The sequence below is a fragment of the Leopardus geoffroyi genome, chromosome B4 (assembly GCF_018350155.1).
Source record: "Leopardus geoffroyi isolate Oge1 chromosome B4, O.geoffroyi_Oge1_pat1.0, whole genome shotgun sequence".
Taxonomy (NCBI): domain Eukaryota; kingdom Metazoa; phylum Chordata; class Mammalia; order Carnivora; family Felidae; genus Leopardus; species Leopardus geoffroyi.
The window spans coordinates 80,922,515-81,041,646 of record NC_059341.1 but is presented as its reverse complement, the minus strand read 5'-3'; the positions used below and the strand labels follow the sequence as shown (position 1 = coordinate 81,041,646).

Genomic DNA, 119,132 nt, shown 5'->3' with positions numbered 1-119,132 from the left:
GAGGCACCTCCTGACAGTGAAGCAGGTCTTGGGGAGACAAGAGAAGACAGTAGTCTCTTTCTGACCTAACAGCAGTCTGGCTTTTTCTCTGAAGTGTGGGAGGTGTCTTACCAACACACAACTATGATGAAACTTAAGACCACAAAGAGGAAGCTTCCTGGGGTGATATAGCTGCTGTTTTCTTCCAAGAGAAAGGGTTGGGAATTCTACCTGGATGAATTCTTTTTTTTTTTTTTAATGTTTTTTTAATGTTTATTTTTCAGAGAGAGAGACAGAGTGCGAGCAGGGGAGAGGCAGAGAGAGGGAGTCACAGAATCTGAAGCAGATTCCAGGCTCCCAGCTGTCAGCACAGAGCCCAAAGCAGGGCTCGAACTCACGAACGCCGAGATCATGACCTAAGCTGAAGTCAGACGCTTAACCGACTGAGCCACCCAGGCTCCCCTAAAGTTTTATTATTTATTTATTTTGAAAGAGTGCGAGCAGGGGAGGGGCAGAGAGAGAGAATCCCAAGCAGGCTCCACACCAGCAGCAGGGCTCAAACCCATGAACTGTGAGATTGTGCCCTGAACCAAAACCAAGAGTCAGACGCTTAACCGACAGAGTCACCCAGGCGCCCGCCCCTACCTGGATGAACTCTTAGGACTGCCGCCTTGCAATTCAGTGCCCCCACCCCCCGAATTATTGTATGCCTCTTCCTTCGGACTGAAACCACATAGTCAGCTGTACAGAGAGCAACCTTGCTGTGTATGGTGCAGAATTTAATGTTAGCTATACATCAGAGGAATCGAATTTTCTCATCTTTTCACAGAGCTGAGAGGAGGTGGCTTTAGTTGGGAACAGGGATACTTCTTTCATCTTAATAAGGTAGAAGGCGGGGCCGCCTGGGTGGCTCAGTCGGTTAAGCGGCCGACTTCAGCTCAGGTCACGACCTCATGGTCCGTGAGTTCGAGCCCCGCGTCCGGCTCTGGGCTGATGGCTCCCCGGCTCTGGGCTGATGGCTCAGAGCCTGGAGCCTGCTTCCGATTCTGTGTCTCCCTCTCTCTCTGCCCCTCCCCCGTTCATGCTTTGTCTCTCTGTCTCAAAAATAAATAAAACGTTAAAAAAAAAAAATCAAAAAAAAAAAATAAGGTAGAAGGCTCTCAGCATGTGGGAACGCGTGCAAGTAAGCTGATGGATTTGGTATTAGAAAAATCAGACAATCCATCTAACTGCGTCTATTTTATCAATGAAATACGAGGCAAGGTCATCTGCTAAGAGGGAAGTGGAGGGGGTGTTGGAGATTTTAGAAGACAGAAGGTGTGAAACAGTTATTGAGCAGAGTAGAAATGAGAATTTACCAGGGAAACGTAGTATTGGGCAATGTTGAGTTTTGGGTGCATAAATTGAAAGTGATACAAGTCAGGGGTGCCTGGGTGACTCAGGCAGTTAAGCATCAGACTTGGACTCAGGTCATGATCTCGCCGTCCGTGGTTTCCAGCCCTGCATCGGCTCTGTGCTGACAGCTCAGAACCTAGAGCCTGCTTCGGATTTTGTGTCTCCTTCTCTCACTGCCCTCTCCCTGCTTGTGCTCTGTCTCTCATTTTTTTTTTTTTTTTTAACGTTTCTTTATTTTTGAGACAGAGAGAGACAGAGCATGAATGGGGGAGGGTCAGAGAGAGAGGGAGACACAGAATCTGAAACAGGCTCCAGGCTCTGAGCGGTCAGCACAGAGCCGGACATGGGGCTCGAACTCAGGACCGCGAGATCATGACCTGAGCCGAAGTCGGACGCTTAATCGACTGAGCCACCCAGGCGCCCCTGTCTCTCTCATTCTAAAACATAAACATAAAAAAATTTTTTTTAAATACAAAGAAAAATAAAGTGATACAATTCAGCAAGAATCTGAGATTTTCTCTATCAATATTTAGCTGCCTAGGTATAGATGTGGAGAGGCTAAATTGTTGGATTTAACCAGAATTAATTTTTTTTATTTCTTTTTTTTTAAATTTTTTAACATTTATTTATTTTTGAGAGAGACAAAGACAGAATGAGAGCGGGTTAGGGGCAGAGAGAGAGAGAGGAAGAGACAGAATCCGAAGCAGCACAGAATCTGTGCTGACAGCTCAGAGCCCGATGCGGGACTCGAACCCACTAGCTGTGAGATCATGACCTGAGCTGAAGTCAGACACTCAACCGACTGAGCCATCCAGGCGCCCCAATTTTTTTTATTTCTTAAGTAATCTCTACACCCAGTATGGGACCCAAACTAACAACTCTGAGATCAAGAGTAGCATGCTCTACTGACTGAGCCAGTCAGGCTCCCCAGAATGGATTTTTTTTTCTTCCCCAGGAAAGTTGAATGGAGGGGGAAAAGGGCAAAGGAGTTAACAGTGTCTGCAAGTTTATAGTTCTGGATATGAAGGGCAGTTGATGGATTATTTAAAGAATAAAATAAAGACATAGTACCAATGGTTTAGAGGTCCTTGAGGAAAAAGGGGTAATTGGGTGGGAGGAGTGGTGTTAGGGTATGAAAAGAAAAAGCAGAAAATGATGCACAGAAGGCAAGTTACTTGGACATTTCAGATTTTATCTGGATTAAATTGTTCCAGCTGTCTTTTCTTCTCCAACCCTTGGTCTTTCCTTATTTCTTCTTTCCACCTCTCCTCCCACCAGAGAGTAAGAAACAATGAAGTCTGCTTTTCATTTCTTGTCCGGGTAACTGAGCTTCTGGCTCTCCACCAATCCTCAGTCTGGATCTCTGTCTCTTTTCTTCTGTCCCTTCGTTCTGGAAAAGGAAAGCTGATAGTTCGGGGAAGACAAGGCCAGGAGCCGTCCACCTTCCTCCTTGGGGGTGTCTCATTCTCTGGCAAGTGATCTCTTTGGGGAAAATATGACCAGGATATACAGGTTACGAGCATGGTTTCAGCTGCAAACAGGGAGAACACACCTAAGAATTGCCAACAGGGAAAATGTGAGTCCCTAGTGTGAAGAACGGCTTTTTGGAAGAAGCTTTAAATACAAGAAAATTTTGGAAGGGGCCCAGAGGCACGGGGCAAATTAGGCAACTTTCATCCAGTGTCTCCCTGTGCTACATAAAGGTGAGCCCAGGCTCACCAAGGTGAAGAGAACCCCAGAACGTCCCCTCCTTGTCAGTTTTGGCCAAGATGGTCACTCCTAGAGACTGGAAGAACCTCAGTGAAGCCCTCTAAGTTTTCCCAGGGTAGGTCAACCCAAATTGGCCCAGGGTACTTGGAGGGAGGGGGCTATCTGAGAACTTTGATAGGCAACTAGCCTCCAGGCAGGGTGTGGGCCTTGAATCTCTTCACTAAGATCCATTCGGCTGTCCCAGAAAACGTCAGGAAACTTCCTCTCCACCCAAACCTCTTTTTACAACATTGGGGTTTCCATACAATGTAACTGGTCAAATCTAACAGGCTTTTCCCCCACAACTGCGCATTTGCATATATTGTTTCTTCTGCCCAGTATGTTGTCACTCATTTTTCTCCCTAGGAATTTCAGATTTTTCCATCTTTCAAGACTAGTTGAAAGGTTACCTCCTCTCCAAGGCCTTCCCTAAAATAGTTGCTCCTTTTCCTTCATTCCCCCCAAAATTAACTTACCTATTCTCACATCACTGGCCATATCCACTAATCTGTTTATACATGTGTCTGCACCATTAGACTGTGAGTGCCCAAAGGCAAAAATCAGAACTTAGTTTTCTTGGTATCCTCCAAATTTAGCAACTTGGTAAGTACTCTAGAAATATTTGTTGATTGAGTGAGAGTATTTATGCTCAGAATTAGACACCTTGTATATATAAAAAAGACAAAACATGAAATGCAATCCTTCTCAATAAGATGTTTATCTACTAGTTAACAACAATTTAATGTAATAATTTAATTATTTAATAATAATATCAGATGTGCCACATACATATGTACCATTTAATAGTGCTCACTATATCCCAGGCACTGAATCACTGAATTAAACATATATACCTGGTTTTTAACTAATTTATTTTTCACAATAACATATAAGTATTGTTATTATCCCCCAAATTACTAGGTGGGTAAAATTAGGCTCGGAGAGATTAAATAATTTGCTTGAGATCTCAAAGTGATTGTCAGAGTGCAGGCGCTTCCAATTTCAAAATTCATGCTCTTAAAAAAAAGGGGGGTGGCGGGGGGAACCGGGGTGGCTCAGTCAGTTAAGTGTCTGACTTCGGCTCAGGTCACCATCTCACAGTTCACGAGTTTGAGCGCAGAGCTGGCTTCAGATCCCCTGTCCCCCTCTCTCTCTGCCCCTTCCCCACTTGCCCGCATGTGTGCACGCTCTCTCTCTCTCTCTCTCTCTGAGAAATAAATAAACATTAAAAAAAAATTTTTTTTTAATGTTTATTTCTCAGACAGAGAAAGACAGAGCATGAGTGGGGGAGGGGCAGAGAGAGAGGGAGACAGAATCAGAAGCAGGCTCCAGGCTCTGAGCTGTCAGTACAGAGCCCGACGCGGGGCTCGAACTCACAAACCGTGAGATCATGACCTGTGACGAAGTCAGTTGCTCAACCGACTGAGGCACCCCTTATAAATAAACATTTTTTAAAAATTTGGAGGGGGGGGGGCGCCTGGATGACTCAGTCGGTTAAGCGTCCAACTGTTGATTTTGGCTCAGGTCGTGATCTCACGATTCCTGAGATCAATCCCAGAATCAGGCTCTGCGCCAACAGTAAGGGAGGGACCTGCTTGGGATTCTCTCTCTCCCTCTCCCTCCGCCCCTCCCCTGTTCACACACTGTCTCTCTCAAAATAAATAAATAAACTTTTAAGAAAAAATTGGGGGGTGCCTGGTTGGCTTGGTCAGAAAAGCATATGACTCTTGATCTTGGGGTTGTGAGTTCGGGCCCCACACTGGGTATAGAGATTACTTAAACAAATAAAAACTTTAGACAAAATGTTAAAGGTTTTTTAAAAGTTTGTATTTGTTTAAGTAATCTCTACACCCAATATGGGGCTCAAATTCACGACCTCAAGATCAAGAGTTGCATGCTTTTCCACCTAAGCCAGCCAGGCGGGTGCCCCTTAAGATTTTAATTTAAATAATCTCTACACCTAATGTGGGGATCAAACCCACAATCCCAAGATCAAGAGTCATGTGCTTCACTGACTGAGCCAGCCAGGTGCCCCTAAAATTCATGTTCTTAGTCTTTCAACGTTTATTTATTTTTGGGACAGAGAGAGACAGAGCATGAACGGGGGAGGGTCAGAGAGAGAGAGAGAGGGAGACACAGAATCGGAAACAGGCTCCAGGCTCTGAGCTATCATGAGCCATCAGCCCAGAGCCTGACGCGGGGCTCGAACCCACGGACCGTGAGATCGTGACCTGGCTGAAGTCGGACGCTTAACCGACTGCGCCACCCAGGCGCCCCTCATGTTCTTAGTCTTAATGCTACAGTGCCTGAGTCAAGTTTTGTACAATACAGTTTATACCATCTCTATTACAGGGGAATATAATAAAGCACAAACTCATATACACAATAAAATATTAGAAAATAAAATATTTAGGGGCACCTGGGTGGCTCAGTCAACTGGGCATCTGACTCTTGGTTTTGGCTCAGGTCATGATCTCACGGTTTGTGAGTTGGAGCCCCGACTCTGGCTCCGTGTGGACCCTGCTTGGGATTCTCTCTCTCTCCCTCTCTCTCTGCTCCTCTCCCACTCACACACACACACACACACACACATTCTCTCTCTCAAAATAAATAAATAAACTTCAAAAATAAAATAAAATATTTAGGGGCACATGGATAGCTCAGTGGGTTAAACATCTCAGTTGGTTAAACATTCCAGGTCAGGTCATGATTTCAGGGTCATGAGATCAAGCCCCAAATCAGGCTCTGGGCTGGGCATGGGGCCTGCTTCAGATTCTCTCTCTCCCCTCCCTTCCATCCCCCAGTTCATGCACTCTCGAAAGAAAGAAAAGAAAGAAAGAAAGAAAGAAAGAAAGAAAGAAAGAAAGAAAGAAAGAAAGAGGAAGGAAGGAAGAGGAAGGGAAGGAAAGAAAAGAAAAGATTTAGGGGCACCTCGGTGGCTCAGTCAGTTAAGCGTCTGACTTTGGCTCAGGTCATGATCTCGCAGTTTGTGGGTTTGAGCCCCGCTTAGGGCTCTATGCTGTCAGTTCAGAGCCTGGAGCCTGCTTCGGATTCTGTGTCTCCCTCTCTCTCTCTCTGCCCCTCCCCTACTCACGCTCTGTCTCTCTCTCTCTCAAAAATAAACATTAAAATTAAAAAAAAAAAAATAGGCATCAAGCCTTTCATCCTGTAAGGAGCAGAGGGTGGCACTTCCTAGGCAGCCCCGCCCCTGCAGAGGATTGCAACAGGGTGAGGTGGGGATAGGGGTTTTGGGTTCCTGGAAGGTGGCTGAAGCCCATAAGGCTGGCCCTGTGCCCATCGTGTGGCTAAAACTGTCCCCGCCCAATAGTTTCGGTGGGAGAGCCATGGCCTGAGGGCTAGTTCCTGGAAGTCTAGCCACCACTCTCCCCAACCAACTGCTGCATCCTAGGCCTAGAAGTCTCCCAGAGTCAGGCTGCCCACTGGTGCCATTCTGTTCCAAGCGTCTCTCCACAGGAGTGTGGCCTCCAGATGGGTCCGTCTTATCCCTCAAGCCCTTGAGGCCCTGCGGCCTCAGGCTTTGAAGCTTCCCTTTCCAGACCATAACAGACTCCAATTTCCAATTGATTCCTTTCCATCTTCCCAACAACACCACCAAATAGGTATTATCATCATTATCTCCATTTTTCAGGTGGGGAGACAAAGCTCGGAAAGGGTGGGCTGCCCCAAGGCACATCTCCCGGAAATGCTGACTTAAGGCCAGGCCTCAGGATTCAGGATCTGGTCCTCCTGCATTCTGCTAAGTGTCATGCTCACATCTCTTTGGAGGTTTAGAAGTGAGCCCTGGGGGTTATTCCTTCAGGGCCACTCTGGACTTATCTATTAGCCTTCATCCATTTGGGGTTCATGGCTAGGTTCTGCTATCAGGGCATAGCTCTTAGATGCCGGAGTCTGGGAACCTCAGTCTTACCCAACACCTTGGACCCATAAGCTCCAAGGTTTCTTGGTCTGAGAGTGGGACTCAGTCTCCCCTGAACTCCTGCCTGAGTCAATCCTCTAAGAATTCTTACCACTGCAAAGCAACCTCCTCAAAGACAGTTTTATATGATCCTCACCCAAACTAGAACACAAGGAAGAAACCAATGGACGGTTTAGGAGATCTGGTTCTACTACCTGGGCCTCAGTTTACTTTAGTAAGAGGGGCCTCAACTATTCCGGGGTCCCAGACCCCCCATCCCTACCTCCCCCAGCCATCCGGGGTAACCGCCAGGCTCTGGTGCCTAGGATAACGCCCAGCCCTCCCCTCGCCTCCTGTGGCTGCCTCCCCTTTCCGTCTGTTGAGAGAGGAAGCCGGGGGGTGGCGGGTGCAGCCCTGCAGGGCACTGATAAAGGTCCAGGCCTGCCCCCGCCCCCTGGGGCCACTGCGGTCAGACCAGCAGGCAAGCCGGCAAGGCAGCCATCTCCCTCTGGGACCCATGGCCCTCCCCTGGTTCCACCTCTACTTACCCCGCCCTACTCGGGAAGCTGGTTGCATAACCCAGTGGGGTGTTTGGCAACATTGCTTGTGGCTTGACCTGATGCTGGTGGTGGTGTGCACATGCGTTGGAGTGAGGGTGGGGGGTGGATTCATCAGGGGTGACAAGTCAGCCTTCTGGGGATAGGTGAGCAGCATGGATGGAGAATGGTATAACAGTAAAGATCTGTTGCTATGTTTTTCTCCATGTTCTGTCTGCTACCTTTGCTGAAGGGGGAGAATCTTGAGATAGGAAACTCTCAGGTATCTTGCCTTGCCAAGCCACAGGCACGATCCAACCTATTCAGGCTCCTAATTCCCTGTTAATCGTAAATTAAGGCAAAGACTTAAGATAGAAGGTTGTTGACTTTGGGGACGCCCAGGCGGCTCAGTTGGTTAAGCATCCGACTCTTGATTTCAGCTCAGGTCATGATCTCACGGTTTGTGAGTTCAAGCTTGGCGTCAGGCTCTGTGCTGACGGTGTGGAGCCTGCTTGGGATTCTCTCTCTCTCCCCCCCCCCCTCTCTCTCTGCCTCTGTCCAGCTCCCTGCTCGTGGTCTCTGTCTCTCAAAATAAATAAATAAACATTAAAAGAAGAAGAAGAAGAAGGCTGTTGACTCTGGACATCAGGAATCTGAGAGGCGGAAGCTGAAGGAATCATTCCCACCCCTCAGAGCTGTAAAGGATGCTCTGGAGGCAGGACGCAGCCTGGGAACAGCTGTAATGGCCTCTTCCTACAGGAGGAGAGTGGGGGAGAGGTGGGAGAGACACTTCTGTCTGGCCAGTCGCCTCAGTGAAGACTATCTGTTCACTCGGTTTGCTGTACATGATCGTGTCTGTCCCCCTGAAATAAGTAGGAAACTGCCTCTCTAGCTTGACTTTCAAGACTTTACAATCTAGCTCCGAACTTCCCAGGCTTCTCTTCCACTGCTCCTACCCCACACCCCACCCTAGTAGACCCAAAGTACTATTTCACATTTTATGCCTCTGTTCCTTCATACCTTTGCTTGGAACACCCTTCTCCCCCTCTCTGTCTGGTGAACCCCTAGTCATTCTCCACAGCCCAGCTCAATCATCACCTCCTCTGTGAAGCCTTTCCTGAATTTCACAAAGCAGAAATTCGACTCCACGGCACTTTATTTTTTTTTCATTTTTTTTTTTAACGTTTATTCATTTTTGAGAGACAGAGACAGAGTGTGAGCAGGGGAGAAAGCTGAGAGAGAGAGAGAGAGAGACACAGAATCCGAAGTGGACTCCAGGCTCCAAGCAGTCAGGACAGAGCCCGACGCAGGGCTCGAACTCACAAATGGCGAGATCATGACCTGAGACAAAGTTGGACGCTTAACCAACTGAGCCACCTAGGCGCCCCCAAAGCACTTTATATAGACCTTTATTAGTGTCATTCCCCAACTAGACTGTGAGTGAGGACATAGACTATGTCTTATTCATCTTCGTGTTCCTGGAGTATAACACATAGCAGACACTCAATAAATATTTGTTGAATGAATTAACGAGCGATGAGGCTTGCGTTATCCACAGTTGTATCTGCAATGCCACAACCGTGGCCTGAACCGGTAGTTTTCATTCAATAACTGTCTGTTGACTAGCTGTAACCTGATATCATTATTTAATCAGCCACCAGTGTGACTATCGCCACCCTTCATCCCCTCTGAGGGGCCAGAATAAGTATGCCACTGAGAGAGCTGTGTCTGAATGCCCAGATTCCAGGTATGTGACCCAGATTCACGGCCAGGTCATCAAGAGATTCCGGACCCACATGTGCCGTGCAATGAAGCCGTGGGTCCCCTCCTGTCCTACATAGATCACGCATGTAGAATCATCATCTCCTGGGCTAGAGATGGAATCCAAAGCATGTAACCATGGGTTTGGGGTGGGTGTTGATCAGTCCCACACACACAGGCTGCAAGAAGGATGCAAAGAAGCCGTATCAAACTGCCGCTTGAGTTGCTTGCTTGTGCTGCTGGCTGTGGAAGGTCCTAAGGGAGAAGTGGGGTTGATGTAGAGCTGTAGGGGTGGGGAACACTTGGAGGAGGACTCCCAGCAGCTATGCGTTACCAAAGGAAACAGAACATTCCATTATTTTAACAGTGAACAGGAGCCTATCAGAGGATGTTGGCTGGGTGCCAGCTCTGCCTTGGGGGTGACACCTGTCTGCCTCCCACTCTTTGTTTCCAGTATAACTCGAACATTATAAGAAGAAAAAAACAGAGAAAAAGCCTCAGCTGCAGCTGTAAGGACTGAAGCTAGACATAGGAGGGACTTCCCTGACAGCTAAGAGTCAGTAAAAGTAAGCTAGGAGGAAGGAAGCCTCTTCTAGTCTCCAGAGAGAGATCTGTTTGGCCTGGGTCTTGGGTTGTGTGTTGGAGGCCAAGGGATGATGGAGTGACTTCTGGGAGTACTTACTGGCCTCAGAAAGAGCTGCTGTGGGTGCTGGGGATGAACCTGATACCCTATACAGGTGTCCTGGCCTGTCCAGAGTATACGGCTGCCATGTGTTCGGGTGCCCGGCCTGGCACCCAGGGCCCCCTTTAAGAGAGGTGAATAGTGTCCTTTCTGGGCGCCCCCACACACATCCAACTCCCCTCACACACTGACAACAAACCTGGCCAAGAAAGAGGCCTTTGTCCTAGGACATCTGAGGCTGCTGGGGGAGGGGAGAGGGCTACAGGTGAAAGGACACATCAAAGCAGCAACTGCCCCTCCTCCCCAAAAGAGCTCCCCTGCCTCTTTCCCAGAACCCAGGCTTTCCTTAAATAAAAGCAGCGCCCTCCATGCCTACCTGCCTAAGCAGCTGGGACACTAGACATTAGGTCCTTATCTTTCGCTGCCATCCACCTCGCTGTGACTCAGTTTCCCTGTCTCAGAGAGAGTCAAGAGGGCAGAAGGAAGGAGGTTGCGACCTGTATAAAGTTTAGAGGTCACTTTGGAGCTGGCTACCGGGTTGGAATTCATCCTGTGCACAGGAGAAACGCAAGCCTGGCGGGACTCCTGGGCTCAAAAGGAGGGCTGGGAGCCGCTGGGAACCGTGTGTGCCCCCGCTGGCCGGGGAACAAGGTGGGGGCGGGGTGTGGGCAGAAACCACACCGGGCTCAAGTTTCCTCTCTTGGCCAGAAGGGGCAGGAGGAGAGGAGGGCCACGGGGAAAGGGGAGGGTTGGAGGAAGGACGGAGAACTCAGGCCGAGGGCTTCACAGTGGAGGCTGGTGCGCCGCCCGGCGCTCTCCCTCCATACTCAGTGCTCAGTAATGGCCCGGGGGCGGGGCGCGGCCCTCCCCCGTTTTCAGAGGTAGCAGAGATCCTCACCCAGGAGGTGTCAGCCCAGGCCCAGCCTCCCCAGAGACAGCACCCCGGAGCCACATCTCTCTCCTCACTCTGCTTGGACCCTGCACAGGTGCCTGACGGGCGGGGTGGGAGGGGGATTTCAGTGGGATCCCCCGAGGGGCGAGCTGGGGAGGTGGAGGTGGCAGAGGGAGAAAAGAACCAACTTTCCTCACGTCCCTAGGAGACCTCAGGGCTTCCCAGGCTGCCCTGAGTTTAGGAATTTGACATCTTTGGGAATTCATCTGGGAGAAGACCTTGATGGCTTCTGGAGCACTCTGAGAGGCTTGGGGGGAGAGGCTGTAGATGGGGACCAGGCAGGGGTCCTCCGAGGCACCTCTGAGGGGCTGAGGCAGAACCCTTTGGCGGGGGGCTGCCCCTGGAGAGCCGATAGACTCTCAGGTATATGGCACCGTCCTTCCCTACTCCCGTCCATCACTGCCCTGTCTGGCCAGCTGGGAAGATTTGGGGGAAGGTGAGGAATCGGAGACACCGGATGCCTGGATCGCTGCCAACCACGGCAGCAGGATGGAGTGGTGGGCGCAGGGCTGTTGAGGTCTTGCCTCCTTTGCCCCCTCACTTCTCCCAGGCCCCCGGGGCAGTTAGAGATCAGCTGGAACCAGCAGGGAGAGGAAGGCATCTGGCCCCCAGTGTGGTTCCTTCAGACTGGAAATCTTAGCAGCTTGGGAAGTAGGAGGCAGGGTAGCCGTGGAACAGAAGAGGGGAGGTATCAGATCTGCTGGGGCTGGGATTCTCTCTAGTCATTGGCCCCCAAATGACCAGGGTTTGGTTTCTAGGGACTGAGTGAGGATAACAGAGACGTGTGCCTTTCTCCCCTGTTCCCATACACCTGTTTGAGTCATGTGTGCCCTCAGGAGACTAATCCTCACTCTGAGCAAATCTCTCTCCCCTTTTCTTCCGTTCTGTTTCTCTATTTTACCTCTATGTGCCTCTCCCTCTTTTGGGATTCTTCTTAACCTCTCTAAATAGCTTGCTCGCTTGCCTCTCCAACACCCCAGGTATCGCTGATCCGTGCCCATTCTTTCACTGCTTCTGTTGACACCTGGAGAGGCGGGGTGGTCTAACAAGCCTCAGAACAGGATCCCAGAAGCAAGCACCCTCTCTATCTCTGTCTCCCCATCAAGGCATCCCTTCCCAAATGGTCCTCATCTCGAATCCTTAAGCAGAAAGCTCCATATCATTCTGTGATCACTTTCCTGTGATAAGATCTTTCTGGGTAGGACCATCAGGATCACAGGAAGGAGGATGGATTAGAGTCCCTGAAGATGGCTTCAGTCCTACCTGATACATGTTGGTGGGGAGGAAGATGGCTGTGTGACCTCAAAGTGCAGGTGAAACTGGGGACTGGGAACTGTTTACTGTAAAGCAAAAGGGACACGGGGAGGCTCACTCTCCTTTCCCAGGATCTGTCCAGCTTCTGCGTCCTCTGTGATGTTCTGTTTGATCTAATTCTGACTACACCCTCCTCCCTGATCTGTATCACTAGCTGCCAGCCCGTCTTCCAGTCCCATCCTTAGAAAGGTAGGCTCCTAAGACCCAGAGGGGACTATGCCTGGTGTATAGACCACTACCAATCCCTGAGTATTTAGGGGAAAACATACTACTCCCTTTGGCCTGGTACAAACTTGACGCGGCACCAGGGAGATGGTTGGAGCTGGTCCAGAGATTCTCATCAACTCCCTCTTCCCTGACCTCTTGCCTCCCCGAGGGACCCTTCTGGATTCTCATTTCCTTGTCTCAAAGGTGCAAGGCAGATAGAGCTCCTGGTCTTCATGAGAAGGGACTGATATCTAGTCTCAGAGACCAGGGCAGCCTAGAATCCAGCCTTGCCTGGGTCATGGGTTTGAAGCTAAGAGAAGTCTGGAGATCATTTGCCAGGTTCTTTTCTGGCTTTGTGTTCTTTCCTGTAAATACATATGGCTGGACGAGTTGAGCGTTTCTCAAGGTGGGGTGGGCTTCTGGCATCAGAAACACTAGGGCACTTGTTAAAATGCTGATTGCTGGGTACCTGCACCTATGAATTCAATTCAGTAGGTCTGGGATGGCTGGCAGGAAGGAGCCTGTGTTTTTACAAGTATGATGGATGAATGCAGTGCATCGTCCAGTTTGTGACTGCCTGAACTAGATGCCAGATACTGCCTCTCATAGCAAAGAGCTTCTAGGGTCCTGTTTCCATTTAATGGAAGAAACTGAATGGGGAAGTGATTTGGCCAAAGTCACATATTTGGAAGGCCATAGAACCTGGTCTCCTGCCTCCTAGGGCAGGATCTTTGAACTGCACCTGAGTCAGATCCAGGAAGATACAAGGAGGGAGAAGGTGGGGCGGGGGGGGGGGGGGGGCAGAGGGGGATGTGAAGGACTATGAGGCAAGAAGCATTGTCCCTGCCCCCTAAACCCCTAAACCCCTTCTCCATTCACTTTGCCTTTGGGCAATTTCCTCCAGAACCTGGGTGGGGGAGGGTGGGGTTCCGGTGTTGAAATGGCATCCTGGACAGACATAAACACCCCACCCACTTTGCCCACTGGCCAAGGGCCTGTGCCTACACCAGCTCCCAGCTCTGGGGATAGCACTGTAACAAAGAGGTGGGGGCAAGGGCTAGGGTAGATCCAGCTTTAAAAGGATAATTTGTAATTCTTGCTAATTTGGGGTAAGGCAAAGAGTGAATTCCATATTAGATAGCTGTGATAGGCCATCTTTGTGATGATCTAAGGTCATGTAATTTGAAGTCATCCAGTCCTATCCTCTGTCCTTTTAGAAGTTTCTCCCACCCCCTAGCCTGCCTGCCTTTACTTATATGGCAGGGGTAGGGTGCTGGGTCTGGCCCTAAGATATTGGGAGGCCCCTGCAAAATCTACTTGGAATCTCTTGCCAAAGGCAGAGAGAACAGATGCAGGGAGATGGGTGTTGGGAATAGGGAGGTAGGATGAGGAGAGGGGCAGATAAAGAGGAAGATGAAGGTAGGGGTGAGGGTTTGTTGAGAATGTTAGGCTGCCCACGCAGAAAGGGACCTCTGAGTTCAATTTATCCAACTCCCTGGCTTTATAAATGAGGAAACAGAAGCTCAGAGAAGTGCGATGGCCTTGCCCAACCTCACACTGCTGCTTTGTGGCTGACCAGCAGCTAGAGCCCACATCAAAGAAAGCGGGGGGTGGGGGGGTGTGTGTGAAGGGGAGTGTGTATGTAAGGCTCTAAAGGATATTCCCCAGAAGAGGATAAAAGAGATTCCACAGAACTGACTGGCCAATATAGGATGGGAGACCACCAATAGAGGACCAGAGTATGGACACACAAGAGTGGGATGGGAAGGGGTCTGAGAGGCCAGTACAGGCTAGCAGAGTTAGCTAGTATGTTCCAGACCTGAGCCTGTTATCTCCCAGGTTGGGTGTCACTCTCTGAATGGACATTATAGGATCTTGGTGAAAATCAATCTCATAAACTAGTAACGATAGTGAAAACATCAGTGTAGTTCTTAATAGGTCTCTGCTATGATTGTCCCTTTAGGAACCCTGGAAGCCTGGCTGTGTGGGTTGGGGTATGGCTGAGATGACCCTGCAGGGACATAGGACAGAGAGGTCCAGTGTCCCCAGAGACCATTCCTCCTCTGCTGCCTCCAGCTGATAAACCTCTTATCTGGCACGAGCAGGGGAGCCCAGAGCCAGGATAGGAGGAGAAGGCAGGGCTGCTATCAGCCACCAGGCCTGGGCCATATCTCGGAGAAGGGGAGGGGCTGTCTGCTTGGCTCTTCCCACAACACACTCCTTGGGGATCCCCAAGCACTTACTCTCATCTTGAGAACATGAGACAGAGGAGGAAAACTGAGGACAGAGGAGGAAAGCCAGAGTGATCCCTGATGTTGCCCCAGAACAAGGGAAAAAAACCAAACCAAAACAAACCAGAAGATGTGACTTCTGCCCTGCCCAGCGATACGGTTTTGGGGGAGTAAGAAGTAGGAGGAAGAGAAGGAGGCGTCTTGTCTGAAAAAGAAGGTGAAGCCCTACTGTGCTCCCAAAGGAACCAACTACTGCCACAGCAGGTGAGGCAGAGATCACACCGCAGACAAGCCTTTGCTTAAGGAGTTGGTTGACGAGGACAACATAATGGGGGGGATGAGGCCTGTCCTTCTCTCAGGTGAGGCTGCAGGGAATTCTCCATGGAGGCAGGACAAAATTGCTGGGCACTCGAGGGGCCTTTTCTTTTCTTTTCTTTCTTTTTTTCTTTTTTCAAAGCCTGTTTCTCCTTTGCCACAGGTTGCAGGGGGCTTTTGGGCTTTGGGGACCCTGGACCAGGCCCTGGCCCAGTAGGATGCCCCCGTGTCCTCCCCAGCAGAGCAGGAACAGGGTGACACAGTTGCCCACTCTGGAGCTGGGCGAGATGGAACTGACCTGGCAAGAGATCATGTCCATCACTGAGCTGCAGGTGAGCGGGGCTGGGGGAGGGAAGAGCAGAGAAGCAGGGAGGCTGGCTGGGACGAAGGCAGGGGACTGGAGCAAACAGGGAAGCTTCCAGGGACTGGAAGAGGAAGGGTCGGAGTAGGAGGGGGATCCGGATGAAAGACCAGAACATTAAGGGGAAAGGGGTGTAGAGGAGCAGGGGATAGGAGTGGTGGAAGAATCTGATTGGGGGGTGTAAGCGCTCCCAGCAGCCACTCTGCTCACATCATTCTACCCCACCTCCTGCCCCGCCTACCCTTTCTCACCTTCTTCCCTTCTGAACCCCCTCTCCTCCAATCCTGCCCATCTTCTTCCTTCATTTCCTCCCCTTGCCCTCAGATGCTGGGGCCCCTTTCCCTCAGGTAGTAGAGCAATAGTTCAGGGGCCTCGGGAAGGGGGGTGGTCAGACTATGACGGGGTCCTCGCCTCCTGCTAGTTGGACAAAGGGGTGTCTGTTGGCCTCACAATGATGCCTTTGTCCCCAGCTGGGCTGGAGCACGGTGGCTCCTCCATGTGGGTTGGGGGCTCTGTTTCCAGCATGTTCTCTCCTCCTCTCTGCACCTGGGCAGGGACAGAGGGACTGAAGAGGAGAGGCTAGAGCTAGTGCCAGCTCCCCAAGGTGCCTCTTGGCCCCCAGACCTGGCTCTGCCTGCCCCCCCACCCCCCCTTCTCTCCCCTGCCACTGTGCCTGGGTCCTCAGGATCTGCCCTAAGCCCTCCTCCCATGCAGCAGCTCCCTCTGCTGGGCACCCAGGGCATGACCAGGGTCTGAACTTGACCCTTTGACCCCAGATAACCATAGCAGGAAAGGCGTCTGAGGGGGTCATTATAGATAACCACTTCTTGTGTTCCTGAAGGAAATAAAGGAAGAGCAGCCATTTCAACCCAGTAAGAACTTCTGAAGAGGAGATTCCATGTTGTTGCAACATTAGATAGTCTTTTCTGAAGTCGGACTTCAGTGACTTTCATTCAAGTTTAAGCTGCTTTCTGCTTAAAATGGCTGCACTGCAACCTTACAAGAAGCTTTGGGTGATTTTTTTAGCACCTTTCTGTTCCCTTGTTATTATCTCACTGTGTCTTTCAGAAGGACCCAGCTTGATCCTGAGAGAGAGCTGGTTTCTCTTCCTCAGCCTGTCTCCAAAACTTCTTTATGGCTTTTCTTGCAGGGACTAAATGCTCCAAGTGAGACGTCGTTTGAGCCCCCTGCCCAGGCCCCATACCCTGGACCCCCACCGCCCCCAACTTACTGCCCCTGCTCAATCCACCCAGATGCTGGCTTCTCCCTTCCTCCACCACCCTATGAGCTCCCAGCACCCACATCTCATGTCCCAGACCCCTCATACTCCTATGGCAACATGGCCATACCAGTCTCCAAGCCACTGACTCTCTCCGGTCTGCTCAGTGAGCCCCTCTCAGATCCTTTGGCTCTCCTGGACATTGGGCTGCCAGGGGGGCCCCCCAAGCCTCAAGAAGACCCAGAATCTGACTCAGGATTATCCCTCAACTATAGCGATGCTGAATCTCTTGAGCTGGAGGGGACAGAGGCTGGCCGACGGCGCGGCGACTATGTAGAGATGTACCCGGTGGAGTACCCCTACTCACTTATGCCCAATTCCTTAGCCCACCCCAACTATGCCTTGCCACCTGCAGAGACCCCCTTAGCCTTAGAACCCTCCTCAGGCCCTGTGCGGGCCAAGTCCACTGCACGGGGGGAGGCAGGGAGTCGGGATGAGCGACGGGCCCTGGCCATGAAGATTCCCTTCCCGACGGACAAGATTGTCAACTTGCCGGTAGATGACTTTAATGAGCTGTTGGCACGGTACCCACTGACGGAGAGCCAGCTGGCATTGGTCCGGGACATCCGACGGCGGGGTAAGAACAAGGTGGCCGCCCAGAACTGTCGCAAGAGAAAGTTGGAGACCATCGTGCAGTTGGAGCGGGAACTGGAGAGGCTGGGCAGCGAGCGGGAGCGGCTCCTCCGGGCCAGAGGGGAGGCCGACCGGACCCTGGAGGTCATGCGCCAACAGCTGACAGAGCTGTACTGTGACATTTTCCAGCACCTGCGGGATGAAGCCGGCAACAGCTACTCCCCTGAAGAGTATGCTTTGCAACAGGCCGCTGATGGGGCCATCTTCCTGGTGCCCCGGGGGACCAAGATGGAGGCCACAGACTGAGCTGGCCGAAGGGGTGGGACTGTGATGGAGATTTCCTTTAGTCCCTTCCGATCAAGGTACTCCCCAACCCTGAGGCCCAGAAGGAACTGGGTTCTCTAGACCAGAAGGGGACAGTGAGAAACCTGGCGTTTGGAGGGTCCACAGCGTGTTCAGGAAGGCTTGCCTTGAGACAAGCACGTGAGGGCAGGGTTGGAATCTCTTTGCCGTGATTCAGCTTCCTGGGGCTCCAACCTCCTCCTCTTGTTTGAGCTTTGATATATAAAGCGCTCTACACTAATAGCCTTCCACTGTGTCTTCCTTCTCGAGAGAGGGTGACAAGCTGAGCACTTCAAGTTCACCGCTTGGTGGTGATGGGGAGGGAACCCTGCCAGGCTCGTTTCTTTCCTCTACAGCTCTGTATGAGAGAGGTACGCAAGAAATTTGGGCTTGAGCAGTGTGGAGATCTACCTGCTTAATCTCCTTTTGCAGAGCCAGGCGCCATGGATGATCTGAGGAAGCCCACCCTCCCTGGTGGCCCAGGATTGAGAGAGCTGAGATTGCGGCCCAAACTGACTGCACCCTCGGTGCAAGGTCTCTGAAGTTTAGGCCTCTCCTTTCCCAATCTTTGGAGCAACAGAAAAGCCTAGAATGCCCACAGGCCTTTTTCTTGTTCTCTCCCTGCTGTCTACTTCCGCAGGACTTCCTCATCATGATTGTGCCAGAGCTCTATTCAGAAGACTGAGATGGTCTTGATTGGAATGAGATAGTTTGATTGGCCATCAGAGTTTCAAGGGATTTCATACCCAAGTCTGGGCAAAACCTGCTCCATCATGGAGCAGGATATGAATTTTGGTAACACTTTCTATTTCCTTGGTTATGTTAGACACACTACCCTGCTCTTGTTTGGGGCCCTCCCTTTTCTAGATCCTTGAAGATCTAGGGCCTCTTATTTTTCTCTTGAAGCAGAACATGATTGAATGTCAGAATCTGGGGTACCTGGGTGGCTCAGTTGGTTAAACATCTGACTCTGGATTTGGGCTCAGGTCATGGTCTCCCAGTTTGTGAGTTCGAGTCCTGCCTTAGGCTCTGCGCAGAGCCTACTTGGGATTCTCTGGTCTCTCTCTCTCTCTCTCTCTCTCTCTGGCCCTCAGTCTCTCAAAAAGAAACATATAGAAACAAATTTCAGAATCCATCACATCAAAATCCAAAGTTTTGACATGACACCTTCATCTCCCAAGTTAGAGTCAGGTGGTTCCCCATCTTTCTAGTCATTGAATTACACCAATTACCTCTTTAGGGTATTTTACTTCTATTTACCTTTCTATTCAATTTGACTAGCTCCATTCCAACAAGGAAAACTTACTTTCAAGTTCTCATAGACAGTTGTGAGACATAAAAGGCAGTGATCAAAAGAGGTGTGGAATCCTTATGCCTATAGATTCTCAGGAACATGGTCTCTAGCCTAGGTTTAGGGAATGAAAGCAACTTAAAGCTGATTCCTAGTTGATCTTTTAAAAACAGTTCAGATAACTTGTCGACTGTTTTCTAAAAAAAAAAAATTGAAACCGTGGGATCTAGTTGTGAAGGGCAGAGCCTGGGATTAGCTGTTCAGAAACTGGACTAGTTTGGGGCACCTGGGTGGCTCAGTCCGTTAAGCGTCTGACTTCAGCCCCGGTCATGATCCCACACTTTGTGGGTTCGAGCCTCGTATCAGGCTCTGCTGACATCTCGGAGGCTGGAGCCTGCTTCAGATTCTGTGTCTCCCTCTCTCTCTGCCCCTCCCTGCTTGCACCCTGTCTCCCAAAAATAAATATTAAAAAAAACAAAAACAAAAACTGGATTAGTTCACCTGAGGGAACATCGGGCAGTGACTTTTTTTTTTTCTACTTCTAACCAAATTCACAAAAGTGGTTAACCCGGAGGCAAAATCAGACCTTCATTTATTCAACACTTACTGAGCACCTAAGTTCTAGAGATACACCGGGGACGCAAACAGCTAACGGGAGAAATGCCAAGCGCTCAAGATATACCGTAGTGCGGAAGACCACCACGCATGCACACAACTTGGTACATGGCTACCCAAAGCAACGGGTAGAACACCGGTGGACTGTGACCTGGGTTATGTTTCAGAGATTGTAGAACTTCAACAAGGTAATTTTCCTCATCTAAAGAGTATGGGATTTTTTAACAATCTTGTATTTGTAAAACATGTAGCAAAATACACAGAACGGAAGAGGCATTAACCTCACTTTCAATAGGAACGCTTTTTGCAGTCTGGTGGCCTGAGTTGCTAGTAACTTCATGTCACAAATTAGATTTTTTAAAGAGCCTGAAATGGGAAGAGGGGCAAGAGGGAGAAATCTTAAGCAGGCTCCAACGCTCAGACTGACATTGACGCAGGGCTTGATGCCACCATCCTCAAAGCATGACCTGAACAAAAACGGGGATGTTTGAGCCACCCACGCCCCCTCAAAATTCGATTCTTAAAACTGTGGTTAAGTGAAGGCTGCCTATACATTCACAGCTCAATACCCCTCTTTTGCTACGTTTAAAATCGAGGCTGGATAACCTTTTCTTTAGCATAGGGGACATTTGTTAAGCATTTGCTAGGGGATTATATTATTGCGCCCAAGCTTTTGATTACCTTGGAAACACGGAGACTTCCCTTCCATACTCATCTAATCCTGGTTCCAGATATTTTAGGAGCCGGAGATAGCTGGCAATAAATACTTGCGGAGGCCACTGTAAACACCCTACTTCTAACTAGGCTAAGATTTACTCCTGCGCTCAGAGCCAGTTTTTGCTTTCACTGAACCAGGATCCTGATGGTGTAAAACTTCTATAGTAACACCTGGTATTAGAACTACTTCCGGGGTGCCTGGGTGGCTCAGCTGGTTAAGCATCCAACTTTGGCTCAGGTCATGATCTTGCGGTTCGAGCCCCGTCTGCTCTGGACTGACCTGAGCCAGGATCCTGCTTCAGATTGTCTCCCTCTCTCTCAAACCAATTGTTCCTCCCTAATCTCAACTCAACCTGTGGTTTTATTTCTTTAATTTTTTTCCCAACGTTTATTTATTTTCGGGACAGAGAGAGACAGAGCATTAACGGGGGAGGGGCAGAGAGAGAGGGAGACACAGAATCGGAAACAGGCTCCAGGCTCCGAGCCATCAGCCCAGAGCCCGACGCGGGGCTCGAACTCACGGACCGCGAGATCGTGACCTGGCTGAAGTCGGACGCTTAACTGACTGCGCCACCCAGGCGCCCTGGTTTTGTTTTAAAGTGTTTATGTTGTTCTACCTTTCTTTACCCACCTACATAAGGTCTTGCTTGTTCCTTTTTTAGTTTATTTTTCAGAGAGACAGAGCATAAGCAAGGGAGGGACAGACAGGGAGACACAGAATCTGAAGCAGGCTCCAAGGCTGTCAGTACAGAGCCCAGCTTGAACTCACGAACTGTGAGATCATGACCTGAGTTGAAGTCAACACCCAGGCACCCATTACTTTAAATTTAGAAGGATCCAAGTAAGAATCGGCGAGAAACAAAGGGGAAAGACTTCAACTCTGCTAAAAATTCTGATTTACCATATCATGAAAGTGAAAGAAACAAGACAGAACCAAGTTGAAATCAAAAAAAATTTTATTTAAAAAGTCCATTCATAAAACTGAATGATTAATTCAAGCTGCAGAACAGCTAACAACTACATGGTAGTGAAAATGAAGTGCAGTGGCTCAGATAAAGGTTGTCCTCATAAGGATGTTCCTGCCAAAAAAAAAAAAAAAAAAAGTTATGAGGCATTTGCATAAGCACTTGGAAGATTCTACAATTATACTGTTCTGTTGACTGGGAACCCAGCTGCTTTAATCACTTTTTGCCGGCTATGGCCTTTTACTAGACCAGACTATGAAAGTTTTTGTTCTCAGGTACAGCTCGTCATGGTCTACTCTGGCAATACCGAGCACTCTTGGCGCCTGTTAAGTTTGTAAACAGCTTACCTTTTAGCCATAAATTTGGACAGATGAGTTTGTTTTGTTTTATATTTTTAAAGAGAGTTGATTAGCCTGGAGTAGCAGACTCCTCCCTAGAAAAGTAAACAACCTTTAGAACTAGCTTTTTGGGAGACCAAGTCCCAGCTCAGGGTAAACCCCCCACCTCCCCCTCCCCAAAAGGGTCCACCCTCCCTCCCCCCAGACTTTTGGGAAGATTCTAACACATTACTTTGAGCCATCGTTTTAAGGAAATGGGTCAAAGGAAGGTAAGAAATAAAATTAAAGGGCAAAAATATATTGTCACAGAATTAAAGTGTTTACTTCCTTCATTTGGGAGCCACCAAATCTAGGGTGTCAATTTAAGAAAATTCATCTCCAGAAAAACCAAGTTCAGCTTAACTGGACTAGTTTTGGCTCAATATATGAAGGATTAATGTTAACAGAAAACTGGATTTTAGAGAACACTATACGGATGGAAGTAAAATCTGTTCTTACCTACCAGCATAGCAATAAAACCTTTTCTCCTGGTTCTGACTGCTAGTCCTAAGAGTCAGGTGTGCCTTACTCTTGTCTGCCTCCTTTCTCGCGATGGTCACTGAAACTTCACTCCCTCCTAGCTTTCATGGAGCGTGCCGTGGCCTGCCCCTGGCTTATCTGTACTCCACATACCACAAGTGTCTACTCTCAGCTGTAGAGTGTCTGAGCTCGGAGCCATTCGCGCTATGCTTGCTAGCAGTTCCTAGTAGCTGAACATCTCTCCTGGATCTTTAAAGGCATTGTCACGAATCCTGAGGTATCTGCAAACTCCCTCAATAGTTAAGGTTCCACCTGCCATTGCAAACTCAGCCAATATCAAACTCACGGAACTATCACCCATGCTTTCCCACCCACCTCCCACCCGCTCCCCCCTCCACCCTCCCCCCCAAACTTCCAAGTAACACACCCACGAAATTGGGAGGGAATACACAGTCCTAGTGATAAACAATTCTCTATGCTACCAGGTACAATGGCACTGAAATTGAGGGTACCAAAGGGAGGGCTCAAAAGAACCTATGTAACAAATAACAATGATTGGATATTAAGTGACTGTAAAAAGGCTTCAGAAATCATTTTCTATACAATTAACATTTTAGGATGGTTGTGTGATGTACCATATTTAAAGGAAAACTGCAGTTAGCATGAATATAGTAAGTTGCTTCCCCATCTCCGCAATTTTAATGTCCAAATTGGTAATTAGTACAGTTAATCTATAGACCTCTATTAAGGACCCACCCAACCACAAAACTGCTGTTTTCCTTTAATGTAAGCCTGTTTTTGTATTAAAAAGAAGATATTCTTACTGGTGCTGGTCAGTTTAAAAAGGTCTCCCAAACACTTCTAATCTGTGGACTTATGGGGTGGCATTAGCCAGCAGCTGGTTTCTATTCTCTGGCAGAGTTTTGAACTTGAATCGTGATAGAAGCATTCAACATTATGAGGGGTAGTGGGTAGGGAAAGTCCAAAGCTCTGCCAGTCCCAAATCCATACAGTTGTCATTCCATTCAAGAGAATATTAAATCGTTTATTGATTACACATGATAATGGACGATACACAAGCTTTAATCCCATCTATAATTTTATCTGATACCATAATTCAATTTAGATATATTGCATAGGATGTGCCAACAATCATATTAATAACCAAATAAACTCCAGGACTTTGCTTGGGTGACCCTTTTAACGGTGAACTCCAGGTCACAACACATTAACTGTCAGTTCAACCACACCAATGTTTGTGGAGACAACGGCTTCTGTGCCCAAGCAGGTTGCAAATAAATTTCAAACGGAACCTGGCATCACCCTGATGGAATTCTAACTTCACACTGTTGGGGTAGTTTACCAAAATGGCTTCAGAGTAGACTAACTTTACACAGCACATTTAAAAAAAGACACATTTATTCAGCGTCATGATCAGACTATTACATTTAGCAATCAACAGCATGGGTGCAAAAAAAAAAATCTACATTAAAACCCTTTGTTGGAATGCTTTACACTTTCCACAGAACAGAAACTAAAATAACCTGTTATACAATTAGTCACAAATACAGTCCTCGAGTTTTTTGCCCATACACATGAGTATTGTCTAAAACATGTCTTCTTTGTAGCAGCTAGGCCCTGCCACCACTGTGCTTGGCTGAGTTCACAAATCTGTTGTAACCTGTAGCTTCCCTGTCACTTCTCTGGCTCTCCTCTCCTGCTAAGCTTTGTTTCCTGTTGAACAATATGGAATAAAGTTGTTAATCTAAACATATTAAGACTCAAGGCTACAATCCAATAGCAAGTTTTGTTTCCCACAAATTTTGCTGATCTGAATATTAACTTAATATCCACAATTTTACTGCAATTATAATGTTAACTATGTTGCACTGCTCAGCTATATTAGGGTTACTGGATTATCATTTATAAAAGTTAACTTCAAACATAAAAAGGTGTTTACTTACCTGGCAGTAATTAAAACCTTCTGCCACTGCCATAGCTACTGCTGCTGCTGGAACCGCCATAGCCACCTAAGAATACAATTTGTCCCTTTAAGCTTTGGAAGCACAAATAGAAACACTTTTTGTATCAGGGGCAATAAAGCCTCAGATCTGAGTTCGGGCGCACATGATTTTCCCAATCTGATTAAGTTCTTGAAAAGCTTTTAGACTGTAGCTTTTCACAGTCTACACACACCTCGCCCCAAAATTACTGGACCTGGTTATGGGTACCTCACCCTCTAATAAACATATATACAATACCTTGGTTTCGTGGTTTGGCAAAGTATTGGCCTCCACCACCATAGGGGCCAGAGCTTCTGCCTCCAAAATTTCCTCCTTTCATGGGTCCAAAATTTGAAGATTGATTGTTGTAATTGCCAAAATCATTATAGCTTCCACCACCTCCAAAGTTGCTTCCTAGAAATGGAAAGAGGACCTTTATTTGTTATTTGGGGAAGATGGTTAAGTTCTGAATTCTACTTAGTGCTCAGAGCAAAAAATGTTGCATGATCTGCTTGCCTTCCTCCCAAACTCTGGTGGCTCCAATCATCCTTTTCTGGGCAAGGCACTCAGTTGAATAACTCAATACTTTTAATAAAATTTACCCAACTTACCATGGCATAATAGCAATATAATCTCTAGGCTTGAAGGTCTGTGCCCATCCGGGGCACTGCAAACACATGCTGGATGTATCAACTAAGTGCCTAGGATCCCAAGGGAGTTAAGACAACTAAATCCTGCTGGAAGCTAATCTAATTCTGATTAAAGACAGGACTATCCACTTATCCATCTATCTTATTTGGGAGTGAGGCGGCCCCAGCTTAAAGCTAGGAGGTAGCATTAGCAAGCCCGTTAAAAAAGAACACCATGCATTGCACCACATAATGCTTTTTAAGAGCATCAAATCCCCTTATGATCATAAACTCTAAAGAGCTAATCTAACTATTGCACCAAGTACTTGGATCACTGGATACCTACCACTACCACCGCCAAAGCCGCCTCCGCCTCCTCCGTTGTTATAGCTGTCATAGCTGCCACTCCCGCCATAGCCACTGCCCTGGTTTCCATAACCCTGTCCACCACTTCCATAGCCTCTGCTTCCTCCAGAGTAACCAGGGCCGCCTCCTCCATAACCACCTACAAGAATACAATTCTTCTCAATAAGACAAAAGTATTCAACAATCAAAACCTGTGCAAGTGTAACACCTAAAAGCCTGCTCACAGCATGCGGTTACGGTCAGAGCTGAGCTGGTCATGCACTACTTTAGCTCTACTACCCTACTCTAGAGATTCCAAAACAAACTTTTCACCTACGTACCCAAGATAAACTTACCATCGTTACCAAATCCGTTATAGCCATCCCCACTGCCACCATATCCACCACCACCTCGACTGCCACCAAAGCCACCTGGAAAAAAGTAGAGTTTTAACCACTCTCTGAGGTGTATTGGCTGCATACAAATTATACCCTTCCTAAATTCAAGTTTTCTGAAACCCCCCCGGGTCACAAAAATGATTTCTATAATGAAGACTTAACCTTCCAGTAAGAAGCCACAACACCTGGATAAAAATTAACTTTGGAAAAGCTGGCCCATAGGTACATCCACCATAGGTTGCAAGTGGACAAGTTATCTGGGGATTGTCAAATGACAAGCTTACTGTTAATTTTCAGCCAACTATATATAACCACACGTACCTCGCCCACTGAAGTTTCCTCCACGGCCAAAGTTGTCATTCCCACCAAAACCACCTCCACGACCACCACCGAAGTTCCCAGAACCACTTCGACCTTGAAAGAGAAGTTTGAAGTGTTAAACCTACAGATTCGAATGACTTCGTTGCCTGTAAGATCTAATTAAACAAACTCACCTCTTTGGCTGGAAGAAGCACTAGCCATCTCTTGCTTAGATAAAGCTTTCCTTACTTCACAGTTGTGGCCGTTCACAGTATGGTATTTTTGAACTAAAAAAAATTTCAAAGAGAACACAATCTCAAAGACTAGAATACAGCACGGGTTTCAGAAACCTTAGCAAGTTGCATGCCCCGGAGACTTACTGACAATCTTGTCTACAGAGTCATGGTCATCAAAGGTCACAAAAGCAAAGCCTCTCTTTTTGCCACTGCCTCGGTCAGTCATGATTTCAATCACTTCAATTTTCCCATACTGTTCAAAATAATCTCTTAGATGATGTTCCTCAGTGTCTTCTTTAATGCCACCGACAAAAATCTTTTTCACAGTTAAGTGGGCACCAGGTCTTTGAGAATCCTAATGAGAAAGCCCAATTAATTTACTTCCCAATAAAACTATCCTTAATCAAGATCATTAAGTTTAACATCCCCAAACACACAGTCCGCTTAGTGGCACACTTTTAAATAACCGAGAAAAGAACTAGATCACTCACTTCTCTCGAGACAGCCCTCTTTGGTTCCACAACTCTTCCATCCACCTTGTGTGGCCTTGCATTCATGGCTGCATCCACCTCTTCCACAGTGGCATAGGTGACAAACCCAAAGCCTCTGGAGCGCTTGGTGTTTGGATCTCTCATTACCTGAAACGTTAATAAAATTTACTACATAATAAAACCCCAGAGACTACTGTCATTTCTACCATGAGTAAATACAAGGCCCTTCAGTTTCCCACTAAATTAACAAGGGAGCCTCTAATCAGCTAAAGCCACACCTTCCCTTGCCAGGTTATTTTCAACTATAATCCCGTTAACAATCTTGACAAGTCATCACAAGATAATCCAAAGAAACCAACTAGTCCTACTGGCCTTTTGTCTCTTCTAAGTCTTACCACACAGTCCGTAAGCGTTCCCCATTGCTCAAAATGGCTCCTCAGACTCTCATCGGTTGTTTCAAAGCTCAAACCTCCAATGAAAAGCTTCCGCAGCTGTTCAGGCTCTTTGGGAGACTAGGAGTCGGGGGAAAAAATCATTACGTGGGGGGGTTACAACACAAAAAAAGCTTCCAGTTAGGAGAAGCAAAGCTACACGACAATGATACATAGCACTTATTGTTCCTTTGGGTCGCCGCAAGCCACGTGCTTCTCCCCATTAGGGGAGACGATATGTTGGGGGCTGGGAAGCCCCGAGCGCATGCGTCCCAACTCTCCCTCCGACGCACGCGCAACAAAAGGACGGAGCTGGAAGACTACAGAGCCAATAGAGAACTGTATCTGCTCCTTAAGAAAATCGTCCCCTGATACAAGGTGAAAAAATAAAACGAAACAAAACAATCGAATATGCATAAGGGTTTTGCCAGGAGGAACAAGCCCGGAGTGAAAACCAAGTGTTGCAAGACGGCGGCCTCATGGCGACGACGAGGACAAAATGGCGACCCGAACTTTGGGAGGGGTAGGCCCTTGGCAGCAACGTTAGAAATGCCGAGCCAGAGCTGGCGCAAGCAGCCAAACCAAACCACATCCTACCGAATTCAGTAACGGCGAGAAAGAAAATTAGGCCGAAAAGAGCGTGTTACTCACCTCTGACTTAGACATGACGGCGGTGGGAGGGGAGACTTTCACGATGCTTACTCGGCGGCGTCCACGGGCAGAAAGGAGTAATCTAACGAACGTATCTGCCAGCCTACCTTCGGCCTCGCTTTTTTATCCCGCCTCCTCGCTTTAGGCATTGGTAGACTCCGCCCCTGAGTGTCTCTGATTGGATATTTGCAGTAGCTGCCCCCCTGCTATTGGCCTGTAGTGCCGCATTGCTGTGTAACGTCATCCGTTTGGGCGTTCTACGCAGTCTCCACCCCTTAGTGTTCATTGGTTCCTGAACAATATTACTCTTAGCCAGTGTGATTGGCTCGCCAACCAATCATTCATATTTGAATGTATCTAAGGTGTTTAAATAATTTTTCAGTCCTTCGCGCCCCGAAATTACGCTCAACTCACTTGGCAAAACATGATTAATACTATGTATTAGGAAAGAAGTTATGAGGTGACCGTTTTCTTTCTTTTTTTGCAACGACCGCCCACTAAGCGCATGTGTAGTAAAATGGCGAGTTTACGCAAGCGCATTAAGAAGTTCCGCTGGGCGCTTGGAACACGTGAAATGGCGGGCGGGAGACGGCGGCGAATCTACAGCGCTTGCGTAGTGGCGGGAGTTGCGCCTCGTTTTGCGCAGGCGTAATGGGCGGAGAAAGGGTACGGTCCCAGGATTGGTCGCGCAGGCGCAGGGAAGGATCCGTTTTGGCGGGCGGTTGGCGTTGCGCAGAAGGCGGCGGCGGCACTGTCTTGTGGTCCTGCCTCACCACAGAGGAACAGGGAAGACGTTTGCGTGAGTGATCGGTGTCGATTCCGGGTAAGTGACGGATAGTCTTGCCTACCCATACGAGGTCTTGAACTGACTCCAATTGGGCCCGTTATTGTGTGAAATGAATGGACCGCGGGGTGGGGGCTCGTGAAGGGGGAGCGGTGGGTCCGGCCAACCAATGGAAGAACAGGGGCGGGATGTTTTATTCCTGTAAGTTCTGTGGCGCTGTGCAGCCGGAGGGCTTGACTGGCTTGTGTTTAGGCCAATTGGGTCCGCCCTTAGCTGCCGACTGATCGGTCCTTGGGCCATCGGAATGTGGGAGGCGGGTTTCCCGCTCCTGAGCAGCGGCTCCCTGAGCCAATGAGCACGGAGCGCGCGGTAGGTTGGGCTCATCCAAGAGGCAGCGGATTGACTCCAATGGGGAATGCGGGAGTCGGGCGGTTAAATGGATGGACCAAATTTGGAGCCAGTAGACGGATAGCCTACGGGAAGCGCTCGGGCAGGTCGTCCAATCAGCGGTCCAGAAGAGGGAGGTCTTAACGTTAGAGGTTGTGAAGAAGGGGATTCAATGCCTGTGATGGCGCGGCAGCGCATATTTTATCCACTGTGACTTCTCTAACGAATCCTTTAGGCCTCCGTCCCATACACCTTTCTTGTAGGGAAACTATAAGTTCTGTCCCCACACTTTTGGTTTTGAGGGGAGCAAGGTAGGTCTTTGGGACCTCGCTTCTTTAGGAAGACTGACTTGAAATGTTAGAACCAGTAGGATAAATCTATACTGTTGTGGAAAGGCACCCGAGAAAAATCTGCGTCGTGAAGCACCTTTCCACGGACAAATGGGTATTTGTAAATCCATAGAAAAAGTTTTGGAAGGCTACATACCGAAGTGTGTTACCTCTATAGACAGACTGGGATCTAGGCAGGTTGGTGTCTGCTGTTTAAGCCTTTTCAGGGATCGTAATTTGTGATTAAATAAAGATTAGATCAAAAAGTCAACTTTTGTGTTTCCAGTCATAATCACGGGCTTCTCACAGCCTCTTTTATCCTTACACCTCAATAGAGTTGTTTTTCCCCTAAGAACTAAGGTGATCCTCAGTATAAAAATACAAATATTAAAAAGGTAACTTTTATTTGACTACTTAGTACCTACTAGAGAGGCTAAGCTAAGCGCCTTACAAGCATTATTCATGTCTCAGTGCCTTTATCTTTGTCTCTGACGCCTTCCCCCCCATGTAGATCTTTCTTTACACCACTAAAGAGTTTCTAAGCTCTCTTTCTTCTCTTCCTTTGAGGATGTCTGGATTTTGATAAGGAAGTTGCTTAACAAGGGGGATATTTAGGGTGGATTATTCCATTGCCTTTTGATTATATTTCCTTCAAAATATTTATTTTACAGGAGCTGTAATCACCTGTTGGTAATGCCCAGTCAGCTGATTTGAAGATGTTTCAGTAAAATAGTGACATTTTATTACATAATGGCCATATAAGAATCTAAATTGCTCTGTTGTTGTTCACTGATGTATTTAAGGTTAATAGAAGTACTGTTAATAAGTTCAGCTACATATGAAGTACACTTCTGATTAGAGACCTTTGTGACATTGTACAAAAGAAAGTTTAGCTGCCCAGAGGAGAGAGTCTCTGACATTTGGCAAGAAGACAAATTTATTTCATATTTGGTTGTAAACTGTAGGTATGCTAATTATGCACTTTTTTCTGCTTAGTTTATAAAGAAAGATACAGATTAAGGTTATCTATCTCTATTTTATTTAGGTTTAAAAGGAATACCATCTTGATCTATTACAGGGTTTCTTGACCTCAGCATGTTGACATTTTGAGCCAACAAATGCATCTCACCTCATCTGTCACCTCCATTGGTGACTATCAAAATGTCTCCACACATTGCCAGATGTCCTGGGGTTGTTGGTGGTGGTGATGCAAAATCTTCCTCAGTTGAAAACCTTTGATTTAGGGGTGCCTAGCTGATTTGGTTGGAGGAGCATATGCTCCTGATCTTAGGGTCGTGACTTTGAGCCCCAAATTGGGTGTAGAGATTACTAAAAAATAAAGAAACTTTAAAAAAAAAAAAAACCACGTTGATTTAAAATGATATGCTGGGAGCTGGGACTGGCTCAGTGGAGGAACATGTGACTATTGATCTCAGGATCATAGGTTCCAGCCCCAACTTGGGTGTAGAGATTACTTTAAAAAATAAAAATAAATAAAATGATAGATGCTGAAATTTTTGTCAAAAACTTTCATTTTAATAATTGGAAATTAGACGAAGAAGACCGGTAAAGTGTTTAGAAAGTAGTCTTTGGTGAATGGATCACTAAATCCTAATGGATATCTCTTCATATGTAGAGTGATCTTTGTTCCATTGGATAAAAGGACAATTTCATTAAATTTTTACCATTTCTTGAAGTTTAAACACCATTGCATCCAGTGTTTGTTTGGCTTCCTAAAATATTAGCAAATATTTTTTGGAAGAAGATGGACCTTGCGTTAGATGCTTCTTAGATTTTTGCCTGCTTTAAGCCTCTTTCCTTTACTGAATTCTTTTGGATCAGAGTTTTACCCTGACCCTGTACACATATTGAAATAGGCTTTACTATATAAATACACATGCAAAGCACTTTGGTATTTTCTCATCTGCAGTACACGATTTCATTTTCTTAGAAATACCAGGTCAGTTTCTGCTGATTTCATGGCCCTAAACTCACAGTTTGGGGAAAAAAAGCTCATCTGAAGAAAGAGAACCAAATCATGCTTCTTACATTACTCTGAATGGATTCCTTCTATCTCCAGCCTGAGCTGCTTGGATTTATAAACAAATTAACCTGTGGTCCGTTATTTGACGATTTTAGTGATATATTTTAATTTGAAAGATTTCAGGATTTGAATACAGGCTTCTTGGTTTACTGTGGTATGCAAGTACAAATTGCTTTTTTGTGAATTCTCTTACAATGTCAGTTAATGGGTCTGATGAACATTTCTCTCTCTGGTGGGTAATTTTTCATTGAAATTCGGAGACTATCAGATTGAAAATCTTTAAGTTTAGGCTTATTTCTTGCCATCAGAGAACCTGGTCTGGTTGTTCATTTGTACCGGTGTGTTAATAAAACAAGATGTTTAGCTTATGTTACAAAAATTAAGTTTCAAGTGGTTATGCTTAGAACTTAAGGGTATATACTATTGCCACCAAACCTGAAAGGGAAAATAACACATCTTCACTGGTCTGTCTGAAAACCAATACAAAGAAAGCCATCTGGATAGTAGGTGAGTGGGGTGATGGTTGGGGCAAAAAAGAAAGAAAGAACATGCCTCTGCAGTGACTGGATTTTAATATGTCTAGGAAAGTTTTGGTGGTTTTCAGACCCCTTGATAGTGGCTCTGGAAAAGAGAAAAGGCATATAGGATACAAAGATTTGTGAGGAAGATTAGATTAGCATTTTTTATTTAAGTTATATAATTTAACCACAAAGCATGATTTATATATCTTACTGGAATAGCCCATTTAATAATTCTCGGTAAAGCATCTCTCCTTTCCTTGTTCTTTTGCTCAGTCTATTTTTATTTCCATTTACCTTACATGAAATTGGGCTTAAAGCTGTGTGCTGTGGATATTGATTTTAAGAGTAGTGAATTACAATGTGAGATATCACTTGTAACTGACTTAGTATGGCTGCTATTTACACATTGTTATTCATGAACTTGGACTCTGGGCAATTATCTTTTTTCCCTGACATAACTTTGATTTTCCTTTCCTCCTTATAAAGGATGCCTTTAACTGATCATTGTACTAATGGGAAAGAGTCCAGGTCATCCTGAGAAGAGTTGGCTTGTGCAGAGTCCAAGATACAGCTTTGTTGGATTTCTGTAAGCTACTCGAAGCCACATATTCATTTCTGATGACAACTTTACACTTGTGTTGGCAGAACACCCACAGTGACAACTGGTGCCTATGTTTAGTCTGTCCAGGAGCTCTACCAGCTAACATGTTTGGGGAAAAACCTACACTGTTCTTGTTAGCAGCTATGTAAATACTAGACCTCGCTGAGTTTGTCTTCCTGGATCTGCCAGTATTTTGGGAGGAAAATTACATTCCCTGATTGCTTCAATTTACCCTTTGAAATGAGGGATTAAAGGTTTTAGGCATTCTTTGGGTTACTTGGAGCACAATTCTTTTTGGATCAGGAATTGGTTTTATATATATCCAGTTTATGATTCTTAAAAATTTTATTTCCCCTGTGTATTACTTTCCTGTGGCTCCTGGAACAAATTACCACAAACTTAGTGGTTTTCAAACAATAGGAATTTATTCTTACAACTCTGTAGGCCAAAAGTCTGCAGTCAAGGTGTTGAGCCCCCTCTGGAGGCCCGAGGGTAGAGTCCCTTCCTTGCCTCTTCCAGCTTCTGGTGGTTGTCAGTCTCATCTTGTGGCCTCAGCTCTTCCTGCTCTGTCTTCACATGATCTTCTCTGTCTCAGAACTCCTGCCTCTCATCAGGATAAATGTGATTGCATTTAAGACCCAATCAGATATTCCAGGATAAATTTCTCCTTTCACATCTTTTTTTTTTTTTAATTTTTTTTTAACGTTTTATTTATTTTTGAGACAGAGAGAGACAGAGCATGAACGGGGGAGGGTCAGAGAGAGAGGGAGACACAGAATCGGAAGCAGGCTCCAGGCTCTGAGCCATCAGCCCAGAGCCCGACGCGGGGCTTGAACTCACTGACCGCAAGATCGTGACCTGAGCTGAAGTCGGATGCTCAACTGACTGAGCCACCCAGGCGCCCCTCACATCTTTTAGTCACACCTTTGCCCTATAAAATAATATTCATGGGTTCAAGGGATTAGGACTTGGGTATCTTTTGGGGGGCCATCACTCAGACCACTACACCTTAGTTCTCTAACCCCTATCCAAATAAATTTTGCATAATTCAAAAAAAAGCTTTTTTTTTTTTTTTTTTTTTTTTTTGTTACTTTAGAGAAAGAGGGGCAGAGAGAGAAATTTTTTTTTTTTTTTTTTTTTTTTTTGAGAGAGACAGAATGAGAATGAGACTCTAAGTAAGCTCCATGCTAATTGTGGAGCCCGACCGGGGGCTTGATCCCCTGACTCAGATCATGACCTGAGGCTGAAATTAGGATGCTCATCTGATTGAGCCACCCAGGCACACTAAGAAAAAGTTATTTTAAAAATGAGAGGCAAATGGGGACAAAAAAAGGCTCAGGAAACTTAGATTCTATTCCCATATCTGTCATTAACTAGTGATAGAACCTTGGGTGAACCATTTGCTCTCTTTGGTTGTTAGTTTCTCCATCTTACATGAAAGGAATTGGATAGGTGATTGCTGATACCCTTCTAGACCAAAGTCTTTCATTAAATGACTCCTGAATTGTCTTGGAGTTTGTTTTTGAAGCCACTAGTTTTAAATGTACATGAAGAACTCTTTCTAATATTTTGGGCCAATGTAGTCCATTGGTGGTCTTGCCTAGGACTTGAAGGATAGAAGGCTAAGTTGTTGGCTGGTTGTCTGGTTGCCATATCCTTGGGGTATTGACACAGGATAACACATTTGTTAATTGTGTGTGATTTTCTAAAAAGAGCATAATGGACTACTTGGGCCATTTTTCACTCTCATCCTAATGAGGCTATGGACTGTGTAGTCTGGATTTCCTTTCTGGTAAGTGTAGTTTGTCAAAATTAAACAGTGACAGATTTTTTTACCTGCAAGTAGGTCGTGGGGCTATAGTTTCAAAATTCTTCACATGCAGTCTTATTCTTCAGACTTAACTGAGTGCCTGTTCCATCATGCTTCATTGCTAGAAAGGACACTAGAAAGTATGGGCTTGAGATGGTGTTGTTGAAAGGACTATTCAAAGATCAAGTTTTATAATACACTCATTTCTTACATGGAGAAGAGGAGAAGGAACCAAATTGAATTCAAGTATTCTTCTGATTGTAATCTCCATTTCTTAGAATAAAGCAAGTTCATATCTGAGTCAGCAGGCATAATTATGTCGGAATAAAATGCCCTGTTAAAGAGGTCAACCAACAGGCTGGGATATATCTATCTTAAGTTTGGTTTCTGAGGCAGATCCTCCACGTGCCTTCTTTCTCATCCCTAAATCAGTAAGACTTACTTACCTCACAGGGAGTTATGGAGGGTAATAATACTGCTAATTTGTTCTGTATTTCCCAACAATAAATTATATCTAAGGATCTGATAAAACATAGGCAAACCTCATTTATATGAGTAGTTGGAGACAGGCATAGATATAACTTACAGATAGTTCAGAAAATTCATTAAAGTTATTTTGACTTCCTCTGTCATCAGACATCTTACCTTCTGTTTGCTGTATACTTTCCAAACTGTTCTTTTGTTCTTTTTCCATAACAGACATGAGGTAGGTAGGGCAAATAGCTAACACCAGATTAGATGATAAAGGGATCAATTCATCAAGAGGACACAACAACCCTGAGTTTTACACAACTAATAATAAAGCCTCAAAGTACCTGAAAGAAAAAACAATGGAACTGAAATATATACATCTGTATTAATACACTTCTAAGCAACCCATGGATCAAAGAAGACATCACAAAGAATATTAGAGAATATCTTGAACTGAATAAAAATGATAACATGACCTTAAAATTTGTGGGATGTAACTAAGATAGTTCGCTTAGAGAGAAATTTATAGTATTAAATGCTTCGGTTAAGAAAGCAGAAAGGTCTAGAGTCAGTGACCTACATTTCTGTCGTAAGAACCTAGGAAAAAAAGAGCAAATTAAACCCAAAGTAGGCAGAAAAAAGGAAATAGTAAAGATAAAAGCATGAAGTATAAAATAAAAATAGTAGAGAAAATCAGTGAAGGTGAAAGTTGATATTTTGAGAAGATCAGTAAAATTAATAAACCAAGCAGGTCTGATCCGGGAAACAAACAAATGACTAAGAGAAGGGATGTCACTGCTGATTGTAGAGACACTTTAAAAACAATAAGGGAATATTATGAACTATGTCCATACATTCAGTGTCTTAGATGAATTGAATCACTTCCTTGAAAGACAAACTACCAAAGTTCACTTCAGAAGAAATACAGAACCTCACTAGCCCTGTAGTTAAAGAAATGAAATTTGGGGGGTGCCTGGGGGCTCAATCTTCTGACTCTTGATTTTGGCTCAGGTCATGATCTCACAGTTTGTGGGTTTAAGCCCCGAGTTGGGCTCTGCGCTGATAGTGCAGAGCTTGCTTGGGATTCTCTCTCTGCCCCTTCCCCATTCACCCTTTTCATCTCTCTCTCTCTCTCTCAAAGTAAACATTAAAAGGAAAAAAAAAAGAAATGAAATTTGTAGTTGAAAACCTTCCCCCAGTGAAAACTCCAGGGCCAGATGGCCTCACTGGTAAGTTTTACCAAACCTTTAAGGAAGAGATAATACTAATTCTACACCAATACTTTCAGAAAATAAGAGAGGAGGGAACACTTACCTAGCATTCATTATTTTTAATTTCATTTATCAGGCACTTTTGTTTCATATATATAATGTTTATTTATTTATTTATTTATTTATTTTTTACATTTTTATTTATTTTTGAGACAGAGAGAGACAGAGCATGAATGGGGGAGGGGCAGAGAGAGAAGGAGACACAGAATCGGAAGCAGGCTCCAGGCTCTGAGCCATCAGCCCAGAGCCCGACGCGGGGCTCGAACTCACGGACCGTGAGATCGTGACCTGAGCTGAAGTCGGACACTCAACCGACTGAGCCACCCAGGCGCCCCTAATGTTTATTTTTGAGCGAGAGAAAGAGTGAGCGTGAGCCAGTGCACAAGCAGGATGGGGCAGAGAGAGGGGGACAGAGGATCCAGGGCAGGCTGTGAGAGGACAGCAGCAAGCCTGATGTGGGGCTCAAACTCTGGAACTGCAGGATTATGACCTGAACCTATGTCAGACACTCAACTGACTGAGCCACTCAGGTGCCCCATATTTCCTTTATATTTTTAAAAGTGTTTTCTAGCTCATTTGTCTTACCTTCACAGCAGATCTGTGAGATAAGTATGGCAAATAACTTAACACCCTAAGGTTAACTGAACTGTCTAGCTTGATCTTTCAATCATCTGACTGGAAGAGGACCACATCTTCTAATTCCTAGTCCTGATTTTGCCACCGTTAACAAGTTGCCCTTTTAGTAGCTTTTTTGTTAACAGCCTTTGGGGACAGGACTAACCAGTGCTGACTTAATCAAGGAGAAACTTAAAATCCTTAGCTCTTAAATTGAAGACTGGGTTAGAGACAGTGCTCATGCAATGCTTGACACTTACTAGGCCCTCAATAAGTATCCCAGAGCAAGGATCAGAATTGCTATATTAATCATCCCTTTGGCATAGGATTTAAATTAGGATTGTAGTTGGAAACTGGACAAAAAGAGAGTCAGAAACATCTTACTTGGTTTAAGTAACACATCAGAGCATTCAGTGGAAGAGCTGGGTAGTCTGAGATTGGCTATCCCTTTTAGCCGTTAATCTGGTGGTGGCCTTTCTTTGCATTTAACTATCAATATATCTGAAGTGTAGAGCACACTTTTATGATATTGTGGCATAGTAACTCACACTTAAATGTCAATAGAGACACTTGCAAAGACCTACAAGGTTCAATAATTTCTGGTGTGGGTTTGTTTCTCCTGTCATCACCCATTATGTATTTTTTTACAGCTTTTAAATTGCCACAGAGAGAAATTGGTCAGGAACATAATGGATGGCCAAGGAGCTGCCAAGGATACTGTTGTATGGGATGGGAAAAAGTTCAATACTGCCTTGATTTTATTTATCTAAATTGTAGGCTATGACTTCAGTATAATTCATGTTGCTAATACACCAAGGTAATAGTAAAGTACAAAATTATGCCATAAGTTGAAGGAGTGCTCTCTTTTACTCCATGAAGTTTAACAGTCTAACTCCAATTCTATAAAACTCTTTTTTTGTCAGCATTGTATTAATCAAATTTTAGTGTATTGACTTAAATTATAATAGCATTTCAATAGTTAAATTAGAGATTTTAGTTTATGGTTATGCAAATTAATTTTTATGTCACTTGAATGTCTTCTCTAAACTAAGGCTGTGAGGTAGTGTAAATTGGCATAGAAGAGGCTTTTCCTTAAAATAGAGGATTTGTGGGAGAAACCGGAAGGGGTCTTTGTAGACCCTTAAGCTGCTAATATCTAAAATCTGTACAAGCTGGGGGCACCTGGGTGGCTCAGTTGGTTAAGCATTTGGACTCTTGATTTTGGCTCAGGTCATGATCTCACGGTTCGTGGGATCTAGCCCCACATTGGGCTCTGTGCTGACAATGTGGAGCCTGCTTGGGATTCTCTCTCTCCCTCTCTCCTCCTCCTCCCACTCTCTCTCTCTCAAAATAAATAAATAAACTTGAGAAAAAAATAAAATCTGTACAAGCTGGACGATGTCGGATTAGCACTGCATCTTAATTTTATGGCTATTTGAAAAATATGACCTCAATTTTACTTGCGGGTAGATCTTTTAGTTCTGTTTTAACCCTTTCATGTTTTGTGAACATGCTCTGCCAAAGTGGTATGTAAAAATCTAAGATTCATAGTATCTACTCAAACATTGCTGGAATCCATTTTTCTTAAGATTTACTTATGATGAAATTGCCAGGTTCTTCATGAAAGGTGACTGAATCTACTAGTTCATGCTTCATCACATTTAATTAAGGGAGGGATGGGTGTGAGATTAACTGTGGGACCCAAGGAATTTAACAAAAATCCCCTACCCCTGGACAAGCAGAGCAAGACTAACTCCATCTTGTGCTACACCCACTACCTCATGTATAACCCCCACATGACCTACTTATTGCTTAAGACACTCCCCCACCCTAGTCAAGCCGCTGAGTACACCCTTACTGGAAACCGGCTCACTTAGGAATGCGGAACCCCTAACCGCCAGAGAATGTAAACCCCACCTTCTGCTCGCCAAACTTGCACACCAATTCTGACCAGAGTGATAGGCTAGTTCAAACAGTTTCTATAGGGTAAATTGTAATTCAATTGGCCACCTGCGTGTGGACTGACATAAATGTGCAACTTTCTGTGTGTGTTACAATCTCATTGGCCACTGGCCCCCTTAAAACTGCTACACCTCTTAACCTAGGGGTCCAAGTCCCTGCTCTGCTGTGTCGGGTATACTTGGGCCCAAGCTTGAGCTTGCAAATAAACCCTCGTGCGTTTGCAGCGGTATCGGCTCCTTGGTGGTCTCTCGGATTCGAAATCGGGGGCATTACATTTGGGGGCTCATCCGGGATTCGAGAGACCCCCAGGACCCCACCCGGAGGGTCCCACGTCTGCTGAGTGCACTCAACTTCTACCTTTCGCGCACATATTTTCTGAGAGCTCTGTACTGTATCTCTACCTGTAGGAATTCCAAACTGTCTTTGGGTCAGCATTGGCTTAAGCGGACGCGCTGGCGAGCCATCGACCGGGGGTCTTGGGAGACGTCCCTTGCCCCCGCCAGGAGGACAAAGTCCTCATCTGTGAATAGGGCCGGCTGCCATTACGGACAGCCAGCCCTTCGTTTTACTTTCTGTTTTGTCTCCGTGGCCGCACTGGAACGTTTGTCTGTGTTATTGTGTCCTTGTTAATCGTCATAACTGTTTGTGTCTTGGTGTGGATTGAAATGGGGCGGACCCAAACCACCCCCTGTCTCTTATGCTCTCCCACTTCTCGGACGTTAAGGAAAGGGCTCATAATTTGAGCACAGACATAAGAAAAGGGAAATTTCAGACTTACTGCATGTCAGAATGGCCAACCTTTGACGTGGGATGGCCCCAAGAAGGAACTTTCCACCTACCTATTATTTTGCAGGTCAAGGCTGTAATCTTCAAGGACAAACCAGATGGCCACCCTGACCAGGTGCTCTACATCCTCGTCTGGCAGGACATGATTGAAAACCCCCCTTCTTGGCTAAAACCATTCTTACCCCCCAAAGCAGGACCTACCAAGATTCTAGCCCTGCGGAAAGCCAAGAAGGAGACTGACACAAAGGCCAAAACGCCCCTTTATCTGGTCTTGCAGGATTCCTCTCCTGCCCTGATTCATCCACTGCCCTACCAGGCTCTCCCTCTCCCTTCTGCCCCTCCATTGGAAGCACCAGGGGCTGCAGGAGGGGCACCACCCCTCCCTGACGAAGGAATTCCTGTGCGTGGGCCAGCAGCAGGGACACATGGATGGACCCACCGGGCGGCCCCACCCTCAAATATGGGGCCGGCCGACTCCACCTCCCTTCCCCTCCGCGCCATGGGGCCTCCTGACGAGTCTGGAAAACAGCCAATGTTATATTGGCCATTCTCCACCAGTGATTTATATAATTGGAGAACTCAAAATGCAAAGTTCTCCGATAACCCTAAAGATTTAATTGGGCTTTTAGATACTGTTCTCTTTACCCACCAGCCTACTTGGGATGACTGTCAGCAGCTCTTGCAGGTTCTCTTCACCACCGAAGAGAGAATGAATACAGGTGGAAGCTTGGAAGTCTGTCCTGGGAGAGATCAAACAGCCGACTCAAAACCCAGACCTCATAAACGCTGCCTTCCCCTTATCCCACCCTACCTGGGACTACAATTCGGCTGAAGGTAAGGAGAGACTCCGGGTCTACCGCCAGACTCTAATGGCAGATCTCAAGGCTGCCGCGCGCAAGCCTACTAATCTGACTAAGGTATATGATGTAAGACAAGGTAAGGATGAGAGTCCAGCAGCCTTCTTAGAAAGAATCACAGAGGCTTTTAGGCAGTACACCCCTATGAACCCAGAAGCCCCAGAAACAAAAGCCACAATTATCATGGCTTTTGTTAATCAGGCCACTCCAGACATCAAAAGAAAATTACAAAGAGTGGAGAGGCTAGGAGAAAAGAGCCTGCAGGACTTAATAATAGCAGCAGAGAGAGTTTACAATAATAGAGAAAGCCCAGAGGAGCAACAGACTAAACTATGCGACCGGCAGACCCGAAATCTGGCTAAGATTCTGCTGGCTACAACCATGGATGACCCACAGGAAAAATGGAGGCACCTTAAGAAGCTGACTTCAGGGACAGGTAAGGAAGATGGCCCTGGTCCCTGACGGGAGCACCCTAAACTAAACAAAAAACCAATGTGCTTATTGCATGGAAGAGGGCCACTGGGTGAAAGACTGCCCTAACAAAAGATCTAAGGCCCCTGCCAAGATATTAGAGATGGAGGACCTGGACGACTAGGGGAGTCGGGGTTCGGTACCCCTCCCCGAGCCCAGGGTAACTCTCCGAGTGGAGGGGCAACCAGTTGAATTTCCAGCGGACACTGGGGTACAACATTCGGTCTTATTACAACCCCAGAGAAAATTGGCGAGCAAGACCTCATGGGTGCAAGGGGCCACGGGGACCAAACAGTACTCATGGACTACCCGAAGAACTGTGGACCTCGGCATGGGTCGGGTATCCCACTCCTTCATGGTCATCCCTGAATGTCCCTACCCGTTATTAGGTTGGGACTTGCTCACCAAGATGGGGGCACAAATTTGCTTCCACCCCAAAGGGGCAAAAATCCTAGACAAAGAAGGGAAACCGATTCAGGTGCTTGTCCTGAGTTTGGAAGATGAATATCGTCTCCACCAGACCCCCCCAGCCCCAATGACTGACATTGACCGTTGGCTACAGGAATTTCCTCAGGCATGGGCAGAAACAGGTAATCAGGCTAGCCCGACACCGACCGGCTATATAGATAGAACTAAAACCGGGGGCAGACCCTGTCAGGGTCCGCCAATACCCCATGCCTCTCGCAGTGCGAACAGGAATCACGCCCCACATACGGCGACTACTAGACTCAGGCATATTAAGGCTCTGCCAATCGGCATGGAACACTCCCTTGCTGCCGGTGCGAAAACCACACTCTAACGATTACAGGCCACCCAGGACTTAAGGGAAGTCAACCGGCGAGTAATGGATGTGCACCCCACAGTCCCAAACCCATACACCCTCCTCTCCACCTTGCCTCCAGACAAAAATTGGTATACAGTATTAGATTTAAAAGATGCCTTTTTCAGCCTGCCTTTAGCACCCAAGAGCCAAGACCTTTTTGCCTTTGAATGGACGGACCCCGAGAAAGGCATCAATGGCCAACTCACCTGGACTCGCCTACCACAAGGATTCAAAAACTCACCAACCATCTTCGATGAGGCCTTACACGAAGACTTGGGTGAGTTCCGTTCTGAGCACCCTCATTTGACCTTATTGCAATATGTACATGATATCCTGCTGGCGGCGGAGGACCAGGACACTTGCCTGCGAGGCACCAAGGACTTACTCCAGACTGTAGCGGCTCTAGGATACCGGGCCTCAGCCAAAAAGGCCCAAATCTGCAAAGCAGAGGTGAGCTACCTGGGGTACAAATTAAAGGATGGACAAAGATGGTTGACGGATGCGCGGAAGGAAACCGTCCTGAGGATCCCACAGCCGCAAACCGTCCGTCAGGTACGAATTCCTGGGGTCGGCAGGGTTCTGTCGATTATGGATTCCGGGTTTTGCCGAGATGGCCATACCCCTCTATGAGGCCACCAGGCACCAACAAAATTTTGAATGGACAGAGGCCATGAACAAGGCCTTTAATGACCTTAAACAGGCCTTGCTGTCTGCCTCGGCTCTCAGGTTGCCTGACCTAACCAAGCCCTTCTACCTGTATGTAGACGAGAAAGACGGGGTGGCAAAAGGGGTCCTTGTCCAGTATATAGGTCCCTGGAAAAGACCCATAGCTTATCTCTCTAAAAAGCTGGACACAGTGGCCGCTGGATGGCCCCCATGCTTAAAAATTATTGCCACGGTGGCCACTATGGTCAAGGACTCAGATAGGCTAGCCATGGGGCAAGAGCTATATGTTACCACCCCACATGCTATTGAAGGGGTACTCAAACAGCCCCAGACTGCTGGATCAGCAATGCTTGTCTGACCCTACTGCTGAACCTATCAGAGCCTACTGCTGAACCCCTCCAGAATTTTATTCAAGCCACCTACAACCCTGAATCCGGCAACGCTACTCCCCAACCCAGACTGGGACACCCCTCTGCACAATTGTCAAGAGATTTTGGCACAGACGCACGGAATCAGGGCTAATCTCCAGGACCAGCCACTGCCGAACGCGGACGCCACCTGGTATATGGACAGCAGCAATTTTGTCTGAGAAGGAATCAGATATGCGGGGGCAGCCGTAACCACAGAAACGGAGATCATCTGGGCAGAGCCATTGGCAGCCGGAACATCGGCTCAACGGGCAGAACTGATCGCCCTGACCAAGGCACTAACCATGAGAGAAGGTAAACGAATAAACATTTACACCGACAACAGGTATGCCTTTGCCACCGCTCATATCCACGGAGCCCTTTCCAGAGAGAGAGGGCTTCTGACAGCAGAGGGAAAGACTATTAAGAACAAAACAGAGGGGCGCCTGGGTGGCGCAGTCGGTTAAGCGTCCGATTTCAGCCAGGTCACGATCTTGCGGTCCGTGAGTTCGAGCCCCGCGTCGGGCTCTGGGCTGATGGCTCAGAGCCTGGAGCCTGTTTCTGATTCTGTGTCTCCCTCTCTCTCTGCCCCTCCCCCGTTCATGCTCTGTCTCTCTCTGTCCCAAAGATAAATAAACATTGAAAAAAAAAATTAAAAAAAAAAAAAAAAAAGAACAAAACAGAGATTCTTGAACTCCTAAGGGCCCTCTGGCTGCCCAAGGCACTAGCTATCATCTATTGTCCAGGACACCAAAAAGCAGACACACCAGTAGCCAGGGGAAACCAGCTAGCCGACTCAAAAGCAAAGGAGGCGGCCCTTTCGGTGACCCAGGTTTTAACCACGCTACCCGATCTGGGAGCATCAACCCTGCTGGACACCCCCAACTATACTGGCACTGACTTACAATGGATTAAACACTTGCCTATGACCCAATGCTTGCGTGGCTGGTGGAGGGCCACAGACTCCAGCATCATCCTGCCAGAGGAACTAGGACGAGTCCTATCCAAAATGCATCGGAGTACTCATATGGGAACAAGAAAGATGGAAGACCTCATATGACATGCTAAGATCATTATTAAGGACTCTCGAGCAAAGATCGAGCAGATTGTGGCAAGCTGTCATGCATGCCAGCTAACCAACGCCACCACCCATGGGTCTAACGCCGGAACCCGACTCAGGGAAGACCGCCCAGGAGCATACTGGGAAATAGATTTCACCGAGGTAAGGCCTGGAAAACATGGGTACAAGTACTTGCTAGTTTTCATAGATACTACGAAGATGTAGATGCTACGTGGACAGAGGCATTCCCCACTAAGCACGAAACAGTGCAAATCGTGACCAAAAAGCTGCTGGAGGACATTCTGCCAAGGTATGGATTTCCTGCCAGGATCGGATCCGACAATGGACCGGGTTTATTTCTAAGGTAACACAGGGAGTAGCACAAATACTGGGGGCAGATTGGAAATTACATTGTGCTTACAGACCCCAGAGCTCAGGTCAGGTAGAGAGAATGAATAGGACATTAAAAGAGACCTTAACTAAATTAGCCTTGGAGACTGGCGGGGACTGGGTCACTCTCCTCTCCTTTGCCCTATATAGGATGAGAAACTCACCATATAAGATGGGACTAACTCCCTGCGAAATCATGTTTGGTACATCCCCACCTATCATTCCTGCCTTGAAACCCGAAGTGCTTGCTGAGTTCAATGACCAACAGCTTCTTTTCTCCCTCCAAATGTTACAAAGAGCCCATGAGCAGGTATGGCCTAAGCTGAAGGCCCTCTACGAGACCGGGTCGCCTCCTGACCCCCATCGGTATCGACCAGGCGATTGGGTGTACGTGCAGAGGCACCAACAGCAGGCACTCCAACCTCGCTGGAAAGGACCCTACGTTGTGATCATGACCACGCCCACTGCTCTCAAGGTCCACGGAATAACTCCCTGGGTCCACTACACCCACGTCAGGCCAGCTGATCCACACGCCGTCCTCAAAGACTTTGTTCCGGAATGGAAGAGTCAGCCTGACAAGGACAATCCCTTAAAGCTAAGGCTGCGTCCCTCCCACTTGCCTCACTAATATTACTTGCGCTGTATCCCCTCGCAGCTAAATCCAACCCCCACCAACCACTTAATCTAACCTGGCACATCATCACCCCAAGCTCTAATCAGGTAGTAACCCAGCTGTCAGAACTACACCCCAGGGGAACCTGGTGGCCTAATCTGACAATCGACCTGTGTGACCTGTTTGGGAAAAACCCCAACTTCCATAACGGATGACTAGGGATACCAGGGTGTGGCACCAAAGTAGGCAAAACAGCCCTCCAAAATACCTGTTTTTACGTATGTCCAGCCCCCTCCCAATCCAGTAATAGTATCTCATGAGGTGGCTGGGCGGACTACTTCTGCCAGGCATGGGGTTGCGAACACACTGGGACATGCAATTGGCTATCACAAAACCCGTCCGGCCTCATAAAAGTCCAACTGAATACTACGCACCCCTCATGCTCAGAACGCCCCTACTGTAATCCAGTCACCATTTCCTTCATGGAGACCGGGAAACAAGCAACAAATTGGGGAGCAGGACTTCTGTGGGGACTCCGGCTTTACCAAAGCGGGTATGATAACGGAGTCCTATTCATGATCAGACAACTAGAGAACCCAAAAGGTCAAACCCTTGGAATAGGTCCCAACACTGTGCTAGTGCCGCCTGTGCTAACATCTCCTCAACCTCAGAGGCTTGCCCACAACACTTCCGATGGGGGCACCCCAGTCCCAACTCTCCTCTCCCCTCTCCTCCCCCTCGACCCTTCTCAACACCTTCTTTGGGCCCTGATGTCCAAAGCTTACAAATTCCTTAACGCAACTAAGCCCAATCTTACCCGATGCTGCTGGCTGTGCTATGATATCCGCCCCCCCTTCTATGAGGGTATCGCAATAATGGGGCAATATAACACGACCACGGACCCTAATGCTTGCAGGTGGCACTGAGAGCCTGGTAGTGAAGGCCTCACCTTGCAGTCCGTGTCAGGCCAAGGACTCTGTATAGGCACTCCTTCACGCACCCACCAGGCTCTGTGCAACGCCTATAAATAATACAGGGTATTATCTACCACCCCAAGACAGTTGGTGGGCTTGTTCCGAGGGTCTAACTCCCTGCGCTCCTGGTCAAGTTATAAACAGAACTGAGGGCTTCTGTGTGCTGGTTCGACTACTCCCTAGAATCATCTACCATTCAGATGAACAGGTGCTTCAATGGAAAGATGCGGATACCCACCAACAAAGTAAACGGGAACCCATCTCAGCCATCACCATTGCCTCCCTATTAGGAATTGGATTGGCAGGCGCAGGAACAGGAAATGCCTCACACTAGCCACCCAGGCCTCCCATTACAGTAGCCTCAGGGCTGCCATTGATATAGACCTAGAGCGCATAGAGACCTCCATTTCTCACCTCCAAGAGTCCCTAACATCCTTGTCTGAAGTGGTTCTCCAAAACAGAAGGGGATTAGACCTAGTCTTTCTACAACAAGGGGGAGTCTGCGCTGCCCTGAACGAAGAGTGCTGTTTCTACACTGACTACTCAGGGATAGTACGAGAATCAATGGCTAAGGTAAGGGAAGGATTAGCCAAGCGAAAACGAGAACGAGAGCAGCAACAGGGATGGTTTGAATCACGGTTCAATCATTCTCCCTGGCTGACTACCTTATTGTCCTCCCTAGCCGGCCCCCTAATCATCCTTCTCCTTCTGACCTTCGGGCCCTGCCTCATCAATAGACTAGTGGCTTTTGTCAGGGACTGAGTCAACACAGTTCAACTCACGGTGCTCAGGCAACAATACCAACCACTGACTCGACAGAAACCCAGAACCCATGATTGGGTCCTGCATAGGATCCTCTGGAAAAGGGGGGAATGTGGGACCCAAGGAATTTAACAAAAATCCCCTACCCTTGGACAAGCAGAGCAAGACTAACTCCATCTTGTGCTACACCCACTATCTCATGTATAACCCCCACATGACCTACTTATTGCTTAAGACACTCCCCCACCCTAGTCAAGCCACTGAGCACACTCTTACTGGAAACTGGCTCACTTAGGAATGCGGAACCCCTAACCGCCAGAGAATGTAAACCCCACCTTCTGCTCGCCAAACTTGCGTGCCAATTCTGACCAGAGTGATAGGCTAGTTCAAACAGTTACCATAGGGTAAATTGTAATTCATTTGGCCACCTGCATGTGGACTGACATAAATGTGCAACTTTCTGTGTGTGTTACAATCTCATTGGCCACTGGCCCCCATAAAACTGCTACGCCTCTTAACCTAGGGGTCCAAGTCCCTGCTCTGCTGTGCCGGGTATACTTGGGCCCAAGCTTGAGCTTGCAAATAAACCCTCATGCGTTTGCATTGGTATCGGCTCTTTGGTGGTCTCTCGAATTCAAAATCGGGGGCATTACATTAACACCCACCTGAGACTGTGGTCCCTTAAGAGGAGTTCAGTACATTGCAAAGACAGAATTGTTGGAAAGCATTATCTGGAAGACATTTGCCCATAGCGGTGCCAAATTCTACTTTCTCATAAATTTTGGAACAATTGCATGTCTAACCTCTTGCCCAGTGATGGGTTTGGGTGTAGCCTAACTAAATTTAACGTTTATTTATTTTTGGGACAGAGAGAGACAGAGCGTGAACGGGGTAGGGGCAGAGAGAGAGGGAGACACAGAATCGGAAACAGGCTCCAGGCTCTGAGCCATCAGCCCAGAGCCCGACGCGGGGCTCGAACTCACGGACCGCGAGATCGTGACCTGGCTGAAGTCGGACGCTTAACCGACTGCGCCACCCAGGCGCCCCTAGCCTAACTAAATTTAAAGAGGACTGACACTTGAGAGAAGAAATTCAGTAGATGAAAAATTTTTTTAAGTGTTTATTTTTGAGAGAGAGAGAGAGAGTGTGTGTGAGCAGGGGAGGGTCAGAGAGAGAAGGAGACACAGAATCCAAAGCAGGTTCCAGGCTCTGAACTGTCAGCACAGAGCCTGATGTGGGGCTCAAACTCACAAACCATGAGATCATGACCTGAGCCGAAGTCGGACGCTTAACTGCCTGAGCCACCCAATCACCCCAGAAACTCAGTAGATTTTAATAAAGGAAATAAAATCCCATATAAAATTATTTTGTGAGATTGTGATCTCGTAATGAGATCTCAAGAATTTGTGTTACTGCTAAACATGTCAGTGAACCAGACTGATTAACTTCAAGCGGTTCTGAGAATCACTACGGTACACATTCATTTATATTTTTTAATGGTGTGGTTCATTGCTTGGAGGAGAGTACAGCCAAATAAAATTTATAAGGCACCCTTTATCTATTTATAATGTATATGTTTTAATCTAAAAGTACAAAAGGCCCTTTACTCCCTTGCTCACTGGAGCAAGAGTCTTGGATAATCAACAAACAGGATACTTTGCCCCAGACTAATTCTGTGACTGGTTGAGGCAGTGCCTAGGCCTGATTTTTAAAGGATCACAAACTGGAGCTGCACTAGCCAAAGGGAGAGCATTTCCTCTCTCCACGCTCCTCTCTATTAATAAAGTTTGTGTTGTCTATATGTGGCTTGTTAATGATAGGGGTGTTAACGACCACAGTTAATCTTCCTCCTCAACTCTTTCCTAATCCAGTCTCTTAAATAGACATTTAAAAAGCTTTTAACTCCTCTTGAATTGGGTGCTCATGGGCTTTTGGTGGAGGTGGAGTGATAGTTATCAGCCCATTTAACAAAACCTGAGACAGCCAGGACAGCTGTAATGTGCATCTCTATGCCGTGTTTTTGTTAAAATGCCACATGGCTAACACTTTGGAAATCATAAATCTAGTAGAAGAAAACATCTTTATAGAGGGTATTTTAGTTTTATGCTGTATGTGTTACAAACTCAAAATCATTGGTACTTCTAGATACATAAAGAACAAAGAACATAGTAGACCAGATTAAAACGGTTCTGTAAATTTGGTTTCTTTTCATCTGTTTTATTTATCACAATAAGGCGATACAGACGACTCCTGGAAGACAGTGCTGTAGCTGGCAATTTAATCTTCACCTAAGCTACTAACTTTCCCCAAGTACTTTTGGGGGAGAAATGGGAATTTCTCAAGCCTGGGCTAACTGAATTCACTCATTGGCAACATATTTAATTAATACATGTGATAGGGAGCTTTGCATATGCCCTCACCCTTTTCTCCTCTTTATGTAGGCTTTCTTTCTGGAGGATTTTTGCCTTGCTAGTGGGGTTATAGATTTTATTTTGAAACTCTAAAATGGAGGTGCCTGGCTGGCTCACTTGGTAAAGCATGCAACTCTTGATCTCCAGGTTGTAAGTTCAATCCCCATGTTTGGTATAGAGATCATTTAAATATAAAATCTTTAAAAAAAGAAGAAGAAGAAGAAGAAGAAGAAGAAGAAGAAGAAGAAGAAAGAAAGAAAAAGAAACTCTAAAATGAAGAGAGAGCTCACCGATTATGTGTTTTGACATTTGGTCTGACTACCGCCTCCAAATAGTTCAGTGGGTGGTTCAGTGAGGCACTTTACCAGTTGGTTTTCGTTACTTTAAAAAAAATACAAAGCAAGCTCAGAGAAAGATTTAGAATTATGTTGTATATATACTTTTGCTCGTAAGTAGTGATGAAAATAAAATGTGCTACACCAAGATCTAAGAAAAGCCACCAAGACAGCTGGCATTGCAAAGTAGTGACTGGAGGGACTGGAGCAGAGCCTGAACCGGACAAACAGATCCCAGAGACCCTATGTGGGTGATTCTGTGGTTCTAGGATTGATAAATGCAAACAGCTGGCCATTACCTCTGTTGTTCTGGATTGTCCCAGTTTTCTGTAATGGTCTCTCTGTACCTTCTGCAGACTAGCAGTTCTTAATACATTTTTTAACCCTTGTAATGATATAATGAGTGGGATTTTTTTGTCACTCTTCTCTTTCTGTTTTACCTCTTCACTCCCCCCCCGCCCCCCCCCCCCCCCCCGAAGATTTATCTGTTAAAGAAGTCTCCTGTCATCGACTTGGAATGTGGGTTCTGACTGTGCCTGGCCACAAAGCTCTTTGATGTTTTTCCAAGGCTGACTTCTTACCAGATCCCTGGTTTAGGTATTTTTTTTTTGCCTAGCGCTCAGGCCTGTAAGGTGAATTTGCCTTGTGTTGTTGATATGAAGGGTTGGTGGAGCCTACTCTTTTCTCACATCCTGATGGGCAGTTCAATTGCTGGAATCTATCTGTAGCTGTTGATGCCTTTAGCAGAGTTACTGTGTGTAAGAAAGGGCTGAGAGCTGTTACGCTTGAAAGACTCTAGAAACTTGAGAAGCTGCTCACCCCTTCCTATGGAGATTTCTATAAGGATAAGGTTGCGCTCAGGCTCATCCTCTCTTCCTTCGTCATGGTATCGGGATTCTACCTTAATCACTCCATCATCCTGCCAGCCATGTCTCATTTCTCATACTTGAACGCTCCCTCCTCTCAAGCTCAGCGTGAACCACCAGTCTTGATGCTTTATCTGGTCCGGGCTCTAGCCCTTAAATTGTCCGTCTGGCTTTGTGTTTCATTTGACCCTAATATACTGGGTCGCACTGTCTAAAGGAGAATTATGTTCCCTCCAACGTCTGAGTGCATTTCTCATTTCTTACTGCTGCTCCTGAGCAGATCTGTAACTTCAAGGTTAAGATAAGACACATTCCATCAGAACTATGTCGTCATCCTTGCCAGCTTCTGATCTGTGACTGTCCAGGAGATTTACAAGACACTTGCATGCCATTCTTTACAGAATATTATGGTTGGACTCTGACTCCTGGCATCACGCCCAATTTGATTTGTCAGCTGTTACAAAACCCATTTCCCAAAGAGAAAAGGACCTTAGCCATGTGCCCTTTAGGCAGTTCTTAAAGAGGGGGAAGGAGGAAGTTGATCTGACATTATTTCCGGGTGTTTCAGGGAGGGGATACACACCAGAATATTTTTGTCCTTTTCCTTGTTGATTTCACTTTTTTTCCTAAAAGATTTCACTAAAATATTAATGTTGCTGTCATTCTTTCCTGTTGTTTATCTCTTCACAAAATTACTGTTAGTCTTTTCATACTACCACTCCAATGCTTTTCTGAGCTTTAAGAAGTAAAAATAAGTATTTTACCCTTAAGAGAGAATGTACCTGGGGCGCCTGGGTGGCTCAGTGGTTAAGCGACCCTTGATTTGGCTCAGGTCATGCATGATCTCACAGTTCATGGGTTTGAGCCCAGAGTTGGGCACTGCGCTGACCGCTGCGGAGCCTGCTTGGGATTCTGTCTCCCTCTCTCTACACCTCCCTTGCTCACTGTCTCTCTTTCTCTCTCTCTCTCTCAGAATAAACATAAAAAAAAAAAAAAAAAAGAAGAATGTACCTGTGTATTCTCTGAAACTTTATTAGTTTACTGGTGCCTAGTTAACAAAGACACTCTTCTTGATGTCTACTAACATGTTGAGTTGCAGGAGTAACTACATGTGATAGGGTTTACCAGTTTAGGAATTTGGAAGGTCACATATTTCCTGCTGCTGTTGTATTTGGCCCTATATTTTTACAAAAGCTTCTCTTTGGGGGACTTACCATCTCTTTGGTTTCTATATAAACTCACTGTTTCCCTAGGAGGTAGGCAGTGGGGATTTATTTGGCCCATTTTAGTGACTGGGGTTAGATCTCAGTTATTTACTCTGTATCACACATGGCAAGTTAATCACAGAGTCAGAACCCTGATCTAATTCCTTTGGCATTGTTTTCATATCCTTTAACTACAAAAAGTTTTAAAAAGTTAGGAAGAGTCCAAAAAGGCAGTTTTTACTCAGATTTCCTGACGGGTCCATTCAAAGTTGAGGAAATCTGTAGTTAAAAACTGTCTACTTTACTCTCATACCCTGTAATCTCTTCTGTTTGATAACCAAAATAATCACAATTCTCTGCTTTTTCCTCACTTGGGTTCTTTGCTTTGGACTGTCCCTTTTTCTTACTCTCCTATGGCAGCAATCTCTGGCTCTAAAGACCTATATTGTAAAGCAGAGCAGGGCTTTGGAGCTCTCCTAAGTGTTCTTTAGGGCCAGGAGAAAGGACACTTTATGGGACTGCAAGTCACCAAGTATTTCTTTTCTTTATCTCAGCCTTCCTTTTCTCAAGTGTTAGGTATTATTGGTATATAGGGTTTTAAATTACTATATATTAATGCTTTGGGTGGGTCGTAATTATTCAAAAATTTGTTTCATAACGTTATAAGAACAACTAATGAAAATGGTTTTAACGATGGTGAGGATGGACTTTTAAACTACTCCCTTTTTAAAAACTACTGAAGGATTAAATCTTTTTCTACCTATAATGTCAGTTGATAGGTTCTTTGGTAATGCTTCAAGTGTCTGGATTCTGTTTCTGTATCTAGTATGTATAGTGTCTTGAAATACTTCCTTTCTCCCCCTTTCCTGCTATCCACCCCCCCCCCCCCCCCCCCCCCCCCCCGGCCTGCATCCCCCAAGCAATTTTAATTAACTGTTCAGTGACAGATGGTAGAAAAGGCCTTGTTTAAAGTGCTTCTGGGCTGGGTTGGGGTGGGTGGTTTGAACTGATTCCCGTTGTACAAGGACCTAGCCTTTCCCCTCCCCCTTCCATTTGAGCTATAATCCTGTTAGATGATCTTAAAATGCTATTGATTAATTCCCAGTGCTCTTAGAGGAATAAGTACGAGTTTTGGGTTTAAAACCCAAGAACCGATTCCCTTGAGCTCTGAATGCCTTAGCTTTGAGGCCAAGGGAGTACCTTCCAACTTCTCCACCCAGTCTTCACAGAAAAGGAAAGTTAAGCCTTTTAACTTTTCCGTTTGCTCCCCCCCCCCTTAGTCTAGTACTGCTGCCAGTTGCCATGGCAACGGGCTGGGACAGCTGCGCAGTGGCTCCCAGGCAGCTGGGTGGGGGCGGGGGAGCTGCCAGCCCGCCAAGCCCCAGACCTGGGAGGGGAGGCCCCTCCTGTTAGCCCAGAGGGAAAGAAAGAACTGGGGCGATCCGGTAGGTAAAGGAGGGAACCCCCATTCATCTTCTACCTTTGGGGCTCCTCTTCTGCATGAAGGTATAAAGGGAGATTTTCCTCTTTCCTCCCTCAAACTGAAGAACACATATGTAAATCCTTGTTTTTCCTCGTGAGGCATGGGAGGCCATAGCCACAATGCTTAACTGCATGCATCTAACCCGGGGCTGGTTTTAACCCCAGCGCTCTGACCTAAACTGCTCAGCTCCCGGAAATTCCAAGGTGAGTGGGGGTGGGGGTGGGGTACTCTCCCTGGAATATGACATTTCCTGTCTCTGGTGAGGTCGGAGGCTGTTTTTATTTTAAATAAGATTTTTTTTTTCTTAAAGCTTAGGACTCTCTTCTAAATTCATGGAAAAATTATTTTGAAACTCCTGTCTACATTTCTCCCCCTGCCACCCCCTCTTCCAAATAAAGGACTTTAATAAAAACTTAGTTTTATTACAGGGCAGTAATGGGTACAATTTTTTGGGTGGGCAGCCCTATTGCTAATAGGTTCTGGAGACATGGTTTCCAATTAGATGTTCTTGGAATAATTCCTTAAATGTTGCTAACTTGAGGCAAATTGATAAATGCAACTTTTTATGCTACTTGACTTGAACAAAATTCTGGGATTAGTAGTGGCCTTCCTTGTTCCTGGGAGTCCTCTTCTAGTCAGGATGGAAATATTTTTAGAAAGTGGTGAAGAAAAATCTTTTAAGATTGCAGGAAAAGAAAAATGGAGTTCAGCTAAGAAAACAATTCCTGCTACTCTATAATCCAGGCTGTAGGCATCATTTAACATGGTTAAAGAAGAATTCTTAAAAATGATTATGGAAACAACAACATGGGAACTTAAAAAACTAGATTCTGTGTTGAGTACCCCCTAGTTGTGCATTTTTCTGAGCTTAACTCAATTTCCATTTGTGTTGCCTTGCTTCAGCTTTCCTTGGGCCTATGAATGGTTCCTCTGTGTTTTGAGGCTTCGTGTTGATGTGAGTCTGGGGCCAGAGTTCTTTTTCCTCCTCTTCTTCCTTTGGCCCATGGTCAACTCCAGTTAAGAGAGGTACCTCCTTAACTATTTGGATTAGTTGAGCCTTGAGAATTACTGAACAATCCAGTAACTAATTCCTATTTTATGGAATAAAATTTTCTTTTTCTCCCTACCTTTCTCCCATCCCCAAATGAAGAAGGAGGCTTGCTGTGTCTGAGATGCCAGCCTTGCTTTTGTAAGCTGATGGATAGTATGTAGGGACAAGCTCAATTTGTTTAAGGGAGAGATGTACCAGGTCACCGAAGACAGTGGTGAAAGATGCCTGACCAAGCCTTTTTTGTGTGCTGCTAAGAGGCTAGTCAGGATCCTTAGAGCAGAGGAAGGCTTACAATTTGTGGCTTTTCTTTTTTCATTTTTATAAAGAAACTTACTCACCTTGTAGGGAAAGGTTTTAATTCTATCCCTCTTTTAAGCTGATGGTTTTCCGCATTTCTTTGAGATCCTGGGTTTTAAACAGTTACAGGAGTAACATACCATACCACTTGTCTTTTGGAATCTGAAAATAGAGGAGTTAGACAGTTGTGTCTAATAATGATTTTGGTCTTGTAAGCTGAAGAGAAAGTTGTGGTTGGGAAAGTGGGGATTCACCCAGTTTTTACTTATATTCTTAGGAATCATCTGTAGAATGCTTCAAGACCCAAGAGAGGGGTACAGTACTCCCTGCATTCCATCAAGAAGAGACAAAGGTTTTTTTTTTGTTTTTGTTTTTTTAAATTTTTTAGTGTATTTATTTATTTAGAGAGAAAGTGAGTGAGCGGGGGAGGGGCAGAGAGAGGGAGAGGGAGACAGAAACCCAAACTGATGTGGGGCTCAGTTTCCCAAACTGTGAGATTATGACCTGAGCCAAATCAAGAGTCGGATGCTTGGGGCGCCTGGGTGGCGCAGTCGGTTAAGCGTCCGACTTCAGCCAGGTCACGATCTCGCGGTCCGTGAGTTCGAGCCCCACGTCAGGCTCTGGGCTGATGGCTCAGAGCCTGGAGCCTGTTTCCGATTCTGTGTCTCCCTCTCTCTCTGCCCCTCCCCCGTTCATGCTCTGTCTCTCTCTGTCCCAAAAATAAATAAACGTTGAGAAAAAAAAATTAAAAAAAAAAAAAAAAGAGTCGGATGCTTAACTGACTGAGCCACCTAGGTGCCCCAAGCAGTGACAGAGTTATAACTCCTTGTATGGATTCTGACCATTTTGTCCTTCCTATTTGCAGGAACCCGGTGGCCTTAGTCCTTCAGGTGGAACAGCTTGCGACATGGGCAAGAAAACCAAGCGGACAGCTGACAGTTCTTCTTCAGAGGATGAGGAGGAGTATGTCGTGGAGAAGGTGCTAGACAGGCGTGTAGTTAAGGGGCAAGTGGAATATCTACTGAAGTGGAAAGGCTTTTCTGAGTAAGTGCCTTCTTTTAGGCCTTCGGACTCTATCGGGTGGATACCTTTGGTTTCTTTCCCCATGAGCCACCACCATCTTTGTCTTTTCCTCTCTCCACCTGCATTCCTCCTAAGAGTCAGAAGGCACAGCAGTAAACGAAACAGAAGTCTCTCCCTTGGAGCTGGGGTTCTAGTGATAATGCTTTTGAGAGACAGTATGGTGAATTAGGTGCGTAGATGTGGAGCCAGATCGCCTGGGTCCAGATTCTTGCTCCCCAACTTAAGAGCTGGGTGACCTTGGTTTTAGTTCCTTATTCTTTTTCCTCTTCAATAGAATAGGAAACAGTACTTGTCATAGAGATGTTGGGTAGATGTAGACCCTGACAGGTAAGTTCAGTGTAACTATAAACTGTTACTGGGGTGCCAGGCTGGATCAGTTGGTACAGCACGTGACTCTTGATCTGAGGATTGTGAATTTGAACCTCATGTTGGGTGTAGAGATTATTTAAAAATAAAATCTTTCTTTCTTTTTTCTTTTTAAAGTATAAACTGGGGTGCCTTGGTGGCTCAAGTCAGTTAAGCATCCGGCTGTTGATTTTGGCTCAGGTCATGATCTCACAGTTTGTGGGTTCAAGCCTGGAGTTGGACTCTGCACTGATAGTGTGGGGCCTGCTTGGGACACACTCACACTCACACTCACTTTCTCCCTCCACCCCCCCCCCCCCCCCGCACTCATGCCCTCTTTCAAAAATAAACATTAAAAAATAAATAACTAAAAATTGTTACTGTTACTATTCTTTTGAATATAACTAACCTAAAATATATATGTTTAAGCAGAAGTTGTCCACCCCATAGCCTAGTTTTTCAAAATGATCCTTGAATCTCAGAAGTGACCTAGGATGAAGGATTTATCTTAATGGGAAACTTAAGTCTGAGGCCACATTTCCCCCCACGTGGGCCAATATTTATTTTTGTTTTAATTTCATTTTAAAAAAAAAATTTTTTTTAATGTTTATTTTTGACAGAGAGAGACAGAGCATGAGCGGGGGAGGGGCAGAGAAGAGGGAGGCACAGAATCTGAAGCAGGCTCCAGGTTCTGAGCTGTCAGCACAGAGCCCGATGTAGGGCTCAAACTCACAGACCACGAAATCATGACCTGAGCCGAAGTCGGACGCTCAACCAACTGAGCCACTCGGGCGCCCTTTTTTGTTTTAATTTAAAATGTACAGCTGAAGCAAAAGAAATGGAGTGAACACTCAGATACACATTGCTCTAGTTTCTGCAATTAATAATATACTTTATCAGTCTTGGTTTTTGGGAGTTTGTTTTGTTTTGTGTTTTTTTTTTTTTGTTTTGTTTTTAAGACCTGAACCTATCACCCCCCATCCCCGCCCTTTTTTTTTTTTATTTTATTGTTTATTTATTTTTGAGAGAGACAAAGAATGCGAGTGGGTTAGGGGAAGAGAGAGGGAGACACAGAATCCGAAGCAGGCTCCAGGCTCTGAGCTGTCAGCACACAGCCCGACGCGGGGCTGGAACTCACGAGCTGTGAGATCATGACCTGAGCCCATGACCTCAGCCAAAGTCAGATGCTCAACCAACTGAGCCACCCAGGCTCCCCTTTAATCCATGAACTTTAAGAATGATACCGAAGTGGGGCACCTGGGTGGCTCAGTTAAGCATCTGACTCTTGATTTTGGCTCAGGTCATGATCTCATGGTCATGAGATTGAGCTCTGTGTCAGGCTTCACTCTGAGTGTGGAGCCTGCTTGGAATTTTCTCTCTCCCTCTCTCTCTGCCCTTGCCCTGCTCGCACTTACTCTCTCTCTCTCTCTCTCTCTCTCTCAAAATAAATAAACATTACAAACAAAACAAGTGATACTGAGGTATTGATTGGAATGTCTGTTAGGAAGTATCTGGCTTTATGCTGAAGTGCTAAAGGAGATTATTCTTCTTTGCAAGAAATAGAACTAGACATATATTGAAGCACAGAAGAGGTAGCTTGAAAGGTGAAGTATGTGAGGCTGTGTAATCGTTAGACATTTTGCCTCAATTTCTGATTAATTCCCTTCCCAGGATGCCTGATAACAAAGAATGGATTTCTCAGAACCCCAGTGAACTGATAGAAAGTGACGTAGGCTTCTTGGAGTGGCTGTCCAATAGAAATCTAATGCAAGCCACATGTGTAATTTTAAATTTTTTGGTGGCCACATTAAAGAAGAGTGAAATTCACTAAATTCTACTCCTAAAACCAGTACTATATTACATGTTAACTAACTTGAATTTAAATGAAATCTTGGAAGAAAGAAAAAGTGAAATTAATTTTAATAATTTATCTAACACAGTGTATCAAAATGCTATTTCAACATTAATCAGTCTAAAGATTAAAATATCATACATTGTTTTTTATGCTAAGTCTTAAAAACCTGATGTATATTTTATAGCACATCTCAGTTCAGACTAGTCACATTTCAAGCGTTCAGAAGCCGCTTGTGGCTAATTGTTATCATACCAAACATCTTAACATTAAAGTGTAGGGCTTCAAGATACTAAAAAGGTTCAAGTTTTGACAGTGTCTTTGGACAAAGGTCTGAATCAGGAGCCTATAGAACATACTTAAGGTTATTTCGTACGTAAGTCAACATTTCTCATTTGGAGCACTTTTGGCATTTTAGGTGGGACAGCTCGTGCACTACAGGATACTTAGCATCTCTAGCACACAGCACCACAGGTAGCACAGCAATCAGAATATGCCCTTCATATTTCTGAAGAGGAATGGTATCACAGTATCCTTTAGAGATGAGAAATACAAGTTGGACAGACCAAGGAATAGGAATTAAAATAATACGGAGGGGTGCCTGGCTGGCTCATTTAGTGGAGTGTGCGACTCTTATTCTTGGGGTCCTGAGTTTGAGCCACACATTGGGTATAGAGATTACTTAAATAAGTGAATAAACTTTAAAGAAAATAACACTGAAAGATTTTAAGGGTGTTTATTGGGCCCAGTGAATCACCATTGGAAACTCTTGGTCGTTTTAAAGGTACTTGAAACTATATGTGTATTTGAGCTCCTGGTAGCTTACATAGATTAAAGGGGGGAAGACAGTTTGAGGTAGATGGATTAAAGCAATTGTCCTTACTTTCTCAGAAATGCCCAGGATTTCATTAAAGATGAACAAATTTTGCCCACTTCAGCATTGTCTATAATTAAGTACCTACTGCTTGTTAAGGCAATGGTCAGATTTTACTTCATGTGTTCTCTTTAATTCTCATAACAGCCTTTGGAAGTATTTTCAGTTTACAGATGAGGAAGTTAGCGAAGTTATTTGCCGAAGATAGTGTAAGCATCTGGCACTGGTTAAGTGCTGGCACAAGGATCCAGTATCCGATTTCTTGGCCCTGATGGCCCAGGCTCTTTTTAAATTATATCATGCTGTCTTGTGGGGGAAAATTGGTTGATGGAGAAGCAGCAATACTAATATGGTAGGAGAAGAGATAAGCCTATTATAGCATTATAGGACCAGCTTGCCTTGCTGTCAGTAGAGACTCTGTCCTATCCCCCCATGTCTGCCTGCTTGTGTCACAGTGTTGGCATGCCTCTTGCTTTTGGTGTCTTAATTTCTTCCGGGATAGTAAGCTATATGGTTTGTGGATTTGGGGGAAAGTTACTGTATGAGGTGGTTTTTTGTTTTTTGCTGAAAGAAGAGCTATGAAGGAGAGTCTTTTCTAGTTTTAGCTCAGATGATTTTGAAATACATTTTGTCTTATTCTCAAGCTCTTTTTGCAGAAGGTTATTTAAATCTAGAGTAAATACCAGATTTTTCCATTATTCTGCTTATTTAAGTCAAGTTATTCTGGCATGTGTTCAAACCATGCCCATCTAAAGACACCTTATTTAAAAAACAATATTTAAAATGATAGTGCATACATTAAATAATTTTTTCCCAAGTCAGTGAAAGGATTGTAGAAATCATTTTCTACATTTTAAATCATTTTCATTCACATATAATCATTAATAATCCTACAACTAAAATACATTTTTAGGTGTACTTTAATATAAACTAGTAATACTCTGTTAACCAAAAGAACTTCTGCCACTGGCTAGGAGTGAAAAGGATGCCTGGTCTGGTTTTTCCCATGTAGGTACATTTCATGCTTTGATTCCATAAGCTTCTGATGCAGTTGGTAGTTTGGTTTTCCAAAACCCATGCCAGGAATACATAGAACAACTTTGTGAATAATAACTGTTTGTTTTTCTCTTAATGGGACTCCCATGATCCAAGTTTAATTAAACTCATTTATTCAGTTTGGGTTTTTTTATTAATATAAAAATGTATTTTGACTAGTAACAGTAGTCTTGAATCCATAGCATTGAATAATACATTCCAAATCCCACTTCTGAGTTGTCTTCCTACCATTTGCCTGTATTCTAATGATTGAAGCCGTCACTACCTTTTTTCTTAATAATTATTTTCAGTCCTTCGATAATTGTTGATATTTCTTCAAAATAAGTAAAGTTAGTGTTAGTAAAGTTAGATAGTGTAAACTGGGGGTGCAGGTCTTACTATGTTATTCCTTAGGATTCTCATAGGTATGAAATCACATTTTGCCACTTAAAAGCAGAATTCATGTTTGAGTTTTTAAAAGCTTTATTGAGGTATAATTTACATACCATAGAATTCATTCATTGAAAATGTACAATTCAACAAATTTTAGTAAATTCATAGAGTTGTGTAGCCACTATTAATTACCACACTCAACTTTTAGAATTTCCATATCTCCCAGATGCCCTTGAACTCATTTGTAGTTAATCCCAAACCTCAGCCCCGAGGAACTACTGGTCTGCTTTTTGTCTCTAAGTGTGTCTTTAGTAGACATTTCATATAAATGGAATCCAATAATATATAGCCTTTTGCATCTGGTTTCTTTCAGCTTATTATTTTTGAGGTTCTTTCATATTGTGGCATGTATTAATTAGTATTGCGTTTCTTTTGTTGCTGAATAGTATTATTATGTGTAGATATACCGCATTTATTCATCCGTTCACAAGTTGATGGACATTTGAATTGTTTTCTGTCTTTGGCTATTAAAATGCTGCTATAAGTAATTGTGTGCAAGTTTCTTTGTGGATATATTTTTTCATTTCTCTTGGATAGATCCTGGGATCAAATTTGTTATCTCTTTTAAGTATAGGTTTTTTTTTCGTTTTGCCTACTTGTCTTTAAGAAAGCATTCGATTTTTTTCCCCCTCATTCTTTCCTTTTTTTTTTTTTTTCTTTTTCTTTCCATTCTTTGTGCCCAGGGAGCACAATACTTGGGAACCTGAGAAAAATTTGGATTGCCCTGAGCTAATTTCTGAGTTTATGAAAAAGTATAAGAAGATGAAGGAGGGTGAAAATAACAAACCCAGGGAGAAGTCAGAAAGTAACAAGAGGAAATCCAATTTCTCGAACAATGCTGATGATATCAAATCCAAAAAAAAGAGAGAGGTAAGCTTCCTTTTCCCTTTTCCCCACAAACAATTGTTTTGCCACTCGCCCACCCTCCCCCTGCCGCCCCGCCCCGCCCCCCCCTCCCCCCCCCAGCCTTATTATGGTTGTTTCTTTTCTAAGGATGGTCTGCAAGGTAATTTGTTGAACAAAAGAGCTTCCAGGGAGATATGTTTATTGACTACAGCGCCCCCTCCTGGCTGAGTGAGAAATGTAATACTGTATGCGTTTCACTGAATTGTATTAAGGTGGCAAAATTAAATCCCTCTAAAATAGGCAGCGACTCCCTGTCTTTTCCATGAGTAAGGCAGCTAGGTTATCTTAGATGGGGAGGGACTTGACATTTTTAAGTCTACAAAAAGGGCTTTAAAATGTTTACTACTTTACTTTTTTCCTTTTGTTCCAAAGGTAGCACTTATTTTCAAACTTTTATATTCTCTTGCTTTTTAAAATTGAGGTGTAATTCGCATAACATACAGTTAACTATTTTAAAGTGTACAGTTCAGTGGCATGGGTATTTTCTCTTTTGATCTTATTCTACATATTCCAAATAAATTAATTTTCATCTCTTGAATCTTTTTATTGTTCAGTTTGGAAAGTGTGTTTATGAAATATTGGTTTGATTCAGTTGCTTTAATCCTTCTGATCTTCAGCTCTCAACTAGCATAAGCACTGTTCTTACCTCTCTTTTTTCATCTATCTGTGTACACACACATACATACACACACACCCCACCAGCCTCCACTCGTTTATTTCAAGGTTATGAAGCCTTTTGTGGTGAAGGATGTATCATACCCTTAACGTTTAATAAAATAAAAGCATAAGTCCACTTCTGAATCTTCAGCATCACTGCCATAAGCGTCTCTATTTATCTTCATTCTACTTGGTACCCATTTTTCTAGAACATTAGTTCTCAGCCTTGGCTGCATATTAGAATCACCAGGGGTGGGGGTGGGGGGCTTAAAAAAAGAAAAGATCCAGTACCCAAGATGCACCCCAGACCAATTACATTTAGATTCCTGTGGGTCAGACCCTAGGCATCAAGAACCTATATATAAGTGATAGAGAAAATGGGAGATCAGCATTCCAAAAGAATTGAAAATAAGAGTAAAAGATTGGAAGCTACAAGTGAAAGTGGACTCTGGGTTTGTGTTTGTCTCCTTATTTGTTTCCCTGATTAATTTTATTTTTTACAACCTTATTTTTTAAAACTATTCTGGTGAGGGGTGTATATCATTATGGTATAGTGTACTGATGAGGATTTGAGAATGCCTTCCCTTCTCTAAGGAGCTAAGACTTGGTTCTTTTTTTTTTTTTTTCCTTTTTTATTAGTCCTTTGTATTCTGTTTTTTTGTCATTTGATTCATTTTCTAGGTAAGTAAAGAGACCAAATGGCACAGTGTAAGACTTGTGACTAGCCATTTGTGCCATATAGTTTGTTTTTCCTCAACATAAGGTTTCTGTCCTTTTGAAAAGGAACAATCTGGCTTAGACCTACTGGCCAGCGTAGAGAGTTGTCTTCCGAGGCCAGGTTCTGATGCCACTGACCTTGAAAACAACCCCCACACGTCCCTTACATTGTAATGTTCATCTGGGGCCCCTGACAGCATTCTCAGCAGTGCTCCCGGCTGTCAGGTAGGCAGCCAGAAAGATAGGTGATTGTATGTTTTAAAGATACAGGAGGGGATTACGTTTCTTTCTTTAGACCACTGCAGAAGAAATTTGTTAGTCGGCATTATGCCTGATTTAAGATTACTGCCTGTGTGATGATTTTAGCATTTTCCTCGCCTCGGCTCCTTTTCAGCAGCTTGAACATTTTTCTTCCCTTCCCTCCCTATGTGGCAAACTGTTTTCAGCCGCCAGCTATGATTTACGACTCAGTTCGTGCGCCAGCATTCCAGCTGTGAGCAGCTGTGTGCACATCTGGGAACCTCCTCCCCTTAAGCGCCCCCAAAAGAGGCTGTGTTTTTGAGTCAGTATCTCCCCTGATCCGTGCATGGAATTTCCTTCCCAGTGTGGGTTCTGGTATCTTTGGGGACCACCTGGATCCTGAGTACTTTGTATCTCAGAAAAAAGCAGGGTGAATGTCAGATCAAAGAGATTTTATTATGAAAATCAGACATGAGAGATTTAGTTCATTTGGGCAGTCTTTCTAAATCTTTTTTATGTTGCCACTAGATAAGCTTGCATTATTTTCTATAATAAGGTTTTTAAAATTACCTGGTTTGTCTAAAATTTCACCATTTTGCTTGCAACCAGTGCCATCACCCTTGAGTCGGGTGTACTCTTGTCTTGATTGCATGATTACATTTTGGCCAAGTTTGAGTAATCTAGAAAATGATCAGTTTGTTTTAAATCACTGTCCAGTTCTGTTCTCTAATGAACAGTTCTGTTCTCTCCTTCAGGAGGGGATGGGCATAGACCAGGCCCTCTTCTCCAAGCATGTGGGTATTGCAGTATGTGAGCTCTGAAAGAAATTTGCTGTTTTATGGTACTGCCTTGAATCATTCTTACCGCTGTTCTTTCATACATATAGAGGACTATGTTAAAAAAAAAAAAGTATTAGAAATATTGGTCACTGTTAAACTAAATGTCTAAAAAATTAAGAGGTGGTATATTTGAAGTTTATAAAGCGAAAAAGGGTTTAGTTCAGGTAAGCATGGACTTGTTTATCATCTTGGAAGCAGCATTGTAGGGGTAGTCAATTCATAATATCAAGGAGGTTTGATTACAGGGTTAGATGAGTTCCTAGATGATGATTTCAGGATGTCTTACGGGATATGAAAGAGTTTTGGGGGCCATTTCCTAATCCTGTGAAGGAGTATTAGAAAGACAACTGCATCTTCTTACAAAAATACCTCTTAGCATCACTGTCACTGGCTGGCCCACTATTGTATTTCTTAAGTTCTAAGAATTCTTTGAATTGGTGACAAAATGAACTTAGGTTGTGCTTTGTTGAGCTGAGAAACAGGGTTTTTTTTTTACTCTTCTCCAAGCTGTAAACTTTCTTTATCTTCTATTTATAGCAGAGCAATGATATCGCTCGGGGCTTTGAGAGAGGACTGGAACCAGAAAAGATCATTGGGGCGACAGATTCCTGTGGCGATTTAATGTTCCTAATGAAATGGTGAGAGAGATTGGGCCTCAGTGTACAATTGTGTTTCTTTGCCAGTGACTTGAGTTTGTATGGAAGATAGGGAAGACCGAGTATTCCCCAACGAAGAATTTTGATTGTCAAAGATCTTTGGCTCATATCACCTATTAGTATTAATGGGAATTATGATCGAGAATGAATTTAAGATATTCCCAAGCTTTGGTATTAAGCCAAATTACATTAGCCCCAATACCTAAGGTAGCTTTAGGTAGGAACCCTATAGACATGACCTAACCATTTATTTACACAGTTCTGAATCATTTACCATCAGACCATGAGCCTGTGGCCATGAGATGGGAGTTGAGTGAGGCTTTCTGCCATCACTGAGGATCAAAACAACTGAATGATGTCTAAAAGAGAAAAATAATCTCAACAAAAAGCTTTAAGACTAATACTAGCCAAAGCATAAGTTATTTCATCCGGTGGAGGGAATGTCTCTTAGAGGAAAGTGTAGTTACTTCCCCTCAATTTGGTTTCTTAAAGACAGGGTGATTTATGGTGTGGCCCTCACCACCTCTCTGTTTCCAAGTATTCTGGGCTTGTGATTTAAGCTTGGTCTCTAAATAGAGGCTTCATGCTGCATTGCTGCTGAGGAAGCTAATTTACCTTAAAAGTTGTAGAATCAAAAGGTTTAATATTTTATCTGATTGAAATTTTGCTGGTAAATTACCCAGAAGCCTAGATTTGAAGAATCATTATACTCTGTCAGAAGTAAGGAGGTGTATTGACTGCTTTTCCCACTCAGCCATATGCGTTACACGATTTACATTCACATATTAACTAGCTTTTTTTCCCCACCGCAGTCCAAATTTGAGTATCTGCTCTGAGCTGTGTGCTTTCCCCTCCTCTTTTCATCTGTAATACTTACCTCTATGAATTAAATATCTCCGTTTTCTAGAAAAGGAGGTAGTTGTCTTTGCTCACGTGTCGGTGGAATTTTAACTTAAAATATTTTTTTTTCTCGATTTGGAATCCTGGTTAAGACTTGCTGTGTTTTTCTGTCCTACATGGTAGTAGAGCCTTTGTAAACTTGGATAATTGAAATTTGCAGTTAATTCCTACATTTCATTTTAGTGACTAAATTTTACATTCTCCTTTATTCTCCCTTGTATAAGTACTGTTGCTGACTTAAACTTCTGTTTTCTTATTATTCCAATCCATAGTTCTCTCCAAAAGGACAATGAGTGTTTAAAAGGCCACAAGATGAGGAAGGTTAAGACCTTTTCACTCAGATGATCCAGAAACGGGGTTGATCAATCTGTGCATAATCAATAGGACTGAATGTAGGTTTGATCGTGTGTTCACTCACATGCTCATACACACAAATCAGAATTACAGGAGCAAAATTTATATAATTTCATTTTCAGCCTTTTGATTAAGCCTTCTGTTTTTCATCTAAGTTCTAGCTGAAGACTTCTGTTTCTGTCTGATGTGGTAGTTAAATGATACTCCCTGGTAATTTTTATTTACTTGAATTTCTCCTTGAAAATATTGAGCTGTTAGGGTCCTTCTCACCTTGAAATCAAGATGGAGAGGAAATCAAGTCCGTTAAATCCATATAACAACATAAACCTTGGTTTAGATAGATTATCTCTCATTCTTACTTCCTCTCCTTCTAAGTCTCATATTCTCTCTCTCCAGGAAAGACACAGATGAAGCAGACCTGGTTCTTGCAAAAGAAGCTAATGTAAAATGTCCACAGATTGTGATAGCATTTTATGAAGAGAGACTGACGTGGCATGCCTATCCTGAGGACGCGGAAAACAAAGAGAAAGAAACAGCAAAGAGCTAAAGGAGGGGGTGGTCTCTGTCATTTCTCTTTGTATATAATACATTCACCTCCCTGCCTCCTCTCCCTTCTGCCCACCCTGTTCTATCCTAAACACATCCATAAAAAATGTGCTTATCACTGTGCTCCACAGGAGAAATGTTGGTATTGGTTCTCTTGTAACATAACTGATGGTCTGATTCATGATAAGTGTCTCTCTGTGAAGACCAGGCATTTACATACTGTGTGTAATTCCCACAATTTTTTCCTTTGCCCTGATCTCTTCCTTCTGCTCCCCTGTGACCTCAAGATGAGTTTTAACTTTTTAAACATCTTAGAGTCTTGATCTTTTCAGGGTTAGTTGCTTTTTTAGATTGGGGGATTTTGTTATAATGATGATGAATTTTGGTTTCTTGCTTTGGTTCTTAGAACATGTTGATGACCAGCTAGCTTTTGTTTTGAGATGTTGGGATGGAAAAGATGTTCCCATCTTTTTAAAAAGCCAATAGCAACTGCCTACCTGTTGGGGCTTTCCCAACCTCATTCAGCTCTACCCAGTAGAAAACAGGGTTCCTGGTGTGGTCTTCTGGGCCACCCTCTGTTGTTCATCCCCACTCATCCTCCCAGAATAGCTCCATCCTTTGGAGGACTTGAAATTTTACACTCAAATTTGTCAAGGCACTCTTAGCTCCAGGACTTTTGGCCTTGTTTCTTAGCAATCCTTGATTCTACTTCTGCAAGGTGGTGTAGTCGGTCATACAATGACAAGAATATTAACTGTGGAGATTTTTAGCTATTAGTACATGAGGATGATGGGGTAGGATATAATTGTCTTTATTATCACATATGGTATATATGTATTATTTCCTTCCATCCCTCACATTTGGACTATATATTTATGTAGGTGTGAGTGACTGCCTGGTGCTTGCTTGTGCCAAGGTGCTAGGCACCCTCCAGCCCTGCCAACTTTTGTGGCCTCCCAAAGCATTCCTGTTACCAAAGAGGCTTCAGACCTGACTCTCACTTCTCCGTGGACCCAAGTGTCCCCTCCATGCCATTATTTTCAGTGGGGAATTCTTGGAGGGGAGCCATCGGCCACAACATCAAATTTTAAATATTCATAGTGTTTATAGTCCTAAATTTCCTGCTTTGTTGACTCCTGGATTTGCCACCAAGAGTCCCCAAAGTATTATAATACTCTTCCCTTTTTCCACCCTCAAACTCTTTGTTGTATCTTATTTTTAAAAATGCATTTCTGTGGAAGACTATCACCTTAGAGTGACAGGCCCTGGCATTAGCATGCTGGCACAACCTTCTGTCCCTACTCAGCAAAAGATTTCACTTTTGGCTTCCTCCTGCTTTGCCATTATATTGAGAGATTATTACCATATCCTTCTGCCTTTGTGCCCCAAGAAATGCCCTACTTCTCTTTAACCATTTTCTTTCAGTTGGTGGGGGGGGGGGGGGGAGGGTGGCTAGAGAAACAAGACTAAAAGTAAGGAAATAGCAGGGTTATGAGCATCTGTGTCCCAGTCCAAAGCTGAGGAATTAAGAATAAATGCTTGAAATAGCCTTAACTCTAGAGTTCACCAGCCATTGAGGTTGTTTTTGTTGTTGCTTTTGATTTTTAAAACATGTAGCTGTCTGGCCAGGAGCATTCAGCCATTTCTAGATGATTCAGAGTAATCGGGGGAATGGATAGATTGCTCCAGTCCACAGATGAGCTGAATAATATGCAAATCATATACCCATTCATAGCATTTGTTACCATTGCTTTCCTGCTCAGCTGCTGATTGAATTCTGTGTGCTTGTATAAATTATGTCAAAAATTATACTGCACAGTTGAGAAGACAGCTGTTGCTGCAGTGACATGACAGACTGGAACAATGAAGCTTTTGGTTTAAGTCATCCAGGAAAATCCTTCTGAATGGTAATGTGATTGGGTGAGAACTCCTAACCCATAGCTCAAGTGGGTAGGAGTTTTTATCTCCATCTTTCTTTACTCTGAAAGAATTCAAGGTCTAGATCAAGTGCTAGATAATTGCTTAGTACTTAATCTGATGGGCATCTAAAAGAAAGAAAGGATGGTCAGGAAACAAATTTGTCTTACAAAGAGCCAAGAATATCAATTAGGGTAGACAAGAATAAGACAAAAGTAGGCCAGAGCCCCTCAGGAGGTGATCTGGGTCTGTTGATTTGCAGGTGGAGAAAATCACCCCTTATCCATGTAGCCAGTGTGCCTCCCAGGAGCAGTGGGCCTGTAAACTACAGTGACGGTATTTTTAAGACCAAGACCTAGCATTGGACAAAGAACACCATGGAATTATTTTGTGCTGAGATTGGTCCTGAGAAACCTGGGGCATGTGGTTGCTGTGGTTATAGGTAATATTTAAGATACTCATCAAAACCTGATTTTCTTTTAACAAAGGAAGTATCATCTACAACTCGTCAGCCCTTTAAAACCTTACTGTTCACTCCATGTTTTCTGTTCACAGTTTATTGAATCATGGTCTTGTACTGAGTGCTGCCAGCACGATTTTTGTTGTTTTCCCTGACTACCCACAGCTGCTTCGGTAGGAATGTAGGGAGCCAGGGGCCAGTATTGATTTCAGCCCTCAACAGAAAGGAAACCAGATGCCCGCCTGTGCCCCTGGCATTTGTTAGTGCTGAGTAGCTGTGCTGGCCCTTGCAGAATTGCAGTCTCAAAGGGAAACCTGTTTTCATGGGGCTTTCTCCTCAGAAGAGTTAGTAGCCATGGGCTAAGCACTCCTAAACATCTAGGTCTCAGGTACTCGAAATATGTTTTTCCTGTGTTTAGTCTTCTTTCACTCTTTCTGATGCTGAATTTCTTCTTGTAATCAACATTCAAGGACCTTCCTTTCCACAGAAAGTAGCAGAGTCTTGCCCAGCAGAGTTTACCAAGGTCAGGGTAGCTGCTTTTCTGAGCCCTGAGCTCTGGGCCAATGCCCTCATGTTAGGATTAGCTGTTAGGAACATCGGTCCTGATGGAAGCACCCATTTTTAACCTGGAGAGGGCCGTATCATTTTCCCTCTGCAGTCCAGTTTTCATCTGCTCAAGGGAGCATTTGAGCTGGTGGTGTTCCTTGATGCTCACAAGTCTAGGTGGTCCTTGGCTGTCTTACAGCCATATCTGTGAACTGCTTTTGATTGGTGATGAAAGATTAGTCCTGTTTCCATAGCTTGGGCAGTTAGGTTATTCTTAACTCTCTTCATTTCGGTTCTGTAGCTGGCCTCCTGGAGGCTATTTTCCATCTGTTCAGGTCAGATCCTAGGGCTTTTGGGAAGGTGCTTGGGATTTTCATCTTGTGATTCTGTTGGGTTGGCATTTAGTCCAGCTCACCTAAATGGTCAGGGGTCAGAGGGATCTACCTTGTGTCTGGGCTGGGGAGCAGTTTTTGCCCTTAGGGTTTGAATTTGAGGGCCTAAAATACTACTTCGCAATGCCATGAGAACCCCAGGAAGGGTTATGTCATCAGATTTGAAATGTGGAAGTTGTTTCTCACAAATGAGGTCAAAGGAAAAGCTCATTTTGCACCATGATTCCATCCTTTTGGTTTAGAGTCTTAGAGTAAAAATCACACTGTTGCGATCTGTACCTTTGTAATCGAACCGCCAGGTAAGCATACCTGTGGCAGGGTGGAGAAGAGAGGAATGGTCTGAATCCAGTGTATTCGAGTTTGATGCTGGCTTTACCGCTAATCGTAACAGTTACATTTTCAAAAACAGAGAGATTACCAGCGTTGCGTCCAGGAGTATATGCTCAGAAATCAGTGTCCCCACCCAATTAATAATAGTGGATTTGTATTGAACTGTCCATATTCCAGCCACCTGAGTGTACATCAACATTCTTTTTATTCAACAAGCATTTTTTGGCCTTGGGGGTACAAAGTTCAAGAAGACGCAGTCTCTGGCCTTAACCTTGATGCTGATGTGGGATGAACTGATTGTGAATAGTTCAGTGTAATAAATATCATAAATGGGGACACATTTCTGACTTGGGGGCAGTAGGAGGGTGACAGTTGATTCATATGTGGAAAAGACCTGTGACCTTGGATGAACTGAGCTAACTGGCCATAGATGGACTACAACAAGGACTTGCTTTATTCCAGAAGATAAGGATAACTGAAGGTTGGTTAGAAATGCTGTCGCTGAGAGAGAAAACAGGTGAGTGGGGATTGAGAACCCCTCATTTTGATCCCTGTTTTAGGCTCTTTGCCTAAGTATTTCTTAAGATCTAGTGAATCCTTGTTTGTGGAAAGCGTGTTATCTGTGTTGCATATCCAGTTCAGTGTTGGTGACATTATTGTGGGTTCTGTAACACTTATTGCCATCAGAGTTGCTGACACCTTTTTCATTTTCTCATCCCTTTTGGAAGAATTAACGTGAGGTTGGCTTTAACTCTGAAACAAGGACATACTTTTCAGTGACAAGAGATTAGCCACAGAGAAGGCTTGGGGCACATCTAACATGTGAGCCATGTATTCTGTGCAGTGTAGTTTTATTTAACACTACAGGGTGGTGATTTCTGTCCTGGAAATGCACATACCCTGAAGTTTCGGATATAATTAATCTAGGGAAGTCGAGGGTGAGGCCTAGCCCTGTTAAGAACCAGTTTAACCCTAAGAAAATTCTCCGTTCTGAACCGTATAACCACAAGAAAAAGATACTTTTCGCTGCCTGGGTAACTGAGAATTGACTAACTTTGGTAGAATTCCCAGGAATGAAGAGTAACTGTTCTGGAAAATTACAATGTGCAGGTTCTTTGGATAGCTTCATAAAGACAATTCTAATTTCTTTGTGCTTGTGCAGGATTTCTTGAATTGTAAACTACCTCATCTTGTCTTTTTAGAGTGACTTCAACTTGTCATTGCCACTCTATAACATCATGCTTGACTTTGGTGGTTTTCTAACATGGAGTTTTTTCTATGCCTTGACAGCACATTCTCTTGCCTTTTCATCCGGATCCTCATTTCGTCATCTCGTATTGTTCTTCTGTCAGAGAAATGTTTTAAAATAGCTTAAAATCTTGGTTTATGGGAAGTGATCCTCCACTGCTATTTGTCTCTGGGATCAGTAAGAAAGAGTTAAAACACGGCGGTGGGGGGAGGGGATAGAACCTGCACTGGAGGCAGCTGAGGAGGGAAGAGCCATTAATTAAGACCATTTCAAAGTCAACTGATTGTGATCATTAATGTCACAATAGATCAAAACCTAATTATCACAGCCTAGGTAAGAGCCATCAGTATTAATCGGAAAATCTAATAGGAAACTATTATCAAGAAATTAGGCTAAATTGAATGCAATGAACTTTTTATCTTGCCAGTCTGTTTGTGTGTGAGTGAGAGAGAGCGGGCGTGCGCGCGCGCGCGGTAGAGCTGTCTGTGTCCCCTGGCATTGACAAGTATGACCTCACAGTTGATCTAGGCGCCAGTGGCCAGTTCATCACACTTTTTGAGGAATTCCAAACAGACTGAACCTGAACTGTCATTGTCATTTTAATCAGTCTTGAATATTACCATCACCTGGGCTTGTCCAGTGTTGGTCAGGAGTAAAAAAAGGTGTATATTTAGATCTTGGGATGGTCAGTCCTTCCTGGCATTAGAGTAACCCTGGTGGACATTATACCATGTGTGTTGGCAAATCATTCTTTGAGCTTCTGAGGTATGTTAAGAGTCCAGCTACTCTGGCTACTGTGAGTGGGGGCACAGAGGAAAAGAGGGGCTTCCTGCCTGGAGATTCTTTAAGGAGACCCGAGAAGATAGAGTTTAATTGTGTCACAGCACTTTTAAGGCTCAAGTCCGTGTTTTGCAGTTTCCAGTAGCTTTAGGATTTGATTCAAAGCTAGGACTGACTGTGTATTTAGTTTTTTTCCCCCTAGTTTCAGGACAAGGGTCATAATCATTACTACCAGAGTCCAGCCGTAGTCCAAAGGAGGGGGGAAAGTGCTTTTCCTTTTAGCTTTCTTTTGTCAAAAAGTTAGGCCCCTGTCAGGATTTTAAAGAATATTACGAGAGTCTTACAAGTAGTTCTAGACAACACTTCATCCCTTCTCCCTGAATGGAAAACTAGGGGTCACCATTCATATCCTTAATTTTGAGAGCCATTCATGAAGATACTGCAACTCCTGAGGTTGGGCTGGGACAGAAAGTTGGAAAGATGCTTTGTGGCCATTGAGGGGAAGGACAGTGGCAGCAGAAGGATCCCTGCCTCCTGCCTCATCCCATAGGGACTGCTGCTGCCACCGGCACTGTTGTTGCTAATCTTGCCCCCCACCCCCTCCCCTCCCAACCTTGCAACTCCACGCACGATCAAGATCACCGCTGGGGACAAGGTTCTTGTTTAAATGAGGTTTTGTTCTTGAATTTCAGGATTTAGGAGTAGGGGTTCTCACACAGAACTCTGGGAAATCAGTGTGACTTAGTCCTTCACCTCTTAATGATAAAGTGAATATTTCTTTATGAAAGAATTCATGCCCTTAATGCTTGAAATGGAATTTTATTTGCAGAATATCCATTAACACGTGACTTTCAGAAGCAGTTTGTGTCTCCAAGCTTCCTTGTGTTATGCCAGATAAAGAATAGGCCCTCTGTTAATACTTGTGGGTTGATGGAGATCATCTAGTTTTCAGTGTAAGGTGTACCTGCTGACTTCCTTTGCTTGCAAGTGCGCCCTAAGAAGTAAAATGCCCTGGGGAGTGGAACAAGAATTGAGTGGATGCTGACTACGTGTGCCAACCTCCTCAACTGATTCATAATGGCTGACCTTGGGCAAGTCACTCCTTCCAATGCCTCAGTTCCCCATCTGTCAAATGGGGTTAATGATACTGACCTACCTCACAGGGGTGTTGTGAGGCATTGTAAATCAAAGTTGGTAGAGTACCGTAGGGTCCTCGCTGGAGGATGCCTTGAGCCGAAGTCTAAAGTCTAGGCCTGACGCGGGCTTTAGTCCTTACTGAGCTGTCCCAAGGTTGGAACTGCCAGTGACCTCGGCAAGTTCTCTGCCCCCCACCCCCACCCCTCATCAAAGCTGCTAGTTCAGATGTTGACAGTGTTTTTGTGAATGTTGGAGTCTTAATAGTCCAGACTTAGGATGTCATGGGGGAAGGCACTTAGTATTTTCTATGTCTTGCATCCACGAAGAGAGGCTGTTCCAGACCCAAGATTATTGGATTAGGGAACCACGAGGCAGGGACGCTATTGCTTGTTTCTGCAGGTTGGGTGTTAAGGTCCTGTTCCCCATGGGATTGGAGCAGACTCCAGCTGTCTCAGGAGCAAAATGAACACAGTGGGCTGAATTTATAGCGTTGATTTTATTGCCCCCTGAATGGAATCACTGCACCCTCGCCTCTCCATAGGAACCAGCTGGTTCAATAAACATAACCACTTTGTCCATCCCCTACCAAAAGAGCCACTGTGGGAAAGTTTTTGTCTAGAGATACATTTAACACTCAGAATGAGGCAGTGATACTCCTTAAAGCTTCATCCAACTTACTGTACTCATTTGTCCTCTTTTTCTCAGTGTCCACAGTCTGAATCTGACCTTGACCTCTTTTTCCTCCGGTTTGGGAAAACTTTGGACACTATTTCTACTTGCCCAGATGTGGGCTCAGCCAGCTCCTCTTCCCCACAGGGCTCTTTCTCCTTTCCCCTCTCCTTGGCCCTAGATGTGTAACCCATGGAAAAGCACAAGGTCCTGGCCCCTTGCTGCAGTCACATTCCGGTTCTCCGCGCTCTGTGGACTTTGTTCACTCAGCGCTGGCGGCACCAGGTGGTTCTGTGGAGTTCTGGAGGGTGGAGAGCGCACAGTCTGACCTCCTGCCTCCTGCCAAGTAGCCAGGAGTTGACTCATCCGTGGCCCAGCAGCCCTTGCCCTTTCTCACAGGATGGGATCCGAGAGACTCAAGAGGCTGGGCTTCTTTCCGCACTCTGTCCCATCCTGAGTCACAAAACACATCACACTTGGTAGCCAGATTTCTAAGTGGAAAAATGGGAAGTTGAATTCTCTATGGATCTTTTTGGTTTGTGGGGGAGTTTTGGTTGTGTTTCTTGGTTTTAGTTCAGCCAAACATGTCTGCTTTTCATTTTTTTTTATTTTTTTAGGATAAGTGGTATATATATATGTTCGCCTTTTAAATGTAAATGTTTAAAAGTAGGCAATTTATGTGTTTCCACAACTGACATTGACGCAGACCTCATTCTCTCCCCCTCTTCCACCCTCTTTTCCCTCTTTTCATACTCTTGTATCGGTTCTAATAAATGGTTGCTTTTCAAATATGGATCCTGAGTGGTGGTTTTGAAGATGTGGGTCTGACACCCTTCCTTAACTTGGGCCCTGGAATGTCAACTAGTTGTCACAAATGCCTTTCCAAAAGAGCTGCGAGACTTCCAGAACAAGGGCTTTTTTCCTGAGGATTGTTGGTCTCTGACTTTCTGCAAATCGCCACAGGGTGGCGCAAGCCTGAGGGAATAAGAGACCATGTATCCTGTTCCCTATTCTATTCCCTAATAACCTGTTGAGACTGCCTTCCTGGTCTCTGGATGCACTCAGCACTATGCTAGTGGCCCAGAGAGTAAATATGAGCCTTCAGCCTCCCAGGGACCCCCAGAAGAGTCCGCTCCTGGTTATGAAAATTTGTGGAAAACCATACTGACCGTCTAAATCAGGCTTGAAAATCCCAATGTGCGTGAGCTTGTAAATATAGCTATTTTATTATCTTTTCTGATTTGCCTCACAAGTGCCAAAGAAACTGTTTCTCTGAGGACCTGATTGTGGGTCAGGAACGTGGTGGGGTGGGGGTAGGTAGCAACTGGAAGTTGGATTAGGAGGAAAGGATGTTAAATAATAGTTTGTAATTATTAATTAGTAAAAGCCTGATGCGCTTTTCAATCTAATGGAGACAGGCAGAAACTCTCGCCGAAGTAGGGTGAGGAAGCCAGAGGGGTTCCAGAAGCCAGACCTCCTCCCACTGAACTGCAACCGCCCCCCCCCCCCCCCTCCGAAGGCTGAGGCCTCGTTTCCACATCTCTTATCTGCAATTCTTCCCTCTCGTTTTCCCTTCTTGCTGCTGAGTTATAGGGTCTCCCCAGCCTAATCTCGTAAAGTCTTATGAAGACATCTGTAGGTTGGCTGGTTTAATGGTCCATGACCCCATAAACATGGGACAGGAGAGCCATTTGGTCCACTTCAGAGCCAGCCCCTTCTGGACATTATTTATTTCCCACCTCCGAAGCCTGGGACTGCTTGCCCCCTTCCTTCCCTTTCCTAGCAGCTCCCGCACCCTCGCGCCACTTTGTCTCTGCCCAGGGCCCGCAGAAGGCGCGGCTCCAGGGTTTGGGCGCCCGCGCCCCCGCTCCTAAACAACTGCGTCTTGCTTTTTGTTTCCCTCCAGTGTGTCAGGGGGTACGCCCGCATGGCCCTCATTCAGATGAGCTCATCATTGCTCATAACTCTTCTCCCAGGAATGTTGCCTCTCCGTGTGCTGGGCAAGCCCGGAGCCGGGCTGTTTTGCCTCCCCCTTTGTCTCCCCTAAAGAGCTGCGGAGCTAGTGAGATCGATGCGGCACTGACAGCCGGGGGAACGTGGAGGACCGAGTGTGGGGGTCTGTGCTTAGGTGGGTTGCTGAGTGCACGTGGTCTGTTAGAGGAAGCGGGGCCCCCTGGCAGCCTCTACCTTTGGAGGGGAGCGGGAGCCCCGGTTGTCGAGGGCTGCTGCACGTGAGCATATGCAAGAGGGGAACCCATTACATCCTGAGGACATGCCAAGCTGCTACCCAAGTGACCCGTGGAGGAGGGTGGGGGCACAAGGCAAAAGCTGGGGCCAGCTGGTGTGGTGAGCGTGCCATGCAGGCACTGGGGATTCTTACTCTGGCAGAGATGGGGGGCAGGTAAAGACCAAGTGAGAAACCTCTTGAACCCTCCTGCTTACAGTTGGGGATGGGCTGAAGGCGTGGGAGGGGAAAGGTCTGGTCCTTGGCTCCTCGGCCTTTGTTTCCTCTTTCCCTGCCTCTGCTCTCCTACTTCCCCCACCCCCTCTGCAGCTGTAACATCTTGCTTTCCAGGTGCCGGCTCCCTCCTCTCTCAGCTTCTGTCTTTATTTGTGTGTCTGTGTTTTTTATGGTTTCTCCCCTTTGTCTACTGTATCGTGTGTGTTTTTCTCTTTCTTTGTCTTTTTCCTTCTCATTTCTGGTCTCCCCACCCCATGTTCTCCCCACCCGTTTAAATTTCATAAGCAGCCTCAATTTGGACATTTAATTTCAACCCCATCAAATTATTATCTTTCTTGCAACAATCTGGGACTCTTTATGAGCTCTCTCTACCCCATGCCACCTCTGGAAACAGGTGCATCTCTTTCTGTGTATAATGTGATGCTCCCTCCCAGATGGGGAGAGGCGATACCTCATGCCTTTTCTCAGAAAAGCCTTGTGTGATCATTTGGTTATGAGCCAGGGAGAGAGGAAGAGAGGCTGAGAATTGGGCTGGCTTATAAATTTGGGGGCTGCTGAGATGCAAAGGTTTGGGATTATCACTGCACTCCTTCCTTTCTTCCCCCTTCCTGCTGCTGCTGTTTTCTGGGGAAGGAAGCCGGCCGGCCGGTAGCTGCTGGCTACAGCGAGAAAATTCAGCTTCTAGGTCTGCAGCGAGGGTGGGGGCGGGGGCGGGGGCAGGGGCAGGTGAGATCTGCAGCTCTGGAGAGGAGGACAGATGAACTGAAGCCCTTGCCTATGCTGTGTGCGCCCAGGATGGACCGTTCCTTCCTTCTGTTTCCAACAACCACGCAGCACCTCTCTGCCGCCTGTTCCCCCCGATCCCTCTGCCCAACATTGGAACCTTCTGCTGCCTTACGTTTCAACTCCCAGAGACCTGGGCCTGACAGCGCCTTTGTCCTCTGTCATGTGCCCCCCTTCCCCTAGTTCCCTTCTCACCTTTCTGGTCTTATCTGCACAGGGACCTGGGAGGTAGAGGGGACAGAGCCGCCACGATGCTCCCAGGAGAGAGCAAGTCTGGCTACTTGCCTCTCAAAGGTGCTGTGGAGGGTGGGAAAAACCTCTCCTGCTTTGAGACCAGGATACAGAGGATGCCCCTTCTTTCCATCTTTTCTCTGCCCTTCTTCCTTCTTCCTTTTTCTCCTGCTCATTGTCCTTTCTCAGTTACTGTTTTTCCCTTTTCTCCTCTCCCCATTTTTATTTCCCTGTCTCTAGGAATACACAGCTAATAAGAAAGCTCACAGGAAGAAATTGAGAGAGAAAGTAAAATACAGATTTTTTCCCCCTCTTCCACTTTGCAGGTGGGGGGGGGGAAGGGGAGTCCTTCTCTTCTTGGGGACTGAAGCATCTCTCCATCCTCAACCCTCCTGATTTCTCTCAGCAATGATGTCTAAAACAGGGACTCTTAACCTTGAAAAGCAGTTCCCATTTTTAATTGGGTTGTTCATGATTTTGTATGTGAGAGAGACCCTTGTCATCCCCACAAAAACGGAGTCTGTTCTCTGTGTGGTAATTTTCTGTTAAAAATGTTAAGATAATCACTTGGTAATTTCATAACCCTCCTCGAGGTGATTGGAGACCGGATTGCAGTCCGGCTAAACCAACTGGATCCTTCCTTGTTTCTGTCTGAATTTTGCCTGCCTTTCAACATAGGAATAAAAACTTCCTTCCACTGGAAGTTTCTTGTTGCCCCACTCATCAACCTAAGGGATCATGGGGGCAGGTAGAAACCATTTCCCTGATTCTCTCCACCACCCCTAAAAGGCAGGCCCAGCCTGCTGATAGAGGGAAGTGAGGGAGAGTGAGTGATCGAGTGTATTCACACCCACCTTGCTTTTTTCACTCAAGGCAGAGAAGAGGCTTTCCAGTTTGGATTAAGGAGCTGGGTCAGGTGTGGCTAGGGACAACATTGCTCGGTTAGAGGACACGGAAGAGGGAGAGAAGGAGGTACAAGGTTGTCCCCGTGAGAAACTGGGAGAGTGGAATGAAATGAGGAAGGGTGGGGGATGAGGGGCTTGGAGGAACAGACGCTGGGGTGGGGGGGCGCGGGGGGCGTGTGTGTGCCAGAACCCAGATGCGAGGGGTGTGCAAGCTTACAGAGGGGCCTGCAAGGCCGCGTTCTCTGCTCCAGGCAAAATGTCTTCTTCACCCAGATACAGACGGCTGGCACTTCACTTCTGAAGAGCTCTGGGCAATGAATCAACTTAGCATTTACCCTCATGTGTTCTGAGTTAGAATAGTCTTTGCTCTGAACTGGACGAGTGCCCTGAAAACCTAAAATATATTTTGATCACTTCAGGAGGCCCTTTGGCAGCAATGCTGAAGGGCTTTCATTTCTACCGTGCTGTGGGGGGTGGAGGGCCTGGAATCTTGATATTTCCTTCCCTCAATCCCCAATCCCGCTTCAAGTGGTCTCAGGAAGTGTATGAGGGGGACCGTGTATGGGGGAGGGGAGACTGGGGGTTGGCAGTACAGGTGTCTCATGGGCCGCAGAGGGGGGAACCCTAATGTGCCTTAGAAACTCCTCAGAACTGAGTAGCTATTGCTGTCTCCGAAGAGGAGCTGGGGCACACAGCTCCCCCTTCCTCCCAAAGAAATGGTAGGTCTGTGTGTCTATGAGAATTCAAAAAATACACTGTGCTCATGTGAATCCATGAAACCCCACTGGGTCCAAGTTGCATCTAATGGAGGGGAAGCAATGGCCTACCTAGGTAATTCAAGGTAGCAGATAATCCTCAACTTGGTTGATGAATATGATGGAAAGGTGCTTTGGATTGCACACCCGGGATAGGCCTTGGAAGGTGCTGTGCGGGCTTCTCTGGGCCAGGAGGAAGAAATCCTCTAGTGGAGGAGGCAAACGAAAGCTGCTCTTAGCTCTGCACCAGGACAGCCATACAGATCAGAAGCAGAAAATTGCAGGCACTGTGTCCATTCAGGTGGAAAGGCAGGGAGGCAGAGAGGGCCTCAGGGAGAGCGTGCTATTGGAAGGCCAAACACACGAAGAGTGGCCGGCTAAAGTGTGCGCTGAGAGAGGTCAGGAAGCAATAGAAGCTCACAACTGACCTCATTCCAGAATTAGCCGAAGCACCAGCCCAGAACAGCCCCACTACGAGGTGGGGGGGGATCATTAAGTGAAAGTTCAAGTCAGGCTTCGTCATTCATAGGCTGTGTGATATTGGGCAAATTAATTTCCCCTTCTGGGTATCAGTTTCCTGGCATGGGGGGGGGGTACTCGCCTCAAATGTTGAATAATGATTTCATTTTCCACAAAATAGTTTGTCTTTTATTATAATAAAAGATTGATATAAGGAAACATTGGGAAAAGTGTAATTCTGTCATGTTAATATAATGAATACATGTTGATGTTTGTGTGTGTGCTCGACCAGATTTTGTCCATATGAGACAAATTCTCTCTTTTCTAAAAAAACGTATTTATTGGGGGGCGGGGCACATATGCACGAGCTGGGGAGGGGCAGAGAGAGGGAGAGAATCCCCCGCAGGCGCAGGCTCGGTGCTCCAACTCAGAGTCCTACACGGGGTCCTATCTCCCAACCATGAGATCATGACCTGAGCTGAAATCAAGAGTCAGACACTTACCGACTGGGCCACCCAGGTGCCCCTATATGAGACAAATTCTTGTTTTTATGTAGTGTGTGGACCACTCTGTTTTTTGTTTTTTCACTTAACATCATAAAATAGTTCCAGAGCACTATGTATTGGTAACAATTACTGTTTAAAATGATCGTGAAGGTACTAGGTATGGATTCTAGCAGGATCCAGGGTCTGCAAGGCCCCCCTCCTACCCCTCTGGCCGTTTTATCTCAGCCTCTTACCACTGAAATAGTGGTGGTTCCAAGGATTCCCCTCTTAGCTCTTGTTCTCATCGCACTGTTTCCTCCTCCTGAGATAGTTCATCCACTCTCACCATTTCAGCCACTGCTTATGATAAGCACGACTGCTCATGACCCCCGGATCTATATCTCTGCACCTCAGTTATTTCTGTCTCCCCTGTACCCACATGCCCTCCGTTGCCTCCTCCTGAGCATCCTGGAGAGCTCTCAAAGCCAAGAGTTTTATCGATGGGAGTTCCGTGTCATCCCTGCCTTCTGGAGCTCACGGTCTAAGACATAGTTGGTGCTTGGGGAGTAGTCATTACAGACTTTCTGAAGGATGAACGGTGAATAAGGATGTGAACATAATTTAAAGAATGACATGATGTGACACCAAGAGAGATTGGACTTGTCTTCGTCATCACCAACAGGGGTGAAACTCTCCGAGAATACCCAACACTGTTTGGCAAGACCTTCACTGCCCAGACTGTCCAGCTCTGGCCCCAGCTCCACAGTCCTACTTTCTGCACAGGACTGCCCTGCTCTCAATACCCTTATCACCGAGGCTGTCCCCGCGGTGGAGTTTGCGCATTATGTTCCTTGAAGCATCAGAAGGCGGTTTCTGAGTTTGGGATCTCCAAAAAATGGCTCATAAATCATTAGGGCCCTGGTGGGGAAGCACAGAGGACAGGGCCAGGGAATTGGAGGAAGATGATGAAGAGCTCCCTGAGGGGAACAGGTGAAAAGCATTTGAGATGGAGAAAGGATAGGATTTCTGGAGGGTGAGAAGGATGGGAAGAGACCAACCTCAGAAGGAAGAGGAGAGAGGAAATGGGAGGAGAAAGAGTGGGTGCATAAAGGGAGAGGGAAAGAAAAGAGGAAACAGAAAAGTAAGAAAGGTGAGGTATGTAGGGAGAGGGGGAAAAGGCACTGCATGAGGGAGGGGCACCTGGGTGGTGTCCAGGCACCTCCTGGGCACCACGACAACCAAAGGAAGGTGATGAGAGTCTTAACAGGGTCAATTTCAGCAAGCCCTCCTGTCTGGGGGAGCGGGAGGAGAGGGCAGGGCATTCCAGTGATGCCCAGGCTCATGGATGTCACAATCCTTGACACACATGCAGGCACACATACGGCCTCCTGTAAGGTAACAGAGTTGCTGGTTGTCTCGCCCAGAAAATGCCTGTTTGGGGCTCTGTGGGTGGGAGTGGGTTGGAGCCCTATGTGAATTCCCTCCATGTTGGGCACACCCCTCTCTGGTGTGAAGCTGAATCCAGGCTGCATCTCCTGATGGGATAGGACCTGGTGTATGTATCCAATGGAAAGTCAGTGTTAAGAATGAAGGGTCTTGGGGCTCCTGGGCGGCTCAGTCCGTTGAGCGTCTGACTCTTGATTTCTGCTCAGGTCCTGATTGCAAGGTCATGGGATCGAGCCCCATGCCGGAGCACAGAGCCTGCTTAAGATTCTCTCTCCCTCTTCCTCTCTCTTCCGCTTGCACACACGTTTTCTCTCTCTCTGAAATAAAATAGATAATAAAATAAATAAAAAATGTTAGGAAGAAGAACAACAAAGAAGGGTCTTGTCATCAAGAAAGTTGAGACCAGATGGGAAATAGGGCTGGTATGAGGGAGGCTCCGGCCTGAGGTAGGGTGAACCCTGGGCAGAGTCAGAGGGACCAACATTTAACAAGACAAGCATCCAGCAGAAAGAGCTTTCCATGCATTGAATGCATTTACACTTCACAACTCAGAGTTACACCCTTTGCGATCTGTCCCAGGCGTCAGTCGATTAGTGGTAAGAGCTGGGTCCGGAACCCAACTCTGCCTTCCCCAGAATTCCCCACTGTGTTCTGTTCCCAGAAGTTTTTTGCCTGTGTCCTTCCCAATGCTGGGATGCCTACTGAATGCAAAATTGTTCAAAATCAAGGGCAGGATGGGCAATTGGGTGTGGAGGAGCCTGCTATAGATGGGCCAAGGGAGCTGCAAAGCCACAGGAAAAAACAGGAGGCACGGGTGGGGGGGGGGCGGGGATCGGGTGAGGGGAGGGGAAGCACACCAAGACAAGCCAGGGAAGGGACGGTAACAACAGCAGAGGGGGCTGGGGACGCTGATTCAGGCAGTTTTCAGAAGATGGCCCAGAAGGGTCTCCTGCCTCTCTAAGGTGTCAGGCAGTCTGAGGTGATTTGGGGTTTTTTGCTGCCCCCTGGTAGCCATCGAGGGAACAGCAGTGAGGACCATCAAGCCCATAAGTAGGTAGGCCTTCCACCCTTCAGGGTAAATGTCTTGCTGTCCCACAGGTTCTGGCAGAATGCTTACTGGTGAAATCCGAGGCCCTGGAAACCTTGGTCCTTTACACTTTTTTAAGTGGGATCATTACTGGAGGTGCTCTCCTCCCCAAGGGAAGGGGCAAGATGGATCCTCGTATCATCTGCCTGCAATGAAACGTAGCGAGCATTTCCTGAAATATTGCGTTCAATCATTATGAAGTCCCTATTAAGTGGTCAATATTATTTTCATGATTCCCAGTTGAGGAGATAGCTTCAGAGGAAGGAAGTTGCTTTTCCAAGGTCAAGCAGCAATAGAGTTTGACCCTAAATCTCTGGACTCTGAGTCCAGTGCTCTCTCACTGCACCAACTCTCCACTCATCCTCCTGGTTTCTCACCTCTCACAATCTTAGGGTGTTTGGACCAAAAAGGAACTGGAGAGGGAGGAGGGACTCTCCTGTGGGCTCACAGATATCATGTAAGGGATGGCACTCAGAAGAGTCCTGAGTGTCTATGTGTGTCATATTCCACACATACAGAGTGCCTGGGAGAATCACAAGCTTCCTTCCTTCCTTCCTTCCTTCCTTCCTTCCTTCCTTCCTTCCTTCCTTCCTTCCTTCCTCATTCAGTATTTCTGAGCATCTCCTGGGTGTCAAGTTGTGTGCTTCAGAACTGGGACACAGCAATGAACAGACATGGTTTCTGTCTTAACTGAGAGGACCCCGCAATCTGGTGGGTGCAGCTACCCAAACGTGTATGTGGGAGATATCATTAAAAGTTTCCAGAGATGAGAGAACTTAAGGAGCTCTCCCCAGAGAAGGGAACGCTTTAGCACCCATTTAGGCGTGTTTGTCAAACAAACAACAGGGAGGGGCAGTCCAGGTGGAAACGTGGCACTGGGAAAGGCCAGGCTGAGGGAGCGCTCATGAGTTTAATGGATCCCCTGCAGTTTTGTGTGCCTGGGTCTGGCTACAATGCAAGTGATGAGGCTAAGCTAAAAAGAGACGCTGGCAAAATGTGAGGGGCTTTCCCTTGGCACGAGTGAAAAATATAAGCTCTATTCTGCTAGCCTCAGGAGTCCACGGAGTTTTAAGCTCTCGACCGCGATCAGACCTGTTTTTCAGCAAGGGACCCCCGGAGGCAGGACTACCACCTAGGAGACGACACACTGGCGCCGGCGGGAAAATCTGGCCAGAAGCCCCTGGTCCGAAAGCCGCAGAGACAGGTGAATACATTCAGGACACAAGGAGCCGATCGAGTCCCAGAGAGCCGAAGGAACCGGGAACAGGGGTTTCAGGCTTGGCCTGCGGCAGTGCGACGCAGACAGAAGCCCAGGAGGTGGCGCGAGCGGGGGTGGGGGAAGGCGGGAAGGGCAGGGCTGCGCCGGCCGCAGCGCCGGGAGCCGTGAGAACCCGCCGGCACCCGGGGCGTCCAACAGGGGCGGCGACCGGGTGTGGAGAGAGCGCCCGCCCCGCGTGGGGCCCGCTTGCCCGGAGCCGCCCGCCACGAATTTATGGCCCGAAGCCGGATGCAGCTGTGCGCAACTGGGTATGCAAATATATGCAAATGCACACTGCCCGAGCCCGGTTGCTGGCGGCTTCAAAGGCTGGGGGAAGGGGCGCGGCGTCGTTAGGGCTCTTCCGCTCCCCAAAGGAGTTCAGACATGGGGTGGGAGGCATCTTCCCTGCCCAGAAGGTCCCGTCTCCGGACCCTGACAGTCTCTTGTAACGAGCGTGGGGTCCCCTCCCTGTGCCCATGGTGACCTTGTGCAACCACCCCACCCCCCAGCCTCAGGTGTGGTTAGAGGGACGGCCCCAGGCAGCGCCGGCACTACCTGAGCCCGCCTGCTGGCGAGAGCTTCCTTTCCCGTCTGTGAACCGGAAGGAGCCGCTGGGCAGGGGATGATATCCCACACCCTCCCCAGCCTCAGAGAGGTCTCTCTCAGGGAAGGGGAGGGTCCGAAAGCCTGTCTTCTTTCATTCCTTCTTTGCGATCTGTCCTTCTGCTTCCCATCCACTTCTAGAGAACTCCTTCCGGAAGTCTAACCACAGTCACACTTGCTACGGTTTCTGTGTTATTTCTCATGATTTGGCGAGAAGACTCTATTCCGTAAATCCCACTTGTTGGGCTTTGAGGGTGTGGGAATGGGGCGAAGGATTACTAGGCACAGCTAGCCACCAAGCCTACCCCCCCCCCCCCCCACCTCGGGGGAACAAGTCTTTACCCCAGGCTAGACCTAGAAGGGACTCTGGGTTGGGGACTGCCATCTCCGCTCTGGCCCTTTCCTTGCTGGCTCTTCCCACAGCAGCCACAAGGGGTCTTCCTTGCGCTAAGAATGGGAATCCTGCGCCTGGGTCGAGCGCTGGCGGGGGCTCCCCGGTGCAGTGTCCTCTAGACTGCGATCCCCGGGCATCAGACCCGCAGGCTTCCGACCACCCCCTCCCTACCCCGGTGGCTTCACCCAGTCGCGGACGACCTTCAGCTCTCTTACCCCGCGCTCCGGACTGGAGACCGGCGCTCCTGGATCTCCTGCTTCTTCCTTTAAGCCCAGGGAGCAGCCAGAGGGCTGGGAGTCGAGGCGAGGAACTCGGGTTGGACACATAGTAGGCGCTCAATAAATGGTTTTGAGGTGAATGAATGTGGTGGCGGTGTCCTGTTCAGTAGCTGGGGGAGGACGAGATGACCTAGATGCGGTTGAGCAGGACTCTCACAAAACGGGAGGGCTCCACAGAGGCGGGGCCATTCCCTCCCCGGAGAAACTGAGGCCATCTATGGGCCCTGGCGCGTGGGACTTGGATATTCGTACCGTTGGGGAGGTACTGTACTGAGATGGAGAAATTGGAAGGGAGGGGGCAGCCAATCAGAAAACAGCCTTGGATTACCTTGACAATGAAAGGCAGGAGGGAAAAAAAAAAAAAAAAATCGGCCCCTAAAGAAGGCCTCGTCAGGAAGGGGAAATGGGATGTCAGCGTGGTTGAGGGCTGGAGGTTTGCATTAATTAGCCAAGAGGAAGAAAGTTAAAGCACTCACTTTCTTCCGTGGGGACAGAATTTGTCAGGTTGAGCTACAGCTGCAGCAGGAGGAATGGTGGTCAGACACTAAGCAGGACTTCCCCGTTGGAATCAGACAGGGAGTGGTGGTCGTGTGAGGGAAGGACGACGTCGTTCTCGGGGCTGGAGGCGAGTTACCTGAAACCCCCGACAGCGGTGGTGGGGCACGTGGGGACAGGAGAGAGAATATAGAAAGTTAAAGGTTAGACGCAGGCAGAAGAAACCTAGATGGAGGCGGCTGCCCTTCCCCCCACGGAAGAGGCTGCGGGGCTCGAGTGGTAGGCCGTGTCCCACCAGGTGCTCTCACTCTGACCGCCCACCGGGACAGACTCCCGGGTGGCCCAGAGACCAGCCCCCCTACCTCGCCCCTTGCCCGAGGCTTGCCGGGGGCCCAACCTCAACCGGATGGGACAAGCAGTGTCTGGATGAGCCCGAGTCTCCGACCGCCCGCCCGCCGGGGCTCAGACCTCCTCAGAGGTATTTGCACGTGGGCTCCGGTGGCACCTCACCCGCCCTCCCACCACTTTGACACGCGCAGGGCACCGCCTGAAATGTCCACTCTGGTCCCCTAGGGAAGGGGTCTTTCAGGAAGCTCTCGCTACTCGTGCCAGGCAGACCAGGAGTCCTCTAACTCCTCCAGTTTGTTTCCCTGGGTGACCCTTCATCTGTGAACTGGGACCACACCTCGATCAGCACACAGTAGGGACACAAATATAGCCGGGGGGGGGGGGCGGGGGAGGCCTGGTTTTAAGTCTTGCACTTACTGACCGTGTGACCTCGGTTTGAAGCCTCCATTTCCTCATCTGTGACATGAGGATGTAATCCTGTCCTGTTCACTTTCCAGGCGGTTGAAAGGAGGACTTTGTGAAGCAATGAAAGTGATAGCATTTTTTTTTTTAACGTTTATTTATTTTTGAGACAGAGAGAGATAGAGCATGAACGGGGGAGGGTCAGAGAGAGAGGGAGACACAGAATCTGAAACAGGCTCCAGGCTCTGAGCTGTTAGCACAGAGCCCGACGCGGGGCTCGAACCCACGAACTGCAGGATCGTGACCTGAGCTGAAGTCGGACGCTTAGCCGACTGCGCCACCCAGGCGCCCCAAAGCATTTTGTTTTATGCAAATTGTGAGCTGTGGGAGCTCAAGCGGCGCAGACCCGCCGTGCATTGGCATAGGTCACACACACAAGTTGAGGCTTTGGGAGGTGCCGGGTCCCGTCCCGGTCCTTGGAGGCGATCAAGGCAAAAGCTGGAGAGCCCACTGTTGGCGATGCTAGACAGGGAACCCAAGAATGAGACGGGTGGTCCCCAGAACTGACCGTCCCAGACCTAGGATCCGATTCTCCAGGGTAGGACGCTAGTTTTCTGCGGGATTCTGGGTGCAGCCCCAGAAACCTGGAATGGGAGACCCCACAGTAGGAGAACCGAGTCGCGGCTTCCAGGCACGGCTCCCAGCAGAGGGCGCCCAGGCCCGTACACCCAACTCGCTGCCGCCCTCGCTAGGTCCGGCCCGCCTCCCGCGCGCCCTCTGCTGGCCACCGGGGGCACCGCCGCGCGCCCCCCTCCCCTGTGGTCACCACTTGGGCAGGTTTCTGCATACCTCCGTTCTCCTGGCCACGCCCCCCTGCTGAAACCGGACGGAAGCCAGACGTCCTACCCTCTAGCCAGGCCTGGCTCTAGCTACCTCTATTCCTCAGCTCTCAGGAGGAGGGTCCAGTTCCAATCCACCCCTTGGAAGTGTGGGTTCATTAAAGTCCCAGGTTTCCTGCCATCGCCGCACACACGCTGGACTGGAGGCAATAGACAGGAAAATCTCAGCAGCCTCTGCTTACAGCCTTTTTATGACTTACAGAGGCTTGAAATCCAACCCTCCTGCTCCCAGCCCCCTGGCCACCGCCTCATCCCCACTGTCAGTCCTTCAGGATCTCCCAGCCTGGACATGCTTCATCCTTCTAACCGGCCCCTCTGCCTACCTTCTCTCCTCTGCACCTTCCACATTCTTTTTCTAAAACCCAAATCAGTGCAGATCACTCTTCTACTTAAACCTCTAGTAGCTCCCCTGCTCTGGGCACCTGCATCCTTTGCCATCTGGCTTCACATCTCATCAGGTTACCTCCTTGCCTCCCAGCTCACAGTTCTCCAAACACTTCCTGCTCTTCTGAGTCTCCGTACATACTTTCCATTTTCTCTTGGCAAATTCCTACTCATTCCTCAAAGCCCAGTTCGAATGTCCCCCCCTTTTTTTTTTTCAATGTTTATTTATTTTTGGGACAGAGAGAGACAGAGCATGAACGGGGGAGGGGCAGAGAGAGAGGGAGACACAGAATCGGAAACAGGCTCCAGGCTCTGAGCCATCAGCCCAGAGCCCGACGCGGGGCTCGAACTCACGGACCGCGAGATCGTGACCTGGCTGAAGTCGGACGCTTAACCGACTGCACCACCCAGGCGCCCCTCGAATGTCCCCTTCTTTCTGGGACTTTTTCTCTGACACCCCCAGGATGTTCTTGTGCTCCCATGGATTTCATACACACCTCTTTTTTTAGGGCACTTATCCTGGGACATTTACAAGTCTGTTTTCCCCCACAAGTATTTGAGCTCCTCTAGGGCAAGGTCTGGTTTTTATTTGTCCTTGCACATGCTGGCAGTCCAATATAGGTCTGCTTGGTGAATGACCAACTGGTGTTTCAGCTTCTCCAGTCATGGAGAATCGATGTCTTGTTTCTGCCTCTGGGCCTGGAACATGGCAGGGATACCTCTGCCTGTTTAAAGACTGATTGGGCTCCCTCACCACCAGGGTGGGCTTCGGCTTCCCTTCCCAACCCCAGGAGATCAGCTGTCCCTCTTTCGCCCTGTTCTTTGCTCCCCTCCCTACTGGGAGGGGGGTGCTCCAGACCCTCTGGAGACCCAAATCTAAGTTCTGTGCAGGGCTATTTCTCAAAAGCCCAGAAACAGACGGTAGGGGGAGGCTTGTCCCTCCTGCAGAGACCCAGAGATACCCCGCTTCTTCCTGGACCCCACCCCAAGTCAGTCCACCCCCACCGCAGAGCTCACTCAGTCCTTGCTTGTCTAGCCTGGGGCTTGGGGGCAAAATCATAAATTTGGGAGACAAGAGGCGAGATAAAGATCATTTGTTGAAAATGGTGTCATCAATCATTTGCTGGAGAGAACACATCCACGAATTCCCCAAACCTGGGTGCTCAGCTCCCCCCACCAAGCTCCCTATTGTGCCCCCTCTCCCCGCAAAAAGGGTAACCCCACCCCCACCCCCCAGACCTCCCTGGTCAGCTCCTTCCAGGGCCTGAGGTTGCCAGGTCAGTCTGTTTCAGCCCTTCTGCCCTTCTGCATTCTCAGAAAGCCCTCAGGCACTCTTCTCTCCCACCTTGGGAGGGTCTCAGGATGGAGAAGACCCATCCCCCACCCTTCCCTGCCCATATTAATGATCACATTTCTGAAAGAGCCTGGAGGGGAGATTCCCAAACTCCTAGTTGCAGAGTTTCAGGCTGAGGATGAACAGATAAATAATGGCTTGCCAAATTAATTAATTATTTTATTAGCCTGAGTAATTATTAATCAGGTCATTAATCACCCAGCTGTGCACTATGAATAGTAATTGCATTGGTGGCGGGGGTGGGGGGGGGGGCAGCGGTGGAGCAGGTTACGGCTCTAGGGCCTGGCAGCATCTGGACCTTCTCCTGGCCCTGGGAAGGTTTGGGAAGGTTCAGAGGCCCGAACTTTCCCCCTACCCTCACACCCATGCTTGGAGACTAGGAACTGAACAGGGTTTACCTGGATCCCTTTGCAAGGGCAGGCATCAACTTCACCCTTCTCCTCACTTCCGGGGTTCAGACTGCTGCAGGACACAAAGGCAGGGACGTGCGCACAGAGGTGAAAGGGAAACGAAGAGAACTTTTACTTGCAGGTGTGTGTGTGTGTGTGTGTGTGTGTGTGTGTGTGTGTGTGTGGGCACGGCGAGACTAGGGCAGATGTGATGGGGAGACCGAGACAGAGGCAAGTCCTGAATGTGCCAGATGTCCCACAACGTCAGTCTGACCGGTCAGTTGATATGTAAGGGCAATGCTGCGATTGACTCAAAGTTTTGCCTTTGAACCTGATGCTTTGGGATGGCGTAGGTGCCACCAAAGAGAAGTAGAGGAGGGAGAAAGGCCGAGGTAAGACACAGTCAGAGGAGAGGAAGGAGGAGGGCAGGATGGAAACGGTTCTTTACCTCTGGACTTGGACCCCTGCCAGCTCCAGTATTTCTTACTTTTCTCTTGCTGGGGCATCTGATGATTTCTTGTGTGCCCTCTTCCCTGCACAACCTACCTGCTCAGGACCGCCTCTCTCCTGCGGTTTGGAGTGGGCCCCAGCTTCTGAATCTTTCCCTTTGGTTATTTCCTGGGACTCTCTGCCTACTGCCCCTATGGGGTTGGAGGGAGGGGAGATGGGAGAATAAAGGGAAGGGGAAGCGGTGGCAGATTATACTTGCCCTTGACACCAGGAAGTGATCCTGTATCGTCTCCATCTGCTTGCTGTTTAGCGATCCTATCAACTCCTACCTTAGCTCTTGGGCCCCTTCGGATAGCAGTAAACTCCTGTTCCTCGTGTTGTCCCTCTCCCAAATCCTCTTTCTCCCTGGGTCAGGTGTTCCCAGGTCCCCTTCCCTTCCCCACTCACTTGGGGAGGGGTCAGTGATCTTGTTTTTAAGCCTCCCTCTGTGATAGCCCATTTCACTTCTGTTTAGGGTGAATTTCACTCTATTTACAGAAGCTCCCGCTTTGTTTATGACCTGCTTGGGGTCAGTTTCATTTTTGTGTCTCCAGCCTCTTTCCCATGCACTGTGTGTTTATTCTTCCTCTTGGTGCCCTCCTTGCAGGCCCTTCCCTAAGGCCCCACTCTGAGAGGGTGCAGGGGAAGGGAGGGCCTGGGGCTGAGAACCTGGACCCTGCCGCTTGAGGAGATGTTGGGGATGAGAGGGGGCTCTGGAGGCGGGTGGTGGTGACTCTGACTCCTGGTCTGGGGAGGGCGGATGGAGGGATATCTACTGAGGAACAGGAACCAGGTAGAGGGCCCCTGGGTCGTGAGAAGGCCTTTCAGGAGAAGAGGCCTTACATGCCCAGGCTACTTGGTTGGGGAGCAGGCTGCCGTGAGAACATGGACCCCCATACTCCTCCAGCCCTGGCCCCCTGGAGGGCCTGTCCACTGCACATCCCTGTTCAGTGTATCCTCACTGCAGAGCTCTGGGGTCAGGCGCAGGGGCAGCTTCTGACAAGACAGAGCCTGTCCTGAGATAAACACAAACACGGGGCCTGGAACCAGCTTCTTGTTTGGAATTCTTGATGGCTGGGGGGTGGTGGTGTTGGGGAGGGGCCTGCTGGCAGGAAAGGAGTTGGGGGGGGGGAGGGAAGACCTACTGGAGGGTCTAGGGGCACAGAAAGAGGGGACTACAGCCCTGCAGCCCTTGAAGTTGCTCAAGGACTTGTTGCCGACTTTGAGGAAAGGTGCAGCATCCAAAGTCCCCTGAGATTGACCAACCTTTGCACGAAACAGTAGTGGGCACGGTGGGTGAGCGGAGGGTGGGAAATCTGGGGATTCTCAGCACCGCGGGGTCAGGAAGGGGGAAGGTAGCCCGTCTCAGAGTTACAAGTTCTTCCTCTTGTCTGACTTCCACCCCTCTGGCTGTTAGGGACTGGGGGGGGGGGGGGGAGGGGGGGGCAGGAATGTGAGTGGAGGAAGCAGGTTCTTTGCTCTTCCCGGCGGCCTATTATCATCACCAGTTGTTCATCTCAGCCAGGTTCTGAGTGTTATCTGGAAGACACTCCAGGGAACCAGCTCCAGTTCTGCTGGAGTTTTTATCTTGCCTGCAGACAGACTCAATTAACCTCTTCCCATCCTCAGTGTGTGTGTGTGTGTGTGTGTGTGTGAAGGTAACCCTCTGCCCATCCCTAGCAGCCCCGCTTTCCTGTGTCTTTGGGGGGCAGCACGGACATTCTTCTTTCTCCGTGTTCTCTCCTGTCCCCCATCTTTGTCAGGCTGCAACGTGGCTGCAGAGGAGGTGTTGTGTATTTTCTCTCCCTCCCTTCCCCTGAACCATCTCTCTGTATCCCTGGGAAGCCCTTCCCCAAGACCTTCCTTCATGTCTTCTCTGCCATTCCGTTTCATCTGCCCCAACTTGTCCTTAGAACCCAGGCATTCTAGGGGTGCCTGGGTGGCTCAGTCGGCTAAGCGTCTGACATCGGCTCAGGTCATGATCTCACAGCTTGTGAGTTCGAGCCCCGCGTCAGGCTCTGTGCTGACAGCTCAGAGCCTGGAGCCTCTTCAGATTCTGTGTCTTTCTCTCTCTCTCTCTCTCTCTGCCCCTCCCCCGCTCACACTCTGTCTCTCTCTGTCTCTCAAAAATAAATAAACATTAAAAAAAATTTTTTTAAAGAACCCAGGCATCCTAGTCCTAGACTCCAATTTCAAAACTCCTCTGGGCTCTATTGCCCTTGATCTTTTTATGGATTCTGTAGAGGTTTTTCCAGACACTTGGAACGCTGGGGAGAACCTCCCGGTCTGGCTGGTCGTCCTCTCCTTCCAAAGCTTCTGGTTTCTCAGTAGCAGAGGGAAGAGGAGTGTGCAGTTCTCCCCACTGCCAGCAGAGGGCGACACACTCAAGCCCAGGTCGGGGGTGTGGAGGTGAGGGGTCTGAGGTGGGGCCCGCTGTGAGGAGAGGTAGGACAGAGGAAGCTTGCAGCATAGGGACTGGCTTGTGGGCAGAATTAGCAGGAAATTCCTAGGACCCTAAATAGGGTGGGAATCTTTACTTTTTGCCTTAGGTACAAAATCTATAGTAGCTAATAATATTGGCTACGGTTTGGGGCTGGCACTTTGTATATAACATGTCAGAGTCTCAAAATAAGCATGAGGTCCTATTATTTTCATTTCACAGAAGGCTAAACAGAGGCTTGGAAAGGTTAAATCACGTTAGGGCATGTGCCCAAGGTCACACTACAAGGAACTGGCAGCCCTGGGATGTAGTGGTCCTTGGGAGGTGGCCCATGCCTGGGGGTCTGCCTCCTCCCCAGACATGCAGTAAGGAGCCTGGAAGGGGCCCTGTGGCGCCCACCCAGCCCCCTCCTTCCGGCACCCAGCAGGGTTCAAAGGAGGGGTTGGGAGGCTGGGCGGGGGACCCCTGCCCCCACAAGCCTCCCTCAGCCTGGCCAGATGCCTTTGGGGCCTGGAGACAAGAGCTGGAGAATGGGGCTGCCATAAACAGTGTCCGGCCGCACCGTGAGGCTGTAAAACCAGCCGGGCAGAGGCTGGAATGTGGAGGGATCCAGGAAGGATTTTCCGGCCTGCGTCTGGCCTGATAGCATCTTTGGGGCCCTGGGGTCAAAGGGGAGCCCGCCTCCCTCCCCTCCCTCTCCTGGCCGTCCTGCTGTCTCCCTACCCCTTTCCTGCCCCCTCCCCTCCCACGTTCCTGTCGCTTAGTCCATGTGTCTCTACCTCTACTTGGTCCCTCTCAGCCCCTCTGAGCATTGGTATATCCCATCCCCACCCACCCCTGCGAGCCCGTTGGCTGTGTAATTTTGCGACTTTTTTTTGCCTCACTCCCTTCATCTGTAAAATGAGGAATAGTGCTAGTACTGATATTAGAGGATAAATGAAGTAATATTTGCAGAGCCCTTAGAACAGTGCCTGGCTCCTATTAAGTGCTACCTGTCTGTTAATAAAATAAAGATCAGCGTGTTTCTTCCAGTTTTCCTTCCTGCCCAGGGATCCGGGTGCGCCAGTGGGCTTTCTTCTAATTTCTTCTCACAGCCTTCACTGGGATCTTGGAAGGGAAGCAGCTGAGGGGAAGGGTGGCTCTAAGGACAGGATGCATGCTGGATGTCCCCACCAGTCCCCACCCTAGGCCTGGCTCTGCGGGCCAGGCGGCCATCCCTCCTCCAGCCAGCAGGGGGCAGCAGATGCCCGGACTGTGTGATGCCCAGGAAGGGATGTCCCTCAGCTACCTGGCCCTGCTGAGCGAAGGGGCCAAGGAGGGTGTGTGTCTGGGGCAAGGCCAGGTTGATTCCTGGGTGCTTCCCTCCTGCCCATGCCTCTCTGTGTGTGAGGGTGAGGGAGGGAGGAGGGTATCTTGCCCTGTCCGTTACTATGTTGTGACATGTTTGGGGGCAGGTGTGTGCTTTGGAATGTACCGGAACCACGGTCTCAGCATGTTATAGCCAGAAGGGACTCCGACATTGTCTAATGGTCCAATTCTCTGCTTCAGATGAGGAGATCGAGGCCCAGAGAGGGCAAGCTACTTGTTCAGGCTTGCACAGTGAGTTAGTGGCACAGCTTTCGGACTCCCACTCTGTTGCTCTTACTAGTGCGTGTGCGTGTCGGCGCGATCTACGTGTGTGTGCCGTTCTGTTCAAAAGCTTGGGCTTCAGAACAAGGGCCTGCTCGGTTCCCAGCCCCTGGGGCTGCCTCTGGGAAGCGGTCCTGCCCGCTCCTCCCCTGGCTCCCCTTCCAGGAGGCTCTGCCTCAACCTTTTCTTCATGGCCAGGATGAAGATTTGCCTTCTTCCCCAGAATCTGGATCTCCAGAGATTGGAGCTCCTGTAATAATAGCAGCCAAAACATTTGTAGAGCCACATGCATCAGACCATTTAACTACTTAATCCTTCCACAGCCTTACCAGGGAGGCACTCTTGACTACTCTCAATTTACATATGAGGACGCAGAGGCACAGAAAGGTCAGAGGCCTGGCCCAAGAGCACACAGCGAACAGGTAACCAGGCTGTCCTGAGGAAGCTCCGAGCACTGAGCGTAACGTATCCTCCAGTGGCGCGAGCCCTAGCCCCGCTACCCTGACTGCTGAGTGCTCCCCGCATGCCAAGCGCTGTGCCAAACACTTCTCTCTAGGTGTGGGCTCTCATCCCCGCGACGGCCCTGCGAGGTTGGTTGCATCACCCCTACTTTGCCGAGAACAGAAGCAGAGGAGGCACGCCTCTGCCTGCGCTCTGTCTGGCCCCACGTGAAACCCGCACACTTTGCCATTTGCTGGCACAGCGCTCTCAAACTTTACATCACCTGGGGACCTTCTTAAAATGCAGATTCCGGTTCAGGAGGTCTGGGGCAAGGCCCAGGATGCCGCATTTCTGTAAGCTCCTTCCAGCGGTGCCCGTGCTGTTGGCGCATGGATCATACGTGGAGCGCTAAGGGTCTATGGATCCTCCCGATCTCAGCATTATGGGCTTTCTCTGGGCCTCGGTGTCCCCATCTGTAAAAGAGGAGGATCCACAAGTCCGGATTCTTAGTTCAGGGACTTTCCATCCCCACCCCCCTATTATCACTAAGCATTGCCACCCCGTGTCCCAGGGTGGAGGAAGTGGAGGGTGTCTTAAAGACCTCGTGGTGCGCCCTGTTTTCTAGCAGCTGGGACAACTGAGGCCCTGGGGGGGGGGGCGGGTGTCCTTTCTCAACTTTACAAAGCACATTCGTGGCAGATGTGGAACTGAAACCCATGTCCCTGACTCCCAGTCAGGTGCTCTGCGCTCTTCCTGAAAGGGCCTCGGGTGCTCTAGGAATCCACAGGGAGTCCAAACCACTGGGCAGTGAAAGGGCTGGGGGCTCCCACGAAGGGCTGCGTGAACCCTTAAGCCCTTAAGTAGCTTCGAAAGGGAAATTGAGGTACCTGGAAGCAGGTTGCCCTCCTTTCCCTGGCACCATCCCGTCTGCCTTGGTTTCTTTCTCCTTCTCTCCTCCCTCTCTGCTTCCTACTCCCTATCCGCTCGCGCCATCCCAGCCCACCAGCATCCAGAGTCACAGGTGTGACTTTGGTCATTGACCAATTTGCACCAACAGCCCCACTCTCCCTTTCTCTGGCTCCGTCTCATCTTCCCATGCTCCGTGCCCTCCAGCAGCCCTTCAGCAGGGACAAGCCCCCTGCGGCTGGCAGAGGGGGACCTGTCTGCCTGGGAGGGTCTAGAGAAGGAAGGTGAGTCCCATTCAGGCAGGGATGGTCCTCCTGCAGAAGCCAAGCTGGAGGGGGGCCCCCAGAATTTCACCCCTGCATTCAGTGGCAATATTCAGGTTGATCTCTCTCTCGGCCTTTGGCAGGGGTTGGAGCACCCATAACCCTTGGTCTTTTCATGCTACTGACAGTCTGGTCTCCGGAGGGGTCTGCTGACCTCACATGTCTATCTAGAGGATGAGTGAGACAGCCACCCGCCAAGGAAGCCCCGTAGCAGAGCGGGGTCCTGCTGCTCTCTCTTGGTCCCTGCACAAGGCTGAGGAGGGACTGGGAGCCAGGGCATCTGGTTCCTGGCTTCCTGTAGGACTCAGACTGGAGGGAACAGGAGCAAGCAAGCCTCCTCCTGGCCTTTCCCCAGGGACTCTACGGAAGTTTCTGCCGCCTGGGCAGAGGCCAGGAGGGATTGACTGATGGAGTCATTCATTCTACAAACGCCTATTGAATACTTTCCTTGTGTTAGGTGCCGGGATGGACATCACACACTCAGGCCCAACTCAGATGCTGGTGAAGAAAGAGAAGGGGTCTGTTCCTCACTAGAGAGTGGAAAGGAGGCCTCAGCAACATCAGGACTGAGAGGCAAGGCCAGGAAGATCTTTCCTGGAGTCGGGGACTGAGGAAGCACGGAGAAGTGAGAGGCCCTCCCTGCCTGCACGTGTGGGGTCCAGTGTGCAGCCGGTGACCTGGGCAGGTGGCTGTGCTTCTCGGGGCGTCATTTCCTTTCCCTGAAAAATGATAGTGTGAGACGAAGTCAGCAGTTCTCAGGTGCTGACTCAGAAACACTGGGGGTTTGGTGTGTGTGGGGGGGTGCTGGTTAGAATCCAGATTCCCGGGCCCCTCTTATCCAGGAGCTCTGGGGTCTGGACCTAGTCCTGTTCCCCTAAGCCTGCCATGGACCTGATAGGCAGCCAGCGATGGGTCGTGGAGCTAGGAGGCTGGAGGACCTCCCTGATTCACTCGCTGGCCTGTAATTGGGAGGAAGCACTGTGCTCGACTCTTTTTTTTTTTTTTTAATTTTTTTTTCAACGTTTATTGATTTTTGGGACAGAGAGAGAGCATGAACGGGGGAGGGGCAGAGAGAGAGGGAGACACAGAATTGGAAACAGGCTCCAGGCTCTGAGCCATCGCCCAGAGCCCGACGCGGGGCTCGAACTCACGGACCGCGAGATCGTGACCTGGCTGAAGTCGGGCGCTTAACCGACTGCGCCACCCAGGCGCCCCTGTGCTCGACTCTTGACAGTGCTGGATATTGGCTGCATTCGCTTAGATCCCCGACAGGCACTATTGGCCCCAGGAAAGGAAACCCAGGAAAGAAAGACCGGAGCTGTTAAGTGAGACAATCCTGAGCTCCGTAGGTCCCCGCTTCAGGCCTGTGGCTTTTTTCTCCACTCTCTCTGTGCTGGTTTCTCTTTGTGGACGAGACACTTCCCTTTTCCATCTCCTGCTGTGTCCCCTTCCTCTTCCTTTCCTCTCTTGTCCTGTCATTTCCAGTTTCTAATAATCTAAAATATTTTCAGAGGATGTCCTCATCGACCTGGCCCCAGTGTCCCCAAACGACCCTGTCGTTTGCGCCAAGTCCCTCCTCCAAGCGGTGTCCAATATTCCTTGCTCCTTCCTCATAGATGGGGAGGAGAGAGGGTCTGAAACACCACCTTGCCGACTCTCACCTGTCTTATCTGACTCCCCCTTGCCTCCTGCTCCCTCCCTCTCATCCATCCTTCCTTCCTCTTCAGGTTTCAGAATTGTTTGGTTTATGACCAAGGCAAAGAGCCAGAATAATGGAGCCAGCCTCTCCAATCCCAGCTGGAAGGATTGAGGTTAGATGCCTGGAAGAACTTCCAAATAGCCAAAGGGAGCAGTCCTGGAAGGGGGCTGTGGGTCCAGGAGGAAGCCTGGTCTCTGTCCAGGTTTATGACCCTCTTCCTCTCCCTAGTTCCTCTTCTTCACACCCCCCCCCCCAAGTCCCTATGGGGTGACTCTATACCTGACCTCTTCATGGATGTTGGGGGAGGGCTTGGTGGTCATGGGTTCCTCAGGACCCCACTGGTCTCACCGTCCGCTCCAGCCATCCTCCATCATGGAGGGTCTGCGGGGGTCATCCTCTCTGTGGAGCCAGGGGTGTGAGGGGCCGTGTCTGGGGATGTGGGCACGCCTGGGTGTCCCCGTGTGGTTTTGCGTCAACCCTTGCCGGGGAGCTGCAGAGGCCCTTCTGCACTCGGTCCCCATCGTCCCGGGGTTAGCCATTGGGTGTGATGAGCTCAGGGCTGCAGACTGGGCCTTTCTCAGAAGGTGGGGCACCAGGGTTTGCCCCTCACTGGGTCGGTGCTCCCCCACCCCTGTTCCCTGGCTCTGAAGGCTGGGCATCCGGACGCCGAGCTGCCTGTCCTGTCTCCACATGGCCACAAGGGGGCTCCGGGACCAGGTTTTTCTTTTTTCCCCTCGGCTGGAGCTGCAAGGGTTCCCAGCAGCCCCTGAACACTGAGCTTTTCTGGAAGTGTTGGCCATCCTCTTGCAAGTACCACTGAGGAAGGGTCTCTGCCAGGCTGGGAGGCCATCGGAGAGGGAGGTCGCCTTTGCCCTTCATAGTCCTATTCTGGAAGTACCCCTTTTCTCTGTCTGGAAGTCTTTCCATCTGTCTACCTTCCATTTCCACTGCTACTAGGGGGGGAAGAGACAGGGCTCAGTTAGCCACTTAAAAAAAAATTCTTTTGTGTGTGTGTGTGTGTGTGTGTGTGTGTGCATGATCACTCCTCCTTACCCTCCAGGCTTGAAGTAAAATATTTATTCTCTTCCCCATTCTCTGACCACGAGAGCTCAGATTCTGCCCTGACATCATAGCTAAGGACTGGATAGACAGCAGCAGGAAAGATGTAAGCTAGACATTAGGAAGGACTTTCTGACAGAGAGCTTCTGAAATGGGCTGTACACAGGGCAGTTGCCTGTTCACCTGCGGTGAGGCTCCGGTTCTGTGGGGTTGGGAGAGTCCCCAGTAATCCACAGTCCTACCCGCACTTCCCTGGTGGGGATCCGAGAAGAGAGGAGGGCTGGGTACGGTTACCTGCCACTGTGCATCTCCGAGCCTCAGAGGACCATGGACGTTTCTGGGCCTTTGGGTTCTGGGGACAAGGAAGAGATCTGTGTGGGGTCTTTCAGAGGAAAACATCTCACCCACTCCCTCCGCTGGCTTGGTGATCACCGGATGAGGGAAGGAGGAGGGGCAGTTTTCTGCCTCCTCTTACGTGTGTCTTCAGAGCCCCTGTTAAGTCTTTAGATTTTTAGACTATCATCAGCCTCTTAGGCAAAGACTGAGTCGATGCAGGGGGGCTCTCCCGGAAGTGGGAAGTGACACCACAACCTCATACCCTTCCATGGGGTGGGGAGATGACTGGTCCCCCCTCTCTCCTCTGCATCTTGACTTTCAAGTGTGATGTGAAATGTTGTCTCTCTCTCTCTCTCTCTCTCTCTCTCTCTCTCTCTCTCTCTCTCCTGTCCATAGTGCTGAAAGGGCCCTGGGGCTGTAGGAAGAGAAGGTTTTGATGTCAGACCCCGCCTCCTGGAGGCAAATGGAGTACCTACCTCTCTGCCTGGGTCCCTCACATCTGTAGGGTGGCAGTAAGGCCTGCCTCTCAGGTGAGTTTTGTGAGGTAGGGGGTGTTAGGGGCCTCGGGGCACACAGCACAGCGGGTGCTTCTGTCCTCTGCCCTCTCCCCAGCCTCACTTGTTCTCGGAGAAGGAGAGATGTGCCCATTTCCCAGACAGGAAAATAGGGGCAGGAGTGTCATGAAGGCCCAACTTCTAGGTCTCTGCTGCACATGTTTGAGAATCGGAAGTTTGGGCTCCCTCCTTCTCACCCCTCCCTCTTTCCTCACCGGCCTTCTCTGACCCTTCTTCCTTCTGCCCCTCACCCCACGTCTTTCATTCCTTGTTTTCTTCTCCCTGTCTTCCTTCTTCCCCACTTCCCCTTCAGCTGTATTGCTCTGTTCCTCTACCTTCTTCTCTCCATTCAATCATTTGATTAGCTTTTAGAAAATCCAGAAGGACACATCCTGAGCCCTTGGACAATCTTCTGGGACTTCTCCTTTTACATACGGCGCCAACCTCTTGGTCCTTCTGTTTGACCTCCCCAACAGGTTGATGCCTCTGTTCCGTGGGCCTGCCTTGGAGAAAGAATGTGGTAATGAAATCTGGTCCAATGAAACAATGTATGCTTTGGCGAAAGAGCTGAGTAGGACAAGTCCCTGGAAGGCTTGTGGTTAGGGAGGGGGGCAGGGCTGTCAGTAGCAATGTGACAAGTAGAGCATGCCAGGCTTAAATATGGTGTGTGTGTGTGTGGTGGTGTTGGGGGGGGGGGGTGGAGCTCAGAGGAACGTCAGGGAAGCCTTCATGGAGGAGGCAACAGCTCAGCTGGGTTTTGAGGGATGAGCTGGAGTTTTTCCAGTTCATAAGGCGGTGGGAAGAAAGGCAGTCCTGTTAGAGGGGTCACCATGGGTAAAAGCACGTTGCTGAGGAAGGGCGAGGAGAATTCAGGGAACTGCCAGTGATTTGGTGTGGCTGGATCCCAGGGAGCTTGTGGGAGACTACAATCCCAGCCCAGAAGAGGGTAAGCAACAGTATCTAACGGTTAGCTCACCCGACAGCAAGAGGGGTGCAGAACAGGGCATTGCTCAGGGCCAAATGAATGACAAGGAGAGGGTAGAATGGAGATGTTCAGAAGAGTTCTCATTTTCTCCCTACTTGCTGACCATACTGCCCTGGGAAAGTTACTTAACAGATCCCAGGCCTCAGTAGCCTCATCTATAAAATGGGGATAGTGGTGCATCAGTTACCTGAAGACAGGTAAGGCAACACGGTGTGGCTTCCTGAGGTGCCTTCCAGTACTGAGAACTGTAGTTTTATGATCACTTTGGACTGTGTGACCAAGGAAATCTTCATGGAAGAGGAGGGCTTGGGGCCTGACCTTAAAGAATGGCTAATGTTGAACTAAACAGAGAAGGGGAAAGCTGGGGGAAACGCGGGGACAAGGTCAGAGGGAGGACAGCGAAAATCATGTCTGGAGGATAGTGTGTGGCTGGTGCCGGGTACCGAAATGCTGTCTGTAAGGGAGGAGAGAAGGTGTCCCTTGGCAGGGCAGGGAAGTGTCTTGTGCTGGCGGGAGATGTATGACAGACTCACTGGCACCAGTGTGTGGACCCCACCCTCGCTCCCACCCACCCTCTCTCTGCCCCCAACCCTCCCGGGGGCCAGACTGAGCTCGAGAGAGCCTGGAATTGGAGGGACAAGGTCTGTGGGATGACTGGGAATCAGGGGCATGCAAATGAGATGCAAACACCATGTAAATCAGCCACTCCCCGCTATACCCCTGCCTGAGGTCTGTTTTGTCTGGGGCTGAGCTAGCGGGAGGGTGGGGGGAGTAGAGGGTCCTTCCCCTTCCTGCTGGAGCTCCTCCTGCCGCATTGGATAAGCCTGGCCAGATATGGGGACACGGTTCTATACTGCCCTTTCGGTTCTGCAGGCCCAGGAGCTGTCCCCAGAGCTGGAGGCCTTGCCCCTCCTGTCTATCCCTGGAGGATCGGCCGGGTTCCCGTGGAAGCCTCCCCAAACCCACAGGAAGTGTCTGGTCTCCCTGAGAGGGTACATGACGGGCAGGTCAGAGAGATGGCCCCAGACTGGGGTCGCTGGGATGAGACCACAGAGAGGGAAACTGAAGCGACAGGGACACGGCATGGAGAGGCCTCAAGAGAACAAAAATTCCCAGGAAATGATAGCTGTGGACCCAGTGAACAAAAAGCCCCAGAGATCCCGAGAGACACATTCCGGCAGAGACCCTGACTGGCAGGGACAGACAGAGAGAGTGCTTCTCTGTGTCCAGCCTGGAACATGCCGCAGCAGTCCCCTGTCAGCTTCCTCTCGCCTGTCTGCCTGTCCCTGGCTGACGGTCCCTTTGTCTGTCTGGCTCTTTGTTTGTTTGTCTCTTTGTTTGCCTGTCTCTCTCCCAGCCTCTCCTTTCCCCCCTCTCTGCTGTCTGTCTGTCGGCCCCGACCTGTCTGTCTGTTGTTGCTTTCTGCCCTGTCCACCTCCCCAGGGAGACAAAACTGCTCGTTGGGACCGTGCGACCCCTGGGTCCTGGCCTCCTGGTCTTGGACAGGTTCTCACTTTTCTTCCTCCTGAAGCTGGGCCTCAGTTTCCTCCTTTCCGGGATGGCCCCATCTTGTGCCTCCTCTCATACTTATAAGAATCAGGAGTGTGGGTAGGTGGCCATATTTGTGATTACTCAGGCATTGGAACAAAGGGTCTATAATTCATTGGAGAGCCGACACTGCTTTTCGACCTTCTGAGGACAAAACAAGAAGAAAATAATGGCTGCAGCATGAGGCACAGTGGTTAGATATTCAGAGGGACTTCCCAAAAGGGGGGTGTAGGAAATGTGAGAACAGATGAGCAAAAACGATTTAGCAACCATGTTCATAATCTCCCATGGAAGAGCCCCACGGAAGGAAAGGTGATGGCCAATATGACCTTCCCGGGTCCATGTAGTCTAAATGTCTTTTAATGTCGTAAGGTAGCAGGGACTTGCATGAGAAGTCCAAGGTACCAATCTCTGCCACCACCTACCCGGGGAGTGGGGGGTCTCAGCTGTATAACCTCCTAGGTGGCTGGGGGAGGCCCTGAAGGGAAAGGGGTGTGGAGGAAGTGCTATCTATCTCCCCACCTTCACCCTATTTCCCACCATCTTCCCAAGCTCAGGACCACCCCGCCCTCCCCCCCCCCCCAATCCATGAGAGATGGCTGCTGGGGACGGAGTGATGTATGTAATGCAGATAAAATGTCAGCAATTCTAAATGGGTCCGGAGATGCAGCCATGGGGGGGGGGGGGAGGGAGAGAGGGCGGAGCAGGGGGGAGAGAGGAAGGGAAAATGAGATGTGGGTCCTTACCAGGGATGGCAGCAGGGGCAGACACCCCCTCCCCCCAGCAAAGGCCAGCGGAGGGCTGGGCCCAGGCGGCAGGAGCCCAAATGAGATTTTGAAGAGGGAACTGGAGGGTGGGGGGTGGAGGAGAGGAGGAGGCGGGTGGGGGCAGCGGGGCCGGAGCTGCTGATGTATAGCGGTTTCATAACTTCCTCAGTATTAAAGGCAGGTTCATGGGGAGGGCAGCGCCATTAATCACCAGGCTGAATGGGGCTGGGATTTGCTGAGAGACGCGCTTGCTGTCTGCTGCGCCCGCCCGGCTCGGGGCGGGAGGGGGCAGGCAGGGATGCCCCTCCTGAACTGAAGGGTAAGACCCCAGGAATCTATTCCGGGTGTTGGGCAAGTGGGTCCTTGCTGGTACCGGAGGGAGCTGGGAGGGGGCATCGGGGACCTCGGCAGGAAGAAGGAAAAGGATGAAGGGGGTTGTGGCAGGAGCTAGGGGAAGTGGGGTAGGGGCTGGGGGGGGGGAATGATGGGGATCAGAGGCTGAGGGGGGACCCCGGGGGAGAACAACTGGGTGGGGGGAGGGTTGTGCATTTGAACATGAAATTGATCACATGTAAATATAATGCAAATAGCATGCAAATGAGCACAGGATTTCTCTGGGTCCATAGCTCAGGCATTCCGTTTCTTGGACTGAGAATTGGGGCCAATTTGCATCCAGTTGCATGCCCAGTGCCTCGTTTCTTTATTATTAATATTTTCAGAGGGAGAACTCAAGGTCTCACTTGCTAAGGGGGTGAGGAAGCCAAGGTGAGGCTGGTCCTCTGGGCTCTCGGCAGAAGGATGGGGCCACCTCCCGGGAATGGTAGCATCAGGAAAAAAATGACAGGCCTAGTGACAGCGAGGGGGCTGGGTGGTAGGACTCCTGGGCTATGCCTGAGATGGTGGCTGTCAGAGAGGCAGAGGCTCAGTAGTGAGGCAGAAACATGGAGAGAGACAGATCTCCACAACTTTGGAGACAGACTCTGAGCGGATAAGACCAGGATGTGTTGCGGATCCTTTACGGTCGGTTTTGTCATCCTCTCTTCCAGGGGAAGAATGAAATGATCAGCCCAAGGACATACAGCTGGTAGTTACCGTCGGCCATTGCCAAACCCCCAACTCCCAAGTTTCCCCGAAAGTTGAGTGCTCCTTCAACCCGCCGTAAGAGCATCTCTGAATGAGATAAGCAAAAATGCACAGCAGATATTTTTCTGTTTTCAACAGATATTTATTGAGCACCTAATAGGTACAAGGCAGTGGGTTTGTGCCCAAGAGAGAGGGGAATGATTGCCGACCTCTCGAAACAATCGAGCAGGGGCTGTAAGGTACATTAGCAATAAGTGAAACACTTAAGAGTTGGTGACAAGGCTCCCCGGGGATGCGCAAGCAAAGGGAGGATCAGAGAATGCTTCCAAGGGGAGTGAGTAGAATGTATTCAGTGCCAGAGATGGGGAGGGAAGAATGTTCCAGGCGAAGGGGACAAGATGGGTCACTGTGCAAAGGCGGTAGAGGATGAATCAGCAAAGCTTTCCGATGTGTCATGGGATAGAGTGTGTGGAGAGGCGCGAGGAAGGTCAGGCTCAGATGACAGGGGCGTCAGGATATGAGAGGGTGGGGAGGCCAAACTGGGGATGTGGATGTCACCTGGAGGCCAGCCAGGAGTAGCGAAGAGGGTAAATCACTCATTGGATCGTCGATTCGGTCAACAGACGTTTCTTGGGCATCAGACACGGACCAGAGCTGTCCTGGTACCTTAGGATGCAAAGACCACATGTGGTCCTTCCTTCAGGAAGTTCAGTCAGCAGCAGTGTCCTCGTCAGTAAGCGGGGATATAGAGTACGGCCCTTGCCGTGTTACTACGAGGAGCCCACGTAAAGTACTTAGGGCGGTGTCAGGTGTAGAAGGAAAACTCAGGAAAGGTTCGCTACTGTCATCATCCTTATCGCCGTTCTGAAAGGTGTGAAATGGAGGGCAGAGGCAGAGAAAGGGGTCAGCCGTCCATTGTGAACTTGGGGAGAGACGGAGTAGGGCAGCGGGGACAGGTTCAAAAGGGCTGTGGAGACAAGAGAAGGCAAGTGACAGAGGCAGTGACAAGGGCAGGGACAGCGTGGCCTGGGAGCACTGCAGGGAGGGAAGCAGGGCTTGGAAGGCTCCTCCTCAGTCAAGTCCCTGCTCGGCTGCTGGTTCCTTGGCGGTGCAGGGTAGGGCAGGGCCGGGTGGCGGGTAGGCCGGAAGGTGGTATGTTGGGCCTCCTTCCTATTTGGCTAGGTGGCTCCCCTCTCACAGATTCATCTAGACTCTTCTCAGTGGCTTAAGTTGGCTCACCCTGCGGGAGAGGCTCCTCCCACTCTGCCACGAGTTGTGCTGCAGGATTTGGGGACCAGTCCAGTCCCCTTGGCTGGCCGTCCATCTGAGATCTGTGTGGTCCCCTCAGGATAATTGCTCCGGACAACTCGAACACCACTCAGACGGATTGTCCGGCCTCCCGGCCCCGACACCTCCCACCACCGCATCAAGCCAAATTACTTAGCACCCCCCAGCCCCGGGCTCCGGTGAAAATCCGATTAGTGAAGAGAGAGCCGCGCTGAGCTGACAGCTCCTCCGATAATTGCTTCCCAAGTAAGCGATGCAAATCAGCCCATCCAGCCTGTCCTGCTCCTCTCCGGGGGACCCCGGCGTCCAGGCCCCAGGAGAAGGAGAACACCTGAGTTGGAGAGACCTGGAAGCTGTCACCTGCCTTCGGTTAAGTGACCATCAATCCGTAAAGCTGGTCTGTGCTGCCTTGGGCCTGAGGTGGGGGTGGGGGGTGGTGAGGCTGGACAAGGAACCCCACTGGCTCTGCATTTCTGTCTTCTCTGGGAGGATGCCACTCTGCCCCTTATCTCACCCCTTGGAGAACTAGCCTCTGTACCCATTTGCCAGTAAGGTAGAGGAAGGCAGAGAGATAGAAGACACGGGAACAGGGTGAACCTGGTAACAAAGCAATGGATGTGTCCACGGCCAGGCTTCCCCAGTTCTCCCATTCTGGGAGGGAGGGGAGAGCGGGACAAGAGAGCGTTCTCCCTTTGTGAGTCACCTCCCCACGAGGTTGGGGGAAAACACTGAATGTTAAGTCCCCACAGAGCTGGCATGGACCTTCGATATGATATATTTTTGGAGGACTGGGAAGCCTGGTCAACCTTGAGACTTTTGTGCCTGTACCAAGGAGGACATGTTTTTGGGATGCGGTGGCCCTTGCTCACCCCACACGTCAGGGAGTTCTCTCCCCTCCCTTATTCAAGGTCCTTTGAAGGGCCTGCTAATATCTTTTTTTTTAGTGCTTTTCCTTCCTACATCTTTACCTCAAGTTCTTTCTTTCTCTGACCCTCTCATCCAATTTCCTGATGATCTTGGAGAACTTCCCTTGCAATCCTGAACTTCTGGCCCCCACACCTAGCCCATATGGGTCACTGTCTCTGTGGAAATCTCCAGGGATGCGTTGCCCGGTCTTGACCTCTGTGCTTGTGCGTCTGATATGGCTCTGTGGCCTGGATCTTGGGTTGTCCGACTAGCATCTGCCTGAGACCCGGACACACAGTCGCAACAACAATAACTAACCTTTCTAGAGCACTATTCTGTGCTAGCCACGGTACTAAGCACCTATGTAACGAAGTCATTTTTTTTCAATTAAAAAAAATCTTTATTTATTTTTGAGAGACAGAGTGTGAGCAGGGGAGAAGCAGAGAGAGAGAGGGAGACACAGAATGTGAAGCAGGCTCCAGGCTCTGAGCCGTCAGCACACAGCCGGATGCGGGGCTCGAACTCACAAACTGTGAGATCATGACCCGAGCTGAAGTCGGACGCTCAACCGACCGAGCCACCCAGGCGCCCCTGTAATGAATTCATTTAATTATCACCAAAGAAAAGATGGATTACAATGACTATCCGATTTTACAACTGAGCTAACTGAGGCACGGAGAAGCAGCTTGCCCAAGGTCAGTAAGTGGCAAAGCTGGGATCCAAATCCATCCAGGCAGTCCTAGTCCTGAGACCACACTCTGAAGGCCTCTGCTATGCCACCTTTCCTCTCCAACGCTTTTTATTTTATTTTTGTTAAGTTTTATTTATTTTGAGAGAGAGAGAGAGAGAGCAAGAGGGGTAGGGGGAGAGGGGGGGGAGAGAATCCCAAGCAGGCTCTGCACCGTCAGTGCCAAGATGGCTGTGGGGTTAAAACTCAACAACCACAAGATCGTGACCTGAGCTGAAATCAAGAGTTGGATGCTTAACCGACTGAACCACCCAGGCACCCCTCCAAGGCTTTTTTTTTTTTTAATGTTTATTGGGCTGAGAGAGGGAAACCCCCTAGTGTGGAGGAGCTGGAGGACATGGCTAGGCTGAAAGTCAAACACCAGAAGCCCGTTGAGGTCCCCTAGGGCAGAGGTGGCAGGAGTTACCAAGGGTGACATCTGGTACTTGGGGAAGGGGAAACGCAGCCCTCACCTCTTCCAATCCCTGATATCTATTTTCTACACTGGAGCCGCGCAGCTAGGCAACCCCCCTCTACTCTGGAAGCATGGAGGCAGGGGAAGAAGGGCTAAAAGATCCGCCTAGAAGCCAATGAGCGGAGAGTCAGAGCTAAGACCACCAGAGGCCGATAGATGGCGCTCGTGGCCCAACACAGCCTCGGCAGCTCCAGGAAACCAAAGGAAAACAAGCCCTCCCGTTAACCCCTTCCTGCCTGGGCTCTGGCCCCAGGAGCAGCCTGCTGGGCAGCAGAGGTCCCTGCCCCAAGCCTGGCTGGACCCTAAGGAGTGGCCCAACTCTCCAGGCTCTGTCCAGGCTACAGGTCTGCTCCTGCTCCTGCCAGGTAAGTTCTAACCATAAATCACAGTCAGCCAGGCTTTGGAGACTTCCCAGAGGGTCAGGAGACTTGGACACAGGCAAGACAGGTTGACAGCCCCCACCCCAGCCCAAGTTTCATCTCTTAGGCTTTACCTTTTGAAAATCTCTCTGTCTCTGTTACTAAGCACCCCCACTTCAGGAGAGTTCCTCACCTCCATCTTCCCTGAGAAGGACCCACCAGGTGGGGAAGAGTAGCATGGTCTAGAGACAGAGAAGGCTCCCAGAGCCCTGCGGGGTCAGCTACAAGAACTCACTGTGGGGTTGCCTGAGACTCAGTTTCTGCCTATGTTGGGACTCCCTATCTTTGGGCTCCTGGTGTAAATGGGTTTACAGGGACAGAAACAGTCCTCTAAGTCTTTCTGGAAGTTGACATTGGGAGTGGGGGTCCTGGGGGCATCTCTGTTTGCTTGTCACTCATTTTACTCATCACTTTCTTACCAGGAGTGGACTTGGAATGTGGAGGGGACACCATGATGATAAACTGGAAGCAGCTCGCAACCAAGTGGCAAAGGGATGGGGTGGGCAGGAGGGTTGCCCAAAGGATGGTGAGGCTCCTAGCATTTTTAAGCAATAAGATGACAACACAGTGTGGTTCCCCCACCCCGCCCCCATAATTTTGGTTCAGAGACATACAAACGCATAGATCTGTGAAGAGAGAGGAGCCCGACGAGGCAGTTGGTTCTAGAAGCTCAGGATACTCTTATTTCAGTCATTCCAGAGAAAGAAGCAGAGGCATGGGGATAGATGTACACAGGGGAAGACCGAGACACATAGATCCAGAGAAAAAACCATCAAGAGAGTAGGGATAGAGAGACATTTACATAGGCAGAGAGAGGCAAGGACAAGCAGGGAAAGAATCTGACACAAGTGTAAGCTCAGGGAATAACAGACTGTGAGGTGGATGATTAACTTTATTTCCAAAGTCTTGCAAAGGTGGGGTGGTTTTTCACCTTTGGTGTCAGAGGGTTGCTGCTCACAGTTCCCTGAAGCTCATGCCGCATCCAATTAAGTTTTTGTCTGTTGGTAGGAGAGCAGGGGAGGGTTGGGAAGGGGGTAGCATCCTTGTTTTCTCTCCTTTTCCTGTCCTGGGGTTCACTGGTCTCCTTCTTTACCACCTGTAGGGAGACCTTGCTTCTTCTTGATCTCAGTCATGGCTGTGCTGAGGGGTGCAGGGGGTAGGGGGTGGGAGGGATTTAGAAGATAATTAGCCTTATGGGGCTTCCCGTGTAATGAAAATCTTAGAGTCAGGACACAGAAATATACCCAGGTGGGGGACAAGAGCAAAATTAGGAACGGGACAGCTCTGGACATTGTTTTGGGTTGGGGAGGTGGGAGGGAATGGACTGTTTGGTGCAGCCATGGGGTTAGGATTGGTCAGGGAAGGTGTCCTGGACAGAGTATTTGAGGGGAAGGATTTGGAAGGATGGGAGATTATAGGGCTGGGTAGACTGCACAGCAGAGGAGAGAGAGAAATCAAATGGGAAAGCCATGGAAACACAGGCTTGGGCAGTAATGGGAAATGGAAGTGTCTCAAAGCCACTACTAAAGAGTTGTCAGCAAAATAAATAAATAAATAAATAAATAAATAAATAAGAATAAAGTTGTTAGCAGATTCCAGAAGTGCCTCCTTGGATGTTCTAGATACTGTCCTTTGAGGGCTGCAAAGAAGAGATCTCTTATCCTTCAGGCAGCAGGAGGACTAGAAATGGTCTTTTTTCATTTAATACCCTCAGGTGAGCTTCGAGATTGGGGAATGGTTGAAGCTCCTTGATTCGCAGTCCTGTTGGGAAAAGTCTTGTCGATGAACTTTTGAAAGGGTGCTGCCCTTGAGGGCTAGCGGCCAGGACCTCTGAGGTCCTTAATGAGCCTGGTCTCTCCTAAAGCCTTCTTGATTTTGCTCTGATGTAAGGACTAAACTACAACCCCCAGAGTCACTTAGGGCTAACTTATCACGCCTTCCGGGGATTTGAGTATTTCCGGCGGAAGTTGCCGGCGCTACGCCAATCTCCTTCCCTAAGCAAAGTAGACTACAATTCCCTCTGTCCTCCGCTCCCGGGGGCGGGGAAGGGAACCGGAAACCGGATGGAGAGCTGAACCAGGTGAGGAAGTAGGGACCCGGGGACCTGGGGTGCTGGGGGGCCGGCTTGGGGCTCTCAGGGTTGCGAGGCGGTGTCGAGCGGGGAGTCAGAATGTGTGTATTTGAGGGACCCTTGCTCCGTTTGGGGCTTGCCCCGGCGCAGGGAGAGTCGAGTCCAGGGAACCTCCCTGAGGGCCTGCGGAGACGTGGCTTTCCCGTCGGGCGGAGCCCTAGGGCGGACGCGGAGGTTTCTTACGGACTCCTAGCTGGCGGCCCTCTCAGAACCAGTAGGAGGGATAAAGTGGTGTTTTTAAGTCCATGACCCACTACTGCTGCTATTCGTTTAAGGATTGCTGATTGTCCCTGTCGACTCCTTGGAGTGCCCCCAAGAGATAGGGGAGTGGATTGTGTCTAGGATTCCTTCTTCCACTTCCTGGATTTAGTGTCAGAGAACCTAGATGGCCAGGCATTGCTGGATCACCCTCCGCGGCCTTTGCACCTAATACGACGCTGTGATTTATAATGTATCTACGTTTCTTAAGTCTTTGGTTCTTGTGACTTTGGATAGGACTTCCAAGTTCCACCTTTGGGTTCTCGTAGTGCTTTATTTAGGACAATAAAGCTCAAGTGACAGTGTATGAAAATTGTTTTATCTGTTTCTGAGCGTGGCCTCCATTTTCTTATTATTTATTATTTCTTCTTCAAGAGATGACCACAGTGCCTTTCATGTAAGAGACTCATAAATATTGGAAAAAATAAATGAGTTAACAGCTTTTGATAGGTAGGTCGAATGGAATGTGTGATTTCATAGGGAGGAGAGTTAAATGGCTTGCGTGAGAGAAACTTAGAAAACTAGGGCTAGAAATGGATTGAGTTGACACTCAGACTGTGGTTCTTGTCAGATTAGGCTCTGAAACTGGAACACTGAAAACAAAGCCTTGTCACTCTTTTTCATACCCCTCAGCCTTGCTATCCCCAGCACAGGTCTCTAAAGGTCAGAGGTAGGCTCAGTGGAAGAGGAGAGAGATCCCAGAGCTGGAACAGCCAGTCCACTAAATTGGCACTACATGAGGAGATGCCCAGCAGGGGCCCCTCGAGACATTTGAGTTCTCCACAGTTCCCTTCTGGGCTTTTGTTTGAGCCCAGTTGGCCCTGGTTAGCCATCTGCACAGAGCAGTTAAAGACTTCTGAGATCAGTCTGGGGAAAGATTGTCTAAGTTTGGCCCTGACTTTTTTTTCTCTTCTGCTCCCCTAGGCTGAGGTCAGAGAACAGATTGATGGATCAAGCTGTTCAGTCAACCCCTGAGGTCCCTTCTGGGAGAAGAGGTTGAGAGGGAGAAGAACCCTGACCCCTGCCCTATGGGAGGCCCAAACAGGTTGGAAACGTCCAGAGCCTGGCAAGCCCTCAGAAACAAGCAGAATGCCAAGTGGACAGCTGAACCTTGAGTGAACTCGGGCTGTAGAAATGGAGAGTTCATTGGGAAAGACTCTGAGGTAGAAGGTAGTTTTAAACAGGATTGGAAAAGATAGAATGGACAGAGCTGAGCAGGTGTTTGTTGATTACCTAATAAAAGCTAGGATCTTGAAGGTATAGAGGGAAACTGAACAGGGCACCCGAGGAAGTTGGTTTAAAATACAGATTCCCAGGTCTCACACCAGACCTTCTCATATGTGGGGTGGGACTGGGAAGCCACGGCAAATGCCACGGTGTCCTGAGGTGGGAAGGGACCAATGGGATCTCTGGAGCTGCATCTTGCAGGATGGGGTACGATTTGGATGTGTGGAGAGGCAGAGGGGTCACAGTCCTGGTTGATTCAAAGAGTGTGTCTGGTCGGGTTTGAAGAAATGGCGTGTGCAGAGTTTTGGGAGTTGGGGTAGGAAAGGCATTTTGAAAGCGTGAGTGGAACGGTCAGGCTGGAACCCTGGGTTTGCGGGGGAATTGTGAGAAGGAAGATTGGGAAGAATTGCCTTTGTAGGCTGTAGAACTTGCCGGAGTGCTCCCTTGGCCTCCTCACCCCTATCTTCCCCCTTTCTCCTCTGCTTCTCCACTTCCTCCCCACCCCCACGTCCCTTATGTTACTATTATTGAGTGGATATTATTATTCTTAGTATTTGGATGAGAAAACCTGAGGCTCTGGCCATGGTTACATGGTTGTAAGAGTCTATTCTGAGTCTGGTAATCATCCTACTCACCACTGAGAATTCTTGACTGTGGGCAAGAAGCTGGGCTGGGTTTGGATGGGGGGGGGGGGTTGTTGGATGAGCAGGGTGGCTGACTGAACCGTCTCAGGCAAGATGAGATGGGTGGTTAAGAGCGTAGCCTTGAGCCAGACAGATTGGGTGCAGATTTCAGCTTCCTTACTTGTTAACCGCATGACCCTGGGCCAGTTACTTGGTCTTACTAAGCCTCAGTCTTCTCACCTATAACATGGGAGCAATAATAGTCCCCTCATGGGGTTGTTAGGGGGACCAATGAGGTGTACCTGGCACAGAGCAATTGCTCACCACCTGGAAGCGATTGTAATTAGCCTCCTGTAATTAGTCTCCGGGCTCTGGCTGTGCACCTGCATCTCATTCTTCAGCACATTGGTTTTCAGGACACAGCCCATCCTGGCTGCGCTTGTTTTATTAAGGGTGACATTAGAGGCGCTGGAAGTTTGCCACCAGTAAATATATGCTGAACACCTACCATGTGTCTGGCATGGCCTAGGAACTAGTGACTCAAGACCTAGGCCTGATGGAAAGGAGGTTTGGAGTGGGGGACGATGGCTTAGTCTAACCAGGTAACATATGGAGAAGAAGTATACTTGAAGTGGGGGGAGGAAGGACCCATCACTACCAAGAACTGAGATGAACTCAGTCAACCCTAGGGGGTTGGGGGACGACTGACAGTCTCTTCTGAGCCCAGGAAAGGGCAGCCCTGGCCAGTCTGGATCCCTCTCACTCTAGGGCTAAGGGCTGATGAAGCTTCTGTTCATCTCTTTTCCAGGTGGCAGTGACATGGCTTTGCCCCAGGCTTATCCACTGGGGCCCCTCCATGAACCTGCAAGTGCCCTAATGGAGCCCCAGCCTTGCCCTCAAAACTTGGCTGAAGGCTTCCTGGAGGAGGAGCTTCGGCTCAGCTCTGAACTGAGCCAGCTGCGGTTCTCAGAGCCCGTGGGCATCATCTACAATCCTGTGGAGTATGCGTGGGAGCCACACTGTAGCTATGTGACCCGCTACTGCCAGGGCCCCAAGGAAGTGCTGTTCCTGGGCATGAACCCAGGACCCTTTGGCATGGCCCAGACTGGGGTAAAGGGCTTGGCTTCCCCTGGTGGGTGGAGTGGGAAGCTCCAGGGTGGATGTTTGGTTGTGTGTGCTGTGGGGGGAGGAGCGTGGGCCTGGCTGTGCACATGTGTGGGTGCGGGCCCCTTCGTCCCCTCCCAGGACACATGCTGGCTCCTGTGGTTTCAGACGCTCTCCTGGTCTTGCCGCCTGTAGTTAACCAAGCACATTAATGGTAGTTCCGTTTCCCCTGTGAACTGTCCGCTAATTGCCTCTGCGAGCCCTTCCTTCCGCCAGCTCCATCTAACCCTTACCTTGCCGGATCTCCTCTTTCCCTAGAGCATGGTTGGGGTCGGGAGAGGGACCAGGACTACTGGGTCCTCAGGGGAGACTGGTCGACAGGGGTGGGTATGGAGGAGACGCAGGGCATCCAGCCGGCCTGCTTCTGTTTCTTAGCTGAGGAGAGATTGAAAACAGAGCCGGCTCTGGGACCTGCCTGCTTTCCTTTCAGACCTCAGGATGAGTGAATGCCCCTCAGTGGGGGTGCTTGGCAGATGGGGGAGGGGAAGAGGCTTCAGGGCAGGAGGCTCAATCGCTTTTATTGACCCCAACTGGGGGATGAAAGGTGATCAATGATGATCGATGGAAATGACAACCTGAGGCTTGGGGCTGAGAGGGCGCCCAGAGAGCAGTGGTCAGTCCTGTCCTTGGGCCTCCTCTACCCCTGGCAGCTTTCTGTCTCAGACCATCTGTCTGTCCCCAGTACTACCCATCATATCCTGTGTAGGACCAGATATTCCCATATAGTCTTTGCATGTGGTCCCAAAGGCAGGTGGGGATAGAAGCAAACAAACAGATTCTTCTGGATTGCAGTCCACAATGAGAAGTTGGAGAAAGATGAGCAGGATCAAACCTTAGGGCCAGAATTTTTGTCTCGAGCCTTTGGGTGAAGGGGTGGGGGTGGGGTGTCCAGACTGGGTCCTCATGCAGGGTGGAGAGGGGTCAGCTGACCCAGAACCCAGGCATCAGGTCTCCGGAATGAAACCCCCGTGTCTCTCTCCCTCCCGGCAGGTGCCCTTTGGGGAAGTGAACGTAGTCCGGGACTGGTTGGGCATCGGGGGGCATGTGTTGACCCCTCCCCAAGAGCACCCTAAGCGACCAGTGCTGGGACTGGAGTGCCCTCAGTCAGAGGTGAGCGGTGCCCGGTTCTGGGGCCTTTTCCGGAAACTGTGTGGACAGCCTGAAGTCTTCTTCCGTCACTGTTTTGTCCACAATCTGTGTCCTCTGCTCTTCCTGACCCCCAGTGGGCGCAACGTCACTCCCGCTGAGCTACCTGCCGAGCAGCGAGAACAGCTTCTTGGGGCCTGTGACGCGGCCCTCCGCCGGCAGGTGCAGCTGTTGGGGGTGCGGCTGGTGGTGGGAGTGGGGCGGCTGGCAGAGCAGCGGGCACGGCGGGCTCTGGCAGGCCTGATGCCTGTGGTCCGGGTGGAGGGGCTCCTGCACCCCTCACCTCGTAGCCCTCAAGCCAACAGGGGCTGGGAGGCTGTGGCCAAGGAGAGACTGAATGAGCTGGGGCTGCTGCCGCTGCTAATGAAATAAGTGCCCACGTGGCCCGGCACGGGACACGTTCAAGGTCCCCAAGTCATTCTGGGGCAAGCCACGTGCTTCCTGGACCGGAGCAACAGAGTCTTCCCGGGCTCCCTCCCTGGTTGCTGGGACCTGGCGTGGCAGTTTTGACACTACTCTGGCTTGCTGCTTCCTTCACCTTCCTTCCAGCACTGCCTCTGGTCGTGTGGTAACCAACTCCACAGAGACCTGCCATCTGCAAACTGCTCTACCTCAGTGTTCCCTTGGGAGCCTCTGGTCAGCTGAGAGTGACTTCTGAGGTCGTGTTTGCTGTGTTAGAGAAAAGATCCTGCCAGGATCCCCACCCGTCCTCATAGAACAGCTTCCTTCAAGCTGAGCCTTTTCCTCACAGGGACCAGGACAAAGCGAGAGGCATGGATGTTAAGAGGAAACTTCCCTACGGGAGACTGAGGCTGGGTCAGAGAAAGAATTCAGTGTGGCAGAGTGGGGAAAGACCAGAAGACCCGGATTTTCATCTCAGCTTTGAGACTTTACAGCTTTGGGCAAATCAGCGAACCTCTCCAAGCCTCAGGATCCTCATCTATAAAACGAGGATCCCTAACTCATGCGGTTGGTGTGGGGATTAAGTGAGGGAACACTTGAAAGTGGCTTGCGTAGTGCCAGGCAGGTGGGTGCTTGTTAATCTCACTTTCTTGCCTCTTGGGTGGGGCATTGCTATATCACACTACAGCGGGAGCTCCCGCGCTCTGCAGACCTTGCTGGGTGAGGGGCAGATTCTTGCCCTGCCAGAGATGGACCAGTCACTTCATGAAACCCCCAGCCTGTGATTTTTAGTCTAAGCATGAAAAGCTCCTAAACCCTTTTGTGTGGTCCTTTTTTTTTTTTTTTTTTTTTTCCCCTCCTGCATATGAGTCCGAAGTGGTGGTTTAGATTTTCCCTTCTCTTACCTCTTCTCTGTTTGCAAAGGGTTCTCATGGGTATCTGGGAAGAGATGTAAACAGGTCTCTGATTGCCTTACCAGAGCTTAAGGGTCTCTGTCAGGGGTTCGTCTGCTACTCAGGGCCCCGGGGGAGCAGGCAGTGAGTGGGCGGATGTGAGCACGGTATCTCCACCTAACTCATCTCTTCTGTCTGCTGGCTGGCATGCCCCTTTAGGAGGACTGGGAAGGTGAGTCAGTTTGGGAATAGGATGGGTCTTGAGGCCATCTTAATGACGAACACACTGGTCGGACTCCCATCTCCTGGGACAGGGCATCTCCGGCTTTCAAAATTAATAAGATTTTTACTATAGGGGAACCTGGCTGGCTTGGTCAGAGGACCATGTGACTCATGATCTCGGGGTTGTGAGTTGGAGTCCCATGTGAGGTGTAGAGATTACTGAAAAAACATACATATAAAATAAACTTTAAGAAATGTGAGGTTTTTGTATAATAAAGACTTTTTTTTTTTTGGTATAATAAAGAATTTGGCTGTTGTCCTTGGGTCTTGGGAGGGAGTCTCTCAGTCCTTGGAATTTCCCAAGTAATCGGAGTGTCTTTGTTATTCATGGAGTGCCCCTCAACCACACCAGAGGCTATGTGGAAATTGACTCTGGATGAGGGCTGACTGTGCCAGAAAGGCCAACCATTTGATTAGAGGGTTGGGGCTATGAGCTAGGTGATACCAGCCTGACCTGGGGGGGGGGAGGTCGGAGTGAGGGCCGGAGATTGAATTTAAGCAAACGGTCCATGATTTCGATTGATAATATCTCCGGAACGGTGCCTGGGTGGCTCAGTGGGTTGAGCATCCGACTTCGGCTCAGGTCATGATCTCACAGCTCGTGAGGTCAAGCCCCACGTTGGGCTCTGTGCTGACAGCTCGGAGTCTGGAGCCTGCTTCGGATTCTGTGTCTCCATCTGTCTCTGCCCCTAACCTACTCGCATTCGGTCTCTGTCTCTCTCAAAAATAAATAAACATTATGGGGCGCCTTGGTGGCTCAGTCGGTTAAGCGTCCGACTTCAGCTCAGGTCACGATCTCGCGGTCGGTGAGTTCGAGCCCTGCGTCGGGCTCTGGGCTGATGGCTCAGAGCCTGGAGCCTGCTTCCGATTCTGTGTCTCCCTCTCTCTCTGCCCCTCCCCCGTTCATGCTCTCTCTCTCAAAAATAAAACATTAAAAAAAAAAAATTAAAAAATAAATAAATAAATAAACATTAAAAAAAAAGATAATACCTATGTAATGAGACCCTAAGGAAAATTCAGGACACAGGTTTTGGTGAGCTCCCTGGCTGGTGAACACATGGATGCAACAGCAGGGTGATGTGTCCTGATTCTGTGGGGAAAGTACATAGAAGCTGTGTTTGTGACTCACTCGGACCTTGCCTTATATATCTGTCCACTTGGCTGGTCCTAATTCGTATCCTGAATAATAAAACTTGTTATAAGCAAGTGCTTTCCCGAGTTCTGGGAGTCATTCTAATGAATTATTTGAACCTGAGGGGGTCATGGGAACCCCTGAATTTGTAGCCAGTTAGAAGTGTACTTTTTTTTTTTTTAAATGTTTATTTGTGAGAGCCAGCGGGGGCAGGGGGCAGAGAGAGGGGGACAGAGGATCCAAAGTGGGCTCCGCATTGACAGCAGTGAGCCCGATGCAGGGCTCGAACTTGAGAACCGTGAGATCAGGACCTGAGCCGAAGTCTTGACACTTAACTGACTGAGCCACCCAGACACCCCCAGAAGTGTACTGACCTGTGGCCTGGAAGTACAGGTCTCCTGGGGACCCCTGAACTTACAGCTGGCATCTGAAGTGAGGGCGGTCTTGCTGGGGACTTGGCCTTAAACCTGTGGAGTATGTGCTCCCTCTGGGTAGGTAGCATCAGAATTGCATTGCACTTTTGCACCCCCTCATGCCTCTGAGTCCTTTCCTCCGGGCTGTCAGTGCCGAGTAGTTACCGTCCCATGTGGCAGAGCACTAGATTAGACACGGAAATAAGCGCACAGAGATTGTTCCCTTATGTGTGTAGCTGAGGTAGTCAGAGAAAGCCTTCTGGAGGAGGTGGCACATCACGTGGCCTGAGAGACTGGGAGTTTCGGAGAGCATCGTTATGTTCAAGGGGTAGCAGGTAGATTAGCACGGACTTGGCCAAGTTGGGAGAAGAAGCTGGAGAGGTAAACTGAAGCCATCTTGTGAAGGGTCTCGAATGCTAGACTCATCTTTGAGTATTTGAAGTCCAGTGCGGAAAGACATGCACAGAACACTCACATTTAAAAATATCCAATAGGGGCGCCTGGGTGGCGCAGTCAGTTAAGCGTCCGACTTCAGCCAGGTCACGATCTCGCGGTCCGTGAGTTCGAGCCCCGTGTCAGGCTCTGGGCTGATGGCTCAGAGCGTGGAGCCTGTTTCCGATTCTGTGTCTCTCTCTCTCTGCCCCTCCCCCGTTCATGCTCTGTCTCTCTCTGTCCCAAAAATAAATAAACGTTGAAAAAAAAAATTAAAAAAAATAAAATAAAATAAAAATATCCAATAGGGGCGCCCACGTGGCTCAGTCGGTTAAGCGTCCGTCTCTTGATTTCAGCTCAGGTCATGATCTCACGGTTTGTGAGTTTGAGCCGCCCTCCTCGGGTTCTGTGCTGACCGTGAGGAGCCTACTTGGGATCCTCTCTCTACCCCTCGTCTTTCTGCCCCTCTCCCACTCGTTCTTTCTCCTCCCCGCCAAAAAATAAAAAAAATGTTAAAAATCCCCAACAGATAGGGATGAAGGGGCAGGCCCTGTATAGGAGGCAGTGTCGGTGCAATGGGGTCAGAAAGGGAAAGGGGAGGAGGATTATAGGGAAGGTGTCCTCGTGGGACAGCAGAGGCTAGGTGGAAGTCTAGAATTACCAATGGGAATTATGAAATGGGGTAGGGGTGGGCAGTGTGTAGGGACACTAGAACAGTAATGACCAGGATGATGGCTTGAAGACAGATTTGGCAGAGTCACTGCTGGATTTGCCTTCTAGTAGGGCTGCTGTTCCTCGATTCTTGGGCACATCTTGTCAGCAAGAGACTGATTAGGGACCTGGGCCTACTTTTCCTAAGGACACTGTATCAGTTGGCCAGGGCTGCCATCACAAAAATACCACAGCCTGGGTATTTAATATAAAAAAAAAAAAAAAAAAAACAAAACCACATTTATTTTCTCACCGTTCTCGAGGCTTGGAGTCCAAGCTGCCAATGGCAGCGGGTTTGTTTTCTCCCGAGGCCTCTCTCCTTGGCTTGCAGACGGCTGCTTTCTCACTGCGTCCTCCCGTGGCCTTTTCTCTGTGTGTGTGTGTGTGCCTCCTGGTATCTCTTTTCTTCTATTCCACCAGTATACTGGATTAGGGTTTTACCCTTAGGATCTCACATAACCTCAATTACCTCTTCGAAGGCCCTTTCTCCAAATCCGGTCATGTTAGGAGTTCTGTTTTTAACATGTGAATTTGAGGGGCATGGGAGACACAATTTGGCCCATAACAGGCATCTAAAGTCATGTCCCTGCTCTTCCTGTCCCCTACCAATATCAACCTCTAACAAAAGAGGATACTCAGGAGTGCCTTCCTCCAGTCTGGGGTAGAGTGGTATAGTGGCTTAGCTATCCAATAGGGCTGAATCCATCAGACCAGCCCCTACTCCCTCAATTCATTCTAGAGTAGTTTTTTCAGTGCAAATCAGAGTGTTCTCAGGGAGCAGAAGCTACTGGGCCAAAGGGAGACTGGAGCAGCTACACAACAATATTCTGAGAAGTATTTAAAAAAAATTTTTAACATTGATTTATTATTGAGAGAGCATGAGCATGGGAGGGGCAGAGAGAGGGGAGACACAGAATCCGAAGCAGGCTCCAGGCTCTGAGCTGTCAGCACAGAGCCCGACGTGGGGCTCGAACTCACTGTGAGATCACGACCTGAGCCAAAGTCAGATGTCAACCAACTGAGCCACCCAGGGGCCCCTTGTGAGAAGTATTTAAAAGCCACATTGAGGGGCGCCTGGGTGGCGCAGTCGGTTAAGCGTCCGACTTCAGCCAGGTCACGATCTCGCGGTCCGTGAGTTCGAGCCCCGCGTCAGGCTCTGGGCTGATGGCTCAGAGCCTGGAGCCTGTTTCCGATTCTGTGTCTCCCTCTCTCTCTGCCCCTCCCCCGTTCATGCTCTGTCTCTCTCTGTCCCAAAAATAAATAAAAGTTGAAAAAAAAAAAAAGCCACATTGAAGTGATTTGGGATCATCTAGAGTTTGGGCTGATATAGTAGCCACTAGCCACGTGTGGCTGTTTACGTCAATGAAGTAAAATTAAAAATTCAGTTTCTCCATCACTAGCCATGTTTCAGGTGCTCAACAGCCACACATACACCACAGATATGGAATATTTCATCATTTCAGACAGTTCTGGATAGCGGTGATCAAGAGATCAGTAGCGTGGTGCACAAGGGTGGCTCGGTTGGTTAAGCGTCCGACTCTTGATTTGGGCTGTCAGTTTGTGGGATCAAGTCCCGCATGGGCTCTGCGCTGACAGCGTGGAGCCTGCTTGGGATTCTGTCTCTCCCTCTCTTGCTGTCCCTTCCTGGCTCATGCTCTCTCTCAAAAATAAATAAATTTTTTAAAAATTAAAAAAAAAAAAAAAAGATTCTCCCTCAGCTCTGCTCCCGTTCTCTCTCTCTCATTTAAAAAAAAAAAAAAAAATCAGTCACTTACAACCCTGCCTGTGAATCAGAATTCGCCTGTGGAGGTTTAAAAAAGGCCCAAGTCTGAGCTACACTTTAAGAGCTTTCGATTTGAGAGGTCTGCAGTGCAGCCTGGAATCTGTTTTTCTCTTTGTGCTACAGATGTGCGGCCAAGGTTAAGGCAGGATTGTACTAGGTGCCCTGAAGGCAAGGAGAGGGTCTCTTATATTCCATACCCCAGTAGGTAACCCAACACCAGGCACAAAGTGGGTGTTCAGGACAAATATGCAAGTAATGCGCAAATCTGGCTTTGGAGATCCACTCCCAAGGTGCCCATCCAAGTAACGTGTGTCCCCGGAGTTTGTTGCTTTTGCC

At 48.2% G+C, this 119,132-nt stretch overlaps 4 protein-coding genes and 1 long non-coding RNA gene across 22 annotated transcripts; 3 read left to right on the top strand and 2 right to left on the bottom strand.

Annotated features, from left to right (window-relative positions):
• Positions 1 to 2,542: 2,542 nt before the first annotated feature.
• LOC123592021 lies at positions 2,543 to 16,195 on the bottom strand. Of its 2 annotated transcripts, XR_006709556.1 has the most exons (3): positions 15,650 to 16,195; positions 12,234 to 12,310; positions 2,543 to 2,764 (listed from the first exon to the last, which is right to left on the bottom strand). It is a non-coding gene; the product is annotated as an uncharacterized LOC123592021 (long non-coding RNA). The 2 variants fall into 2 exon arrangements; XR_006709555.1 differs by lacking the exon at positions 2,543 to 2,764 and having other exon boundaries at positions 12,130 to 12,310.
• Positions 10,752 to 17,833, top strand: NFE2 (nuclear factor, erythroid 2). Of its 4 annotated transcripts, none has more exons than XM_045466810.1 (4): positions 10,752 to 11,004; positions 14,875 to 14,986; positions 15,201 to 15,369; positions 16,549 to 17,833. In XM_045466810.1, exons 3-4 carry the CDS (start codon positions 15,256 to 15,258, stop codon positions 17,554 to 17,556), a joined length of 1,122 nt encoding a protein of 373 aa, XP_045322766.1. In that variant the 5' UTR covers positions 10,752 to 11,004; positions 14,875 to 14,986; positions 15,201 to 15,255; the 3' UTR covers positions 17,557 to 17,833. The 4 variants fall into 4 exon arrangements, with proteins under 4 accessions (XP_045322766.1, XP_045322765.1, XP_045322768.1 ...); XM_045466809.1 differs by having other exon boundaries at positions 14,455 to 14,986; XM_045466811.1 differs by lacking the exon at positions 10,752 to 11,004 and adding an exon at positions 12,171 to 12,283.
• A 3,322-nt stretch (positions 17,834 to 21,155) lies between these two features.
• HNRNPA1 (heterogeneous nuclear ribonucleoprotein A1) lies at positions 21,156 to 27,654 on the bottom strand. 4 transcript variants are annotated; one of them, XR_006709552.1, is made up of 12 exons: positions 27,522 to 27,654; positions 26,835 to 26,951; positions 26,440 to 26,586; positions 26,093 to 26,303; positions 25,907 to 25,999; positions 25,734 to 25,826; positions 25,371 to 25,445; positions 25,016 to 25,174; positions 24,299 to 24,454; positions 24,002 to 24,067; positions 21,528 to 21,613; positions 21,156 to 21,294 (listed from the first exon to the last, which is right to left on the bottom strand). XR_006709552.1 is itself a non-coding variant. In XM_045466801.1 (11 exons), the coding sequence occupies exons 1-10, from the start codon at positions 27,534 to 27,536 to the stop codon at positions 24,012 to 24,014; spliced, it is 1,122 nt and encodes a 373-aa protein (XP_045322757.1). In that variant the 5' UTR covers positions 27,537 to 27,654; the 3' UTR covers positions 21,156 to 23,771; positions 24,002 to 24,011. The 4 variants fall into 4 exon arrangements, 1 of the variants encoding a protein (XP_045322757.1); XR_006709553.1 differs by lacking the exon at positions 25,016 to 25,174 and having other exon boundaries at positions 21,528 to 23,771; XR_006709554.1 differs by lacking the exon at positions 25,016 to 25,174.
• Positions 27,655 to 28,098: 444 nt separating this feature from the next.
• On the top strand, positions 28,099 to 73,503 carry CBX5 (chromobox 5). 6 transcript variants are annotated; one of them, XM_045466803.1, is made up of 6 exons: positions 28,203 to 28,344; positions 54,051 to 54,125; positions 54,639 to 54,817; positions 60,099 to 60,285; positions 63,312 to 63,412; positions 65,081 to 73,503. In XM_045466803.1, the coding sequence occupies exons 3-6, from the start codon at positions 54,681 to 54,683 to the stop codon at positions 65,229 to 65,231; spliced, it is 576 nt and encodes a 191-aa protein (XP_045322759.1). In that variant the 5' UTR covers positions 28,203 to 28,344; positions 54,051 to 54,125; positions 54,639 to 54,680; the 3' UTR covers positions 65,232 to 73,503. The 6 variants fall into 6 exon arrangements, with proteins under 6 accessions (XP_045322758.1, XP_045322759.1, XP_045322763.1 ...); XM_045466807.1 differs by lacking the exon at positions 54,051 to 54,125 and adding an exon at positions 39,755 to 39,936 and having other exon boundaries at positions 28,207 to 28,344; XM_045466805.1 differs by lacking the exon at positions 28,203 to 28,344 and adding an exon at positions 52,316 to 52,387.
• Positions 73,504 to 86,500: 12,997 nt separating this feature from the next.
• SMUG1 (single-strand-selective monofunctional uracil-DNA glycosylase 1) lies at positions 86,501 to 115,531 on the top strand. 6 transcript variants are annotated; one of them, XM_045466799.1, is made up of 5 exons: positions 86,501 to 86,511; positions 94,483 to 94,486; positions 108,271 to 108,279; positions 111,247 to 111,548; positions 112,593 to 115,531. In XM_045466799.1, the coding sequence occupies exons 4-5, from the start codon at positions 111,258 to 111,260 to the stop codon at positions 113,118 to 113,120; spliced, it is 819 nt and encodes a 272-aa protein (XP_045322755.1). In that variant the 5' UTR covers positions 86,501 to 86,511; positions 94,483 to 94,486; positions 108,271 to 108,279; positions 111,247 to 111,257; the 3' UTR covers positions 113,121 to 115,531. The 6 variants fall into 6 exon arrangements, with proteins under 6 accessions (XP_045322755.1, XP_045322753.1, XP_045322749.1 ...); XM_045466793.1 differs by lacking the exons at positions 86,501 to 86,511; positions 94,483 to 94,486 and adding an exon at positions 109,513 to 109,758 and having other exon boundaries at positions 107,518 to 108,279; XM_045466796.1 differs by lacking the exons at positions 86,501 to 86,511; positions 94,483 to 94,486 and adding an exon at positions 109,513 to 109,633 and having other exon boundaries at positions 107,519 to 108,279.
• The last annotated feature ends 3,601 nt before the right edge of the window (positions 115,532 to 119,132 follow it).

Coding starts and splice junctions, on each gene's coding strand:
- NFE2 (XM_045466812.1), top strand. CDS start 15,256: ATGCCCCCGTGTCCTCCCCAGCAGAGCAGGAACAGGGTGACACAGTTG. Junction 15,370..16,548: donor TGTCCATCACTGAGCTGCAG/GTGAGCGGGGCT, acceptor CTTTTCTTGCAG/GGACTAAATGCTCCAAGTGA.
- SMUG1 (XM_045466799.1), top strand. CDS start 111,258: ATGGCTTTGCCCCAGGCTTATCCACTGGGGCCCCTCCATGAACCTGCA. Junction 111,549..112,592: donor TTGGCATGGCCCAGACTGGG/GTAAAGGGCTTG, acceptor CCCTCCCGGCAG/GTGCCCTTTGGGGAAGTGAA.
- CBX5 (XM_045466802.1), top strand. CDS start 54,681: ATGGGCAAGAAAACCAAGCGGACAGCTGACAGTTCTTCTTCAGAGGAT. Junction 60,286..63,311: donor AATCCAAAAAAAAGAGAGAG/GTAAGCTTCCTT, acceptor TTCTATTTATAG/CAGAGCAATGATATCGCTCG. Junction 63,413..65,080: donor TTAATGTTCCTAATGAAATG/GTGAGAGAGATT, acceptor CTCTCTCTCCAG/GAAAGACACAGATGAAGCAG.
- HNRNPA1 (XM_045466801.1), bottom strand. Junction 25,446..25,733: donor AGGAAACTTCAGTGGGCGAG/GTACGTGTGGTT, acceptor ACTTTTTTCCAG/GTGGCTTTGGTGGCAGTCGA. Junction 25,175..25,370: donor TAACGGATTTGGTAACGATG/GTAAGTTTATCT, acceptor GTATTCTTGTAG/GTGGTTATGGAGGAGGCGGC.